General features: G+C 41.5%; 9 protein-coding genes and 1 non-coding gene across 12 annotated transcripts in view; 5 read left to right on the top strand and 5 right to left on the bottom strand.

Moving 5' to 3' along the window:
* Positions 1–5,928: 5,928 nt before the first annotated feature.
* On the bottom strand, positions 5,929–14,121 carry slc35b2 (solute carrier family 35 member B2). The gene is made up of 5 exons (XM_062550954.1): positions 13,980–14,121; positions 13,772–13,876; positions 11,792–11,973; positions 11,531–11,691; positions 5,929–7,050 (listed from the first exon to the last, which is right to left on the bottom strand). The coding sequence occupies exons 2-5, from the start codon at positions 13,789–13,791 to the stop codon at positions 6,097–6,099; spliced, it is 1,317 nt and encodes a 438-aa protein (XP_062406938.1). The 5' UTR covers positions 13,792–13,876; positions 13,980–14,121; the 3' UTR covers positions 5,929–6,096.
* Positions 14,122–15,187: 1,066 nt separating this feature from the next.
* nfkbie (nuclear factor of kappa light polypeptide gene enhancer in B-cells inhibitor, epsilon) lies at positions 15,188–24,578 on the bottom strand. Its single transcript, XM_062550955.1, has 6 exons — positions 23,840–24,578; positions 21,257–21,359; positions 19,294–19,504; positions 17,709–17,797; positions 16,358–16,606; positions 15,188–16,093 (listed from the first exon to the last, which is right to left on the bottom strand). Exons 1-6 carry the CDS (start codon positions 24,190–24,192, stop codon positions 16,025–16,027), a joined length of 1,074 nt encoding a protein of 357 aa, XP_062406939.1. The 5' UTR covers positions 24,193–24,578; the 3' UTR covers positions 15,188–16,024.
* Positions 24,579–27,721: 3,143 nt separating this feature from the next.
* On the top strand, positions 27,722–40,416 carry tmem151ba (transmembrane protein 151Ba). 2 transcript variants are annotated; one of them, XR_009940950.1, is made up of 3 exons: positions 27,722–28,216; positions 34,049–35,783; positions 39,994–40,416. XR_009940950.1 is itself a non-coding variant. In XM_062550753.1 (2 exons), the coding sequence occupies exons 1-2, from the start codon at positions 28,133–28,135 to the stop codon at positions 35,648–35,650; spliced, it is 1,686 nt and encodes a 561-aa protein (XP_062406737.1). In that variant the 5' UTR covers positions 27,722–28,132; the 3' UTR covers positions 35,651–36,087. The 2 variants fall into 2 exon arrangements, 1 of the variants encoding a protein (XP_062406737.1); XM_062550753.1 differs by lacking the exon at positions 39,994–40,416 and having other exon boundaries at positions 34,049–36,087.
* Positions 40,417–41,363: 947 nt separating this feature from the next.
* tcte1 (t-complex-associated-testis-expressed 1) lies at positions 41,364–46,050 on the bottom strand. The gene is made up of 4 exons (XM_062550754.1): positions 45,550–46,050; positions 44,461–45,029; positions 43,228–43,677; positions 41,364–41,601 (listed from the first exon to the last, which is right to left on the bottom strand). The coding sequence occupies exons 1-4, from the start codon at positions 45,719–45,721 to the stop codon at positions 41,431–41,433; spliced, it is 1,362 nt and encodes a 453-aa protein (XP_062406738.1). The 5' UTR covers positions 45,722–46,050; the 3' UTR covers positions 41,364–41,430.
* Positions 46,051–51,230: 5,180 nt separating this feature from the next.
* rnf8 (ring finger protein 8, E3 ubiquitin protein ligase) lies at positions 51,231–60,015 on the bottom strand. 2 transcript variants are annotated; one of them, XM_062550751.1, is made up of 8 exons: positions 59,772–60,015; positions 59,111–59,239; positions 58,267–58,995; positions 57,330–57,392; positions 56,724–56,804; positions 56,481–56,588; positions 54,310–54,514; positions 51,231–51,889 (listed from the first exon to the last, which is right to left on the bottom strand). In XM_062550751.1, the coding sequence occupies exons 1-8, from the start codon at positions 59,898–59,900 to the stop codon at positions 51,603–51,605; spliced, it is 1,731 nt and encodes a 576-aa protein (XP_062406735.1). In that variant the 5' UTR covers positions 59,901–60,015; the 3' UTR covers positions 51,231–51,602. The 2 variants fall into 2 exon arrangements, with proteins under 2 accessions (XP_062406735.1, XP_062406736.1); XM_062550752.1 differs by having other exon boundaries at positions 51,644–51,889; positions 54,303–54,514.
* Positions 60,016–61,744: 1,729 nt separating this feature from the next.
* Positions 61,745–61,817, top strand: trnar-ccg (transfer RNA arginine (anticodon CCG)). The gene has a single exon. It is a non-coding gene; the product is annotated as a tRNA-Arg (tRNA).
* Positions 61,818–62,326: 509 nt separating this feature from the next.
* Positions 62,327–65,881, bottom strand: si:ch73-91k6.2 (alpha-1,6-mannosyl-glycoprotein 2-beta-N-acetylglucosaminyltransferase). Its single transcript, XM_062550625.1, has 2 exons — positions 65,683–65,881; positions 62,327–65,564 (listed from the first exon to the last, which is right to left on the bottom strand). Exon 2 carries the CDS (start codon positions 65,335–65,337, stop codon positions 64,069–64,071), a length of 1,269 nt encoding a protein of 422 aa, XP_062406609.1. The 5' UTR covers positions 65,338–65,564; positions 65,683–65,881; the 3' UTR covers positions 62,327–64,068.
* A 29,947-nt stretch (positions 65,882–95,828) lies between these two features.
* thbd (thrombomodulin) lies at positions 95,829–97,884 on the top strand. Its single transcript, XM_062551252.1, has one exon. It carries the CDS (start codon positions 95,872–95,874, stop codon positions 97,516–97,518), a length of 1,647 nt encoding a protein of 548 aa, XP_062407236.1. The 5' UTR covers positions 95,829–95,871; the 3' UTR covers positions 97,519–97,884.
* A 20,697-nt stretch (positions 97,885–118,581) lies between these two features.
* Positions 118,582–121,576, top strand: LOC134097362 (toll-like receptor 5). The gene is made up of 2 exons (XM_062550242.1): positions 118,582–118,692; positions 118,990–121,576. Coding segments are annotated over exons 1-2 (1,968 nt in total). The 5' UTR covers positions 118,582–118,690; the 3' UTR covers positions 120,956–121,576.
* Positions 121,577–121,965: 389 nt separating this feature from the next.
* LOC134097361 (toll-like receptor 5) overlaps positions 121,966–126,021 on the top strand; it is a 4,513-nt gene continuing 457 nt past the window's right edge. Inside the window, exons 1-2 of the mRNA XM_062550241.1 lie at positions 121,966–122,081; positions 122,784–126,021. The exon at positions 122,784–126,021 is cut by the window's right edge and continues 457 nt beyond it. Coding sequence (XP_062406225.1) covers positions 122,017–122,081; positions 122,784–125,439 — 2,721 coding nt within the window. The 5' untranslated portion in view covers positions 121,966–122,016 and the 3' untranslated portion in view covers positions 125,440–126,021. The remainder of the gene's footprint in view (positions 122,082–122,783) is intronic.

Raw genomic sequence — 126,021 nt, 5'->3', positions numbered from 1 at the left:
ATCATGCGTTATCTCGGTCACATTCATGTCTGTGTGTTTAGACCTTGTTGTTCACTTAGTCAACACCACCTCACCACATATAGTGCACTTTTTGAGTTGGACTATGTCATCATGGGAAGACGTCCTCGTCAAAGTCACAGTTAAGTAGAAGACTTTTAAGGTCACCACTGGCTTGGTTTTAACCATGCAAACTCGTTGTTGTGGAAAACTGTCAGACAAACACCATGCTGTAGAAAACATCCTCTGCAGTCTGCAGAGAAAGGTTATCTGTTGTTCCAAATCACCTACGAGATACCTGTCGAGCGGTGTCAGCCACCAAAGCGTAATCTTTGAATGCAGAAACAGGAAAATGGTGTGTTCAGCACCACACGGCAGGATTCTACAAGTGCTTGCACAATCACAGACACACACAGACACAAACACACACACACACACACACATACACACACACACACACAACACACACACACACACACACACACACACACACACACACACACACACTCACTCACTCACTCACTCACTCACTCACTCACTCACTCACTCACTCACTCACTCACTCACTCACTCACTCACTCACTCACTCACTCTCGCACGCACGCACGCACGCACGCACGCACGCACACACACACACACACACACACACACACACACACACACACACACCTCAAACCACAGACAACTTTCACAATCTTATATTTCCGACTACTCACAGTTTCCTCTGAGGCAGGATGCTGGAGATCTGAAACCTCGGAGGCTGAACTCCTCATTTGAATTACTGAAAAGAGGAACAGAGATGACGCCGCACTCTCAGGAGAAGGGAGGGGGATGGAGAGGGGAAGGGTGGGGTGATGAGTGGGAGGGACATTTTCATACAGACAAAGGGCTATTGATGGTCACTCTTTTATTTTCTCCTTCACTTTCAACTGACTAAACACACGCGCACACACACACACACACACACACACACACACACACACACACACACACACACACACACACACACACACACACACACACACACACACACACACACACACACACACACACACACACACACACACACATGTTTATGGAGCAGTCTCCGTACATTTAAGACTGCTTCAAATAAACAGCAGTGTGTTAAAAAAAAGTGAATAAAGTTTGATAGTTTTTATTCTCATATTTCAAATGCATTTGAAACATTCCACATTCAAATCACATTATTAACCAATTATTTATCAAATCTGCATTATTTTAGACTTGTGTGTCTGGGGTCGTTGTCTTGTTGAAAACTACATTTCACATTTCCTCTTCGGCATATGACAACATGATCCCTTGAAGTATTTTGATATATATATTCAAACTGACCCATGACCCATACGATAAACAGCAGATTTTTGCAACATCTTGCTTCACAGTGTTCTGCTGCTGAATTCAGTACCTGGGGGTTGTCTGACATACAGTTGTGTTCAAGCAACTACTGAGGTACTGAATTCAAGCCACAGTACACTGTGAAGAAAATGAAGATGATGATGGCACAAACTTCATGGTATGAGGATTTTCATTTTAGGTTTTTCATTCTATGGTGTTGGATCTGTTTATCATATGGGGTTCTCTTGTAACAAATGATGCAGACTTGATAAATAATTGGTAATAAATTGATTTGGAAGTGAATATGGAATCTTTGCAGCCTGGGTGCAGCCAAACTTTATTGTGAGTATGACAATGTCAGGCTAGAATTTTTTCATTACATATATGGATATAAAAACAATTAAAAAACTGCTATTTACACTGCTCAAAAGTGAAAGGAACACTTCCATCAGTGCAGAAAAAAAAACATCAAGCTGGATGGGGGAAAAAACATCATGCTGGATATCTATACCTATATGAACTGGGTAATGTGTTAGGAACGAATGGATGCCACATCCATTTTTGCAAATGAAAATGATACAGAGGACTGAATTAAAAAAAAACCTGAAAATGAAAGTCCCCACATGCTTGACAACGTTGGAACATGCTCCTAATGAGATGTCGTATGGTATCCTGGGATCTGTTTCCGTGGACATGGCAATCACTGAGCTCCCTGACAGCCTGTGGTTCAACATGGGTCTGATGGACCAAAACATGTCCCAGAGGTGTTCTGTTGGATTCAAGTCAGGGGAGAGTGGGGAACAGTCAGTGGTAACAACTCCTTCATCCAGCCATTGTTGTGCACCAGGAGGAACCCAGGGCCCACTGCACCAGTACAGGGTCAGACAATGTGTCTAACGATTTCAACCCAAGACCTACAAACAGTGAGAGTGCAAGTCTCTTCATATTATAAACAATACCAAATAGATTTTATTTGATCTTAATATAAGATTAGTAACACCTGGTTAGATTTTAATTTGTGTAGTGTGCGATGCTGGGCGGTGAGCACAGGTCCCTCTAGAGGCCATCAGGCCCGCAGGCCACCCTCATGAAGTCTGTTTCTGACTATGTGGTCAGAGGCATTCACAACAGCGTCTGCTGGAGGTCATTTTGTAGGGCTTTGGCAGATACTGGTCCTGCTGCTGGGTGAAAGACCTTCTACTGTACCACCCTGCTCAGCTCTCGCTGCCTGTCTCCTGAAATTGCTGGGAGATAGCAACTATACTGGTGAAGGAACGTATTGGTGTGCCATTCTGGAAGAGTTGGACTACCTGTGCAACCTTTGTAGGCTCCATACGGCCTTATGCTTCCAGTAATGATACTTACCCTTACCTAGCCAAATGCAAAATTAGTGAGCAATCAGTCAAGAAGGATAAAGATGGAAACATTATCAACTGCCACCACCTGTACAACCATTCCTGTTATAAGCATCATCAAATTATTGACCCTAGTGCACCTGTTGTTAAATTAATTGATATCAACGCATAACCACACACAACACACATATCCAAAAAATTCAATTGACTGAATGCTATACTCGAATAACTAGATAACTCGAAAGGTTCTGGCTATGTGTACAGTTTCTGTCTTGAGATTTCGTCATCTGATTTAGTCACATCATTTCTTTTCTTAGGAAAAAGGTGGTCACAAAAAAAACAAGCTTTGATGAAGTAACTAATTTGCACACCTTCAGAGCTTCTCTTCACAGCACATCAATGTGCACAGGTGATCGTGGATGTGATGAAAAGCCTTTCCGTTTCTGTAGAAACTACAGTCAACTAGGGATTCATTGACATGACGGCCAACATCGGTATCGGCCAATATCGGCCTTGTTGACTGATATCGGTCATCTGCACATTAAATGACATTTACCGATGCCAGTGTCTGTTATTTGGCATCAATGCCACACACAAGGTTAACTATTGTGCTACAACCTGTGCATCCCTACTGTCAATTAATGGTGTTAATGGCCATTTGTCATAAATTTGGTCCTCTAGAGATCTACCTCCGACATAAAAGATTGTACTATTAAGTGGTCAGGGCATTTTGTCATTTATCGGTCAGTGGCTGATATTCATATTTTTAAAAGTTAATTTTGACCCCTGTTGCTATGCATGTAATGTATATACAGACAGACAGACAGAGACAGACAGACAGACACCACCTTGCGCAATACAAAGACACCGAACCATAGGGATTTGTAACAGTTGTTTCATGTATTTAAATTAATATCAATGCTTCTTTGTTGTATAATTAAAAACAAGTCTAAAACAAGGGATACTAAGAGTAGAAATGAGAATAACATTAGTTCAATCGCATTTCATTTAAACATATTCCAAAAGCCCCCACAGTCCCTCCACCGCTCTTTCCTTCACATTCTTTAGAAAAGGGTGAGGAAGAAGCCCCAGAAAAGCATAAAGTAAAACTCTGGGCGCCATTCACATAAGGAGCAAAAAGAACACACATACCACACCCCTCCACACACACACACACACACAAACACACACGCGTGCACACACACAAGCGCTACGCTGCTCTCCCAGAGAGTGATGCATCATTTTACAAACAACAAAAGGACATCATCCAAAATAAAAGAGAAAGGTCTGGTGGATGGTACAGCACCGGTACAGTACAGTATGGTAGATCAAAGTGTTAACATCGGCAAGAGTTTCCAAATGTAAGGATATTATTAAATAATGTGAGCACCCTCACAGAAAACAAAAACATTTGTAAACAAATACTTAAAATGACATATCAAAAACTACACACCATATGCCACCCTACTTGCATAGTAATTCCAAAAAAAAAAAGAAAAGAAAAAAAAGGGTCAGAACTCTGATTTAGTCATTTCACTTTTAGAGAGGGGTTGCACGTCATTTTGTGACTTCAGTTGCAATAATCCAGTTTAAGCATTCAGGAATACCAAACCATTTTAGTAAATGCCACATTAAGTAAACAAAAACATGAAAACATTATTTTCTAATGCTTCTATTGCTTCCACAACAACCTTTGTTCAAAATATAATGGGCTCAGTGAATTTCCCAAAAGAATTTTGGAATTTCATCATGTGATGCCATCTATTTAAGGGTGAGAATTCCAAGCAAAGATCTATATTAGTGTTATTAGTAGGTTTCATTTGGTTTGATTGTAAAGCTAGTCAAGAAGGATCAAATTATCTAATAGTCATTCACCTACTTCAACATATATGTAGTCTGATTGCTACTAGAACCTGTATCTCACACTAATAGTATGTTTATGAGTTATGAGTATACATTTCAAGAAAAGTTATTAAAACCCATAGGCCTAATAAGTCACACACACACACACACACACACGCACACACACGCACACACACGCACACACACAAATAAAGAATTAAGGTCTGATGTCATCAAGACATGACACACCACTCTGTGCATTCACAGTTCTATTCCATTCAACAGGTCTACCTACTAGCCTTGCTATGCAGCTATGCAGTTGAATACTGCTAGGTGTGTACCTGGTATAATATAAAGGTATAACACAAATAAAATTCTAACTCTGCGGTAAGCAACAAAATTAAGACCCCTTTGTTCAAGCAAGGCTCACCTGTTTATACAGAGCTATACTATGGAGTGAATGCAGTGAAACATGAATTAAAAGAAAAAAAAGTTGAAGGATGGGGAAAGTCTTTCTGATTTTTAACCGATATTTTTAACCGTCTTTTGACCCTTTGACCTACCATAAAACGCCTTCCCGCTTCCATGCTTTTTAACGGCATGTTGTAAGGAAGTACGATTCCCAGTACACAAGTCGCAACTGCAAAGGCTGGCTTTCATGGCAAGGCATGCCATTCATACATTCGTGGGAGGAGATAAGCGAGAACCAGTAACTAATGGGGGAGTAAATATATGAAGCAAGGGGTGACTCATTTGGGACGATTGTGCTCAATGGATTGGGGAGCTGACACTAGCGCCTCGGAGGAAAAGCATCAGCCTTCATCTTTCTCACGGTGACAGAGACAAACATACACGTCTGAGGGAATGTGGATATTTTGCGTGACTAAACCGGAAAAGGCCTACAACTGGACACTCAAGCCACCGACTGGCTCACTGGAAAGTCACTGAATGTGTTCGTGGTCACTCACGCCACCTGATCAGTTCTGGAGACACAAACAAACTTGGTGGAGATAAAAACAAACAAACAAACAAACAAACTTGGGTGAAGCAGCAACAGGGGCGGGTGTGAAACGATGACTCAGGCAAGTGTACGTCACAATCTGAGCGTCTGGGCTGGTACTGTACTACTACTACTACTACGACTAGGACAGGCCACGACTCTTATCCCTTATCACCACCAGAACACCAAGATAGGCATCATCCCTTTTTTTAATCATTCTCGCTTTGAGTACCCATGTAACAGTACAAATTCAGCAACCAAAAGAAACAGACACACTGACAGACAGAGACAGACACACACACACACACACACACACACACACACACACAAAAGAAGAAATAAAAGTTGAGAAAGGAGGGGGGGGGGGGGGGGAATCTAAAAACAAAAAGGAAGAAAATAAAACAAGAATGGGACTGACAAACTCGTCGTTATAAAAATGAGGCATCTGTACAGAAGTCTCTCCCTTTGCCTCTCTCTCTCCATCGCTCTCTCTCTCTCCGTCTCGCTCTCCCCCCCCCCCCCCGCTGTCCTCCCTCCTCTTGTGTCTCACACCTTCTGCACCGGCGGCGGCGCGGCCTTTTTGCCGGCCTTCTTGAGGCGCGTGCGGGCGTAGATGCGGAGGAAGAGCGCGAAGAAGACCACGGCCACGCCGAGGCCGCCCAGCGCCGAGACGGCGTGGCCGTACAGGAAGCAGGAGAGCAGGATGGCGATGGCCTGCCGCAGGGTCATGATGATGGTGAAGACGGCGGCGCCGAACTGGCCGATGGTGTAGAAGATGAAGAGCTGGCCGCACGCCGAGCACACCGACAGCAGCACGGCGTGGAAGGCGAACTCCGAGTGGCGCAGCATGAAGCCCACCGAGTCGAAGAAGGCGCCCTGCTCCAGCAGCGAGCCCACGGTGAACAGGCACGAGAAGAGGTTGACGCCGAACATCATCTGCACCGAGGACATCTTGTACTTGAACAGGTTGTCCTGCCAGTTGGACGTGAAGCTGTCGAACATGATGTAGCCGGCCAGGATGAGCACGCCCGAGAAGGTGGTGACGGTGGACGGGTGCTTGGAGCTCGTGCTGGACAGCAGGAACATGCTGACCCCCACGGAGATGAGCGCGGCCGTCAGGTACTCCCAGTACTCGTAGGTCTTGTGCGACACCAGCTTGCCCATGAGCATGACGGGGATGACCTTGGAGGCCTTGGCCAGCACCTGCGTGGGGAAGCTGATGTACTTGAGCGCCTCGTACTGGCACCAGCTGCTAAGGACGTTGGAGAGCGAGGCGAACGAGTACTTGTACATGGGCGCGCCGTGCCGCGGCTGCTTGAACAGCGTGCACCACACGCCGGACACCGTCAGCGCCAGGATGCGGTTCATGAACACCAGGAACTGCGAGTCCTTGAAGCGCTCGCCGCCCTCCGGGCCGGCCTCCCCGCCGCCGCCGTCGTTGGCGCCGTACGAGCGCGTCATCACGCGCTCCTGCAGCACGCCCCATGTCAGGTAGGAGACCTGTGGACGGACACGGACACACACACACACATTTATGGAATATCCCAACACTCGAACAATGTGTACTGTATGTCAATGTGCAGCGATCAAACATAATACATTCTAGCTGTCATCAAGTTTGCTTATGTCCATCTAGCACAGTAGTGAAGAGGTTGACTTAATGTCATGCAAACATTTACTCTCCAGCTTAGTTCAGCGAGCTGACATAACTCACAGAAGTAACAATGACTGTCCCAAAGCACATATCTTCTGAATGGGTAAATAGGATTACCGCTCTTAACCTACACAAATTTATGCAGTTACAAAGCATCCTGTTTCTTGCCTGAGATGACTTAAGCATACTTGGACCATTCATGAATTTGCACAAAGGAAACATCGGGTATTCAGGTGAAGTAGCTCATGCCATGATAACATCTAATAGCATTACAGCTGTCCCTGTCTGACAAGTTTCACAGCAAGCTCCAGCTCTAAGAAAGGCCTTTAGATTCACCTAAGCATCCAAGCTAATTAATGGGAATGCTATTACTATTAGAACAGTTGGTTCCAGGTATAACTACCCAAAAAATTACTATAAATGAATATAAATGATGAGCCAATACATTTGCATGCTGTGGATGCTGACGAAAACACTAAAGACCGGAAAATACAGGGTACTCCCAGGATACTCAAACTTAGACTCAAGACTTTTAAAAACCTTTTTAATACCACTTTGAATGAAATTAAATACCAACTTAGCACCAATTATTATCTTTTTTTCCCCCTACAGGTCAAAGTGAATGGGCTCCAACCTGTGTGAGTAAAGAATATTAAACCAATTACATATAAAGGCTACTCTTCACATTAAATATCTTTTGGGTGTGTGCAATCTACATACTTTTTTTATGGACATGGTTCAGGCTTTAAAACAAAGACTATTTTTGATTCCGAGTGATTACCAGATGAAACTATTTTGAAAGTTTCTTAAAGACTACATCATGCCAATCATTTTTGCTTTTGTCTTAGAATGACACGTGCCAGTAAGAAGCAATTCATTCACATTAGCCTTTCGCATACTGATAAAGTTCTCTGATAACATTGTCTGAATGTGCTCCACCTTTTGCCCATCTAAATTGTTCAGACTTCTTGTGTATTGATGCGTTCTTCATTACAGAAACTCATTGTAGCCTATACAATTGAACACAGTAGCCCATGTCTATTTCACATGTAAAAACGACAACATAAGGTTAGCGGTCCAACACTGATAACGTTCATAACATTAGAAGAAAACACGCTGCTGTATTGCTACGCTAATTTACGCATCAGGGACATCCACAGACATCTCTCCTGGTTGGCTTATATCACTATTCCAGCTGACATTTTAGATGGACATACGCGTGCACACACTTTCACTTTAGAAAGGCGTGAATGACTGAGGTATGAGGAGAGAGGGACCGGTTTCAAAATAGAAGCGACGGTTTGTTTATTTTCTGAAGATATGCATATTTTCCCCCTGGGATCTATAATATCACTGATGTTACTACATACATTAATTCTAGCAAAGGAAAAAAAATAAGACATTGTGAATGAAATTCAACGTTAATTCAACGTTAATTTAAACAGACCTTATTTTGACTATATTGAATGTAACACTTTTGCAATACTTGTAGACCCTGTGGGTACTCCCTGTGGGTGTAACTTGTCCACACCTGTGAGTGAGTTCCTTCGAAGTCATGCCATTCTTCTACTTCTGTTATTTATCAAGATAATTACACGTCGTCAAATCTGAACTCAACCTCAGTCATGTTCCCCAGGATGCCATAAAGCACTGGTAATTCCTCAACCCATTTATGCCTAATTGTGCACTGCACTGTGGCACTATTTCAATCAAACAATTAAAAAAAGAAATATTCACAGTATATAGTTACTTTCCCTATATGATTGCAGTAGACATACAATTTAAAAGAAAAGAAACAAAACAAATGAAATATAGCTCTACTATATACACTACTCAATGTCAGCTTTTGAGTAAGATTTATTGTTTTCATTCTGTCCATTGATAAGGATGGCCTTATGCAGTTACATTTTTGACTACATTATTTACTATAGACCTACTTGACCATAATATATAGTCTGACCCCTAATAGTCACCTGGGCCAATGTACAAAATAGGCAATCATGTGATAGCCATCTGATATTGAGGCTGACTGAAGAGAAGGTCTTGAAGGTTGTTGATATTTTAGTTGAAAATGGAATCAGATTACATAGGTTAGGAACACTGTAGATCCTAACCTATGGCCTACGCCTCTCCTCCAGTGTTAACGATGACGTCGAGCATATGTGCGTTGTAGTCTCTAGCGGTCACGACCAAACATTAGCGATTGGGTAAAATCAGGCCCAATCGTTTCAAACTTCAACAGAGTTCACGCCTCCTGCCTGAAATCGATTCTCAATGGAGTAGGTCCAGACCCTCTGTACGATATTAGTACAAGGGTTTGGTATTACCAGGCTACCTCCAAACTGCTTTCATCCTATTTCTTCATTTGATCTTATTTCTTTCGTTTACTACGGTATCATCTCCACCCATTATGTGCGGTCACTCCTTATACAGTACTCGCGCAGAACTTTTCACAAAATGTTTTCTTTCGCTATGTCCTGTGTCTGTGTATCCATGTTCTCTGGTGTGCAATGTCCTCTGTGTAACATCCTTCAACTGTTTAACTGTACTGTACAGTGTCCTTAGGTGTCTTGAAAAGTGCTTATAAATACAATTTATGACCATCATTATTACAGACCTGCCAACCATGAAGACATTTTTTGAGTAGCACCTCGAGCCGAGACAAAAAACCGGCTCACATCGGCTTTTATGCCTGCAGCCAAAAACAGACACATCCATGCACAAGATACATTTTGGATAGTGACCCGTCTTTAATCTCAGATATGTCTTAATTTGAGCCAATGTGTCTTTTACAGTAGCTTTATAATGCTGAGGATTTGTTTTCGAGCCTAATAATCCTAACCTATGAAAAACACTGAAAAACACTTGGTTTTGACCTGGATATGTTGTCCATTTTCTTTTATGTGGACTCTTTTCAATCAGGTCTGATCTATTATTATTACCTCTTTTCAATCCATTATTATTAGCTATTTCTTTTGAAAAGAAATTCAGCTATCCTTCATGTCATGCAAACATATTTCATTCACCTGAATATAGGCTACAGTAGATAGAGACTTATGGACATCTGCTGTTGTCAGTGCGCAGTCGATCTCTAAACTCACAGTAGCCTACATGATTTGCTCCCCCCCCCCCAAATACATTCAATGTTCAATTATTATCTGCTGACTAATGCAAATTACTGGTTGTGTTTAAATAATTTCAATTGCACTCAGTTTCTTTCAGATGGCAGTGTTTTCTGTGCTCAATCTCCCTCTGGAGGCCTATTATTTGTTCTCGTGCTAATAAACGCTAATAAACAAGAACATAAGCTCTATGATGTACGCTACGAAGAAGAAACAAATTGAACACTAGCAACTAGACACTCAAAATATTTAGCCCAAGTCCACTTTCAGACTCGTTGTTAATGATTGCATTTGGCCTTGGAAAGGTCTGTGCGTCCTCAGCACCCTTTAGTTTTGAAAACTTGAACCATAAGTGACACATAGAAAATATAATGCTAACTGAAATAACTAGTGAATAACTTTCCAAGACAACATCAAACTATTAGGCCCAGGTGAATTCACAATCACTGTGCATTGGATATTTGTGGATATTTTTTAGTTTTGCAAAAACGGCATCTGGGGGAACGCAAATTTACGAGTGAACACTTGTCAAACTCACCTCATCAAGTCTTTAATTTAACCCAGCACTGTCTCGCTGAAGAAAAAATAGTGAGGTCACTATGCTTTGCATGTCATTCTCACTTGTCACTTTCTTTCTGTATCTAACCCTTGCATGAAATTAGCAGGACATTCTAATTCACATGCTACAGGGTACTTTCTGGAGAAGTTGGATGCCTGCTCGTTTTTGCGTAGTTCTAAGTAAACAAAAAACGGCATATCGGCATACTTTGATGTAAAAATGCATGACTGCTGCAGAAAATGTGTACAGATTGGCAGGTTTGTTATTATGAGTCTATTCATATCATGAACGACATGACCACTTCAATCTGCTTCCGAGATACAGCATAGCCTCAACATTGCTTGCCAGAGGGCGATACTTCTGACAGCTGGTTCTTCCAGATAAATCGTAAATAACCCTGACAAGCCGGAGCCAAAATATCATTCCCACTCCTCCCAACCACCTGTACTGTATTAATGATTAATGCTTCTTTCTCATGTGATAACTCAGGTCCCAATTGACTTGCCACAACCTAATAAAAATCACATTGACCCTGCTCTGACCCTGGTTCAAAGAATGGAAAGTGTTATAAAATATTGTCTTGGTGTTCTTGTTATCAGGTTTGAACAATTCAACCATTGTTTAAATACACTGGCGTAATCTCACCTGAAGTCCTGCAGCACAGAATATCAACTTAAATGCCTGGCTTGTTGAGGAAGACAACTCTGTGTCACTCCTGGACGGTGTCGGCGCATCATCCAACAGGCCAGCTTTTGCCTCGTTCCCAAATACACAGGCCTTTATTACTGGAAAACAAAGGCCTCGACCTGGGTGGGCGGGGGGGGGGGGGGGGGGCATATTTAATATGAAGCATTTATCAAGATTATCAGAAAGATGCAAAAATTGCAAAAATCATTAACCCCTCACCTGTCTCTAAGTAGTTGATCCTCTTGAAGTAGCTGATGAGAAAATAGCCGGGGATTATGATGGTGGAATAGCCAAGGACATTGAGGAGGAACTTGAAGACCCACATATCTTGCCAGCCATCCAGTAAGGACCCATCTGACTCAGCAAGAGCCAGGGGCAAAGTGCCAAGCATGAGAAACAGCCTAGGGAACACAGGTGAAAGGAGGAGTGTCAGTCAGGGCCTAAATGATCTTCACTAGTCGAGAACACTGTAAGGCAAAGTAGTGAGTAGTAGCCAGGGACTTCAGGCTAAAGGCTATAAGACTAAAACAAAATAGGGGAGGGGGGGATTCTAGAAAGGTAGTTTCAGAAGCTTTGACATGATTCCTTTCATATACAGCGCTCTGTGTATGTGTGTGAGTGTGAGAGGGATTCTTCGAATAGGCCTCCTCCCTGAGCCCAGAGCTCTAACAGAGCCTCTTTGTGTCAAAACCCTACGGCATCCAGGCCAATGGCAAGACCAGCAATGGCCCACTGTGGAACAACCTGGTCTTTTGAGCAAGCAGTTCATGAAAGAAGGAATTGAATGCCCTCCTCTGCTAAGACATTTGGAAACATAAGCTCACCTGATGACTGAACGGGTGACGGGCTTTCCCACCTGTTTCTTAAATGCTAAATGAAAGGAATGTCAACAGATATTCTATGTCGCCTAAGCAAGTTTTCAGTATTGTCTGGCGTCATGTGCGTATGAATAGGCAGGGTGGGCCCGTCTGTATTCAGAGGGATTGCGATTACATAGGCCTACTCCAGGATATAGTTGCTGCTGTTGAGCAGAGAATGCTTGACAGCTAAGTTCCTGTTCAGATATTCTGCCAGCGTGGCCTAATGCATCTATGATAGGTCAGTGACTGACCACAGAGACGCATGCTCTAACCACTGACCACAGAAACGTAGAATCCGAGCTTGTTCGTGTTGAGTAGTGAATAACCAACGTGAGCCTGTGCACATACGGTTGTTGAATCCGACGTCACGGGCAGTAGTGAATTTACAGCATTTTTTTATCCACGTTAATAGCGCGGCCAGACGGGTTTGGCAACTTGGAAAACTCGTTTCTTGTAAGGGTAAAACAAAATCGCTCAACTTTACCAGAGTTACTGGAGCTGCGCAGTCAGATAACACAGTAAAGGGTATCACGGCTTGGGCGAAAATAGCATTTTTATAAGGTTGAGCCAGAAAGGATAGCCTACTTGGGCACAATAAAACAATGTTCTTGTTTATTACTGAGTAAATAATAGATTAGCTAACAAACTAACCTTTATGATAACATCCCGAGGTAGCCTACATATGCTGATGGTTGTTTTACGATATCTATTAGTTAATTTGGGGGCATGCATAGTAGCGTTATGTGAGGATGATGAAGGCATCATCACCTTTTTCAAAAGTAACGTTTACGTTAGTTAATCATAGTAGCAAGCCATGATAGCAAGTCTACTGCTACTTTGCAACATCGGCGTACTTGTCAATACTAAACAAAGACGTTTTACACGATGTAACGTTTTACATGAACTAAGTTAATGCTGCCTAGCAGATGACTTTGTGGGTAGTTGGACAATATTTTATCCTGGCTAACTAACGTTAGACCAAAGGAGGTGATAACAGCGAGTGCATGCTAAGTTGTTTTCCTGCACAACGTAAACTAAACGCACCATGAAACCCCATAAGCTAAGAAGAAAATGGGCAAACAGGTAAAGAATGTCAATGTTTTGGGAGCTTCTATTAGACCCACGTCTCTGAAAATGTAACGCTAAGATAGCTAGCATAATGCTCAATGACTGTTAGCTGGCTAACGTTACCAAGACACCAAGCAGTTGAAACTGTTGATGACTGTCCTAGCCACCACGGAGATGACCAAACATGTTAAAGCAGGCAAGACAGTTACTTCTCCAGAGATATATTCGACACTCAAAGGACCGATACATATGCCAAGTGTTCTCCACTTACCTCCATGAAAAAGAAGGCATTTTCTCTCAACTCTTCTCGAGCTCTGAACACTGGCGTTTCAGAGACGCCGCACACTGCACCGCCTTCGTTGGGACCAAGCATGAACTGCAGAGTGCAGACAATCGATTTGAAATAAGATAAGCAATAATAGAGTGACGTTGGTAGACAAAAATATTATTTTGATCTTGTCTCCACACACTGCTCTCACCTGGACAGTTAGCGAAACGTAAATGGTTTCCTTCAGTATTCAAGTCAGAACAGATCTCCTCCCTTGTCACTGCCAACGGAGTCCTGAAACCTGAAACCACCATGACAGACTACGGAGATGCCCTATTCGGGACCAACACTGACACCACTTGGAAGGGAGGACTACCAACTACCCATTCTACACTATCTTTTTACAGTCTAAAGACCGATGAAGTGGACTCTCATCACCTGGCAGGCAACCTGAGCTGCCCATTGTGTGAGCCACTTAACATTTGTTAGTGGCAACTATGGCCTACTCTGTAGCTAATATCTGCGATAACAATAATAGGCTAATTCAAATGGTTTGGCCTGTCTGGTCTGGCTGGCACCTTCAAAATGATAAATGGCTTACCTTGCACAGAAAATGCACAGTAGGTATTTGGAGAGACTCTATAAACATCAGTTAAATTCTCTGTCTAGATTTGCTTAATTTTTGGTCCTTGCCCAACCCTCCACCAAGTTTCAAAACATTCTGCCTGGTAGTTTGCATCTAGCCTATTCTTGCTGAGCTGACAAAGAAAAACAATTAATAGGAGAATGAATAGGCATAGCCAAGGCCTACTTGTAGAACCATTGTGTTCATAGACAAGAGCAAGACTGCAAGAAGGAAGATAGATAGTATCTTTTACAGATACAGTACACAACTTACAGGAAATAGGGCTGCTGCTCAGCAAGGAAGTTATGTGTTGAAAGTGAATTAGCAATTGTCATTGGCTGAAATTACACCTAGAACAGGGTGCAACGTTAAGGCAAGTAGAAAATATAAGATGAGAAGGCGACTTAATCAACAAATAATCTCCATTTAAAAAAAAAAAAAAATCAATGTGCGCTCCATTTTTTACAGAGATAACATTTAGTTAGGCGTACACACTGGTGCATCTCAAAAATTAGAATAGCATGGAAATGTTTTTCTCCTGTAATTTAGCCTATGTAAAAAAAAAGTGAATTTACTTTAATAAAATATAGATTCATTACACCATAAGTGTAAAAATGAAAGTTTTAATCTTGATTATTCTAATCTTGATGGTTACAGTTTTCAGCTCATGGAAATAAAAAATTAATTATAATGTACATTATAGATTTAGAGGATGCAATTCCAAAACAACACCCACTAATATCATCTCACCCATATGGGAAAGAAAATGATTTACAAAGAAAACACATACTAGATCATTTTAATTTTTTTTATTAAAAAACATAGACTAATGTTGTACATTTGCAGAAAATAACTGAGCCAAACTGGTTTAAGATTTAACCACCAACAATATTCAAGACAAAAAAAAATTAACAACTTATTTGTACAAGTATCATGGACTTAACAGGCCACCCACTTGTCCATACCTAGCGCCAGATCATTTAAATAAGAAGATTGTAGAGAGCATTTCATACATCAGTGTCTTACACATGTTTTACTGACAGAGGTCATAGGTCTATGTGAAAAATAGGCTATAGCCTATGGATTCAACTGACCAGGGCATATTCCAATATTTATTTTTCCCAGGGACTAATCTGAGAGGATGGAGATGAAGAAAGAGCAATTCAAACTGTTTGGAAATAGGCAATAATGCCATCAGAATTAGGTAAACGTGATTTAGCATGATCTTGCTAGATACAAGTGGTTGAAAGCATGGCTCATTTCTTATAAAATTACTATAAAATCATACACAGCAAGACTTTATCATATCCATACTAAGATGCAGAAAGGCCTATGATGCATCATCTATTTCAAGAAAAGAGAGAAATAGCCTTATTAGATCAGCTAATAACTATTCCTCACCTTGAGTTTGACTATTATAAACTTAACAGACATGTCTTTAAATATTGGTACCTTTAATGATGTAAAACTTCTTCAAGCTACGATGATGAAAATTTGAAGCAATAGTTACTTTTGAGAGAGATATTGTTGTTTTCTATACATACATAAATAGTTACAGACACTATGAGGTTCCCAGTGAATGAAAGGCATTATGGCTTGTTCTGTGAGCATGCCTTGTCTTGCTCTTTGATTTAGAAATTCACCCCCACCACAGACCTTCCAGAAATCTGAATGTCATCAAACGGGAAAAGGGCAAGTATCTGTGGGACAAGAAAGAAGAAGTTACATTTCACACACATAATAGTTAAGAACAGTCTACAATTCAGATGACCCTGACTAAAAAAGTTAGATAAAGACATAGGAGTATATAGAGCTATTTCACACTGTCTTGCCCTCAGCCTTGAGCTTGTGCCTACTGTGTGATTACATTGCTTTAAAGGAAAACATACAGTGTAATCTTACAAAAATATTTTATAGTGATCGATATAAACTGCCAGTAGTACGTCAAAGAGATTGTGACTTACGTCATCGTTGCCATCGGCAAGGTCGAGTGCCGTCTCGTCCTCCATGTTCCTGATCATCTGGTCGGCTCCCGACTGGCAAAGGAGGTTGGCGATGGTGGCGTCCTGCCTGCCCACTGCCAAATGTAGCGGCGTGCAGCCGTTGAACATGGCGGCGTCGACGTTCGCCCCCTTGTTCAGCAGCATCGTCACAGCTAACACGTCATGGAGCTCCACGGCCATGTGCAGCGGAGTCTTGCCACTTGTCCCTTCCTGGTGTACAGGCATAAAAGAATGTTTGTCATAAAACAGACACTTGCTGATGAACACAGATTATAATAGTGAACTATTAGCAGGCTCAGAGGAAGTGGAAGATGACGGTCACTACAATTCCCAACAAAGTACTATGACTTTAACACTTGCAAAACATTACTCTCTAAAATATAAATAATGCCACTGCTTTCAGACCCAACTGACAAAACAAACAAAAGAAAAGATGAACAGAAGCTGTGTCTACTAAGAGAGAGATCATGAGGCCCACAGGACTTGTGATAAAAATAGGAAATCAAGTGTGAGAAAGGGGTGTGAAATGACACACAATATGAAGAAATCCAAGCTTTCTGGCCACCACACAGTAACAAGTTAACACTTCGCCCCCATAAGAGTCAGAAAATCACAGCTGTAGCACCAGATCTTTCCTTAAGACTCATTCATTAATACACTTAAGTTTCAGACAATGTGAACTTTAGTAAGTGGTTTCAAAATAAGGGGAAAAAAGCTTGGCAATAAGCTCAGCATTGTCCCTGTGCCCTGTGACCCCTTCATAACGTTGTGGATCTGAAATGGCCGTTGTTGCTGAGCTCTTCCTGTGGTCATATGAGAGGCCTGGCAGAAGCAGGGGGACTCCAGAAAAAGTCCCTGCACGTCAGCCCTCTGGGCCTGGACCTTTTAATGTCCCAACTCCAGTTACAGCCTCATGAATCTCTTACAAGATCCAGTCAACTAGCTCAAAAACACCCCAGCTCAGTCCCCTGCAGACAGAGGTGGTGGTGCTCTCTGTTCTAACCCCCACAGCCCCTCTGCTGTTCTCTTAATGCAACATTCTTTTCTGGAGAGAATTCTGGAATTTTGACTTGGTAAAGTCATAGCTTGAGGAGTAACCTCGGGAGCTCTAATGCAATCAATTTCATGTTTCAAGATGAGTAAACTGAAATATCAAAAAGAACCACCACATAGTGTAATGTTCTTGCATTTTGCCAAACCTTCTTAGTAACAAGGAAGACACTATAACTTTCAGTCCAACAGAGCTGAGCTCCAGTTAGAAGTATGAATCTCTGCCCTAACCACATCACACAGCACACAATTCCAAGCTCACCTGCACATTCAGGTTGGCACCCTTCTTTATCAGGAGCTTCATGAGCCGATGGCGCTTGTGCAACGTAGCCAGGTGGAGGCAGGTGACACCTGAAAGCAGGTATGCATAGGTAACTAAGAAAATCAATATTCAAAACCATCTGAATAGAGACTCATCAATAGTGAATGGATTTCCATTTGGAGAGTGAAACTTTGCCACTTGCCAGTAGACACAAAATACTGGCATGGATTTTTCCATCAAATTGGTCTGACAGTCTTAATAGTGACAGTAATGAAAACCTTGCTTGATAGAGCTGTAACAAGTTTAATGGCATAACATGTTGTATGCAGCCAAAGGCATCTCTATAATGGCATATTTGTTTCAATGATTGCACTTTTCCACAGATGTATAACATTTCACAGATTGTTGTTGATAAAAATCACAAAAATGCAGGTACATCATCTACACTACACTACGCCTATATAGCCATATACTGTGTAGCATCATCAAAATGCTCTATCACTGTATCACCAAAATAGTCTGTTGAGGATACATACAGTACATGTATACAGTAAATAAGCACTTCATAGGTCAACAAGTCTTCATATCTCCAGTGCCATTCCCATAATATACACAAAGTATGTGTGTTGCATGTTAAGCAGGCCTTATAGTAGTAGGTCTTGCTTCATATTCAAATACTTTGAGGACTGGAGGACTAAAATGAGAACTGCTGTAACTATTCAAAGTTGATTTTTAAATATGTAAACACAACTCCTTTTGTGCAGACAATGAATTTTCTTTCTCTAAGAGTGGATCAACATTACTAGCACTATGTCATTCCAAGATACTGTACACTCTTCAAACTAGAACATGCGCAAACTTTGTACCAAATGGGATACATCTCCATTAGCATAGCTCATGACAGACAGCTGGAGATAGCTAATAAAATAGACTTATTATCCATATAAGCTTATATATCCATATCAGTTAAGATATGCTTCTAGTAGGTCTTCATAAACCTTTCCCTTTGTGGTCCTATTTTAGCAAAGAGGCCAATTAATACATTCCATCATTCACTGGTTTAAAAGCAGCAATCAGGATTTCACCCTACATTCTAGCCCTCTAAGTAAACAATAACAATGAATTGTGCTCTACTAATGTATGACTGCACAAGATTCTATTGTTTTATATACATTGTTTAATTTTAAATTGTATCCATCAAACATGTCAACAACTCCTGTCTAAAAACTATTTTGGTATTTTGTTTCCGTTTCATCAGTAAATGTGCACAACTGCTGGTGATGAGCAGTCTTCAGCTGTAGGCCTATTTCAAATTTCACATGAGTGAGTTGTGATTCATGATGGTGTGTGTTAACTCAGGGGAAACTATGTTGTTTGGACAAACAAAATTAATAGAGAAAGAGAATTGTTTTTTGATTTTGATGGATTGGGCTGCCATTTTGAATGAACGTTTGTTCAGCTGGTAAAGGAACCGTAGGTGAGAGCCCACTTTATTCTAGCCACCACTACTGGGCAAGAACCCTTTCCCATATATTTCCCATAATGCATCTCCACACAGTGACCACACAGCCCAGATGACACCCACCTCTCCAGTTCTGTGCCTCTAGTACCGGTGTAAGCTGGCTGGGTGGAATGTCCCGGGTCATCTCACTGCCGCATTCCCCCCGACCCTGCTCACAGGCTACGTGGAGTGGAGTGTTCCCATCGTGGTCCTGCAGCACCAGACCGGCTCCCTTGTCCAACAGCCGCCGCACCACCGCCGGGAGGTCCAGGTAGGTAGCCAGGTGTAATGCCGTCTGTCAAACGGAATCAAACGGAAAGCAAAGAAGTTGGAAAGTAGGAAAGCACACTGTGTAGCACTTTGAGATTTGTGATATTGTTAAGTGTTTCAAGAAGATAGAATTCATCCAATCAAAATGAATGTTGACGGGTAGACTAACACAACTTAAGTAAAAATAAATGTAATACATTTATTTATTTTATAACATGCTTCTCATGTAGTGAAATATACAAAAATGGCAATAAAGACACTGCAACACATCTACAAAAGCAAGGAATATTAAGAAGCAACAGCAGACAAAAGATGACAGACTGTGAGGGAGGAATCCTTCAGACAGTGGGAGTCTCGCCAATTAGCAATATCTCAACACAGCCCACTGGCCCAAAGACAGGGTGGCTGCAATACTGTAATACTGGTTGGAAGGGAAGGGAAGGGAAGGGATCACAAATTGCATTTATGGTGTTGATTTGGAGACTGATCTCCAGCAAAAGACAGTGGTGGTGAGTGGCATGAAGAGAGGGAAGTTTGACAGGAGATTTGTAGTAGGATAGACTAACAATAGGCGCATTCGACTTCATGTAGCCGTCTTAAGATGACTGCAGACGAGACTATTTCTGACATTTTGATACGTTTTCAACCATGTAGTCTTAAGACGACTACATGAAGTCGAATGCGCCTAATATCACATGGCATCAGAGACAGGGAGTGCCCATGTCTGAGTGCAAACTGGCAAAAAGGGCACACAGACAGAAGTGGGAGACTTGTGATGAGATTCGCAAGAGGAAGCTGCACCACCCGTGCGTGGGGACAAACCAGCGTGTGGGAGGCACATGAATCAGTGATTGCACAGAAGGTGTTTATGATGAGCTGGTCTTCATTGAGAAACAAGAGAATTTTAACCCCCAGGCTGTGGCTGTGGGGTGATGTTTTGGCGCTTACTCAATACCGGAACACATTGACCACCAAGAGGAAAGCGGTGAGCAACATGGCTAATGTGATGGGCTTATTGTGTTGCGTGGCTTATGGTAACTTCTTTGACTCAAGAGAAAAACTGCGTTCCATGAGTCATAGTCTAAAACGCTGACTGTCACTTCTACCAGCTTCTGCCTGTGGACCAAACATGGATTTTTTTTTTTTTCGAGTGGTGGATGGTCTTTGTATAAGAGCTATATATCCATGTTGCTTAATGAGAAAAGTAAAGAGTAGCAAAGGCTAGGTAACAATTTCAGGGAAGTACCGACCAAGGTGTTATCTTTCCCTTTGTTTTTAATTACTATCTTTCATTTTCGTTTCATGTCATATCACTGTGGGATCTTTATAGATACCAAAAGTATCAAAGTACAAGATAAGATAATGAATTTAAGTCTAATGCTGCTACCAGTTCTAAGAAGGATTATAAAACAAGACATAGCTTTCCAGTAACATTACAGTAGTAATATGTGAAAGTATATGAAGAATGTGCTTCTAAAATTTCCCTCTGCATGATTTAAGTATCCATCTAACATGTACGTGTTCTCACACCTTGCCCAACAAGAACATAACCTAACCTACTTTCTCAATGGTGACATATTTTTAGTCAATGAAAGGGGAGTTCCACCACACGCACTTCCTTATGAAAGCACCTGAGACTATACACAGATAGAAAGCCATGAGCTGGATTTAGATAATGAGGCTAGGGGACACAAATTCACATAGGGAAAACAAAACAAACAAACAACGACAAATCCACAGTACACACAACAGTCATGAAGCATGTTGCCGTGGTTACCTGATACAAGTTGTTCTGAAGGTCCAGAACCTCTTTGGGAAACAGCTCAATCAACCGATCTGCAAACTCTACAGCCTCATGGATTATGGCTAGGTGCAGGATGCTGGAGAAAGGCAAAGAGAGGTTTCCAGTAAATGTTAAGATCCATGCACCAATTGAGCATGAATGAATGTAGGTGTACCATTGTTCATCCAACTCAAAAAGAGAACAGTGTCAAAGGAAAATAAAAAGAGAGCAAGGGGAAAATGTGGCAAGAAATACTGAGAAACGTCTTAGCAAAAGATCAGCATCAACAGGCACTCAGGTAGTGGAAGGCTGTCAAAACATAGCGGTTGAAGTTGCGCAACACTGGAACTTTAGTACTTTGGCCACAACCTTCAAATCAACATGCAAAGTCTTTCCAAGGCTTTGAAGTTATAGAAGTTCTCAGTAATGCAGTGATGATGATCATCACATTTCACTTAACATGTAAGTGAGAATATGCACAAATACTTGTATTCTTAATTCAAATAAGCTTCCCCTGAAAAAATGGACAAGTTACATGGAACACGAGTAAAAAAAAAACAGGAAATGTTCCACCAAATGGTGCCGTATGTTTTTACATTTCCAGCAAAAGGTAACCAGCAACCACACATAAAGGTTCCTAAGGATATTATGCGAACTGGCTGACACTGGAACCAAAACACCTGTTCAAATGATAATATCTGAGAAACAATGTTAACACGTGCATGGCAGCACGTTCATTCTGTAACATCGAGAAAAGTATTTATTTTTGGAAACCTAAAAACATGATTCTCCTGCTGAAATGGATAACCAAAACCGTTCCAAGACTGGTGGGCTAATAGTTCTAGTCAGAACAAATTTTGTCCCTAAAAGATTGTAAAAATTCCACTTTAAATTCTGTTCAGTCTTAAAGAACCACTGTTGCCAGTAAAGGGTTCAAGCTTTCACCTTCAAATGGGTTGTGCCATTTCCTGCTAAAAGAGCACTTTAGGCCAACAACCCTTTACTTATTAAAGTGCAACTCGTGCTCAAACAACATCACAATTCCCTCTCTTACGTATTAGGAATTAGGACAGACAGGGTAAGTGATACTTTTTACTCTGTTGCAGTAAGTTGAAGAACCTCTGCATGTAAGCACCTGTGTCCACTTCAGTTTTGGCCCTCAGTCAGTTGAGCTAAGTGTATGCAGTTAATTAGGTTTAACTATTAGAAAGGTCTAGTTAAACAGTAATTTGTTGTTGGTCTGTAATTATGTAGGGTTCTGTACTCAAATGATTTTATACTCCCCAAACACAAATTATAATGATTGATGGTATAGAAATCCCCAACTTGGTCACTTTGCTTGGCTGGAGGCCCAGACAAGACACGTTTCCTTGTTATTTGCAAACTGTAATATATTATTTAAGTCATATTTTCTTGTAAGCAAGGCAATGTTTCCTTGAGACTAAAGACATCGAACTGTCAGAGACAAATTGGTTGTGAAAGAGAAACAAGCCATTGTCAAAAAATGAATTAACTAGTCTATAACAGAAAGTGAAAAAAAAAACCCTGTCTGGTGGGAAATGTGTAAAAGAGATGACCTATGGCTATGGCTATTAGACAAAGTGTTTGAGAGGCACAAACATCTCAAATCATAAAGCCTCATCAGTGAAGCATGCATGCACATGTAAGGCAAAAGCAAGTCATCTCACACATGGGGTGTGCACTCAGCTTTTTAACATGCTCTCCTATGTCTGCAGGTGTGTGCATGTGCATGTCTCTGTGTGTGTGTGTGTGTGTGTGTGTGTGTGTGTGTGTGAGTGTGAGATTTATCTGGAGGCCAGAGAAGGGTATCAGAACGTGTCCAGCCCAGCAAGGGAAATTCCATCATTCTACACTTCTGCTTTCTGTGACAGCAGTAGACAGAGGCAGACAGCTTTAAGTTCCTACTCGAAAGAGCAAAGAATCATATAGCCTATTAAATCATTTATCTAATAGGCCATATGATATATAAAATGTATATTTGGTGCCGTCCTAATAACTGTCTCCTTAATCTAGAAACACAAAATCTAGACAATTGGATTTGTTTTTTTACTGTTATGAGAGCCCTATAAGAGCTATCAAATTGCACTAAGCTTATAGAATGAAGAAATGTATATAAAATTTCGAAACCAACTAGTTGAGGTGGGAGGTGGTTAAGAGATGGGCTTATCCATGCGAGTAGCTGTATGGAGTGTACATAGGGGATACATTAACTTTTGCTAGTTGAATTTAAATTATGTCCCTCTCTTCACCAACTTGCTTTTGTTCTGTAGTTTTGCTAACTGAAATTAAAACTAACATACTAAACCGTATTTAGATGTACCCCCTGGTCTAAATATAGAATATCAAATAAGCCTACACCACAATACATCCATATTTTCAGGACAAGGCCTACAGTATACTAATTCTGCTTGCATATGATGCAACACTGTAATGGAAGGAATAGGCTACAAGATAGTTGTCAAAAACTATAACATTATTTAGGCATCCTCCTGAAAATGTTATTTTGCAAAATGCAAAATCATCCGTGAGTTTTGCAATTAACAAAAAAATACATACGTGTCTCCATCATCTGTAATGGTAGTTAGAAGATTCAGATTGACTTCCTGTTCATTGTGATCAGAGGTCTCCGCGCTCTCGGTGTCCTGAGAGCCTGGTATTGAGCAAGTCTTTAAAATGTCAGTAATGTTGTCGACTGTGATCGAGGATGAAATGTAAGCAGAGTCATGGCGTTCCTCGGTCACGCTGTCGAGTTTGTCTTTAACCTCTCCATCCTCAGGAGGACTCAGTTCTTGTACAGACTTGGAATAATGTTCGTCTTTAGAGAGCGACTTGAAAGAGTCGATACCCGAGTCAATTCGGTTATCCTCCAAGAGATCCACTTTCGCCTTCTCCTCGTCGCCGCTCGCCATAATGCAGTCAGAGGTTGACCTGCTCCCGACAGTGTGCCCGGCGCCTTGGAGTGGGTCCGCTCCAAAGAGATGAAGTCAATCTCACCTGAAAAATAGCCGTTCCGTCGTGAAACCAAAGGGTCGAGAAATTGTTGAGTTTCATGCCACCACCGATAGCTTCGCTTTGACCTCGGGCCAAAAAAATAGAAACTCTTCTCTCATATTCAAACTCGCCGAAAACTTCTGTTGTTGTAGGCGACGCATACGGCTACTAAAAGTTGCCGCATTAGGTGAATCTTTGCATCAATCAATTATTGAGCCCTGAACTTACTTACTTTCTGTCCGCCTAGCTTAGAGCATGTGAGCTACTCACAGGAGAGGGAAACGCCATGTGAACGATTTGGTTGAAACGCAAGTCTATAGGCCTGAGCTGTTTTTGTTGGGGGGGATTCCCCAAAGGGAGTGGCATGTTATTATAAGCCTATTCCAGTTCCTTTGCACTTTGGAGTGTCCCTGGCCTCACCAGATCACTTGACCTCGGGTAGTTCACAGCAACTTTTAGCTTGAATTCTAACAGGATATTCCAAAATTAGGCAATACAATTAAAAACTCATTTGAAATGTGGAGACAATAGAGAGGGTTTAGGCCTACTATCTTGAACAACATAACACGATTTGATTGCATAGGCCTACAAATAGCCTATGTAGGCTGGCTAACTAAGATACCCGTAGTTCGGACTAAAAATATGTTTTAATTAACATAAAAATAGTTTCGATTTAAAATGCTGTCTTACTGCCCGTTCACCACAAGAGGGCAATATACACGTAAAAGAGCCGTATAGAAAAAGATCAGAGCCATAGATAGACCGACTGCAGCTCTGAAAAAAGATGACTCAGACTATGATTGTACAATGCGCTTGGCATTATATGTCTGTGACTGTGCCACATAATATGTGATTAGGCTATGTCTGATAATTGTATGTTATGAATGACTACAACACCCATGGCAATTGCAAAGTAGCCTAGTGGACAAAATACAATGTGATGGCACAAAACGCATAGGCCTATAATTTCAAATGAAACGTAATTTCCATCCTCAAATTGACATTTAATTTTAGAAAACACATCAACATCATTTTAGAAAACACATTCAACACATTATATTAACACTAATCTGCATGCTAACTTATGATAGGACTCTTCTCAGAGTCTTAGAGCAGAAAAGTAGACCTTGCCCTGATCGTGAAACTAGCAAAATATAGCCTACTGCCCACTGAATAACCTCACATCATGCTCATATCACATATATCACACCCTCCTTTAGACATAAGCAAAAAAAAAAAACAAAACAGCTTCACTCAGAGGGATAGGCCTCATCATGCTGCTTTCACCAGTGCAAAGTGAAGTGAAACATACAGTATGATGATGCAATTTAACCTACTTAACCAGTCTTGCTTTAATCATGTTAACAGAAATAATAAACACTATATTGCAATGTAAACAAATATTTGTCTCAGATGTCCACTCCAACACACCTACAGACTGGTAGTATCTAAAAATGTTATAATTTGCATATAAGTTTGGTTAAATGAAGGAGGATTTGTTGAGTGATATTGCAAATCTGAGGGAGGACATGAGGTCAGGTGGCCACTACGGTCACAACTGTGGACCAAAGATGGGGTGGATTCCAAGTACATTATTTAGTCATAAACCTGTCTGGGGCGGAGTGGGACACTGATAATACTATTGAGAAGCTCCAGTGGCAGTGGTGTTGATGGGAGAAGCCTATGACCCAACTTGGCCTGATTTCTATTTTAAGGGGGGAAATCCAGGGCCACGTAAAACATCTAAAAACTTCAGCAGTCTGTACCCATCTCATACATACGCATCTCATAACCGGGATGTCAGGTCATCACAGTTGTTGCCACGTTATTTCCAGGGCTGTAAGGGAGGGGAGTGAGAGTGAGGGACTGCAATTACACTTAGGCTGTTGGAGGGTGCAGCAAAGTATAAACAACGATACCATGCCCTTTTTAAGACGTCAAAACATTTACGACTCTCCTGATTACTTCTCAGCTAGTGATCCCGGTTAATGAAAGAAGCTGCATGCTCCTAAAAAAACAAAGCATTTGGGCTCTTGGAGGTTTTGGAGGTTTTGGAGGTTTTGGAGGTTTACCACTTATCCAGGCTCGTCACTAAACTCTGTACTTGGAATCAGCCCCTGGTACCATGGTACAGATTCTAATCCCATACACATTGTCATACTCAGCCCAAAACGGGAACGGGAGGTGGAGAACTATAAGGTTTCAGGTATAAGGTTACTATCAATCTGCTGAACACAACAAAAAATCTACAGGATTTGGATCCTGGACGGTTTCTTTTAAGATTGGCTTAATGAAAATACACACAGTGTTCTGTGGTTCCTCCTCAATCAGAGGCAGAACAAGTGCACACCAGGCCTTGGGGCAAAAATGGACCATGGTCTCTCCCTTTTCCAAATTTCACACATTTATGAATGGACCCATACGTACAGTATGACAAACTCAGCCTGTGACTAAGGGAACTGATCTGGCTGGCCTCCCCTGGTATTCTACCACTGTACAGTTAGGGGCTTTCCTGTCTGCTCACCTCACTGTCAGTTAGTGTGAGAGAATGATCTGGTGAATTAGTGGTTGCAGCTGCATCCTCTAGGTGTATGCTTAACATTAGTAGTAGTGGTGGCCTGTGTAGTCCATGACTTTTCCCTCATATCGGGGCTTAAACGTGGTCAGTGATGATGTGTTATAATGCTCAGTGCACATTTAATGTGATGCATCTGGTGCAGAAGCAGAGCTTAATGTTGTTTCACATAGGTCATCATGGAGTTATGCATTGCATGGTGTATAGATGTCTTCTCTGAACTGGTCATTACTTTTGGCTTCGTTTACTCTGTCTCTTGTCTCTGTACTCTGTCACCTCAAATGAATCAAATGGAATGAATCGGGATCAAAACAGATCAGGAAAACAGGCAGAGCACGTGGGTGTGGCAGGCAGCATTGTCACATCATGATGACTCAGTGATTAAGTGCACTGTAGAAGAATAGGCATCAATACTTTGGCTTTTATCGACAAAGTTCTGAATGACTGGTACATGACATGACTGGTAAGAAAAACACTTTTCAAACTTTAAATTGTGTGAAGGTTGGCTAATATTGTCGCAACGTGCGCGTTTCACCCGTTTGAAATCATTATGTGTTGCACGCTTATACTGCTGCTAGTAACATCTTGTTTGAAAATGTATAGACTCACATATACAGTAAATGTGCTTATATGTATTTCACGCAACTGGGGCCTGACCTATGCAAGTCAGCATCACATCTCCTCCAGCTACAAAGAGGTGCGTAACCCAGGGCGCATGGACAAGGTCACGTTCATCTCCCGCAGGAGATAAACGTAAACGGGCAGCTCAACTCCTTCTCCCAACTCCTTCTCGCTGTTACCTGAGGAGGATGTGGCTTCAATGCGTGCCCACGACGCCGTCGTTCACCTAATGCTAATTCGTTTATTCTCCGCTCGCCATCTCGTTATTTACATGCCTGTCCATTGTTCTTCGTAGGACTACACGGTTCTGTCAGGGAATATTTTTTTTTTATCTGTCGCCCATTTTTTTTCGGTCTGAAGAAAAGCCGTTGTTGATGCACCTGCTTGGATTTTTCTTCATTCACGAGCTTGGAGGCGATGATGTATATGAAGAGGCTCATGATGCTGGCTACGTGAATGGACTACGGTCAGGTTTGTGCTTTTCTGTCTGTCGGAGATGTTTTTCGCGTGGAGAAATTTTAGAGGCTGTGCGCTGAGCGATTCGAGGGTTTTGGAGTCAACAGTCACCCATCCTGGATGATGCATGGCGAGTTTATCTTACGTTGCGATCTGGAGCTTGGTCTGAAAGTGATCCATGAGCCTTTACTATTACCGATATCAACATGTCCCCGGCATCGGCTGCGACAGCGAGTGAAAGCAGCACTACCACCGTTCCCGAGGAGGACGCGGAGAGTCCCCGCGAGGAGGTGAACATACACACTATCAAACTACACATATGCAAAACGTCTTCCATTCATGCATTTCAATTCTGTATGTGTATTTGTAAGCAGAACGTCTTATTAGGAGGATGAAGGCACAAATCACCAGGAAGTATGTTAATCCTGTCACATTATGAGAATAGCTCGGTTAGGATGGATGGGTATGGTAGCCAATTTCCAAATCAGTTTCTGTTGGTTTTGGTTTCGCCAATGCTCGTTTTGGTGTGTGTGTGTGTGTAAGTGCATGTGTTTGTTTGTTTGTTCTTCGTTTGTGTGTGTGTGCGCGCGCGCGTGTGTGTGTGTATGGGGGGGGGGGGGGGGTATGCGCGCGCGCGCGCGCGTGTGTGTGTGTGTGTGTGTGTGTGTGTGTGTGTGTGTGTGTGTGTGTGTGTGTGTGTGTGTGTGTGTGTGTGCGTGTGCGTGCGTGCGTGTGTGTGAATATATGTGTGCATATGTGCGCGCGCAGCAAGTGTGTAGTGTGTGTATGTGTGCCGTCTGTTTGTCTCCCCTCAAGCCTCTGAAATGCAGCCCCCATCACCACCCCCTTTAAATGCCTGCTCCCTGGTGGGTATCAAATTGATTGGCATCTCTCTGTCTCCGACTAGCACCTCTTCAAGGAGCCATGAAATATTACAATGACAGGCATGTTTTCTTATGTTCCCAGGCAGTGCGTTCATCCCAGTCGATTCATTTACCCGTGTCTGTGTGCTCATTTATTTCAAATGATTCAAGTTTGGCCAATTGCCTTTTCAGCAAGCAAAATTAAAATTCAGATGGGCTGGCTTGTTATATGATTACATTTTCTCTTCATCTTCCATGCATCATCAGATGATAGATATGACATAAATTCTATAAATTGTTGTGAGAGAAGTAGAGCTACTTTGAATAAATATCATATCAATATAATAAGTTGTTTGAAATGAATCACATCCTTGATGAGAATTTGGAATAGACGTTGTTTACCAGTTAATTTCTACATTGTTAAGCACAGACAATATTAGAGTTTGGATGAATGTAGTGTAGTGCGTGAGCGTGGGTCCTTCAGTGAATTGTGAATGAATTCTGAAGGGTTACAGTAGGAGACTGATGCTGACAGGGCTTGCTAGGATTGCATAAGTTATAGTGGCTGACCGATTTTTACATGAAGATGAATGGAAAAGATATTGGGGCCATGGCTCACAGGGAGAGTACTGTCACAACATGTTACAGCGACAGAAGATATTACAGAGGGCTTTACTGTCAAACTCTTTTGTGCGTGTATTTGTGTGAATATCAGTATTTCAGGAATACACAAACTGATGAATCTGCACAGCAAAGTAGAGGGATCGTAAAAAAGTGATTAAGTGGAAAAATTATTAAGAACACAAGCCTTTGCTCGTTCCTGCTGGGTGTATAGCTATTCGTCACTCCCAGCAAGTATATACAAAATGTATCCTTCATATTTTATGCCACAAAAGCTTAATATGTATTTGTCATCAGAGCTCTTTTCTTTATTTTTCAATGTATTTCAGATTTCAAATGTAGAGATGGATTAGGTATTTTACCATATTCAGGTTTTTTCCCCCAATGTTTTTCCCCTCCAAAGGCTACAAAGTCCTGAGTCACTGCTTTTCTAGGCCTGATAGAGGGCACATCATATGGTCCACTGAAACTATAAATAGATTATTGAACATGCACATCCAGCTATGAAGTTAATGAACACTGTGAGCTTCAGTGTGAATGTTAATTATGTGGTGTTGCCTATCTGCCTACCATGGCGTAAAGTAGAGGTGGTATGCGCAGATTTGCTCACACATCCCTCATACACAAAGAGCTTCTCTTAATCTTTTGAAATAAGACATCTTTAAACACGCAAGTTCTTAGCTCCATGAAACATAGCACATTTGCTGATCTCCCCTAAAGCTCATAACATGATACTGCTACATTTTATAGCTCAGTGTTCTGTTACCCAGGGGATGTTTCACTGCACTAATGTGCCATCTTAAGGGAGGCTCAGGCCAGGAAGTGGGGAAGAGAGGAACAAGAGCATTATCTCATTGCGGTCAGCAAAAGCTGAAATAAAAACCACTGAATGAGGACCACATATTTAATGTGGAACTTGATGGGGGTTTTTTTTTTTAATGGGAAGTCATTATAGCCAACCTTTCAGTTTACTTCAACTAAAACCACTCATTTTTGGATGTGGCATTTAATATGTTAGAATTATTTGTTCTGAAAATGGTCATGGGTGTCATATCACACAAACAGAACAAACAGTGCAACATTGTGCATTATACTTATGGGAGGAAGTATAACATTCAAGATGATGGAGGATTACAAGTTTATTATTTAATACTCATACTTGTTTACAAAAACCCTTCAATGTGTGAAGGACATTGCAGTTTTGTCAACTGGACAAATAAAAAAATACATCTAAAGTGAACATAGTCAACAGAGAGTGATCTAAAGTCTATTGATTTAGTGGAAATGGTCTCTCTCTATCTCTTTCTTTCCCCCTCTCTCTTTCACTCACTCACTCTCTCTCTCTGTCTCTCCTCGTCTTTTTTCCTCCTTTATCCTTTGGGAGTTATGGCAGGGTGGGCTTCAGGGAGAACCATGCATGTGACAAGGTGGGGAGGATAATTATGGAAAAGCCACATCTATTATTTACTGACTGCTGCCATGTTAAAAGCACCCCCCCCCCCCCCCTTCATATGCCCTCATGCTCATCCAGCATCACGCCATCACGGCACACAAAAAAAAATGCAAAGGAACTCTCAGTAACTCTCCTCAACATCAGTTAGCCAACTAACAATGGCCGAGCATACTCTACTGAACAGCGGCTTCAAATTAACAACAGATTTTTCTTTTAATTGGAATTACAGGGTCCATTAGTATAGGATCCTGAGGGACTTGGCAGTAATGCTCTTCACATCCTTAGAACTGGTAAAACTGACAGTTCACGGACATATGTTAATGGAGTGAATACTGATCCAGTCGTCCTCTCCTGAGATTGGCCCTATAGGCCTGTGTATGGTTCCCCCGTCGTGTGGCAGGCCATTGATGTGGTCTGCTGGTAGTTAACGATGCCCGGAGGTTGTGCGTGCGAGTTCAAAGATGCTTTGGTTGAATGCGTACATGACTTGCAGGAGAATTGGCCCCTGCGAAATTGTGTCGCGCACAAACCAGTTTTCCTTACTAAAATTCAGGAAACATCCCCTTTCCGTGCCTGACGCGTGTTGACTCTTTGGAGATGAATCTCTGGAAAAACACACCCCAGAATGTGTTAGTTATAGGCCTGGGCGTGTGTTGGATGTTTGATTTTGACAAGCAGAGATACGAGCGTTCTGCACTGTAGTCATGCATAAGGCATGCCGCAGCACTTAAGAATCAACTTCTCCCGTTTAATATTTCAATCGCTGTAAGGGCTACCAGAGTTCAGCCTCAAAGAATGTTGAACCAGGATGGTGGTGGATGGTAAAAAAAAAGAGGATGATGTGTGTTACTGCAGATCGGATGACAATATGGGAAGAGTACACAAGCAGCAGCAGAGATGCTATCTGCGTTGAGCTTGGTGAGGTTGGCCTCTGTGTTAAATGGAAGGCGTGCCTCTCTAAGTGAACATTACGGTGCCTCAGTGGTGCATTAGACAAACTCAATAAGAAATCCTACCAGTGCTGCTGCACATTCTATCAATGGACAAGCAGACGGGAGGTATGAAACAGCAGACGCGATGCGTATTAGAAAATGTATGCGCATACAGCAGTAGAATGCACGGATTCAGATCCTGCACATCCTTCTAATTCTTTTTCACTCTGTAACTGAGAATGAAAGATCACTGGCTCTACCTGGGCAAACAAAGGCCACCTTTGATGAAAAGGCCAAGGTTGGTTGTCTTGCTGACAATCAAAGCACTCGTTCCACCCCATGACTGCCTTTCTTCTCTCCCTCTCAGCACAACACCCCCCACCCCTCCACACACACAGACACACACACACACACACACACACACACACACACAATTTGTTCACTTATTCCATACTGCATCTATCTGTTGTCCATAATTAAGCTATTCTGGCAATCAACTGTCCATTGCTGATTAGGTTGTAACAGTAAAGAGCATTCATCCAGGGGTGAGGTTTGTTTACTTTCAAACAACATCAACAACACATTAAATTAAAATAGTGCTGTATTTAGGCACACAAAGTGCTTTACAGTGAAGAGGGGGGACCTAACGTCGAGCAGCACTAACTGCAGTGATGCTGATGCTGCCTTGCTGCCACAGGCCCAGAGAAAGCAGCGGCTGCCAGGCTGTGTTTCCCTCACCCTCTCTGAGTTCAGCAATGTCAGTGCTTCGCTGATTCAGTCGTCTGCCAATAATAACATTGTAAGCTCAGGAGAAAGCCAGGGCTGGGGTCAAAAGCAGTTTGCATGTGTTTTCAGACTCCGATGGAGGATATGCTGCTGCTTCCTGTTGTTGTTTTTGACCATATGGTTGGGTGACCAGCTGGCAGCGGTCACTGAGCATGCTGTAGAAGGACACACTTCCCTGTTCACTTTTCAGGCAGCAGTACTACTTAGTCTCAAGTATACTGTCTCACTTAATGGGGAACCTCCGACATCTTGACTCTTTTTACATCTGAAACCAAACCTGAAATTAATTTATTAGAATCGGTGTATTGAACTAGCACACTAATACCACCATCAAAGAAAACAGTTTTTTTTCCATTGACAAGGAAAACATGTGGCTCAATATGTCATCAGCCAATGTGGATAGGTTCTCTCTGGAGATATCCCTCTGTTTCATATTTGTCCCTCTTGGATTGGATCTAAAAATTCCAAAATCACAGTAATCGTCTTTTAATAATCGTGATCTCAATATTGAACAAAACAATCGCGATAATGATTTTTTGTCATAATCAAACAGCCCTTTTAGAGTGATCTTCGAGTATAGAGTTCCACGGTTACATACTGTTGTTATCTCCTATCTGTGTCTTACATGCTATACTATGCAAAGCATAAGCCAGTCAATGTCATTAGCCAGTTAGGCTGGGGAAGTCCCATGCAATGCCCAACTCCTCTGTCAACACACATGATGATGCATGCATAGTTTAGTTTCTTTCCTTCTATTTTGCATCAACTGACGCACAATGCACCATCATACGATACATACGTGACAATCAGGTCATGTTGACATTTCCGTCATGCCATCCCCCATAAAAATAATTCTCATGTCTTAAGCAATCTGTACTGGGCCAATGGCATGCAATGCCTTCCAGTACTTAATATAGTACTTCATTTAGTCATGTTTTGTTTTTATCATCCTATTTACATTGTAGTGTATGTTGTGTGTTGTGTCTAACGCTGCTGGACCTTGAATTTCCCCTTGGGGATCAATAAAGTATCTATCTATCTATCTATCTATCTCTATCTATCTATATGAACACAGTGTCTGTTCAACAAGTGGGGATCAATAAAGTATCTATCTATCTATCTATCTATCTCTATCTATCTATATGAACACAGTGTCTGTTCAACAAGTGGGGATCAATAAAGTATCTACTGTATCTATCTATCTATCTATCTATCTATCTATCTATCTATCTATCTGTCTATCTGTCTATCTGTCTATCTATCTATATGAGCACAGTGTCTGTTCAACAAGTGGGGATCAATAAAGTATCTATCTCTACAGTATCTATCTATCTATCTATCTATCTACAGTATCTATCTATCTATCTATCTATCTATCTCTATCTATATGAGCACAGTGTCTGTTCAACACGTACTGTAAGTGGACGCGCTGCTGACATTTCTGGTTTGTCTGTGTGTGTCCCGCAGCAGCGGCCCGTGAAGCAGTCCCTGAGCAAGTCGCTGTGCCGCGAGTCGCACTGGAAATGCCTGGTGCTGTCGCTGCTCATGTACTGCTGCGTGGGCGCCATGGCCTGGTGCCAGGTGACCACGGTGACGCGGCTCTCCTTCGACAGCGCCTACAAGGGCAAGTCCATGATGTACCACGACAGCCCGTGCGCCAACGGCTACGTCTACATCCCGCTGGCCTTCCTGGCCATGCTCTACGTGGTCTACCTGGTGGAGTGCTGGCACTGCCACAGCCGCAACGCGCTGCAGTTCAAGGTGGACGCGGACAGCGTGTCGGAGCGCGTGGGGCGCATGCAGCAGGCCACGCCGTGCATCTGGTGGAAGGCCATCAGCTACCACTACGTGCGGCGCACGCGGCAGGTGACGCGCTACCGCAACGGCGACGCCTACACCACCACGCAGGTGTACCACGAGCGCGTCAACACGCACGTGGCCGAGGCGGAGTTTGACTACGGCAACTGCGGCGTCAAGGACATCTCCAAGCGGCTGGCGGGCCTGGAGGGCTTCGCCGTGACGCGGCTGCGCTTCACCAAGTGCTTCAGCTTCGCCAACGTGGAGTCGGAGAACTCGTACCTGACGCAGCGCGCGCGCTTCTTCACCGAGAACGAGGGCCTGGACGACTACATGGAGGCGCGCGAGGGCATGCACCTGAAGAACGTGGACTTCAAGGAGTACGTGGTGGCCTTCGCCGACCCCGCGCGGCTGCCCTGGTACGCGTCGCACGGCGTCTTCTGGGCGGCGGCGGCGCTCACGCTCTCGTGGCCGCTGCGCGTGCTCGCCGAGTGCCGCACGGCGTGCGCCCACTACCACGTGGAGAAGCTGTTCGGCTTCGACTACGTGCCGGTCACGCCGGCGTGCGAGGAGCAGCCGCGGCCGGCCTTCTGCCACCACAACATCCCGCGCGTCAACACCATCGACAGCACCGAGCTGGAGTGGCACATCCGCTCCAACCAGCAGCTGGTGCCCAGCTACTCCGAGGCCGTGCTCATGGACCTGGCGCTGGGCAACGGCGGCGGAGGCGGCGGCGGAGGCAACAACACGTACGCCTCGTGCGGCGCGGTCGGCGGCATGAGGATCGGGAGCTTCGGCGGCTACCGGCAGAACTGCGAGCGCTGCCACCGGGCCATCAGCAGCTCGTCCATCTTCTCGCGGAGCGCGCTCAGCATCTGTGCCGGCGGTGGCGGTGGCGGTGGCGGTGGAGGTGGTGGAGGTGGTGGAGGTGGTGTCAGCCCGCGTCTGCCCTTCAGCGCCAGCCGCTTCTCGCTCGGCCGCCTGTACGGCTCGCGCCGCAGCTGCCTCTGGCGGAGCCACAGCGGCGGCAGCCTCGGCGACCACGGCTGCCCGACCGAGAGCACGCGCTGCCTGGCCGGACCGTCGCTCTCCTCCGGCGCCGCCACCGACGGCGGCGCTACCGGCGATGACGGCGCGCAGACGCCGGCTCCGCCGCCCTACCAGGACGCCCTCTACTTCCCCGTGCTCATCGTGCACCGCAACGAGGGCTGCCTCAACCACGACCACCGCTCGCTGCACCGCAACGGCTCCTGCGTGGAGACTTCGTTATGACGCCACAAGCAGACTGTGCTGAGGGAGGGTGAATAACTAACGAGACGCTTGGAAGAATGTAGAAGAGGAAAGGAGGAAGGAGGAAGAGCAACCCATTGGGTTTAGGAGAGGAATGTTTACTTTCCCAAGACAGGTGTGCTGCTCTGGGAATTCCCTGTGGCTGAAGTTTCCTATAGACTATTTGTTTCTCTCTTTCTCTCTCTCTCTCTCTCTCTCTCTCTCTCTCTCTCTCTCTCTCTCTTCATGCAGAGGTCCTGTCTAGTTACATGTCAAAGAATGATGTGAAAATGAAGGTATTGTCATATATTCAGCCTATATGTTTGTGAAGGGAGTAGTGGCTTGTTCAGCTTTTAGCCAGCTGTCATTTATCGTAATGCAGGAGTGAACTTTCACAACCGGCTCAAAGCACACTCTTTCAAAACCCGACCTGTTTTGGTTTTTACTCACACCATCTGAATTGTATGGTCAGATTTGTTACAAGAGGGAATTAAATTATTCCAACCATACTTTGGGATTTCAAGAAATAAAGTGTGAAAGAGAAGGCAGTGTTTACTGGAACTGAAATGGAACTATGATAGGTGTTACTTAGAAAACATGAAAGGACTTATCTTACTGACTGACAGTTCACAACACAACAGCAGTCATATGCTGCAGAAGCACTGTTAAATGTGGGTCATGTAGATTTTTTTTAGATATGGCGATGAGTAGACCTATTTCTTAACATTGCCATTTCACACTGATGAATATTACATGAACGGCATTTCAATCCGTTCAATCCCAAGGCTAACCAAAGCTGTGCTTGTGGTATTTGGTTAGGTTTTTCTCTAAAATGGAGGAGCACAATAGGTTGTTGTGCTTTTTGTTAAGTTTAGATGTAAATGGCCACATTGAAATTTGTATTATTATTCTTATTCTTACTATTATTTAAAATATGAAGGAACATTAAAAACAGAACGTTAGGACATTTATTATGAGTCTGCATCATTACACCTTTTAACAACAATCAATCATTTTTGAATAGTCAAAGAGTGTATTGCAGCAACTTCCAGAAAGTGATGCAAAGTAATAACAACAGAGATGATAACATGCACATGTTCTGATGCTACAGCTAATGCTGTAAAATTGCAGACAGGGCACAATACACTTCCCACATCTCTTGCTCTGATTGCAGAAAGGCCCTGACATACTCAACTCAACATGTCATTTTGGTTTCTTAGAACTACCTCTTGTTTTGTAATCTTTTAAGTGCCTGATGTTGATGACTCATGTAGCCTCAAAATGCTCGTATCCTTATAGTGCTGTGTGACTTGAGATCAGCTACAGAAGGAAATTAGGATTTTTTGTTGTTGTTGTTGTTTTTTTTAGTAATAGAGGCAGGATATGTTTCAAGCACTGATTTAAGAACCAAGTAATAATGGTGAGGAATGAATGATGAATGGAGAGGGTGTTGGGAGACGTTGCTTGCTGTCTGCCTCGCACACATTCTGTACATAAACACACAGACACACACCGTGTGTGGGGGGATTCTTCAGTTCTAATGATAATGATGTAGTTTTCCCCAGAAACCTGGAAAAACAACAGAATGGAAGGCTAAGTAGCTGCCAGACCAGTTTTGGAAGTCAGTAAAGGGTGGAGAGAGCACTCGTGTCATGGAACAGTAATCTTCAGTTCTAGTTGTAATAATCTGACATTTTTGTGCCCCAACGAATCATGGCGCACTGCAAGAGGAGTATAAAATTCCCGGAAAATTGGACATTGGACATTGAGTTTAATTTGGGCTTTTTCATTTCAGCTTTTTTTCCTTTTTTCTTTTAAGCTGCCCTTGTCGTGCCACAAGAACTTAAAAGTCCCTTTTGCAGAATCCCTCTCTCCGACTGGAGCAGCATTCCTTATTTGAGCTTCATAAGGCCTCGTCCAGGCAGACAGACAGGAGACAAAAGGGCCGGATAACAAACCTGACACCCTGCCGCCGTGCTGCTGACACCTGACAGAGAAAGGCAGGGGGATGAGCAAGAAAGAAAGAGAGATCCTCCTGATGAAAGTGGGAAACGAGAGAGAAAGAGTGAGAGAGCCCTTGGTCAAAAATAGCACGTACTGTATCTGTGTCGCAGCGGGCTTCACATTAATTTAGGAAGTCTAGATGTTCAATTTAGATACAGAGAGAGGGATCAGAGTGAAAGGGAATTCTGTGTCAAGGCTGCCGCAGATCAGTTTAATGTATTTTTTTAAATACAGATTTAAAACTATAGCAGTGATGATAACAGAGAACTAATATCAATATTAGAACACTGACAGAATAATGATAGAGCCATATAGTCTTTCATCATGCGGGTTTGACAATAAAATGAAGCCCTACAGCATTGCTAATGCAGGTAATCGTCTTCATAATGCAGGGTTATTCTCCTCTGGATTTCCCCCAACCACCTTCACTTCATTAATCACATGACCCAGTCAGCCACAAGACCTGATCATCAGGAACCTGTATAGCATAGTGGTTAATGAGTAAGTGCGTGCATACATAGAGGAAACAGGCCATGACTAGGGGACTTCCTATAAATGCTACAGTGAATGTAAGCTGACAGGACATCACCTTTGGCCCAAAGGCTGTATACACACCGCAATAGGACCACCGTGCGACACACGGCTCATATTAATCCAGCAACTGACCTGAGATCAGCTGACCGACCGGCACACTCATAGCCTCCTCTGTGATAACTCTGTACTCTATTAGCTCCTTTTAAACGCATGACTGGAGGGGGGAGGTTAGTGGTGAGCAGACTCTTGCTATGTATCTGTTTATATCTGTGCTTTCTGTTTGACTGTGACCTTCAGCTCTGAGAGGCTCACTGCTTTTGCGCTCCATCAGCACTATACACCATGTTTATGACCTCCCTCCTTTTCATAGAGTCCATATCACAGAGATACAGGTTAAGCCGAGGGTGTAAAGATTTTTGAATAATACATTGACCTTGCCCTGTGGAATATGAAGGTCATATGAATGTTGTATAGCCTACATAACCAGTCTGTTACTGAAATGGTGTGGTGCATGGGATTGCTCTCTTACAATACCTCTTCCCGTTCCAAACCTTTTATTTCTGTGATGTTCTGTGTATTCCCACAAAAAAAAAATGCATTTTCACGGTACCAAAAAACTAACACACACTCAGAGACTATAGGGGTCATGAAGTCTGCCTGTGCTTCGGGCAAAAGTCTTCTGTGCTGCGTTCTTACGTACCTCCCCCATGGATTCACAGCTATGCAACACTCAATGAAAGCACTCGCTGCCAGGTTGAACCACTCATTCTTTCTTTCCTTCTGTCTTTCTTCCCTACTTTCTTCCATAATCCTTTCTTTTCTGAGTATTTTATGGCACTCTTATGCTGTGTCTAATGGTTGACGAGGGATATACAGATTTTGTTTTCATGCTATGGAGAGTATGTTGAGCCCTCCACACACGTTGAGCGCAATTTTCTTGTGATGTGGAAATTGCACCAATTAAGGCTTTGGTGTTTTACAAAAGGGGGATCTGTTAGTCGTAATGAGTCCTTCATCGAGAAGGATTTTTTTCCATGTCTGTCTTAATTCCTAATTACCACTCTCTGAGGTATTCAAGAGGCTTATTATTAATAGAGCACACACACAGTTTCTACAGCAGGCAGGCCCATGATCGGCTTCATGGGCCTACCCAGCCAAGCCCTTGTTTATTTAATTCGATTTTAAAACAGAACAGTTGATGGGTCATGTTTACTCTTATATTCGTTTGTGATTTCATGTGAGGTAGCTGCTCAGGCATTAGGTGAATGTTTTTGTCTTTGAGTCACAAGAACAATTCCAGGAAAGCAGAGGCGATTTATCTCATTTTGACTGTTAACATCAAACATCAAAATGACAAGATGTCATTTTCTTCCGTCTCACACCTTTTTTTTTTATGAGGTTGTATACAATTTTGAGGCATTCAAAAAGAGGTGAATTTTGATAATGTAAATAGAATAGAGGTGTGAAATTTGTTTGTGTGGTATTTTTTTGTTTTGTTGAATGTGCCACACTTGAACAGCACATCATTTATTTGGGTTTGTTTGAAAGCTAAATGTAGAGGACCTGTGATTGGATAGACTATATATGTGTGTGTGTGTGTGTGTGTGTGTGTGTGTATATATATATATATATATATGATTAAACCATTCAATACAGCCTAATACTCTCCTTGAAAAGGGGGTCCAATCTGGATAACTGACAGTAGATGTGTGTTTGTATACTGTATATGAAAACAGGCCATGAAGCATCTTATGGTTTAAGGGCAAAATATTCAGCTGAACAAAAATGCACTTTTTTTTTTATTTCAGCTTGACGTCTGTTTCCTTGGACATGACAGAACTGGTGCAGTGTGAATGATGCCAAGCTCTTTTATAATACACACAAACTGTAATGATGACAAAGTTAAGTGTAATGGCATGTTAATCATTCAGGATTTCTTTGTGTCAAGATCAGTTAGATAAAAATGGAGGTCATTCTTTCCTTTTCTGTTCAGCCATGTTTTTTCTACTTCCATAATCTGAAGTTGTATGCGCAAAGCCTGGCTCAAATGCTGCCATTTCTGGCAGCAACAGACATTTTTTACTAAATTTACTCTTTCACTGGTAGGTGTTTATGGATTGCTCAATAATAAATGTGTTGGAATAAAAATTACAAGTCTGTATGTATGTCAACACTTTCAACACAATGTTGCCTTTGCCGTCTGTTACATACAGTATACCAGTAAAACAACTGAAAACCAAATCTGTGTATTCAAGTCACTTATCAAATATATTAAAGAGGTCTGTGTCTTTATTGTCGAATGAAGTTTACAGAACATTTTGCTGTCTATTTCTGCTTGTTTATTGGAAGAGCACTATGAAACCCAATAAGCAAAATACAGGTTTCAGTCACGTGAGGAACTCCATGACACCAGCAACCATACTGTGCCTAAATGTGTAGAGTCTGACATTTTTTTGTCGAAAGATAAAAAAAAAAAAAAACCTCTAGACCAACAATAATGATGCAATCATTCAGAACGATAAAAAGCTTAGCTGGTCATGATCCTTTCTGTCTGATGTGATTAATTTTTTTATTAAAATCATTCAGCCCTGAGTATTGTATAAACACGCTTTCAGTGTTTACGCCATTATAGTCCTATTAGATTTGACCATAAAAAAGGGGCATAATATGCTTAGAAAGCCTGGTCTGATTCCCAGTAACGTGAGACTCACCCCAACCCAGTTGTGTCTGAGGTAAAGTGCTGGACCGATAATTACTACCTCGGCCTGGAGATGTCTTTTAACAGTTCAAAGCCCAGTCCTCCATCATGCTACGAGAACCTAATCTCATTAGCACAATACACACACACACACACACACACACACACACACACACACGCCTCCCTCCCTTCCTTGCTCCCTCTGGCATGTACGCAGACCTCTGGTCAGCTCTCCCCTACTCTCTGCAGTCACTGACCTTTTTCAAGGAAAGGCTAATTTATCAGACGTTAATGAATCTCTCCCTCAGGAGCTATTCAATACTGGACCTGACAGCTCACTTAAGCCCGCAAACCCTGCGCCACCACCCCCTCACCCATCTCACACACTCGCGCGCACACACACACACACACACACACACACACCTACATACACAAGACCTACAGTACATACAGACCTAAGACTGCTGGAGAAGACTGGGGTGAAATATGATGTGTGCTTTTTAATGCATATCTGTGGATAATAGGTATTAGATAGGTGCTCTGGGGGTCATTTGATGTTGGGTTCTTGTGTTTGTTTCTTGCGAGTCTTGCTCTGGTTTGTGCGCAGGATCTGGCTGATGCAGACCTCACTCTCTTGCTGGATGCCCGTGAGTCGGACATCACAGTCCACCACGGCGCCGTTATGAGACATGCCCTCCTCCAGAACTTTGCCCCCATCCTACATACACAAACAATAATATATATATATATATATTAAAAAATCAGTATCTTTAGTCACTGTATCACCTTTTTTCTGCCTTTCCTAACATCTTCACAAAAACAGGAACCAATTTGTTTAAAACACAGTATTGACACTGAAAAATGTGAAATTTTGAAAAGATGACATTTTTGTGAGCTCACACATTGTGCTGTTGTCACCCTAGTTGTAATGACCCCCTGTCCACCCACAGTTATGTGGTGTGCCAGCCTCCTTTGGAATGATGAGACTGCTGTATATAGCCACCAAGGACAGGCAACCTAGCATATCGTATTGTGCCGCGCAGGCAAATCAGGGTGTCATCCACTTTTCAGCTTGTCTTTCTTGAGGACTGAGCGATTCGCATCTGCGATCTAACGCCAGTCTAGTGTGGGCGTATAGGATGATGTTCAAAGCTACAAACTACACGGCGAGGGGCCCTCCCTCCCACTGAAAAACCCTACTTGTCCATTAAGCTGCACCTCCATCATCCCCTCTGCTTGATGAATAATTCAATGTGCATCAAACAGGCGTGGGAAAGGAAACAGTCCGACCCTTGTGTTCTTCTCAAGGAAGCTGAGCACTTACCACAGAGCGCAAACTTTCTGATGGAAGCAAAAGCGCAGCAGCGAAAACAAATACTTGCTGTATTGCTGTAAATAAATATTAGTGCTCTCAACATAACCCAAGTCAAGTCATCTTATTGCTACAACTGAGTTAGGTCAATGTGTATTGTCAAGTTAAGATAATTGCCTTTTTATAGTGTGTGTGCCAACTGCCAAGATATCATTTAGCAGCTGACTGTACCACTTGCCCGGATGAGTCAAGATGACACAACCACCTTGTACACACGGCACAGTGGCACATGACCTAATCCTCACGCGATCGCTTTTCAAAAGTCAGTCATGTGTGAATCTGATGAATGTGTAATGTGCTGTGGAGATGGTTTGACACAAGAGGATTTGGATTGAAATGACACCTTCTGTGTCATGACTCATGGAATCATGTGAACCTTCAAATGTTTGCCAACTTTGCCAACACACCACGGCTTTCATCACAGCTCCTCAGGCTACTTCTCTTAACACCAACATCTGTGTCCATACTCAGACATTTGTACTTTCTGAGAGGTGCTATTCATGTATATTCATATTCATATTACATATTCATAGATATTTGTGTTTTCGGAAGTACCCAGATGTTCCATCGTCGTGAAGCTGGAACCCCATGTCATCCAAAAAAAATTAAGAGCATTGCTGTTGGTTTGCGCAACGTTTGTGCCACGAAAGTAATGTTAAGAATTGCAAGTTATTGAACTGGCCAGTGATGTCACTTAGCCCTCATACTTGTCCAAATCTGCCCAAAACAGTCTCAGTCATTTGTACTATATTTTTGCTGATTTGTATCATTATTTGGGCCAGTGTCACTTAAAACCCTTAACCCTAATTTTTATGGCACGAATATAGCACAAACGAATAGCAATGCTCTAGATCATTTTTAGATGACATGGGGGGGACAGCTTCAGAGAGATAGCTCTGACTAGTGTTATAATCAATCAATGAAACAATCAATCAGTTGGTGCTATCAGTGAATTCCCTTGGCTTAACTCACCACTCCGAGCCTATTGCAGGAAAGGTTGATGCTTCTCAGTGTGCTGTTCTGCACCAGAGCCTGGGAGAGAGCTATGGCCGTGGGTTCGGTCAGCTGGTTGGCACCGAGATGGAGGCTGACCAGGGTCTGGTTCTTGGTCAGGGCCTGAGCGATGGCCTGGCCGCCCTCGTCCCCCAGACGGTTGAGCCGCAGGTTGAGGGTCAGCAGGCTGGTGTTCTTGGCCAGGGCGTAGGCCAGCGCTTGGGCACCGGCGCCGCGGATCTGGTTGTCGTAGACGTTCAGCGAGCGCATCCGGCTCCGGTTGAGAAGCTTGCCGACGGCCCGGGCGCCCCTGTCGCCGATGAGGTTGTGGGAAAGGTCAAGGTCTTGCAGGGACGGGTGATCGAGGAGGTAGCTCACCAGCAGGCGACACTTTTCGTTGTCCACTTTACTCTGATGGATCCTGAGCACCTGTAAAAACAGCGGAAAATGTCCCCCTCAGGGAAGACCAGATAACTGCCTGATGCCAGGAACCAAGGCAATTTTACACCATTAGCAGCACACAATGAAAGAACTACCCTTTGCCGTTTCTAAATATAGAAATGAGCAAGACATAATTGACAGTGAGACAAAATGTGGCTCTGTGACGTCATTTCAAAGAACAAGGCACCACAAAAGCACACTGTGTGTGAGCATCCGATCTGAATTCAAATCATACCTACTACTGTCTGCTGCTCATTTAAAGGCATCCAATTTTTAAAAAAAATGTTTGTCTTGGTACTGGGCTCTCCCTACAATTGTGGAGTATTTGTATTATACACAATGTGTAAATACCACTTATGGCTTGCATCTTTTCCCCTGGACATGATTCATGTGGATTTGTTTACAAACCGGCAAAGATCATCTCCGAGGAGCCATGTCGACTGACACGGTAATATTACACAATTTCATAAGCAGAAAGCTATTGTACAATTGCCATGAAGTAATTCATGATTCTCTGGGTCGGGGGGGAAGTGAAGTTGCATGGCTGGTTCTCTGTAGAATAGGATACGGCTGCAGGTGTGCCATTCCCCCAATTAAATTTTTTATATAAAATTACTTATATTAAGGTAAAAAACTTGCATAGGATGCCTTTAATGCTTATGATTTCAACTAGGTTAAATATAGACTGTTAAGGCTTCTTTAAAGATGAGGAATGGATGCTACTGCCAGTGTTAATATAATTTCTGTCAAAGGAAAAGTACAGTATCTTACCCTTAGGGTCTTACAAGACTTGAGAGCTTTTGCCAGCGATTCACAGTCTCGGAATGTGAACTCAAAAAGGTTCCACTCAAAGTTCATGCCACACCCTTTGACCCCATACACCAAATGCAGCTCCTCTAGGTAAATAAGTTTGTCCAGTAAGATACCAAAGTCAAAGTGGTCCATAGAGGGTCCATCGAAGCCCGAGTCACTGCCTGTGTCTGAGGAGTCATCGTCATCTGCCTTCTGAGGGTCCTTGATGGGAGGCAGGAGCTGTGAGATGCTCAATTTCTTTACATAGTTCTTGCAGAGTGGAACCATGTCCAGAACCGTCTTGGGATCCGTGTTATCGGGGATAAAGAGGTCAATGATGATCTCCAGGTGCCGTTCGAAGAACATACGTTTCCAGCTGTTCCCATAGGCTGTGACATCGCCTAGGCCCCAACGCTCCATACAGCATTTCTTCCAGTAGCCTTCATCACTGATCAAATTAGCGGTCACCTCCAGTGGCAAGGATGGGGGCAGTTTCTCCAGCACGTATGCCTTATGACTGGGCAGGAGATCATCAAGCATCGGTTTTGCTGTAATAAAAAGTGTATGGTTTTATTTGTTAAAAGTACTGTCACAGTAAAAACAAATTACTGGCACATTTTCCATAGTAGTGGCGATTAATGTTTCTTGGTTATTGTGTCAAGTGATCAGATGCACACATTTTGTTTAAATGTATTTGGCCCTGGCACATCATTCTAGCCTATAGTAATTAGGCTACCATCATCAAGACAGGGGAAAGTGTGAATGAGAATTGGGCCTAAGTCAGATGAAATCACTCTACCAGACTGAGCAGACTGCTTGCTATACATGGAGGGAAGTAATACTTAAAAATAAATTATGTATTATTTATTTTTGCTTTAGCAATGGTTATCCAGTGGCCTTAACATGTGAAAATGAATCTAAAATGGGTTTGCTGAAGCAGCAAATGTATTAGGCCTAGGCTAAAGTACGACGTGTGTGTCACTGACAAAACTTTTGCCTGTCTGTAGGCTAATAGGCTGAGAGTATCAAAATGCCACAAATAAAAGAAAATGCATGTAATAACTTTACCTTCGAAGTTACTAACTATGTGTTCCAAGCACAGGTTAGTCAAAAGAGGCACAACAGCGAGAGACCACTCAGGATCCTCCGCAATTATCCGCCTCATTTTCCTGGCATCAGCTGCGAGGTTGCGTCTCATTACTGGTGGGTCCATGAGAATCGCTCCAATAGTCTCAGCCATTGACGTGTCGAAAATATTTCCAGGTAGGCTAAACTCTCATCTGAACTATAATCCTTCAAAAATTAAAAAGAAAGAGAGCTAGCCAAAATAATAGAAAGAGAGCTAGCCAGCAAATAGGCTGGCAAATTATTGCATCAAATAGTCAGACGACAGAGCCGCGTTACGACATTGATGCAGACAGCTAATCTCGTAAATTCCCTATACTGTTATCATATCCGAATACTCCCACGCTATTGGCAAATCTCAGTTTTATTAGCCTATAAGAGCGAATAAAGAAACTAACAAAAATGGTCTAGGAGCGATTTCTTCAGTTTCCCTCTTTAGCTTTCCTTCCAGAAGTTGACAATCTCCCTGGTTACGGGCGACCCTCCTACGTCACGTCTTGCGGCAAGTGAAAGCTGGTAAACTGCGGTTTCAGTCGTTTCAGTAGCCGGTCTTGTGGTAAAGATATGTAGCCTAGACTTATCACTTATTTTGCTCATGGTAATATATCACGAGGCTTATGCCATGGCCAAATGCAACAGGGAGTTGTGGATAAGTGTGAATTGATGTGTAGGTAGGCAACTCATGTTGATAGGCCTACACTTCCAAGAAGAGCCTAGAAGACCATTAGAGCAGATCAATTTTAGACTGATAGGCCTAGTCTTTTTTCTTCTTCTTCTTGAACAGAGACCAACATTATTTTTGCCTAAATGGTGTATGCATAGCAAATAAGGAGAAAACAGTTATCACTGAACCCTTTACAGTTTTATGCTTATGAAATATGGGCCCAAATGGGAGCTCTATTATTTTATGTCACTTTTAGCCTATCATGTATTGTTATGAATGAATGAATGCATCAGTCAGTCTATGTGAGACGTGTACAGGCAAAGCTGGTGTGAAAAGATTGATGTGACTGAGTGATGTGACGAGATGCGATGAGATGAGAGGAATAAGTGACCATAGCAGGCAACATCCCTGGCTTATAAAACCATTTAATTACACTTCAAACAAATGCAAATGAGAGCAAAAAGGGAACGTGCCATGGTATAATGTCTCAACTTCAATTGCTCAGCATGGGGGTAGAAAAACTAGGCCAGCACATGTATAAATCTGCCAATGAATGCAGCAAGGGACAAAAAGGACTGCAGCTGGACTTCACTTGAGACAACAATGTCGAGGAGGACGGCAGATGATGTCAAGAGTTGCACATGCACTAGAGATAACCGTGGCTTCATTCTGCTGGGAGGACTTTGTGTGTGAAATGTAGCCCCCTGGCAGATGGTTTTCTGGTTTAGGAAATATGCCATTGGAAAAGATCCTTAGCAGAACCAGCATGCCAAAAACAGGATTGGTGATGGTTGGGACACCAACGATAATACAGCTTCAACTCGAAATGTAGGCTAAGTATACCCTAGTCACTGTAAATAGACACTGTCCAAAAAACAAGCTATGAAAAAAGGTAAATAAGAACATAGAGAAAGCCTCATAATTTCTCCACATATAGGCTACTGTAAATGTCTCTTAAAAGCACATCCGCATAACCTGTCGAATAAATAGCCATTCTGTGTCCAAATTTAGCCCATTTAACAGTGAACCAAGTTATATTTAAAGCAGCAAACATTAGTCCGAACAAAAGCTGTATCAATCAGCTTTAACCACACTACACAATGCCACAGTACACCCCCCCCCCCCCCCCCCCCACGCCCGCTGTTAAAGCAGGAGCTGCAGCTTCGGGGGCCTTATCGTCCTGTTCCAGCGAGGGGAGAGAGACACAGAAAGCATGTGCCCCAGGGGTCCACAGCTCAGGCGCAGCGCAGCGCAGCTCAGCTCAGCTCATCACCCGGGCCAGGGGCCAGCACGAGCGCGAGCAGCATCAGCGTGCAAGCATGGCGTGGTTCCCTTCCAGGCTGCTTCTGCGAGTCTGCATGTGCAATGTCTCAGTGGCCAAGTTTATTTGCTCAATGGTGTGTGTGTGTGCGTGTGTGTGTGCGTGTGTGTGTGTTCACAGTGCTGTTGGATTGTCACAGCTGCCATAGTCCCAGGGTCTTGGCCTCTGGCTGTAGACAAGCCTTAAACGCTCGATTTGTTTTTGATGTCCACAAAAAGGCCCATTCAGTGCAAATGTGTTGAAAGCACAAGCAGAGCTAAAAGTTCACAAGCACAAACGTGCACCATGAAGTCTTACTGATTGTGACATGTCAAATTCCCTAGACAAACCTTGGCTTATTAATGGCATTATGTAATAAGCAGGGCCTGGATAAAAGTGATTCAGACATATCTCTTATCACGTGGACCTGGAGGAAGGAGAAAGGAGAGAGATAGACAAAGAGAAAAAAAGAGAGAGAGAGAGAGAGAGAGGTAGAGACAGAGGAAACCATCGCTGACATTGTTCTTTTTATGACGCATCATCATGGATGCTCCGGGAGGAGGGAGGCTGGACCCTGGCCGTGGCCTAAGGCCATCCATCACTGTCACACCAGTGCAACTGCACCTGACAGACACGCTTCACTCTGCCTTCCATGCTGTTCTCTGCCAGCTAATGGACAGCCATGACACAGGGCCCCCGACCCCCCCTTTCCCCTCGCTTAGGGACACAGAGGGAGAGTTCCAGAAGCTGTCGGGAAAGCGCACCTTTCACACAGGCCCGGCGGGGTGAATCATTTGCAGAGATATGCGCAGCTGCTCCCCACACACATAGCTGAAATCGGCCTAAAATCTCACCGTTCCACACACATGCGACGTGGCATGTTTATGTGTGCGGCTGCAAAGTATTCGAACGTGAACTCTCTTCTCAGGTCGCAAAAAACAACAAAACAAGACCCCCTGGCAAGCCATTGTCTACCGTGAAACGTCGTAGGAGACATCTCAGAGAGATGGGAAAGGCTTTTCTAAATTCAAAGGCTGAAGCAAAGAGAATATCTTTTAGTAGTGAAAATTCAGGTCTTCTGCTTTTGTTCTATGGGACATGAGATCTTGGTTTAAACTAATGAATCTTAACATCATTGCTTCTTTCAATTGGTTCCACTTTGACTGCAAATACAGTAAATGAAGAGAACATTAGAGTAAATTAAACCGGTGACCCCATGACCGAGCTGGTCGATGATGGAGGAAGAGGGGGCAGTGTGGGTGGGTGGTAATCAATAACCCAATTAACCCTTCACATCCCACATTTCATATCAGACATCAAGCTGGTTCTTAGCACAGATGAGACTTGGACATTCATAAAACAGACCAAGGTCGTGTAGCTCTGGTGTATGCAAATCAAACTCGAGATATCAGTGTGTAATTGACTTTTAAGTTAACGAACACTTTCCAATAATAATCATAAGATGGGCAAGACCTTTAGACCATCAGTTTCATATGAAAATGCAACTCTGTTGCATGAATTAACACCTGCATACTATTTCTAAACTCCAAAGCCACCATTTTGGGTGAGACCATCAAGGAAGGCATTTCCTTGGTTTGAATACAAGATGATAAACTAGGCATGAATGCCATCTAGCACAAGGGTAGCAAACGCATAGCGTATGTTTTGAGAGCAGGGTCCATTCCAGGAAGGTCTGTGTACTGTATGTATTGTGTGATTCCAATCATCCAGCAGCAGGAAACGAGATGAGTTTCATTCCGGTACTCAGCACAAGGATTTTTTTTTTTTTTAACTTCCTGGGTGGTTTAGGGTGGAGTCTGTACCGAAAGTTACAGAATCACATGTACATAACCTATGGAACCAGATGCACAAGTCATAATACAGCAATACTATCTGTTGCTGAGCAACACTTTAGAAAAACAACTACACCCAATATCCAACCCCATAACATCCATCTTCCACTAAGTGAGATTCGCTTTCATGTTCCAGAAATATGTAACACCAGATATCTGTTCAAATATTTATGGTATTAAGAAATCAATCAAAGTATAATTTTGGATGTAAAATGTACTTGGCCACAATCTTCAACAAAACACACACAAAAAGGCCAGAGGAATAGTGACCTTTAAGTTGAGCCTGCAGGCAGTAGGCCGAACCCTAATGTCCCCCATTTCCATATTATTTGTTTGTTCTGTCTATGTAAAGCACATTGAATGACTATTGTGTATGATAATGTGCTGTACAAATAAATTTGACTTTGACTTTACAAAAAAAACACACACACACACACACACAGGCCTAGAGAGCATTTAGCTGTCTCAAAGGGGATTTGTTTTGTTTTAGCGCCCCCCACTGTCCATATGTAGTGCATGCTATTTTCCCTGAATTATCCATCATGTCATGCTGAGTAATCTAACAACTAACATGTTGAGACAATTGGCTGAATGTATGAATTTGAATTTAATATATTTCATATATTTAGGCTAAGAGTGCAATATGTGTCTCTTAAAAACTGAATGGGTCAACATTCAGGTAACTGTTGTTTGAGCAACCTCTTGAACACCAACCAGGGGGGAATTCCAAGTACGTGATTTAGTGACACACTTGGATATGTTAACTCGAGTAAGTGGTAAACCTGATAGACGACCTGTATGGCTTCATGCTCCTGAAAAAAATACCATAGGGCTGTTATAGGAGGTTGTAGGAGGTGTACCACTTACTTTGAGTTAACTGCAGGTTTGTCACTAAACCACCTACTTGGGATACCCCCTAAAATCACAAATACCGATACACACACCCTCATTCAAATAACCCATCCATGCCATGTGACTTCAGTGTCTTCTAAGAGCAGAATGCTTAGACAAATATAAAAGCCTGTTTGCACATATGAGATACTCATTGTACTTATGTCAAGAGGGGGCCACATCCAACATTGCCTCACTGTGAATTTCTAAGAAACAAACCTATGTAACACGATCCAGCCAGTCCTGTTCTGCGTTGCTGTAATTGGAAACAGCTTTGTGTTCCGCCAATATTACAACATATGAAACCCTGCTGGGATTATAAAGATAAATTACCTACAATCTGTGGACAAGCAACTCTCAAGAATACTCTGGAATACTGTGGTCTGTGACAAAGATGACACACTTTTGTTTTAGTTATTGATGATGCAAGAGGTACTATACAGCAACAACTTCACATCTCTGCTAAGTAAATGTCAAAGGGAGGTATTAACTTATAATAACCCAAACAGAGACCTCTTATCCCATACTCTTTTCCTCAGTGGGGGAATGAGTTGCCCAGTGCACTCCATTTCTGTGATATTTTTGGGTCTTTCAAGAGAGACATATCTGTTCAGTATACACTTGAAATTGATTAAGTGGTTGTTATGAGTTATGGTTTGCATGTTATGGTATTTGTTTATTTGTTTATTTGGCTATTGATTTTGATATTGATATTGCATTGACCTTGTTGTTTATTATTGCTATTTTCCTTAACATACGCTTACTACTAGTATTTTTAAAACTGTTCACTGTTCACTTTTAACCATGTATTTTTTAAATTGTTGTTTCTATTTGTAAATCGCTTTAAACAAAATCATCTCCTTAATCATATAACCATAACCACTTAGAACAGTACATTGCATGGTGGGCAACCGGATAGCTGCATAAATAAGTAGCTTTATTCGGCTAACACAATATTTAACGTGATATGAACACCCAGATAAAATCTTTATGACAATCTAACACTGCAATAAGAAAATAAATCAACATAAAAAAAATAATAATAATGAAAAACAACAACAACAAATAGGTCTCAAAGGTCTCTTGAATGCATGTATTCTTCCTCATTGAGGCTTACCTTCTGCTTCAGCTAACATTCATCCTCTCAGACAAAAACTCTGGAGACAAAAAACAAAAAAACAAAACAAAACAATACAATACAAAAAAAAAAAAACATACCAAACAGACGAACAAAAAATCATGAGGTAAAGTCGTGCCAGAAGAACCCCACCATGGTGGAAATGAAGGGCTAAAACAAATCCCGATCCTCGTCCTCGTCCTCGTCTGAGGAGAAGATGGGAGAAGAGGTGCTGTCTCTGCTGCTCCTGCCAGAGGAGGACGAGGAGGACGAGGAGGACAGGCTGCTGTCCCAGCTGTCCTCCGTGCCGAAGAACGGGAAGCCGATGCTGCTGTTGGCGCTGCTGATGCTGCTATCGTCGCCGCTGTCGGGATCGTCGCTGCTGAGGCGGTGGCTGCCGTGGTGGGGGCTGCCGTGGCGGTTCTTCGACCGCCGGGGAGGGGTTGCTGGAGTGCGGGCTGCGGACACACACACAAAATAAAGGCATTTTTAAATGGTACGGTATAAAGTATAAATTCTGCTAAATGTATGTAGTAGAAATATTTCATCATTACTTTAATCACGACCCCATCTTTGATCACACCAAAACCTGGTCAACCAAACTGCCCATGTGACCGGGACTTCTGATCATTTGCTGATGATACAACTGCTCTCGTGACCCTCTGATCACTTGTTGATGAGGCCTGGGAGGCGCGGACTTAAATGGATAGCGAACACACACCTCAGGAGGTCAGTCGGGCTGCCACCTTAAGTGACTGACTGACTGGCATAACTGACTGGCATGACTGACTGGCATGTTCATGCTGACCTCCGGCCGTATAGACTTGATCTGTCGTTAGCTAATAAATGTCTTGCCATGTTTAACAACCCTTAAAGCAGGGGTCTCAAACTCGCGGCCCGCGGGCCAATTGCGGCCCGCGAGATGATATTTTGCGGCCCCCGGCCTGAAGTCGAAGCTTAATGTTAGTGCGGCCCGCGCATGCATCTGGGCATTTTATAGTTTGTAACAATCGTGGGCTGAGCTCTATGGCTGCGCTACCATAGCTCAGGCTCGTGACAGCAACACGAATTAGCAATTGTTTACTTGCAACATGTTCCAGCCCGCAACTTTCTGTCAAAATAATAATGCCTAAGTCGCCCCTTGAGGGTATTTTCTATGCGATAAACGACACGGGTTAAAACAGACGGGAGGTACGGTGACAAGTCTCATTTGTAGCCTAGACTCCACCTGCTAGACATCAAGTGTTTCGATTCAAGCAACGTTTTCACGAACTAGCCCCCTCATTAAACTACACGCAGGAGACGTGCGGTTTGCAATGACGCGAAAGCGATGCATGCAGGACATAGTTTTGCACAAACTGAAGCAGAAATAAATCAAATGTTGAAACAAAAAATCACGTTTCATGAGGTCTTGGGTCTGTTATTCACATATCTGATTCTGGAGTATGTCTGCCTTTTGGAGATTATGATCGATCGTAATTGACAGTGATCTGGGTGCGTCTGTGAAGGTGCGTCTTTTGAGTGAACGACAGTGTTTTCTAGCGGCTACCATGCTTCGACCCTCTGCCCAACATAATGGAGGTGCCAGTGGTAATTGAGATGATAGTATCCTGGACCCCGTACAGACAGCTGAAAAATTACAAAGTCACTTGACAGGCACTGATTTGACCAGGCTACTTCATTGTATAGCCTACAAAAGCGTTGTGTTAGTAGCCTAGTAGGCGTAGCCATAGTTTACTGTTGTTACATTTTACTGTTTTGCTGTTAATTTCTTATGTAGGGGAAAGGACAAAAAAAGTAAAGTAAAACTGCTCAAATATGTTCAACATTCAGTATTTACTGAGAGGTGCATAATTCGAGGTATTGTCATCCAGGCATCATATGATGATTAGATAGGCTATACAGTATTTACACCTTCGTAAACCACAGACTTGGGGGGGGGGGACCTATGCGGCCCCCCAACCAGTTGATGTTGGTTACAGTGGCCCCCAGCTCATTTGAGTTTGAGACCCCTGCCTTAAAGGGATAGTTCGGATTTTAAGACACAAAGTTATATGGGTTCCCTGTCAGCAATGTTGTGCATCAGCACTGACTTACCCCCGACAGCGTCCTGTGAGCCGAGATCCAGCCGGTTTTTGATCGTTTTTGATGCCGGACTATTTTCTTCAGCAAGTTTCTGGGGTCACGAAAGTAAAGTGTTTTTCTTCTCAAAACCATATGCGTTCAACAGAGTGATATATTTGCACCACAAAAACATTGTCCAGCTGTCAGTAGTGCGCAGTGATAGGAATCGCGAAAAATAAGTAAGTGATAACGAGGTTTGAATTTTTCCTGGACAACGTTTTTGTGGTGCAAATATATCACTCTTTTGAACGCATATGGTTTTGAGAAGAAAAACACTTTACTTTCGTGACCCCAGAAACTTGCCGGACTACTTTCTTCAGCATCAAAAACCGGCTGGATCTCGGCTCACAGGACGCTGTTGCGGGGTAAGTCAGTGCTGATGCACAACGTTGCTGACGGGGAACCCATATAACTTCGTGTCTTAAAACCCGAACTATCCCTTTAAACCTGCCTTTCTGATTGAATTGAATGTTCTTACTTCATGTATTCACAATATGAAAGCGCAGACATTATACTGTGAAACTATGGCAAAATATAATTCCCCATATATTATCTCATAACATCTATTTATTGTGTGTGCATGATAAAGTCACATTGTTTTAGTCCAGCTGTCCTGCCACAAAATGTATAGTTCATTATATTATGTGTGTGTGTGTGTGTGTGTGTGTGTGTGTGTGTGTGTGTGTGTGTGTGCGCGAGTGTGCGCGCATGTCAAGTTGTATTGTTTTAGTCCAGCTCAGCACGCACCTCTCACCTTTCCTCTGGGCGATGAGTTCAAGGCGGCGCTGCTTCATGTCGGCACTCAGCTGCTCCACCATGCGGTCAATGCAGTTGTCCAGCACCAGGGAGCGTGCCTCGGAGCTGATGGCCTGCCGGCAGATGGGACACTCGTCCTTGCGCTGCCGCCACGAACGGATGCAGTGCAGACAGAAACTGTGGGCGCAGTTCAGGGTCACGGCCTGACGGAGGACAAGGAAGGTGAGAGAAATTGGTGACTGGTGACAACAGGAAGTGGACTGGACGCTACTGGAGCCAGGAGCAGTTCATCACTTTTTAATATACTGCAATTCCAAATTACAAGGATACAAGGATACAAAAATGTTTATTTGTTACATGCATATGATTACTAATGTAAAGAATGCAGTGAAATTGTCAGTTCCTTAGCCATTATACCTAGATTTAAGTGATCAGAAAAAAAAATTATGTCTTCTGAAATAGTATTGCTCCGGTAGACAGCGCATAAATCAGTATGAATTCCTGCAAAACAATGGACACATTCCAAATTCCCCATGAGAACATAACAAGACAAACACAAAGTAGGTTTCATGCTTGCCAAGAATGGAACCACTCCCAGAAAAATGGGAACATTATGCTTGGCTGTCTTTTCCTTCATGACAACAGATCCCACCAAATGTTAAATAACCTCTTCCTGAGACAATCACTGGTTTCTGCTTATGATTAGTGTTTGCTTTTCCTTCTCCTTTTCCGTCCCATCTGTACGTCCAGCAACCCCGCCATCTATCATCTACCTGCACAACATCTCCAACATGCTTGTCCAATCTGCTGTGCACTTTCAGCAGGCTCACAATGTCCGATTAGCACTGTGAGCACAGCTATGGCATCCGATTGAAACATGTAGTGTGAGTTACCAAAACCGGAGAGGGGGTTAGATCTTTCAGCGACCCATGTGACGCACGCCACAGGAAGTGTGTCACATCAAAAGGTGCATACCCAGTCTACCCAACGATAAGCCAATCATCTGTTAGCTAAGGGACACCACAGAAATGAGTGACAGCTGAAAGCAGGCTTCGGAACTTCATCAGACCTTAAGATCTTCATCAGCCAACCTTTGATTTGCACAAGTGTTTCAAAAGTTTAGGCATTCTTTATGTTCAATATTGTAGTGTAATTCTCCATATCCAAGTAATGGGGTTTACAGAGCTTTGTCAATTAATATAGGCTATACAAATACATGTTACATGTTTGAAGCATTGTATTAAAAGTAATATATATTTCTGTCCAAAATGTTGCACTTCCTGCACATTAACTGCACATAATCCCTAGCCTATGCAGATTTCAGTAGTTCATTTTTTTGTAAGGGCTATACACAAAGTAGACTAAAATTAAATTATCCAGTAGTTGGGAATTTTCTAATGGGCTTGCAAGACTTATGATTAATCATAATCATGATTGACACGATGAATTAATCATATCAGAGATACAGAGGATGTTATCTTCATTCATATGTGTGAAATTTGAAGCCTTATAAATGAGATATTGGGAGCAAGTCGATATGGTTGGTCTGTGCATGGTTTGTGTAGTAGCCTGCTTACAGCTGCTATTATGTCACTTCCAGTATGCCCCGTTGTCGATTCAACTGATTGGCGGCTCGTCTGACAAGTTTGTCTACAAAAAGGATCCAAAGCTGCCATCTTTGTCCATATAAGGAGATCGGGGTGATAATTGAAGCTAACTACCTATGGCAAGTTGCATTGTACAGTATGTTAGCTCAGGGGGAAGCAAAGATCAAAGTGTGCCGTCTTCACCAACCAAGGATCATAGTATCCACCCGAAGGCAGAGGACAAAACTGTGTATCGCAAAACGTCTGCATTTCCAATTTCTTCATACCGGATCTCATTTGGGTAAAGATGGTAGCTCTTTTGTAGGTGAACTTCAGACTCAGAGGTCTCTTTCTGTGGTGTACATCACATGTCACTGAAAGATCTAACCCCTACTGCAAAATCGGACGTACATGCAAGTTAATGCAACTGGACCAAAAAAAAAAAAAAAGTGTCTACCTGGCCTCGCCTTAATGTTGACTATAGTAAGCGCTTCAAGTGTAACTATATATACTACAAATAATGCTGAATTGAGTTCAGGGTCATGTTGTAAAAATGGAAATTTTTTCAAGTTGAAGGTCCCACCTTGATGAAGAGCTCAGAGCAGATGATGCACTGCAGTTCGCTCTCCAGTACCTCAGTCATCTGGGTCACCACCTCCTCCTTCTGAGCCTTGGCTTTCTCCTTCTCCTCCTGCCAGAAACCATCAACATCTCCAGTCATCTCATTGCATTTCCAGAGCGACTACGATGATATGGTATATCTGATTAACTGTCATAAAACTGTTATATCAAACAATGTATTTCTCCCAGGCAGATCATAAGGTACCTCTAGCTCTTTGTCTTTGGCCTGTAGAATCTCCTCGAAACCTTGGCAAGAGTTTTTCAGTTCTTCAATAACTTTTCGGTGCTGCAATGAAACATTAGAGAATGGATTAAACCAGCACTGACATCTAACAAACAATAGCAACAAGAGGCAATGGCAGGCAGTCTAAGGCCCCGTTTACATATAGGAAAAACATATATTTTTTCATGCGGTTTGGCCTTTTATTTACACGAAAATGGATGTCTCTCTGAAAACAATTATTTCTGAAAACTCGGTCAAAGTGGATATTTGAGAAAACTCCGGGTTTCACGATAACATGTTAACAGGGAGGAAACGGCGTGTTTGTATTGTGACATCGTTTGTTTCAAATCTGTGATTGGCCACCTCTTTGCTAGAGGGGTTTGTGACACCCTTCCCCAGCTGTTTTTAGCATAGATGTGAACAGAATCATTTTTAAAAACAATAGAGGAGATGACGTCCATTTTTTTTTTATACCCTGCTACTTATAAACGTCTGAGAATAGTGAACATGCCTTTGGGTTCAATATAAAAGTTTGGCACAATTTATGTTTTTACCAAACAGACAGAACAATTTTTAAAGGTCTCTTACTTCTTGTAAAGCTTGCTCCAGTTGCTTCCTCAATCCGTCCTCCTGTTGCTGCGCTTTTTCCAACTGCCACACAAAAAAAAAGAAAGACAGAAAAAAAAAAAAAAAATCAGAGCCAGAAGGAAATAATAACCCACTGGTTGGGAACCACTGAACCTATTCCAATTATCACACCATTTTTCTTTGACAGAAATACTGTGATGATGTCAAACTACACGAGTGCCACTGACAATGTGTCATCTCTTTCTGGCTTACATCCCTATGTGCAATGAGGACACCTGAATACTCCTTTGTAGGCCACACTGTATGGACAAAAGTACTGGGACACTTGAAGGAAGGGTAAGCGTGGTACTGTCATAGGGTGCACAAAGCAAGGCCTATACTGTACATACATATTTGGGTGACTTTATTACGGAATAAATTTACTGGCCCAGGCCCACACAGAGCCCTGATCTCAACCCCATCGAACACCTTTAGGATGAGCTAGCAGATATCGCAAGCCAGGCCTTTTAGTCCAACATCAGTGTCTGACCTCTCGAAAGCTCTTCTGGATCAGACACTCCAAAATCTTGTGGAAAGCCTTCCCAGAAAAGTGGAAGCTGCTTTATGGTAGCTGTCCTATGACTACATATTTAGAATGGTATGTAATGAGAGTTTCAGTAGGTATTGTAGCCTGATATCCGAATACTTTTGTCCATATATAGTGTATTTCACATAACACAATTTCATTGACCTCTTTGTACAGTAACAACAAACAGGTACAGAAGGAAATGAGCAACAGGCCCAAATGCTGGTAATATATATATGAAAGTGGCTAGTAAATTTCAGGCACAACATAATGATTAATTATTGACCAGCTGGTGAATTTGGCCATTTATTTATCTGTCTAGCTAGCCTAAGCAAGCAAGCAAGCGAGCAAGTTGCGGCAGCACAGGCTCACCTCCAGTCTCCGCTCCTCGTCACAATAGGTCTTCTCCAGGCTCTTCATGCGGCTGAGGGCCTGCTTCTGCTGGCTGCGCAGCTGGCCCCTGAGCACCTCCAGCTGGCCACGCAGCCCGCTCACCTCCTGCTCCCTCTGGGAGTCCTGCTGCAGCCGGCCCTCCAGGGCGTACACCTGCTTCTGCGTGTCTTCCACCTGCTCCTTCAGCGCCTGCATGTGGCTGTAGTGTCGCACGCTGCTCTCCAGCTCCTGGCTGCCCACCTCCAGGACCAAGGGGCTGCTTGGTCCACTCCCTGCAAGAGTCTTGCCCGGGGCAAGCGAGGCCACCTTGCTGGGCCCAGCCTCCTGCGAAGCCCCGGCGGGGCAGGGAGTCCTCTCAGGGTGCAGAAGGGGCTGTAAAGGGGAGCGCTGGACAGGGGATTGGTTGGAAGCGCAGCTGCGTTGCAGCTTCGATTTGGAGCTGGGTGAGGCGCACACGTCGGATTCGTCCACGGGACGTTTCCGTTTGGCAATCTTGTGCTTGATGACCTTGTAAGAGCACACGCCGGGGCAGAGTGGCTTGGCCAGGCAGCCTTCCACCTCCTGCAGGCTTCGGCGAACCAGTGTGTATTCATATTCTACTGGGGAGTCACTCAAGGGCACCCCAATCCAAATGGTGTTACCCTCCTCCACAACATGAGGCACTCCAGCAGGTATTCGGTCCTTGTTCACCCACACACCATTCACACTCTGGAAAGGAGACACAGAGAACGGAATGAGGGAGCCTATTGCATAACATACACGAAAAATGAAACTTCAGATGAAACCAGCTTGATCATATATGACACAGGAAAGAGATAGATACCATATTGTCAGTTACTGTCCATTGACCACTGGCAGTTTGTTTGAAAATACAGTGCTTCCTCGATATCATGAGAGGACATGTCACGGATAATAACCGATGAGTAACATCCAAACCACGTCCAATGGTAACCTGTAAGAACACAACAGTGTCAACATGATGAGGTCAAAACAAATAAGGTAACTTTAACAGTTGCTATATGACGTTAACATTAAACATGATACGCTAACGTTCATTATTTCTCATTCTTAACCCATTTCGAAAGCTACGGCTATTTCATCTTAAAACATGAAGGTACAATTAGTTTGCGTCTGTTAGGTCAGCTCAGGAGGACAATTTAATCTAACGTTGCCGGAGTCCACAGAGAGGACTTCTGTACAGACTAACGTTAACCTAGCATCTTCTTAGCAAACATGAAGCTAAATGCTATGTTGTGAAGTTGTGCCAGAAGGGTAGCAGCTATTTGATCTTGATTGAGGGTTAAACAATGCGTCGGTATTCCTCGTATTGCTATTAAGTATGCAGAACCACATATTTAATGTCCTAACTGTTGCTGGCCAATTGTTGCTGTCCAATTAACCTCACCTAACGAACGAAAGCTTCTGACTAGCCAAGCTAATTGACATAGGCGCACAAGCTAGCTATCATAGTCAGCTAACGTTACCTCCACATTTTCGAATAAACGGAGCCAATCTGTTTCTCTCCCAATTCGTTGTAAACACCATATTTCATCATCAACGACATCGTCCTCGTCCTCTGTGGAAGCGGATATACAATTTGCAGTAGTTTCCATTACTGATCTGCCATTTAGGGCTGGCTTCTTCTATATGTTGCAATAAAAGGAGTTTCTCTTTAGCATGAAGTTTCCAGCTACAGCACTAACAAACCGACAGACAAGGCAATGGTCCAATCAAAGTCTACAGAACGCCATCATTGATCCAATGATGTTCGACCTAGCACATTTCCCATAATTCTTCACTGCAAAACTTTTTCCTCCCTATGATTAGGCCATTTGCTTATTATGAATATTCATTACATATTTGCTCAATTTAATAATATTAAGCATATTTGCTGATTTTCGTTAACGTCGAATAGCGCACTATTAGTCCAGGCAAAGTAAGGTCTGACCCAAAACTAATAGCAACAGAATTTATTTTCACAGTTTTATAGCCTATTTCAGTTGATGATTTAAACGCCATAGTGAAAGTCCATGGAAATATTGGAAATATCTTCAAATAAGAGTTGTTTCTATGCATTATCCATCATGACTAAACTGTAATGTTGTAGGAGTTCTGAAGGATAGGGAGGAGACTGAGAGGTCAACAGCTTTGTGGCATGGTGTGAAAACAACCACCTACTCTTGAATGTGTCCAAAGACAAAGGATAGTGGACTTTAGGAGGGCGAAGTCGAAGATAGTTGAACACTGCCTCCATAATAGGGAAAGAGGTAGTGAAAAACTACAACTAGCCCATGGGTGTAGGCTGTACATCTGCACAAACTGGATTGGAAGTGCAACAGTGAGACTGTATAGGAAGGGACAGAGCAGACTATACTTCTTGAGGAAGCTTATAGGTCTAATCAAAGCCATCGAGATATCGATGGCTTTGGGTCTAATGTGTGCAGCAGGATGTTGAACATGTTTTACCAGCCTGTTGTTTCTAATGCCATATTCTTTGCAGTCATCTGTTGGGGCACCATCAGACCAAATGACGCCAAACAAAGAGTTGATTTAAAGAACTGGCTCTGTGCTACACAGAGCCCCTATAGAGTTGTGAAAAATCATTAACATTATGAACAGCACCCCATTGAACAAATTGGTTAGAGAACAGAGTGTTTTCAGCTGGAGGTTGCTTGAATTTCACTGTAACAAGGGCCGTTATAGAAAATAATTTCTCCCCACTGCCATAACTATTTACAATTCTGAGAGACAATGCACAGTTTACAACCACTTGCACAGAGACATCCAACTGTATATATCTATGATGCTATATGTGTGATATATATTGTTTATATTATTAATTGCTGTATCACCATAATTTCCCTTTGGGGACGAATAAAGTCATCCATCTATCTATATTATAAGCATTAATGAGAATAGGCCTATAGGCATAACCGACCCCATCTAAGCTGACATGGAATTTCAGAGTTAGTTGAGGAACATCTTAGTTAGTTAGTACATTTCTCAGGCTTATTTCAGACTGGTTTGTTGAACAATTGCTGTCGAGTTCACTGGACGCTACACATATAGTATACTCTTTGTGACTGTGGCCACATAATTCACAGAGAGCCTTTCAGAAAGTGTAGCGTTCAGAGTAAATCGGAGTGAGTCTATCATACGCATTTTGACATTATCACCAATAGCAGAGTGGTACCCTACAGTGAATAAGTCAGCAATACAGCACAAGCAGAGTTGGTGATTGTGAACTGACAGAGAGAATTATCATCAGATTGAGCCTGTAACATCTGCATATTGTAATGAAGCAAATGGCAGATTGTCATTCACATCCACTTAGTGTGTCAACAGCACAGCACAAGCAGAGTTTGGTAAGTCTGCAATGATGTAGGAATAGCATGGCAATAGAGCAAACAACAGCTACAGTTCTATTATCTCAAACTCAAGGTACACTGACATATGGGGCCCAGTGGCCTAATGGATAAGGCATCAGCCTCCGGAGCTGGGGATTGTGGGTTCAAGTCCCACCTGGGTCGTAATATTGGGGGCAGCCACAACCTACTGAGCTCAAGCTTGTAACCAAAGGGTTTGATCCCTGACCAGTAGGAAAAATGTGGGTGGGGGGGAGTGGTTGGGCATTGCCTTCCCATGCCCACATCCACAGCTGAAGTGCCCTTGAGTAAGGCACCTGAGAACTGCTGTTAAGCTCACTGCTCTGGTGTAGTGTGTGCTTCACATCACTGTATATTCACTAATTTACCGATTGGGATAAATGCAGAGACAGAAACTATACTTATATACTTGTATAATACAGAAAATGAAATCTGACATAAATGAAGTCTCTGTTAATGCAAGCCCAGATTGATATATGCAGTATACTGTGTAAAACTGTTTATCAGTCATGAAAGTACTATGTACATCTACCAAATCTCAACAGACATTTTTATATCGATTTTGCCACATAATTAACGTTGTTATAAATAGGCTAATGTGTGGATGCTCTTCCTGTCATAACCCTTCAAATAAATGTCAGATCAACTGAAAATGTAGGGCACTGGTAATTTCTCATGTTTATTTACAGTCAGTGGCAGTCTGAGAAATCACTGTCAACATATTCCACAGCTGTCATTTAGATATTTTTAAAAGATTATTTACATTTAGGCCATGCCATCCCTCCACCACCGACTCATCTTTGGATTTTACAGTCAAAACAAATCAAAACATCCTAATGAACACAAAAATAGGACATGCATAGAAACACAGACAGTTCAGATTATGGCTTTCATCAGTGAATTGGTCTGGAAGTTAAAGGAAAGGAAGAAGGGTCCAGATATGGAACATTTCCTTGGCACATTTCTCCTGGTTGAAAACAATAAATCTCTTTAAGGCAACAGAAGTGGTGTGTGTGTGGGGGGGGGGGGGGCACTCTTTGTGAGAAAGATAATGCATTGATGACGTACATCACAGTGTGATAGCTCGCTAGAGGACTTGCAACAGTGTAATCACAGTGGTAGGTGCTGGGGGCGATAGTGCAACTATGGGCGCTGACCAAGAGGAAACACACCTTCCTGTTGTAGGACAAAGGTCAGTATGGAGGAAAGCGCAGATGTCCAGCTCAGCAAAACCAACATTTCACAAAGAAAGACAAACACAACAGAGACCTTTGAAACAACTGCAAAGCAGATAAAGCATCAACTAAAGCCTCCTTCCACTGTTAGAATACATGTCCCGTTGTGTTGTCAATAGTATATTACCAGAAATGCCCATAAAAGCAAAACATCTTAAGAGTTTGTGTCCAAAACGCTACATCCTCCATTTTCATTCATTCAGATCATTTTTTGTTTTTGTTTTCCAAGCAATTTCAGTAGAACTGTAATTGGGTATTGTTATTTAATGTATTCTTTACTAAATAAAAACAACACAACTGCAATTGTATTGTTATTACCGGAAAAACACAATTGAAGAACATTACTTATTAATGTTAAAATGGAGATATGTGTTTTGGAACCAAACTCTTGTACCATGTGAAGCAACAGTTATTTTCCGTGTGATTTCCTCAGTGTAAACATCCATGCAAAGGATGGCAAACAGATATCAGATAACCACAATCAAGCTAACATTACATTGGCCAACCCTTACTCAAAATAAAATAAAACAAAGCATAAAAGCACACATGGAAAGACACTGAATAAAGGTGGACATTCAATCTTCTTACACTAGCTTGATTAAAATGTGTGTATTTCAATTAGAAATAAGGCTTTACATATTCAAGAAGGCTACATTTATGGAATGTATTTTCTCTCAGTCACAAAATAGCTCAGTGCAGAATGGAAGTTCAAAGAGTGCTCACAGAAGGTGAAATGTGAAAGACTGGGACGGATTATAGCAATTAATATGGCACTTGGATGGTCTTTTACAGCCATGATTTCGCTTCAATACACTTTTGTTTTGTAGCGTTGGCCGACAGAAGAGAGAGAGAAAAAAACCCACATAATGAAAAAAAAGTCCTATGGTCAGAAAGCAAACCTACTCACAGATCACAGGCTATCAAAATCTTACCATTTAATTACACTTATCACATCATCTTTTTTTTTTTTTAAAGAAAAATTAAGATTTACATTCCTGAAATAGTGATGCGTGGTATCTCTTTTTGCCCACCTGCATCTTTGGAAGACACTGTGAGTTACAGTAAATGAAACATTTTTCCAGCAACTTCTTGCTCTAATGATCTTAATGGCACTTAACACCCCAAACATTTTTGAGGAAACAATAAAGGAAGCCCTTGGCTTAGAGACGTTTGGCATAGTTTTTGCATAGTGCATGGTCCCGGATGTCCCCCCACCCTCCATTTTTCATGTGCGGCTGGTGCTGTGCAGGGCCGTGGTCTGTCACGGTGAGAGTATTTGGAAAAAAGGCTGGCTTTCCTTGCTGGAGCGACTCCTGCACCTTCACCTGGGCCTGTTCAGGGCGGCAGGCCTCCTTCTTGTGCATGCCACAGTCGCCCGTATGCAGAACCCTGGAGCCACGTGCCACAAGCACCTTCAGGGGCTTGGAGATGCACGTCCCAGAAAGGTTCTGCAGGGTCCAGTCCCAGTTGTAGTCATCGTAGGTGCAGTACTCGTTGTTGCAGCCCATCAACTTGTAGTAGACCTCCCTGGAGATGCCCATGCCAATGTTGTGCTTCGTTGACAGCCAGCTCGCGGTCTCCAGCTTGCCTGACAATTCCTGAAAGCGTCCCAGGCCATCGTGGTTGCCCAGGGCCAGCATATCGCAGTCCGGGCAGTCAGACTTCCTGTGCTCTAACATGCCCTTGAAGAACTGATAAAAGTCAGGGAGGATGTAGTTGTCCTCCTCAATGAAGATGGTGAAACCGCTGAATCCCTGAAGAGCATGTACCCGTTCCCACACAAAATGAAGTTTCCACCACCAGTGATGTTTAGTCTGTGTGATAGAAGCCTCCCGGTAATGACCGTAGGAGTCTGGGTGCTCAGCATTGAGACATCCTGATTTGATGGCATCAGCCTTGGCTATATCCCGTGAACAGTCCTTTGGGTCCTGTCCAGGAAACTCATTTGGATAGAGCTGTCGGCTGTAAGGGAAATAAATTTGCAAAACCTTGCAGAAGGTGATCGCCTGAACTACATCGGCCATTTCCTGGGAAAAATAGTCATGACTGAAGATGATCAGAAACTTGTGAATATCTGCAGCATTTTCCAATGACTGAATTAACATTTTGAGGTAAGCTGGTCTGTTGTGAACTTGCACAACAATGACCACTTCGGGGTCACCTGGGAACTTGCCATCATTCTGAATAACTTGTTTGAAGTTACTGTCATATACTGATGTGCGCATGTCCATGACTGATCCATACTGAAACTTACTGATGACAGTGGCTTGGGTGTTGGGGTCCTGAGGTGGAGTCTCCGGAGGTTTATCTGAGACTATAGCTAGTTTGGTATATATTAAAATTAGCACAAGTAAGGAGACGAGCACAAAGGCAATTATGTTTCGTCGGAGAAGTCTAAATCTCATTTTGTCACATTGAGCTACAAACATTCATGAATTCGCTTGCAGGCTACAGATGGGAGCACAAACAAACATTCGTGTTCATTGTTTAGACGTGCGTTATAAAACGTGTCCGTTTTAGATTAATCGCTGCGTTGGTTTCTGCAGAAAGTCTTCAAATGCGCATTCAACACATTGTTTCGTAGAGATCCTCAGCGTGTGTGTCGAAGTAGACTATGACATTTGCCTCACGTTCATTTAGGTAAGCATAGCAGCCCCTGAGATAAAACAATACAAATAAACCACCGTTAGGCCGTTCACTTAGAAACGTTAAAAGTACAACATTCGTGTTACTTCTATGTTGTAGTAGGCTATACAATCTTAAAGTTTACTCACCTTACAGAAATTGTCATGTGTCATAAAAAAGCTAGAAACCAGGAAGAGGAAAAAGACAGTTCGTGTTCAAGGGGATGACTAGAAGTTGTCTGCTGACGTGTACTACAAACTACAGCCAACGAGAGCAGACAAAACTCAAAGTTGACGAATCAGTATCCTACCTATGCTCTTGTAATTTGAGAAGGGATATCACGAATTGCTCAGAGAGTCTGTGCGCTACAGAAAACGAGGAAGCGAAGTTTCAGCCCAACCCATCGACCAGGCGACCGAAAAGTTTTTTTCCGTGTCAAAACTTGTCGGGACATTGAAGTGTAGCTATGTCTTTGCGCTGCGCTTACTGCGCTCTTATTTTTGGCGGAAACAGTGATCGGTTGTAGCCTATCTATATAAGCCCTCAACTCGTTACAAAGTTAGACTTCGATATCCTTTCAAAGGGTTAAGGGAAGGAATTCTGTTCTGCCTGCATGGATATTATTCCAGGCCCCATTTAATTAAATCTTGCTTCCCACGGGAGTTAATGGGCCCTCCAACCATGGGGCCATGTTGTCACCACCCTATTCTCCCCTGTTCCCCTAAACAATGACAGAAGATTATACAGAGTAGATTGTAATGCGAAACATTTAATAAAGAATGAATTTCATTAAGCAGCTGCATTGTTACTTCTACTTTCTGCCCAACAATAATAAAATCAATCAAGGTATTTTTATTTTATTGTATTTTTTAAAAAATAGATGCGTTTTTTATCCTTTGAGAGAAAGCCATATGGCCAAAAAGGTAATTATCATTCCATTTGGTCTAATCTGGCCCACATGTAAATGAGAGTAACAGCACTTCATCTTTTACCCTCTAGGTGGCAAGAGTAAGTCACAAGTATCCAGGACTCTGATATCAGACAATACAAATAAAATGTGGTAGTAGTATGCACTTGGGTACAATTATACCCAAACACATAAATCATATAATTTACACCAACTATTTCTATTTGTGATAAATGCCATAAAGACAATGTAGCATTTTGAGCGGTGATTTTTTCCTCTGGCAACTTAAATGTTACTCAACAACGAGGTAAAAACAGCCTAATAGTTCCCCCGTGCTTGTGGCCTTAACAATGAGGGGGGAAATCGCACTTATGCAGAGCCTCTCATGACATAAGCTACATAATAATATGCCACAATGAACTGTTCCTGTTTCCATAGCTGAATGGAGTCGCTGGTTGTTCCAGGCCATCTTGAACTGTTTCCTCTGGAGGAGGTGCCTGCCTTGTTGCTCAGCACACACATAAAATATCTCGGATCTGCTTCCCCTATGCTTGATTTGCGATCTGGATCAATGTGATTCATTAATGAAAAACACATGTGCTCCAACACCATTTTTTTGCAGTTTGTTACAAACATGATAAAAAAAAAAGCTTTCTTTGTATTAGTATAACAAAAAATGCTGTCGATAAAAATTAATAATTGCATTTAGTCTTTCAGGGATCTGTTCAGGTATGGAGTAGAATTAACTGGCTGTGAAATATGATAGGCTAATTTTTGTAAAAGAAGTTTACAAATTTAAAGATTAGACTGAGAAATTAGAATCATTTGAGTGTGTAAGATCACTGTAGAAGAGCAGGCAAAATGTTTATCTCTAACTAGGCCTAAAGGAAGCCTACTTGTAGTAACACAAAATTTAGCCTCAACACAACATATTTATCTGTGAATTGAAGTAAAATAGCATGATTCAACTGGAAGTGTTTTGAAGCTTGACATCAAAGCAAAAATCCCCTCCATATGTGAGCTCAGTGACATTTGCCATCAAAACATGTACTCCACTTACTAATGTGTTGGTAAGGGTGGGGTGGGTGAGATGGGGAGGGGGGGGGGGGGGGGGGGGGTATTTTCATCATAACAAAATGAATATTCTTCCATGGTAGACATCTATCACTCCAGCATGTTTGATATTTATTTGTTCCAAAACAAGACCTTTATCCAATTTACCTAAAACATCTGATCATAGTATGAGTTGTTTGACTGCAATTTGTTTACTAATGCAAACAGAAGAAAATAGCAACATCTATTCAAATTCTCATCATCGTTCCTCTATGTGTCGCCTACAGTGCATACATATGTGTGCATACTTGCATATTTGTGTTTTTCTTTGTCTGGGACAGGTTAACACACAGAACTATTGACTGGTTGCACATTTGATATATTGGCTTTTTTATTATTCCTCTGTGAATGGAGTATAATTGAGTCTAAATGTAGCCAAATATTATAAATAATGACCATGTCTGTAAAACAAGAACAATGCAAAATATGATTGTGCTCTTGGCCAAAACAGATATTGCTCCATGGAAAGTACACTCTTTAAAAAGAAAACATGGTTTTAGTTTGTTTAGTTCAGTTATATTTAAGCCTAGATTATGAATATTTAAGCCTAGATTATGCAGTGATGACAATCATGCAAAGATCGTACATAGACAATACATGTATTGTTGTATAGCAGAATTCAGTCAGAATATTGATATTTTGAATCATGTTGCAATTCGACAACATGAAAGTCATGTCAACTTAAGCTCAAAGTCAAACTCAGTCAATAAATGATGATATCATATTTTATGATTGTGTTTGCACTCTGTGAGACATGTCTGAAACATATCTTGACTTCCTGAACAAGTGAATATGATCCATTCATTCATTCATTCATTTTCATAGGGATCTATTAAATAACACCTTTTACTGCCCAAGCATGTATTAAATACATTTGATATCAGTTTCTGAAGTCAAAAATCCAAAAAAGTAATGGCAAAAATCTGTAAGTCTGTAAATCCAACCACAGCAAACCACAGTTCCAATAAAAAAACAATTTTTATTGGAACATTTTGACCCGTGTGTTTCATGCGAGCCAGGGAATAATATGTTGCAATAAAAATCTAATCAGTGCTTCTCTTTCTCCAGTCCACAAGAATAACGTCTAATGTCTATGTTTAAGGATGTGTCTGCGCCTCTCGTATGCTACCTCCCAAACCAGATAGTCACTTGTAGCATGTGATGCCACAAATCATATTAAAAAACTGGCTGGAGAAGAAACTGGAGAAGACAGTCTGTTGACAGATTCACAGAGAAAAGAATCACTCTTTTTAAAATGTAGCCCTGCTCTCTACTCTGGCAGCTGTATTTAGGGAACGCTGCTCATCTCAGCAAAAAGTAGAGTCACCGTGTGTTCAGTTCTAGTGTATAACCCTGATATCAAGCCAGGTTTAGAGAGTACAGAGTATATGGCTGTGTATGGCAATGTGCCGTTCAAATAACTGAATGAAAGACAAAAATTACTCAGAGTGCGAGTAGAAGGCTATTGTCAGTAATCACTCCAAACAGTTGCTGTTTTGTAGAGGTAAGCCTGTTCAGAGAAATATTTGAAAAAAAAACTTTAATTAGACATGCCAACTAATTAAAAGCACAAAGGTCTGAAATGAAATGTACCTTTCATATTATTTATTCTATCTTAGCAAGACACTGCAACCACTATACCTATACTCTAAGAAGAGATGTGTCATTTTGACACATTTCTGTGTGTGCTTAGGGACGACACATTTTGTGTCAATTTCAACACAGCAATTGTGTGGCTAGCTTGGTGAAAAACAGAGTTCAGCCATCTCAAAACAACAAACAGAATGTGTATTTACAAAAATATGTACCTTTTTGTTTGTTGTTTGCTTGTTTATATTGTTTTTGTTACTACACGAAATTAACACAAAATCGTGTCATCCCTGAGCACACACATTTTGTGTCAAAATGACACATCTCTTATACACTGCAAATGATTGATCGAGATTATTAGTTTTTACTTTCGTTTACATTCTGTATTATTATTTCTTCTCTTCTAGTGTAACTCATAGGCCTACATGCACAGTACCCAAGTGATTATGTTAGTGAATTCATATGTCTATGTTTGAAAACAATGGATTTGTTGCCTAGGGGAAGAAAGCAGACTTTTTTTTCCCCTTATAGGTCATAAGCATCCAGAAAAGCACTTTTCATAACAGTATACATTAACTATTTTTTAAAAGGTCCATTTAGCTCTCTCAGCTGTTCATAAATATTTGTCTTACCTCTTGACAATGTTTGGAGTAACGCAATGTGATTGCATTGAGCAGTATGTTGTTCCACCCAGTGAGAGAGGGAAGAATGGGTGTGTGTCCAGAGCTAGGTTACTTGGCTATGATTAGAGACCAGAGACCAATCTATCAAATGTAATCTCCCTTAAGATTGACTTAATTATGTTTTAAAACACCCTTTATAATAATAGCAATGCTTGACTTTAACAATAAAGCCAATCATTTTTTTTTTGCAAGAGTCAGATCTCTGCTTACACAACTTGAAATAACTCGTGGCTGAGTCATTGTTTTGAATATTCCAAATAAACTACAGATAACATTATGCATACTCCATCTGTGTCTTCTCTCCCTGTCCCTCTCTCCATTCTCTTCTTCTCCTTACTCTCTCTCTCTCTCTCTTGATCTCTCTCCTCTCCCAGTCACACATACCAATACAATAGATATTCTAATACATTTTGTACGTTGAATTTTCCCTTCCCAGCATAGTTTTGGGTCAGTTGATTGGCTTATAAATCAGTTCAGACCACTATTTTTCATCAAACAAGATCTCTGCTGAGCTTCCACAGCCCAGCTCACTAACTCGGTTTTATTTGGACACTCAATATCAGGATCTTAAGCAAATGAGTCATATGTTTAGTGTAGCTTCAAGAGTCTTTATAGATCTATGAAAGAATGAGGAACACTAGAAAAAAAGAAAAACCCCAAAACACTTCAACCAGTTCTACCAATTCTTGTGAAAGTTTTCCTGTAAAAGTTCAAAAGCCACCCTTCAATCCAACAAAGTGCAAACTTAGCAAATGGAAAACCTGAGGAGCTTGCCTCGCCTCAGTGCAATATGCTCAAAATTAACCCTCATGATTTCATTGCGTTGTTTTGTTTATCTGTAATGCTAAAGGGATCCTTTTGAAAGGCCGACACATCGCACAGAGTCTCTAAGGACTGCATAGTGAGTTACAGTGCCATGAAATAATTCTTGGCCTGTAGACGACAATTTAGTCGGCACAAACTAAAGGCCTATGTTGGGTAGGGCTGTTTTTTGTAAACAGTAACATTGTTGTTTTTCTAGAGCACAATATTTATAAAAACCCATTTGTATCCATGCACATGTCACTACATTGTTTCATGACGTTTTTAATGCAGTTAAGTGTGAACGTTGGTTGGGGCGTTAAGCATGCTGTTTCTGACATGTGACCCTCAGCTATTCGGATCATCTTACATTCAACAATGTCTCCACCAGGCTCCTTGCAATTACATATTACCTCATGCTAAGTAACGGTACAGCACCGACATCCCTGACAGCTGTTTCCAATCAGCACACCCAGGCTATGCCTTGACAGTCATACATCCTCTTTCAAAGAAAAAGGGCAAAAAAAAGGGGCAAAAAAAGAAGCATGGGCCACAGGCGAAAAAAGTCACTGAAAGTACGTCAGGATGATGACTCCTCAGTTCCAATTGCATGCAGATGAGTGTGTTGCACGTAGCTATGTGATCATGCTCCAGCGACACAGGAACAAGACATGTGTGAGTGTGAGTGTGAGTGAGAGTCAGTATGAGCGTGCAAGGGAGGAGTAGCCTTGTCTCCGTGCAGAGTAAGTGCCTGGGTGTGGATACGTCTGGGACCAAAATATGCGTGAGGGAAAATATTAACCCCAAAGTTGCCCACAACCCACACAAACATTCTGTGAAATACCGTTCCAAAACAAACATTCTGTGAAATATTGTTAACATTCAAGCAACAATTAAACACATTTGACATATAATATAAAGACACACTAAGAGAGAGAGAGGGAAAAATACCAGAAATACAGGTGGTAATGTGTGCCAATGGTTTGGGGCCAGGTTAAATTTGGAACAGCTTATCAGCTTACAGAATCGAGTACACCATGACAAAAATGAACCAGAGCTTGGTCTGTGGACGCTCTAAGGCGCTATTTTGCAATACACCATGCCAGTGACACTGGCACTGAAGAAGAAGAAGACTCTTTGTCAAAGCTCATAGTAGGTCTGGAAACAGTTGCAGAGTTGGACTTCATTGACTGAAGGCGGTTTGTCGAAAACCCCTACAGAAGAAATCAGTAGAGCAGGAGGATGTGCTTTTAGGACAGTCCCAAGTCAATTCGACAGCTATTATTGTAAAATCAGATTTTGTTCCAGCCCAATACTTAATTCTTGTCACTTTTGAAACTTCAGCTCAGTATACACTGCTGCGTCGCTGACGAGCGCGTGATTAATTTGACTCCAGGGATCCGAGCACAAGCTGGAACATACTGAGGCACACAGTGTTATGGGCTGCATGTGGTTTTCTGTTGTTGCAACTGGACCCAGCTCAATTTGGACGTCTTTGCTCACTCACTGCCCCAGCTTACATTCAGAGGAAAGCTGGTCGATAGTCTGATGAGTCAGATCAGAAATCTGTACATGGATTAGTATCATATATGTGTTGTTATACTGAGGAAAGAGACAAGAAAAAATGTGTTCACAGATTGTTCCTACAGTATTTCTTTTTTCTTTTTTTAAAAACCAGTATGAGGCAGCATTCATCATCATTTCAACAGTGCGAACTTCCGCTTTTGTCTCCATCCCAATGTTTATCCCTCGCATTCCTCTTACATTTGAGGGAGAGCATGTACAAAACAGCACATGCTGAGGGTGTTTGGCCAATTAGAAAAAGAGCTTGCTTTCTGCTGTTTCGATTACCGAAGCGAGACGCAGACAGCAGGGCCCTTGGAGTACCCTCAAACTGTCACCGTGCAGATGGACGACCACAGGTTCTCTGGCTGCGCTAACTCCCTTACACAGAGTCTCTGAGCCAAAACGCCAGTCCTAATGAACAAGGGATATGTTTACAAAGGTATAAACAAACAAAAACAAATGAACAAGACCAAGTAATAACACCATTTGTTTTTAAACAAAGTAGGTGCTGTTATCACTTCTCAAAGCAATGTGAAAACCAAGTAGCATATGCATTTACCAGACAGTGGAATGCATGAGCATGTTACCGGGGGAGATCTTAAAATATAACTGTGGGAGTAGCATTCCATAAGCTGATATGTTCAGACAGGGAGTTTGTGAGCATATACAGTAGATGGTCCGTGCAGGAGCACACCCCCTTCATTTCACTCAAGACAAGAGGCAGAATACATAGGGGTTCACCAAAGTCAAGGCCTACTACCAGCCATTTTGTCTGATTGCTACCAGATCTGTTGACTTTCCAGTGCTCATAAAAGTGCTGTTCTTTGCAGGCTTCCTGGTTGCAGTGTTCTAATATAGCATTGTAAAAATGTGCAAGATATGCTAGCCTCAGAAACCTTGTTTTATGACTTGGAAATTCATCTACAGAAGCATGTAATTAAACATATCCCCCACGTGAAAAGTAAAAGTTTTAGGATCACACTATAGACTGCTCTTTGTGGCGTTGACTCATGCACATAATGCTTTTTCACACTGCGCGATAAGATAAGTTATTGTGTTTGCCTTATTGTGAGTGCCTCTGTGCACTTCTCTCACACACAACAGGATAGGACCCTAGACTGCTGCAGAGGCCAGATGTCTCTCATAGTATCAACAGAAGCAGATGATGGAACATGCCTGGCCAGGAAGCAGCTGGCTTTGTAAAGGACATGCTAGCTCTTTCCAGCACACAAACGAGAATGCACAAGAGCAAGTCTCTGAGTAAAGAGGAGACACATACTCTGTCAAGTGTGTACGCCTGTGTAGGATTACAGCATGTACTGTAGGGGTCTGTTGTCCTTGGCCTCTAAACTCATGTTAGTTGTTCACCCTTATCCCTCCTATGAGTGTGGCAAGCTCTTGGGTCAAAAGTTCATGTTGTTCAGAAAGGCTTCAATTTAAAACCTCTGAAAGCCTCATTTTCCATAACATCGTAAATTGTGGGATGCCACATTCATTTACAGATATGTCCTCCACTTCCACCGAAGACTGTGGCTCAGCCAATTAAGTCATCTAATACTTGAGACAAAGATGATTGTTACTTATTTTAAAAAACATTTGGGGCAGAGGTTTATTCGGCCACTGGGGCAGAGGTTTGATGAGGGCTGTGCTGCCTACCACACTGAGATCTGCCTCACACACTTCACAGAGTATAACCCTAAACCCTAAATCTGGTTGCAATTCTGGGGAAAAGTTCTTGATTTGAACCAATTACAAATCAATTACAAATGAGCAAAGCCAGAATGAGACTATTTTTCTACATGCACAGAACAGATTGATTACAATCATGGACTGCACTTATAAATATGCCTTTAAAAAAAACAAAACAAAAAAAACCCCAGACTGATTGATTCTTTGAACACAGCTTGATTTTAGCTCTAGCAGCAACTTGTGGTGTGCTCAACTTGAAAAAGCTGTCTGTAACTGTCGGAAGTTCACCTCTGAGGCCCGACATTTGACTAAGACAGATATGGCATATACTGTAAGATTTTTGACAATATTATTCACAACAGATGTTTCTGCCATATGCAATACCATGATGATGTTTAACATTCACCATGAGGTCTTGCTGTGCGAAATGAAATACATACATTATTCAGTTTATATGTATATATATATGGATCATCATGCCAAAGATTAAATTAAAAGAATCCCTCAGGGTGAATAAAGTATCTATCTATCTATCTATCTATCTATCTATCTATCTACTGTATCTACTGTATCTAGAATATGCAGAGTCATATAGCAGGCTTTCTGCTGTGGTGCATTTCAGAATCCAAGAAGCAAGCAGACCACTGGAATGATCTGGCCTGCAACTCAACCTAAATGGCTCTGATAGATTGTGGTTAACCCTGACTTTGGCAAAATTAACATGGAATTTCCTCCATAGAATGAACTGAGGGGAATTATATTTCTGCGAAATGTTTACGAGTTTGTTGCACCTTTCCCCCAAATTCACACAAAGGACGTATTTATAAAGCTTGGGTACATGGCTTTGAAGGGTGAAATGGTCCTTGTGAAAAGGGCAGTGATCCCTGGCAGGAACCCCCTATTTTCCTCTTCAGGCAGGCCTCACTCGTGTCATCATGTCCTCGCTGCAGGTCTCCAACAACAACAACACCCATCTGCAAATGTGTATCTTCAGTGGTTTCCACACAATCGGCAACCACTGGAGGCGATCCGTTAATTCTCCTGAAAGTCATAGGAAATGGGAGCCCATTTCAACACTGATGAACTTTTCTTTTTACGAGGTGTTCTGATCTTCTACATGCGGCTATATGAAGTGACTCCAGTAAACATGCTATAATCTCCTTTCAAGCCTTTGTTCAAAATGCAAACATTGTTATTAGTCACCCACACTGTTAAAAAAAACCCTGTAAAATTACAGTAAAGTACTGGCAGCAATTATTCCAATAACTGACTGTATTTGTACAGTATTGATACTGTAAAAAGTAATTACAAGAAGTCACTGTATGCAATATTACAGTATTTTACTGTACAAATACAGTCACTTACTGGCATAATTGCTGCCAGTACTTTACTGTAATTTTACAGGAACCTAAATTACAGTAAAATGCTGTTTCTGGATATAAGAACCATTCATTTGGTGAAATTAATGACTGCAATGCAAATTGCAAAACAATGCAAATTTATTAGCACAATTATAAAACATTACATGTTTGCACATAAGCATACAGAAGAAAGTTCTTTGCGGAACACCTATGCAATGCTCATTGTTTGTGTATCAGGAAGGGGCCATCCCCAAACTGTTCCCACAAAGTTTGGAGCATGGAATCCAAAGTCTCTTGGTTAATGCTGAAACATTCAGAGCTCCTTTCACTGGAATTAAGGGGCCAAACCCAGCTCAGGGATGGCCCCTTCCTGTTCCAACATGACAGTGTATCAGGGCGCAAAGCAAGGTCCATAAAGACCTTTGGGATGAATTAGAGCAGAGACTGAGAGCCAGTCTCCTCTCCCAACATCAGTGTGTAACCGCACAAATGCGCTTCTGGAAGAATGGTCAAAAAATTCCCATAAACACACTATACAAATTCACACACCCTAAGGATTAAGAATGGGATGTCACTTAAATTCATATGTGAGTCAAGGCAGGTGATCCAATACTTTTGGCAAAACAGTGTATGTGTTCACTGACATGAAATGGTGTGTGTGTGTGTGTGTGCGCGCCTCTGAGTTGATCTCGATGAAGCATCTACAAAAATACCAATAAACAAGTCAATCAACAATATTCATTCACCTTTGAATAAACACAAGGGTTGATGCAAGTTCATCCTGGTATTCCAGGTTGAACACATAATTAGAAACATAACACATCCAACAGAACAGCCAGCCCAGGGAAGAATGAGGACCCTTCACATATGATTTGTCCTTCAGTGGAAACCATCCACTTGCTCTTTGGAAGAGTTGGGTCTTCAAGAGCTTCATGTATACAGTACAATATGAATCCCATTCAGTGTCCTGTCATGCATTATGTCATCTCATAGGTTGTTGTAGCTGTCCGGCTGGCTGGCCAGTGTGCTGCTTTGGACCGTAGTAGTGGATGGTGCTCTACCGTGTGATGCATCCTCTGTCTTAACTATCTGTTCAAGTGAAGTGGCCACAATACGTTTTCCTGTTGCTTTTGGAGAAGTAACGATACTGCATCTAGAGGGGGGTCATAGAATGGTGTAAACTTACATCAGACAAATTAAACTAACAATGTAGGCTACTGTAGGCTATAGTAGACTGCAAATAATACATGTACATTGTAAAGTTTTGGTTGCCACTGTACAGATGAAAATGTGAGGGAGGCATAGCCAAGTAAAAACAACAGTATTTAAACTATGCCCTGTGTTAAACCCAGTATTTTTTCAGTTTTCAACGACAAATATTATAATAACTATGTAATTAGGCCAGGCCATGAACATGTGAAGTCAATACAAACAGGCCTTTGCCACCATTTAATCAACATTCAGCAATTATTTCAAGTAGGCATCACATTAACTCTATACAGAATTAGACTATGAAAATGTGGAGCAGGCAATAGTAGGCAATGTCACTAGTTAATCAACATTCAAAAAGAAACTATTTGGAAAATGTAGGCTATGTTTTTGCAATAATTTAAAGACCAGAAATAACTTACGTCATACACACGAATGTGATAGGTCAACTCGCCCGTTGCGTTGAGCCAGCTACTTCAAGCAATCAACCTGTGGGTAGTAACACAACACAAATAAACTTTTGGTTGCAATGATGGGGTTATCCGATTATAAACTGTCTAGCAGTTATCTGTCAGTAAAGATTTTAAATCAGCACTTCGTATCGTCACCAAGCAGCAGTAGGAGTTAGACATCACCGTTGCGGTGGTGAGCCATGCAGGCACAGGAGACACACAACTTCGGAAGAATTACACATTCATGTTGAAGCATTAACTATATTAGCACATGTTAACGTCATATGCATCCACGCACAAGTAAAGCATGGACGTAAAAATAGCAGTCGCTTTCAAAATAAACCAACGATGTTGATTTGCGTGCAGTATATTATGCTAAAATAGGCTGTTGACTAGCCTGTACTTTTCACGGACCTTACCCGGGCTGGTAGCTAGCAACATATAGCTGCTAGCTGGAAGCTATGTCTGGGCTAGAAGCTATGTTTAATAACCGACATTTTAGTAACGTTAGATTATGTGCTTCCAGAAAAACATGTTATGGGGAACACTGGAATATGCTTTAAAAAAAATAAGGCTTTGTGCCATAGCAAAATGGCTAACATTAGAGCTACATAGCCTATTAGTTAGCATACATTTAGCCAAATAAGAACGTAACAAAATAGAACAGAACACAAAGCAACAACGTCGACTTTATTTTTCCAAATAAATTAGCTAACTCGATTACAATCAATATGCACTTTATGATATAAGGAAAATATGAGATTCAACTTACCACGTACTTCTCAGAAGAAATCCGTGTGTCTGAGATAACGTAACGGTATCCAGAATCAAAAACCCAACGGTCTTCTCAATTTAAAAAGTACAGGAGCAGCCTGTAACCCCAGCCATTTTCCATGTTCTTTTCCAATAGTGCTTTGCAAATTACAGTTCATTTCTGTATAATCAGACACATAGTTTGCATGTCCCAAAATGCACTTCTCTTTACAGTTATCTGTTGTATTTTAGTAAACACAGATGATTCCTGTAAAATATTGCTGTAAATTGGCAGAAATTTTTAACAGTGCAGCGCCTATTACTTTTAATAGAATAATTAACCAAAGCTTCGGTGATTGCAGCCCCTAATCCATCTGTTTTCATTTTAACTGTCTGGCAATTGGGGGTTGGCCACTGCCAACAGTGCAGTCTGAAATAATTTATGAGATTCATTCATTTCTCCCACACTTTCAGCTTTACCTTTAACAGAATAAAATCAGACACTAAACGGAGCTAACAATTACTCCCAAAAGCAATGTCTTTCCTGTTGATATCAATGTGATCCACATCTGTTGCTTTAATGCGATTTTTCTCACAGATCTCTGTTTCTCGAGGTCACCTAGTGCTGTTGTCGGTACGGAAAAATGAGAACAATTGGTTCTAACTAGCTCGAGTTGCTACAGAACATGAACTTAGAGTGTAGCACTGTATCTGCCTGGCAGCTCTAGCTGTTGGCTGCAGCAACTCAAGCTAGACAGAACCGATTGTTTTTTTGTTTTCTTTGGTTTTTTTTTTTGGGGGGGGGGGGGGGGGTAGGGTTAGGGTTAGGGTGTTTAGGGGGTTATTGTACCAACAGGCAGCCTGTTGTGGTCAATTGTTGGCACTTATTTTATTCTGCTGCGCCAGCTTTGTATCCCAGTGCCTGAGAGACAGACAAGTAGCATTGTTGCAGGGTTTCCATAACACCCCACAACCAACACAACACAAACATCAAGACAGAGGATTTCGCTACAAATACATTGAGCAAGAGTAACCCTCTTACCACACAGCTCCGCATAGCCTACAGCTCAGAATAGCCGCTGTAGGGGTTGCAAGCCTGCTACCTACCCAACACTGTCAGGCCCTTGATGGGATTGAAGGGGACAAGTGCTCCATAGCTCAGCAAGCAGTGGAAGAAAACTCTTACCATGACCCTTATGGACATATAAGGTTCAAGTAGGCATAAAAAAAGCCTATAGAGCCAGTCTGTATTTTTGTATGTCTGGGAAGACAGGAAAAGGAATCAGAATTAAAAACACAAACAGTGAAACAACGAAGAGAATGACTCCGACAGCAAGCATGGAGGGGGACTATAGCCTACGCTCAAACAAAAACAGCAGTAACAGGCCTGTCTTCTGTCATCCCTTTGAAGAAACATTGAATGAGTATACAAAAACAAACCCCTCAAATAAACACATTAAAATAAGATAAAGACGCCTAACAATATCCAGGGTTCAGCAGAGGGCAGCAGCTGAGGGTTACTGATGGGAAACTTACAGCGCCCAAAAGATTCAGTAAACCATTGGAAATAGATGCTGATTTCATCTCTTTTTGCAGTAACTTCCCCACTCAAGTGTTCTTTGTAACTGTGAATAAGACATGATGACTGATGAAAGGTATCAAGCTCATTTCTGCTCGTTTCTTTTATCTGCCCTGATTTGGGAATATTCTATTTCTTAACTTCCCCCACTCAAGTGTTCTTTGTAACTGTGAATAAGACATGATGACTGATGAAGGTATCAAGCTAATTTCTGCTCGTTTCTTTTTTTTAAAGTATATTATTTGGGCTTTTATGCCTTTAATGATAGGATAGTGAAGAGAGACAGGAAGTGAATGGGAGAGAGCGTTGGGGTGGGATCTGGAAAGGACCACGGGGCGGGACAGTTGCGCCACTGCCGGGGCCTTTCTGTTTGTTTCTTTTATCTGCCCTGATTTGGGAATATTCTATTTCTCTGCAACATTTTTACTGCAAGAGGGATTTAAGAGTTGATGAATGGCATCAACAATCATTAAGCAACCATTCAGAATCATTTTTGAATGTCTCTCTTGAGCATGTGGAAAGACAGAAATGGACAGAAAACATTAATGTGAAGAGTACTATGACTCTATCATTAAGACATCATTAATTTCAGGCATATAGCCTAATGCTGGGCGGTAATTTTGATTTCTTATTTCAGTGCGGGAAAACCATGTCAATGAATCTGTCACAAACAGAGAGCTGAATGGCATGAATGGCTTTATGGCTTTATTAGCCTAGAAATCTAGACGCCCCTAGCGGCAGCAAATATAATTTGGCTGCCGGGGAAGTCTAGCAACGCTCCGTAGAGCTTGGGAGCAAATGGAAGAATCACCGGAACAATCACATCGTGTATAATAGACTCGTGGGCGGGCTTAACATAATGTTCCCAGACCTTACATCTTGATGTGGGTCTGGCTGGTTAGGCAATGGCTTTATAACATGCAGGAGGAATTTTAGCCCATTCTTCCTTAAGTTCAGGCATATTTAAAAGTCTGGAGTGAATGTTTCTCTTGAAGTTATTACACAATAATTGGTTAAAGTCTAGGATGTTCTAACTCTGCCACTCAGAGTCAAAGGCTATTGTCCTTCAATCAAGTTCACTTGATATTACTGTTTGCAATTCTGCAACACACTTATTATTGTGAAACACTATACATGATTTCTTACATTATACACTTCAAAAGTGAAATCTCCAGTTATCATTGAGAAAACACTTCTATTAAAAATACAGAACCCACACACATACCTGATAACACTGTCAGAGAAAACTGAACACCAATCAATCTGAGGCTTAGCACTACAAAGAGACTTCAGTTAAGATACTGTGTACCTGTTCAAGTGTGTACTTTGACTTGTGTACCCGTGTATGGTTCTGTATTTGTCCCTTTACTCCCCATTTCTAAAACCTATCGAATAATTATTTTCAGTGGGCCAATGAAAAGTGACCACCAACCACATACTTGCAAGCTTATTCTGTGAGCAATAGAAGGGGCATGCAGAGGCATTGAGGTGGAGTCAGTTCAAGGGTGCATAGCACACAAGGTGATATTTTCATTGATAAGTGTTTTCTTTATTCCTATATTAATACCTTTTTTGTAAAAACCTTTGCTGAGAAAATGACAATACAGTTTTTCTCAATTGTTTGCACACATTTTTTGAAAGAATGTCTCATACTCTCAGATAGATAGAAAGATAGATAGATAGATAGATATAGAGATAGCTATACTTTATTAATCCCTAAGGGGAAATTACAGTGTTTCAGCTGATACAAACACAGCGTCCAACATACAGTATACATACAAACATACATAAATTATTAAAATGCTATTCCTTTCACTCTGCACAGGAATGACAAAAGGTCTTCCTGTATCATGTCTTTCTTACAGCTTAGTTGGTGTAGCCTCTAACTAAAAACTCTTTTTTTGCTTGACCAAATTGTGTGGATGTGAGGTATTGTCCAATATATTTAAAAGTTTGTGCAGCATCCTTCTCTCCATCTCCATCCAACTCCAGGGGCTCTGGAGTATCATATTATGAACAGACATTTATAAGAACCAGACATTTGATTTTTCCCGTTGTCAAGGCACTCTAAGTCTAACCATTAACAGTAACATAAAATATTCCAACCTTATGGCATATTTGGGGGCAGGGGCGTAGCCAGAGGGGTGGCTCCGGGTGGCACAGGCCACCCTTGAGATTCAATTGGCCACCCCAGGTGCCACCCCAAAATCCTAGTCTACTATTCACCATGAACAGTCAAAGGCGAGACATTTCTTGATGCACTTGCAGCACACTAGTTTGAAATATCAGGGTTCAGAAATATAAGCAATCTAGCAAACATGCTTGCAGTTATAGGCTACATGGCTTATTGTTTTTAGCATTGAGTTTACAATAGGCCTACAGGCTACTGCTTGCGCTAACACTAAAACATATAGTTACCTATCGCATCTGCCAGTGCCCTTTTATCTTATTACACACACAAAACCCAGTATTGTAATTGTAGAATCACGTAATAGGCACATTTTTATATCTGCCTATTCTACCTACTCAGCCGACACTGTTGCATTGTTATGTTGTATTGTAAATAGTCTACTACCCTAATGTAATATTGACATTGTGGGAAGTTTATAGCTTAGGCCAGTGTTTCTTAACTCGTGGGTTGGAACCCAAAAGTGGGTTGTGGTACTGATCTGAGTGATGGGTCGCGGAGCTTGTGGCTAAAAAGAAATAAAAAATCGCCAATTTAAAATGCTACCTGATCAGATCTATCATTGGCCAGTTATTTTGATAAAAATTATTCGTAGCGTATGTCAGCCATTGCCATGGCATGGACATAGACAATGTTTATGTGACAGGTCATGTTAGATGTTAGGGAGCTAATTTTATAAAAGTATGCATAATTGTAAGATATCATGTGAAACGCAAGTTGGCTGCAACCCTTGGGCAAAATAAGACAGTGTCGGGTGCACATGAGAGCATAAAACCATCCAAACTAAAGTGTCACTTGGAAACAACGCACCCCTGTCAAAGACAAACCTGTCGAGTAGTACTTTGAGGTAATATCAGCAGTTAAAGACCTCACAAATGTAATGCCAAACATCTGCATTTTCCACACAAATAGGCCAGGCACTTTGCTTGTCTTATGTAGGCTACCTCACCATATTCGTTGGCCTGAATGCTAATGATATATAGTTGGTCACAACTTTATGAACTTGTGAAATTATGGGTTCCAAAATCAGACCAGTTAAGAACCACTGGCAAAACATTTCACACTTCCACTTTTGCTCAAATGGCCTAATTTCTTAACGGATTTTGTTCAGAGCTGAAAATGAGCTGAAAACTGTATTTGACATTTTATCCAATTGCAAAGACATTTGATGTGAGAGTATGGCCTTTGACCTTCTTTGTCCTTCAATTTATGAGTATGGTGCTTGGGTGCATGGATTTACTCATGCATATGTGCTTATTTAACAACTTGAGCCTGATTCTGTTTATCTAGATGCCACCCTTGAATTTACCAGTGCCCCACTAGGACCACCCTTGTTACAAATCTCTAGAATCGCCACTGTTTGGGGGTACACAGGTCTGAGTGTGAAAGTATACCCATAACTTCTGATTCACATTAGCTTTTGTTGGAGACATTAGCCTTGGGGTTCACATACTTTTTCAAACTGACAATGTGAATGTTTGATTTCTATATTCAAAATGGACACGATTGATGCAGAAAGGTTATCAATATGTGTGTGTTCATTACTGTAATTCTGATCACACCATAGGACAAATTCATTCTTAAAGCAGGTACGGTTCACTTACCTTTTCTTGCTACTAGATTATAGATGACTATACTGTAGGCTGTTTGTTACTTTGCAATGTAAAACATTATCAGTGTACCCCTAAAAGTTGATGTTGTACGTACTGTATATGCACAAGCATGAATATGCATTTGCACTCTGTGACTTCTGTACATATTGAAGCATGGGCTTCTGGCTAACAAGGATAGGAAACCGTGAAAACAAAGATCATTGTTCTGCTGAAGGGCCAGCATGCAGCCAAGAGTTCACACATGGACCTTGTTGTATTTGCCAGCCAAAAGGCGAATATTAATTCATGAATGTGGTTGTTTTCCTCTGTTTTTCCTGTCATTTAAATGTATCCATGCCAACGCCAACAATACCTTGGCCTGGCAATGTGTTCGGATGTAAATCTGAGGACAGTGGACAATGTACTATCAATTAGTAGTCCAATGAAACCCAGGCCCACTGGGTTACCCCAGCACAATGACATATCCTGTTTTGAGAAAATGCTTCATTAGGATGACAGGTCTCCCTACCTGTCTGATGAGAGCAAGAAATCTCTCTTCACTTTTTCAAGCATTGTGTGTTGTACAACTAGTCCCACGGACTCTGGCATCCGCTGGGCAGTGAGAGTTCAGTCTAAATATACCGGAGGGTCATGCCCTCTGTTTTCAATGTTGGGTTTGGATGGGCAACATGGCATAATGATGGAGTGGGAAGATAGCTATCAACGGGAATGAAGCTGCTGGCGAGAGAAGTTAACGGACAGCCAATGAAATGAAGCAGAAGATGCCGTGCTGATAAAGACATCCTGGAGTCATGGATTTTAATAGCCATTTGCCAAAAACAAGATCCACCAAAAAAAAGTTAAATTCCAGATTGGAAAGGCTACAGCCTCCGTACCATATACGGGTCCAAGTGCCTACAGGGACTATCCTCCCCGTCATTTTCTGTCAGCCTTTCAAAAATGAAAAAAAGGGCAAAAAGGATCCCAAAATACGTATACAGAAAACATTGAGACCTGATGAAAGTTGTTGTGCACATGAGGAGAATTATATTTTGAAGGAGCTACATGCTAAATAAAATCACAAAGTTCATGGTAGAAGGATAAAGAAAAAAACAATATAAAGGGAAATGAAAGGAGGATAAGACACAGACACTATCGTGTGAAACATTTTTGATCTGATCCTCAAAATAAATCAGCAAAATAAAACAGGGAGGACAGAGTTCTACTTTGGCTAAAGAATCCTCAAGATTCTTATCGCTATAACTCTCTCTCCACAAAGTAAATTCTAAGGTTCCTTCCAATAGTGCTCTACAGGGACATATTTGAGAATGCTACCTACCTGCTATTGCTTATTGATGTAGGCCAAAAGGTTCCTTTGAGAACAATAAAGTCCAAACTTTATTGAATGTCATCCATTATCTTAAGTCCTATTCATTACAGCTTTTCCCCATTGCTTGAACACTTTTTGCAGAATGTCGGCTCATTGGGTCAAAACTTCACACGCAAGCACACAAGACACAAGACACAAGACTGGGAAATAAACTAAAATCTGCTATCCTTTGTCAAAATGTCACTCTGATGGCAAGATACTATACACACTTTCATCATACAAATACACTTTTCAGATTAGCAGCAACACTAGTGCACTTTATATAAAACACTGGCATCTTTAATTTTCAAAGTTTTTATTTTTCAGAGTTTTGTTCTGTGAAGCTCAATGCAACACTTACAGTTTTTGTTGTGTTTTTTTTTTTTTCAACAACCAAACATGAAAGTAGGCTACTGAGAGGTTACAAATGACATCAACTCAATTCTGTATATCACAGTACTAGACTTTACAGTAGAGTACAGTAAATCCAGTAACACAAAAATAAGACAGAAATAAATCCAAAAATAGGGATCCTGTTTCATTGTGATTTTGTGCTTTATACCAAGACATGTCTGGCAATCTTAGTAATGCCTATTCGATTGATGAATTGAGTTGATGAATACTTGCCAATATCTTCAAGTATTTGTTGCCATAGCTGTGGAGATGGATTAGAGGAGTTGAAAACATAGGCCTACCTGTTTTCCAGTCTGAATGTCCTTATAATGGAGGCAACTGCAACAGTGCGAACTGCTTAGATATGGGTAGACTCTGCCTAGCTTCCCTCATTGTCAGGCCATGATTTATCACATGATCCACCAAAGTTACTCTAATATTATCTGAAATATTATTTAGCGCATAGCCTCTTCGACCACGCCCTACTCCTCTCTCTCTCTCTCTCTCTCTCTTTGCCTTTCTCTTCCTCTACTTCAACTGTACTTCTTGCTCTCCCTGCCTCAATGCTTGTAAAGTTTTCAAAATGGCTCAACGGGGGCCTATTTATGGGTAGCTGATTTGTGTTCAGTTTTGTAAGTAAATATTGTAAGGTGTGTATCTGTGTAAGTGTTTTCAATCACCCAATGTGTTTTGTATTTTTAACCGATGTGTTTTTGGTACCCTTGAGATTTCACTTATGAACAAAGTGTCAAAGTGATGAAAGGTATCAAGTTAATTTCTGCTCAAATCTTGCATCAGCTTTGCTTCGGGAATATACCATTTCTCTGTAGCACTTTTACTGCAATAGCAAGAGGGAATTAAGAGCTGATAAATGCCGTCAACTATGCTGACAAGATCACCCTGAGGAGAGATTGAAATGGACAGAAAACATTTCATGTGAAGGGGTAACATTATCTTTAAGATTTGATTTAATTTAATCAGATTTTATTTTATTTTTTTAAATACTGACAATGTGTATAGCGTATTGTGCACAGAGTGAGACTGAAAAATCTTTTACTTAAAAGAGAAATTTGGCGAGTTTTTAAATAGATCTCTGTTTCTCAAGGTCACCCGAGTGCCAGTTAACCAGCAGCTAATACGTAAGGGATAATCAACGACGCGCCGTGCGTTTATAGGAAAATAATGCACGTTCGAAGTGGTAATAAGGACCCGACGCCGCAGGCGGAGGGGACTTTACACTTCGATAAGTGCATTATTTTCCTATAAACGCACAGGGCGCGGAGTTGATTATCCCGCTTATACCACTGCTACTATCATTTTCGTTTATATTGCCGCTGTCTTAGATACAACGTTGCTGTTTTTACCGTTACATTCACATTGGCGAATTAATATCCAAGTAATAAGACCAAAAGAAGGGAACTACTTCATAGCCGTGCGGTATATAGAAAAATAATGCACGTTCCAAATAGCGCATCACAATAGGAAATTTGACCAAGCAGTGGTATAAAGTCAGCTAGTGTACAGCACTAAACTCTAGGGGGCATGTACATGGGAGCTCACGGACATGCCCCCATAGTGCCGCTGTGGCCACCTGGCAGCACATTAGCTACTAGCTGTTGCAACTCGAGCAAGATAAACCCGTTTTTTTTTTTTAAACTATGATCTATGTGTAAACTCGCCAGATTTATTCTTTAAAGGTGAACTATGCAAGTTTTTTTTAGTTTAATTTGCCTTAACTGATCAGCTTCGGAGTCATTGGAATGGTTATTTGACTTATTCCGGGTTAATGATGGCTGTCTTGCTTCCCCCTCGCACCTGTGAGCGGAAGACTGACCGATTGAGGAGTGTAAAATATACACGCTAAAGCTGCAGGGGAAGCTCTGCAGAGAAACCTGCAAGCGTAAAACGAGAAAACAGCAAATAAATCGCCAAACTTCCATAGTTCCTCTTCAATATCAAAGGTTTCATCTGATGATAATTGGACATGACAGTGAATCTGTCCCAATGAGAGGTGCATTTGGCTTACAGGTGCATTTCCAAAATCAGTGGTGCTCAAGTGGGGAACTGGGAGACAGCCTACTTTCCGGGGGTCTCCAGATTATGTGGAAAAAATAACACATTGTGATTGTTTTTAAAGTAGCGCCAGGAATGTTATTGGCTTATCATTAACCTTTGTCCCCGGATGTGTTCGGGTGTTCTGTCTCTCTACCTCCCTGTGCAGTAAACCAGCACGTTAACTACATCCCTGGCGTTTGTGATTCTTTGACATCCTTTACTTAGGCCTCACCCCCACCTATGGAGATGGATTCTCAGAAAAACCGATGTTGAAAAAATGAAAAGAAAAACAATGTTATTTCATCTCAAGACAATCTAAATCTAATCTAAAAGCACAACAGTAAAGCTAAAATGGAATTTAATATCCTGTTTGTGAGTGAAAAGGTGCAGAGAACATGCAGGTGGAGAAGTGGGGGAGGGGGAGGGTGGAGCGGGGGGAGGAGGGGAGGGTTCCCAAACAAAATTATTCTGAGGGGTTGTCATTCAAAAACTACTGTCACACACAACACACCTAACGTGAGAGTGACCTCATTGCATTTATCATTCCATTTTTGTGATTAGCCACAAAACATGTCCAAAATGATTCACTCTGGGTATGAGTTCATTGCTGAAGTTCAAAGATTGCTGTTGGGATTGTCTGTCTGTCTATCTATCAGTACATGTCCCTATTGAGAGCAGCACGCAAGTAAATCTGTCGCTGTCAAGTTTCAACTGTTACCATGGTTACTATAAATGTCAACATTGTGCAATAATGAAATGATGATGATGATGATGATGCATGATGATGATGTTGATGCAATATTGAAATAAAATGTATTGCGTTGGGACTTGTTCTTGTTTCCCTGTATGTGTCACTATGGACAAACACAGCCGTAACCCTGTCACATGTGTCCAAGCCAATGCCATAGTAACACCAATGAATATCCGCATCAATCCGACATCAATTGAAATGTTCTCACTGTTTAAACAAAATCACTAAATTAACATCACATTGTTGCGTTTTTTGGTTGTTGTAATGCTAACCTTACAAGTTTATTTTCAGTGGTGAATGTCAAACTGGAAAAGGTCAAAGCAGGTGAATCGAAGACCAAATCAATTGTTGGTGACATTCTTTGGAACACTGTCTTGCAATGTGCCATGTGTAATGCATTTGCTGAAATTTCCTGTGCTAAGCTCATTTCCCTGATGTGCAGACATTCTTAAAAAAAAAATGTAAAAAAAATGCATCAATCAGAAAAAAACATTGTCCTCATGTTGTCAGCTGAATCCCTTCGTGACTTAATGATTTCACTCTTGTTTTATATCTCACCCTTTCTCTTACAAGTCACTTTCATTGTAAGAGAAATGGTTGGGGTGATGCCTCACTTACGTCACCATCTGTCTTGGGGTTGTTTGTGATGTCACTGCTTGCAGACTCATATCCTTCTAGTTTTTCTAAAGAAAGAAAAAAAGGTATGAGCAGATGCTGTGATGCTATGTCTGAACAGCACAGATGACGACAATAAACTTACACATCGCCAAAAAAGTTCCATTTGACGTTAGGGTTGCCATGGAATCCCCATTATGACTACTGTGCCGCCTAGACAAAAGAACCGCTAATCAGGCCAGATGGATGACCACAACACAAACCAGAGAGGAGGGAAGGAGATCCAGTAGTCTTTTGAATTGTTAACAAGGCAGGGAGACACAGAGATAAGCTTCAAAGCCATGCCTCATGTGCATCCATCCCTAGGCAAAATCTACCACGGGAACATCAGCAGGAAATATTGATTCACTGCATAACAGCACCACTGAAATAGTCTGGAAAATTTACTGGAAAGTCCTCGGTGAGCTGGACACGCAGGACGAATAAACCACAACATTGTTGTGAATATTATACAAACATGAAAAGTGAAGGGGCATTTCCTTAGTGACACACAGCTTTTTCAGTAGACGCATAGGCTCTGCTGCTCACTTCACTGGGTCTCTACGCACGGTCATCATCGTAAAAACTGCCGTGAGTCATCATAATGGTCTGGTCTCAGACTGTAATGAATAGCAGGCAAGGTCGCAAGATGGGTGTTATGCATTGAGAGTTGTGATCCCTTTTACATGGGTGCAAATCCAACAAAATGTGATGCAAGATGAATCTGCTTTAAGCCATGTGAGTCAGCTACTTCACAAGCATTGGCAACACCGTGATTCAGAATCTGACTCCCGTGCTTCTCTGTCCATGGGTTACCATGGAATCATAGCTCCGTGCAAAAAAAAGAGGAAGTAATAAAATAATATAGGGAACAGGGAACAATGGAATTGTAGCTCAATGCAAAAAAAAAAAAAAAAAAGTAATAAAATAATAATAACAACAAAACTCATAAAACTATAATTATGCGGTCTGGATGTCGCTTTGGACATCTGCAAAAACTATGGATGAGAAATAGCATTGTTTCTGATTCTCAGGCAGAGAGGTGCATCTTCAGCCAACACACACATGAGAACACACACTGTGCAAGCCTGATGTGTCTTACAGTGCTCCTCTGCTGGAATTGGCATTGAGCGCACCATGACAAAGAGAAATATAGAGAAAGGAACCAGTTTGTTTACTAAGGAGACAAGGGCAGAGGGGGGTGCAGTTGAGAGGGAAAGCACCTAGACTACAAAGCTGCATGGCTTGAGCTTAGTCTGCAGTGTTGTATGGCCATGTGATCCCCCAGTGATTTACTTTTTGTTGTTAAACTAAGGATGTGAGTATAGTCGAGGAGAAGAGAAGGAGAAGAAGTGTCTGCACATACAAACACACACACACACGCACACGCACACACACACACACGCACACACTCTCTCTCTCTCTCTCTCTCACACACACACACACACACACACACACACACACACACACACACCGACACGGGCACACTCAGATACGCAAAGGCTCAGGAAGTTATCAATTACTGTATCTTACTGTTCCACTCTAACTAGTGTGTATAATAACTAATCTGAGATTCTTGTCAGTGAAGTGAAGTGATATGCCTATTTGATGCACACTACAGAGGAATTCCACATGTTTCATTTTGGGGGAGTGCAGCCTCCCCCATGACATCTGACACTGAGATGCAGACATCAGTGGAATCATCCAAAAAACTACTAATATACTGCCCTATAATATAACATAATATAATGTAATGATACAATCCAATATACAACCACAGTGCCTGTACACAAAAGAGAGGGATGTGAGCAAGTGTGCACGCAGACACAAACACAAACACACAAGCACGAACACAAACATAAACACAGAGACACAAGCTAGCTATGGCAAGCTATTTTCTGAGCTTGGCATCACCATGGAATGTAGTAAAAGGGCTGAAATATTTTAAAGGTAAAACAAAGTCCTACCTACAGTATTATAGTGGTTACAAAATATTCAGTTATTGCGAATCCATTTGTTCCTCTTTTACTCCACCTTGTAACAGCAGAGAGTACCCTGCTGCTCAAGTATTCAAGTGCAGGCCAAAATGACAGACTCTGAGGGCTAATGTATTCTCGCTAATAGGGAGTTCATTTTAAGGTCATGATATTCCTGTCAGCAGGCCAAACTGGCTTGCTCTTGATGGTGAATCTGAGTGTGGGTGCATGTGAATGTGTTTGCAAATGTGTGTGTCTGTTTGTGCTGTATTTCTCACTTAAAGAATAATAAGATCAAACCCAAATTTGCATGGCCCACTGCAGCACCTCAGAGCCTTTGGATAAAGCAGGTCACTGAGTCTTGCAGCGTTTTGACTGCACTGACATGCCTGGTGCTCTCAAGTGTTAGAATGAATTTGATTGACTCTGACAAGATAGGGCTCTGGGGTAAGATAGTCCGGTAACTTCCTCCTCAATCGTTTTTTTTTTTTTCCCCTCTCTGACAGAACGTCTTTGTTGACATGTAAAGTATGGGTGAAGGCACTCATTGTCTTATCTGTTGCCATCTTGTTTGGTTGGCCAGCATCCCCCTAAATTGAATGCATGAGCTAGTAATTACAATACTCTAACCACATTACAGTGCTGCTCTGGGGATCTCTCGATATACTACCTTGGCTTTCCACTGATTTTTTTCTGACACAGCAGAGTGCTGAAGGGGAAGAATCCCTTCTGGTCTCCAGCAAGCCCAGCTGCCCTCCCCAGGCGCGTCTTGTTCATAAACAATCCTCCCCTGCCTCCGCTGCCGCCCCTGTTCTTAGCACGAGTCTCGTTTTCGTTTATTGTTGCTCTGACTCTTTGGTGTGGTGGTTTAACAATGGCCCGAAACCTACCGGTATCAAAATATTTACACAAATCGGGACTTTCTCCTGCGGCAAAATCTCCAGCAGACTGTTAAAAAAAACAGCTGGCAAGAACATGTCTGCCTTTTCAGATTATCTCGGAGAAGGCCAGTCCCCCTCCATGTGAGGCCTCGACGGACACAGCATTCCTGTGAAGCCCCCACTTGTCTTTGTCCAGATCCCTCTGCCAAGAGACACAGAGCTGCAGTAATCTGCCTGCATTCAGAATGTTTGCAGAATTCAATCAGCCACATACCAGAAAATTAGAAGTGACTCAGAGAGCAAGCTTTCTACACAAACTGGGCCACCTCCTTTGTAATTCTCCCTCATATCAGCGATGCAGCACTGTGACCTAATGAACTTGCTATTCTTAACCTAATGAACTTACAGTAACGTTTTTAACTTGACGAACCTAAGATTCTTCAGAACTTAGGAACATCTGGTGGTCTGGTGGACCAACCACATTACCAGCTTTTCAAATCGATACAGCCATATCAATTTATGTAAAAATATGTGTGTTTACTTTATCTCAAGTACCAATAATATAGACATCATTCATGGCTAATATTTGCAATTCACCCCTTTGAGATCAAATTTATGATCATATGAATGATTTTCTCTTTTTTGTGAGAAAAGTAGTACAAAAGGAAATGCTCAATTCTATTTGTTTTCTCATCTATCTACATGTAGAAATCTTCAGTAAATCAGTTTACTATTTGAACTATAAGTTATTTGATGTTTCACTGGGTCATGATAAAGAAATTTGCCAGAAACGTTACCATGGGAAGTTCTTGCAACTTCTGTGACATTCATGGGCCCAGTGGTGACGTGATAGTAAAAGCAACTTCATTTATAGAACTCCTGAATAACAGTTAGAAAAAAAGAAAACCCTACTCTCAGACGATTAGTTTTGACACAACAAGTAGGAAAAACTACACAGTTACTCTGATTATGGGGATCTGCCCAGCAAAGTCATTTCCAGAGAGGAAAGGTACACTGCTCATAAACTGTCCACCCTCTCATGCCTGTTCCTCAACGTCCTCTGGAAGGCATGGTACAGGGAGGTTACCCCAGTGAACTTCCGGTCTTGTCCTCCTCCACTTCCTGCACCACTAGCAAAAACACCTATTTGATTTGCTTTGATGTGTTTATCATCAGATAAGCTAGCCGTGCCTGTTGTTGGTGACACCAGTTCCATGGAGGATTTTCTGACGAATTACAAAAACAGCCAACCAAGCCAACGTAGGAGAGCGCAGTTTTATTCTTCCAGCTCCCCTTTCCCAGTTGATTTTCCAGTAACCTTTATATATTTCCCCTACATGCCTTATAGAGTGGGTGATTCAGGGAAAAGGATACATGTCATGAAGTGCATCTCAAAATGATCTCTTTCCACAGTATGTGCTGTGTGCTGGTCATGCGTCTCTTTGGGTGGAAACTTGGAAAAAGGGACAGGCATTGTTGCACTGGGCTACTGGTGTGAAGGAGACGAAAATGTAATCACATCACATTTCCTCCAGTGGAGTAAGTTACCTCGAACATGACAGACCAACCTGAAACATGTATCAATCATTCATGAATATGCCCTGCCCTTAACTGAATGCAATAATTGCCCAGATTTCTCTTGTTGAAATGAATCAATATCATTGTATGACATTCATCCATAGTTATTTTTGCTGTCTTGGGGAAATCATAAATAGCTGTTCAAACACAGCAATCTTTTCCAATATGAACATTCAGAATCTACGGTGATAATACGGTAACAATAATTGGTCTGCCTTGGACATCAAAGTAATTAGGCTAAATGTTTCCTATAACCAAAACTCTTTCAATCACACTTCCTTCTTGCAATACATTCTCATTTGGCAGATGATACCAATTTTCATGATGGTACTTCAGGCTAGAATATGACATCTAAAAGACAAAATAATCATGAGGGCAATGGCATTGTAAGACACAGAGGTCCAAAAATGTGCTGCATTGATACATGACTCCCTGGTTCTCACTGTGCCTGATAGTGGATTTTGTAGAAGAATAATACATTCTATGTAACTAATGGGGACTATCAATAAGCATGACAATGTTAATCGCAGTTGAAATCCGACGTAACCATTATGTTTCCGTTCATTTCAAAGGAAATTGTGTTCGTAATTATAGGCTATATATTATATGGTTGGGACACGTTATCCCAAAGTCGTTGAAAAGGTATATTCTCTAGACTAATGTTGGGCGGCACCCGATTAAATTAGTCAAGTAAGTCGCCAAATATAGAAGACCGTTGAAAAAACAAGAAAGGTGGGTGGGGATTGGGGTTAAACGATAAGTCACTCTTTACGTGTCCATATTCCTGACCGTTCCCTGACGCTGACTCGCAGGGAGGAGAAAGTTATTGGAAGACGATTAAGCAACTGCACCAGTCCAAACTTCGAGAGGAACTTCCTTCCTCTCCGCGTTTAGCAGCATGGAATGGTTTATAAAAGGCTGCAGCGAAGTTCACAAGACAACATAGGCTTATATACTTTGATACTCACGTTGCGACACGGCAGTGGCGGTTCTAGGATTTTTCTGTAACAGGGGCCATTAAGGGGCCAGATGTTACATTCAGGGGCCGAGTACAGGGTACATCCAAGCACAGAAAATAATTTATTCAGTTCAAGTTTTCTCATTTATTTATACTGTGCGTAAAGGACACATAGAACTCATTGAATGCAACACACCACACGCACATACTCTTACCCTTATACTCTTATTTATACTATGCATAAAGGGTACACTGCATACAACAATGCATAGACCACACACACACACACACACACACACACACACACACACACACACACACACACACACACACACACACACACACACACACACACACACACACACACACACACACACACACACACACACAAACATTACTACAGCAATACTGCCAAGCCTGAAAAGCTCATGGAACATCTCTTTGAAAGACTCCAGAAAAGCAACAAACTCAAGGAGCGTGGTCACTTTTTTCTATCCTATCCAGCACTCTCTTGATCTGATACACATACTCTTACCCTTATACTCTTATCTATAGGCTACTATGCATAAAGGGTACACTGCATACAACAATAGACACCCCCCCACACACACACACACATTACAGCAAGCCTGAAAAGCTCATGGAACATCTCTTTGAAAGACTCCAGAAAAGCAACAAACTCAAGGAGTGTGGTCACTTTTTTCTATCCTATCCAGCACTCTCTTGATCTGATACACATAGGCTACTCTTACCCTTATAGGCTACTTATTTATTTGCTGCAACTGAGCAGAGCAGCCACTCGTTTAATATGAGCCCTAAGCTGTTTTAAGGGCATTTTCACTACCTCTAGTTAGAAGCATTTATTCTGGTCATTGTAAGTGCCATTCACACATGCTACATATTGCTTTTTTCAGCACAGTCCAGATCTGCCACAATATCATGTATAAATACTTGCATTGATTTGATTTAGATTTTTAAATAATACAAATTTGAAAAGCGTACTATACAAATTCTTACATTTTGACGTGTAGGCTATCTCACCACAGCAAGCTGACAGCTCAACATGACTTGCATGGTTGTGTAGGCCTGACTGTCCTGAAAATGGCAATATAAGAACCATGATGGAGGTATACTTTGGGGCTGAGCAATTTACAGAAATATGTGGTGTGTGCCTTCCAGAAATAAATGGCAATTTTTATTTAGTGATGAAAAAAATGACTTTCTCTCCATATTTGTGACACTAGCTGATCTGACATGACTTGTTTGCGATAGCACACATGACGTGCACAGATGATGATTCTCTATAATATTTGTTTTACTGCATTGCAATGAACACAGTAAAGGCAAAAAGTGTTTATTTGACAAACAAATTTGGATGCAATATGAGTCTTGAATTGGATACCATACAGGAGTTTGCTAGGATCTCAAAACCGTGTTATGAACGTGACTTGTCAAAGAGAAACACATGATAACATTGGATTATGAACATAGGCTATTATGCCACACAAAAACACGAGGTAAGTGGAGCTAAATGAAGTTATTATTTTGCTGTCACTTCATCTGTTTTATGGCCTAGAAGGTTGTATTTGGTATCTGTGGATAGCTCTAGCTCTCCTCTTTCATCTGACATGCGTGCCATATCTTTTTGATAGCGGTTTCACGAGGAAATCAAACGAGAGTAAAGGTAGCCATTTAGCTATATGACATTATTATTTGTTTGTAACTTCGTCTGATTTTATAATACGAAATGATCGATGTATTTGGTATCAATGCAAAGCTCTGCTTCTCCTCTTTCATTTGATATGCGTGTCATGTCTGTGCGATGCGTGGTCCGCGAGTAATTCAAGCGAGAGTTCTGGATGCGCCGGTGAACGCAGAGCAGACTGTAAATATGATATACTTTGATTTAACTTCATGATTTTATTTTATTTTCATACTTGATCGTACAGACAAGTGTCTAGTATCGTTGGAAAGCCCCGGTTCTGCTCTTTCCTGCAATATAAGTCTCATCTCGCTGTGACTAATAATAGTGGAGCAATGTAACAAAGAAAATGTGTGCGTTTTTAATGTGTGCGTTAAAAAGACTCCGGTTGCTCTTTCATCGGCGATTAATGGAACAGGGGCACTTCGGGGGCCAATCAGATTTCAGTAGGGGCCAGGGCCCCTGTGGCCCCGCCCCTAGAACCGCCCCTGCGACACGGAATAAACTGTAAGCTTCCATTCCCATCCCACCGTTTAAGATGTCTAAAAGGAGTTTGAGCTCTTCGACGATGGCGGCGTTTATGCAAGTGATCCTTACTTTGACGTTCCTCTTGGACGTGGAATCACTCAATGCTATTTGTGAGGGCAATCAATGCTACCATGTACACGAGGACATTGCAGACTTCACTGCCGCAAAAAAGGTTTGTCAAGATTCAAAGGGACATTTATTGACAGTGCGATCAAATGCATCAAACAACGCAATCTCAACTTTATTGACCGACTTAAAGGGAGACTTTTGGATCGGGCTACAATTTAATGGCAACTGTCCCCAATCCCCCTCTGATTTGAAAGGATACAAATGGATAACGGGACAAGAGGAAGCCGACTTTCACAACTGGGACAGGGACGACGCGGTTTGCCCTACCTCCGAACAGTGCGTAACGGTATCCACAGACGACCTCAAGTGGAGGGAGAGATCGTGTGCTGATAAAGTCGATGGATTTATATGCGAGTTTGTATTTGACTTAAGTTGTCAACCACTGCCGCATTCACAGATCAAAACGTACCGGACGCCATATGACTTTGAGGGGCCTGACCTTAAAGTTTTACCGATGGGAAGTGTGGCGGAGCTCGATGATGGGACTCAGTACATTTGCACTGATAACTGGCAGAAATCACCGTGGACCTGTGAGATCTTCGAAGGCGGCTGCGAGCAGAAGTGCGCCGTGGTTGACAGTAAGCCCGTATGCACCTGCTCTCCTGGCTACTTGGTTGACGACCGCAACGGTCGATCCTGCCGTTCAGTTGCGAATGATCCCTGTAAGGGATCTGGCTGTGAACAAACCTGCATTCCACATAATGGAAGTTTCACCTGCCTTTGTGATCAAGGGTTCTCTCTGGATGCAGACGGCAAGAGCTGCAAAGACATAGATGACTGCGCAGATGAACGAATTTGTGCGGGGTCTCACACGATGTGCGTAAATACGGTCGGAGGTTTCGAATGCAAGTGCAAGAAGGGGTTTGAAATGCAGAAAGGCATTTGTGTGGATATAGACGAATGCGCTAAATGGCCATGTGAACACGAATGCATCAACACACCTGGCAGCTACAACTGCTCTTGCTATGAGAGACACAGGGTATCAGACGAAGACCGTCACAAATGCATATTGGATTGCCCACACCAGGAATGCCCAGCTGTTTGTGACCCCAACGAAATTTTTCAGTGTGAATGTCCAGATGGTTTCGTCCTCGACGTTAGAGCAAATGGCCGCTTTTGTGTTGATTTCAACGAGTGTGATATGTATTACTGCGATCAGCACTGTGACAACAGCTTTGGTGGATACACCTGTTCGTGCGGTGAGGGATATGAGTTGGTGGACGGTTACAAATGTATACCATATGAAGGATCAGGCACCACGCCATCATATAGCGATGTCATTCCGACCACCAAGTACACGACAGAGAGCCCATCAGCTGTGACAGCCGGTAGTCTCCTTGGAATTATTGTTTGTGTTGTGTGTGCCTTGCTCGCCCTGGTTTTGCTCGCTCACCACTGTCTGAAACGCCGAAGTGAACATTCACTCATCGGTGCGCCTAAAAGCACTGACTTGCATGACTTAGAACATATTACCACTGAAAACTTCAAGCCAAATTTTTCAGAAATACAGATGAAAGGAGATAGATAGCTGCTAACGCCGTTTTTAATGTAATGCCAAAGAGCTAACGTCTGCCCTTTTCCTGGAGTTAGACTTTTGTGAACAAACACAACAATATCTGCAGTCGGTTCCCTGAAACGTTGGCAACTGCAATTCTGTTACCTCCAAAAATAGGAGAAAATGAAGAATATATTTTTTGATTTGTGTATATATAAATGTAACTACAATGCTATATGTACAGGAGTGATATATTTTATGTTTTTTTTTTTCGAGAAGCACAACGGATTCTGAAAGGACACGAATGAATGTTTCTTGGGAGAAACTGTTTACTGTTGTTTGATGTCTATGCAATAAAAACAAATTATTGTAGGCCTATAACACGGAGGTCTTTTTAAAGTGCGCCTGGCATGTCATTTTGTTTACATTGAATACATATATTAAATATAGGCTAGGCCTATATTAATCCTGGGAACATGTTTATAAATCACAATGTTTTACATGCATTTTTAACATCCTCGGTGTCCACAGATTTATAAATATACTGAATGATGCTTAAAAAAATGCCAGTTGAAGAGAATCAAGTGAATATAAAAACGTCATGTTATGTCATGGGTTAATTGTATTATTGTTTTTAATAGTAATTTAATTTAATTGAAATATAGACATAGCTGTCTAACGTTCTGCATTTAGGTTCTAATTGCTAGTCATCATTAAAACACACTACAGTTTCAACCAGCTGATATCAGTGAGATATTAATCAGGCTGGATGAGGCTAACCCTTTACTACACAACCGAGCAGTTGAAAGAAAAAAATGAACACACAGATAAACCAAACAGGTAGCACTGATTTTCTAATTTCACAACACTGAATCATGCATCAACTATGAATGAAAATATATTTACAAACTAAAGTAGCCTACAATCATGTTTCTCCAGGTGTAGGCTATGCCCACTTGTTGCACATGATACAGTTGAAATAAGTCAATTTATCCTTAAATCTGCCCTCTGAAATCCAACACTAAGGTTTCCACCAGCCATCTTAATACTAACACATCTTAAGCTATAAGAGAGGTACTGACGTAAAATGTTTTTTATGCTTTAAGTCTTTATGCCAAAAAGCAGCTAGGCTATAATATAGCAGTTTGGGTCAAATGGATGCAACAGCCATACTTTATTCAAACCAAAATATAGATAGATAAAAGGTTTTTCTGTTGTTCACAAGGTGTGTGCTTAAAATGCAATTGAGGTCATTGTTTTCAAACCAGAGGTAGGCTATCAGATGTTAAGCAGTTAAGACCTCTCACAGCACATTGATAACCAGCCAGATAGCCAGGATCTAGATGGGACATCATGGTGAACTATTCAAATATGGGCTCCTGTCCAAATATAGTCCCAGTGATTTGAGAGCATAGAACATAATCGTTATATTTCGATGAATTTTAAATCTGAACAAGGTTTTATCAGTTTTCAGAAAAATTCTTTGTGACAAAACAGAATTTGGTCTGTTGGTTATAGCAATGATAAACAAATATCAAAATATAAAAATGTAAGATAACTGAAAGCATGAAACAGTGAATACAGTGTAACACTAAATAAAAGCACTCTACTTAGTGTACTCCAATCAATCCCACAACTTCCCCCGCACTACAGCAATGCTCCCGTTCTCTGTCCAGAACTACGGCCACTTGTTAAATTATCTTCATGCTCAAGTTTTCTTATTACAGTTACAGTCACAGATCAGAACTGAAATTCTCAAAACTACCTGTTCAATCTTCAGATCATTACTGTATGTCACTGGTGCACATAAAAAAAGTAGTTTCTCATTCCTTTGATCAAGTTGCAAATGTTTTGGTACATCCATGAAAATAATCATGTACAATTCTCAGCTAAATAGTCTCACTCCCCACAACATCTAGGCATTGGTTCAGTCACATGCAAAATGGTTGAACATGTTGTCATCTGAGAATTTGTGGCCCAAAAGACAGGAACATCAGACGGTGTAGGAAGTCTGCACTGTAATTCCTACAACACTGCATTTCCAGTTTTCCCTAATGAGATTGCCCTATATGGTAAAATTTCTGCTTTATTTCATTTTTTCCATGCAGCGCTGTCTTTTCCTTTCTAGCACAACGACAGGGTCCGACAAGAAATGACAAAAAACAGTAAAACCGTGAATGTGAATATTTTCGATCAAACTTCCACATACACTAAGGTGTAGCCTACAATTTACAAAAAATGTCATACAAATTTTAGCCATTGTTTACATCAGAACATCCCTAGAGTACACTGTTATACTGACAACATGACTAAGCCATTTGACTGTCTTATCCGTACACGATGACACAAGGACTTGACATTCTGATGCACTGACATGTTCATTGACACAAATATTTCGTTTTGAGAAATGGACTAAGGATTTTGAGCAAGAAACTGTTTTTTGCAGGTAGTCCATGGTGTTTGCTATTTGTGCAAATGGTTTTCAGAAATGCACTTACTGTTTAGCAAATCTCAAGGATGATTCGAGAAATGTACCAAAGTGACTGAGAAAATCTGTAACAGAAAGGAACATACAAACCACAATTCTGGAAGGGAATTGATTAACAGTGACCAGGTGAGTCTTGAAATATTTCTTGAATATCCCAAAACTATCGCAAGAATATAGAACAGTAGGTAACTTATTCCACTAGCGAGGATTCACAAAGGGAAAGTGTCTTGGCTGATTGTGCTAATGGATGGTCTACACTGCAGACTCTCGTCAGATGACATAGATACTGTAGATTGATTGATTGATTGATTGATTGATTGATCGATAGATAGCCTTTATTCTCATTGTACAGTCACCTGTGAAACACAATTGGGGTTGCTATGTCTGATAAAGTGCATTTGGGATTACAGCTAAGAAAAACAAGAATTAACAAAAAGAAAATGTAGAGCTGAATCATGGAATCAAGTGTCCTGTAGGACAAAGGATTTGAAGTTTTGGCTGCTATAGGAAGCCAATGTGTTTCCTTTGGCTGATTAAAGACCAGAAGTGCTGCTGCATTTTGAATAATCTGTAATGGTCTCACATCATAACCAGGTAGGCCAGATAACAATGTATTGCAATAGTCCAGATTAGGCCCGATCTTCCTAATGGTGGATAAACTTACACAGTCAGCTCCATGTTTCTGTGACTTGTAAAGTTGTTTACAGTTTTTCACAGTTGCTCAAACACTAAACCCCATTCTCTGAATCAAATTCTCAAATGCCTGAACACATTTATTGAATGATTCCCTTATTTGGCAAAACCATAGACTACTTTCACCCACTTTCACCCATTTTACCAAACTCATTAACCCTTTTTGCAAAACTGTGAACACATTGTGCATTCTGATGCACTTCTTAATTATATTGATAACCAAACAACGCAGAAGTTGAACACAATTAGTGCACAGTTGTCTCCATTTGAACACTACCACTCAAAATTGATAACACTTCTGTCTAATGATGTGACAACCAATATAAGTCAGTTCAGAGTTGACAGAGACGCAGGGGACAACAAGTGTGTGTTACAGTAGAAGTGGGGTACAAGGAAGAGGAGGGTGCAGGTAGGAGGAAGAGGATGAAGAGAAAGACAGAGAGTCCCAAGAGTTGCAATACTGTAAATGATGATATTTGGGCAACAATCATTGACCATGTTCTGGTTCATGGAATGCCAATGAGAGAAGCAGGACTTCATGGTCCAACCCAACATCAGTGGTTTCTCTGTGGCGTCAATAATCCAAAGATTCAGACTACAGAAGAGAAATAGCGTAAATGTCCATTATCATACAGTACAGTAATCACTGAACATCCACTGTTACACACTTACTACCCTTTGAGCTCAACTCTGAGAGAGTGAAAGAGCTGAGTTATCAGTATGTCCAAGTAAGTCTAAATTTAGGCACAATACAATACTACAGTATTGCATACTTACAGTACTATCAGAGTCTGTGGCATCACAGTACAAATCATATTCAGTACAGTATTGGCCTGTCTTTCTGTTCACTTACAAAACTATTTATATCTTCATATAGGCTAGACGCTAGAGGATATGAGTAGAGACTTATATAAGTCCTTATTCTTTATCTTCATTGTGATATTTTATTTTTCGAATTAGAATGAATACAATTCCTCCAGGAGCCATAAACCCTGCCCTGAAAACTGTGTCTTCCATTGTTTGGTGTATTGTCTAATCACTGCTCTGCAGGAGTGTAATTTTGCCTGATGTGTTCAATGATTTGAGACCATTAGTTAGTTTTGAGCAAAGTTAAAAGTGTTTTGAGGTGATTGTTCAGTTTTGCACCAAGATTGAAGGGTTTCGAGAATGTAGGTTGAGAAATTAGTTTTGTGTTCACAGTTTTGAGAAAAAGGTAAAGAGTTCTGAAAAAGGTGTTCTAGCAATTGTGAAAAACTGTAAATGTTCTGTCATAAACTTCTATTGGGTTTATCCCTAGAACACCTGTGCATACCATAAGAGAAACTGAGAGAACATTATAAGTTGTTAAAGAGGGGCCTCTAGTGGTCTTATGATGACACTGTAAGATAAACAGACACATTTTCAATCTTGATTCAGTGATTAAAGTGTAACTTCACCCCATATCTCCACCCACTTCACATTTCTGAAAAAGGCTTTCAAAATGGGCGAGACGTTCTGAAATTTGGAAGGTAGTGCAGCACTGCTGCAGCCAATCAACCATGGTGATTCCGTGTCAATCTGTGAATGAGTGCTGCAGACATGGCTTATCACAGGCTAATCAGGGCAGCAGGTGTTGGGGCGTTTCATTCCTAATTTGTAACGACCCGGTGATGTAGTCTCGGAAGAAAAGTGCAGGACTACGTCAGCATTCCAATAACATTTTGGACCAAAATGCCATGGCATGTTTCAACCTGTAGAGGGCGCGGAGAGCTATATCTCCCATAGACTGTATATATACAGTCTATGATATCTCCAATACAAAATCATACGAAATGTTGCCTTTCTCGGGAAACACGATTTTTGTCAATATTAACCCTGGTAATAGTGTAGATCACCACTTATGAGTAATTTCAATCAATCAACCGCTCAAAAAACATATTTTAGGGTGCAGTTACACTTTACAGTTTTTCACAATTGCTAGAACACCTTTTTCAGAACTCTTTACCTTTTTCTCAAAACTGTGAACACAAAACTCATTTCTCAAACTACATTCTCGAAACCCTTCAATCTTGTTGCAAAACTGAACAATCACCTCAAAACACTTTTAACTTTGCTCAAAACTAACTAATGGTCTCAAATCATTGAACACATCAGGCAAAATTACACTCCTTCAGAACAGTGATAAGACAATACACCAAACAATGGAAGACACAGTTTTCAGGGCAGGGTTTATGGCTCCTGGAGGAATTGTATTCATTCTAATTTGAAAAATGAAATATCACAATGAAAATAAAGAGTAAGGACTTATATCACTCCCTATATGCTCTAGCCTAAATGAAGATATAAATCAATAGTTTTGTAAGTGAACAGAAAGACAGGCCAATTCTTTACTGAATATGATTTGTACTGTGATGCCACAGACTCTGATAGTACTGTAAGTATGCAATACTGTAATATTGTATTGTGCCTAAATTTAGACTTACTTGGACATACTGATAACTCAGCTCTTTCACTCTCTCAGAGTTGAGCTCAAAGGGTAGTAAGTGTGTAACAGTGGATGTTCAGTGATTACTGTACTGTATGATAATGGACATTTACGCTATTTCTCTTCTGTTGTCTGAATCTTTGGATTATTGACGCCACAGAGAAACCACTGATGTTGGGTTGGACCATGAATTCCTGCTTCTCTCATTGCCATTCCATGAACCAGAACATGGTCAATGATTGTTGCCCAAATATCATCATTTACAGTATTGCAACTCTTGGGACTCTCTGTCTTTCTCTTCATCCTCTTCCTCCTACCTGCACCCTCCTCTTCCTTGTACCCCACTTCTACTGTAACACACACTTGTTGTCCCCTGCGTCAACTCTGAACTGACTTATATTGGTTGTCACATCATTAGACAGAAGTGTTATCAATTTTGAGTGGTAGTGTTCAAATGGAGACAACTGTGCACTAATTGTGCTCAACTTCTGCGTTGTTTGGTTATCAATATAATTAAGAAGTGCATCAGAATGCACAATGTGTTCACAGTTTTGCAAAAAGGGTTAATGAGTTTGGTAAAATGGGTGAAAGTGGGTAAAAGTAGTCTATGGTTTTGCCAAAAAAGGGAATAATTCAATAAATGTGTTCAGGCATTTGAGAATTTGATTCAGAGAATGGGGTTTAGTGTTTGAGCAACTGTGAAAAACTGTAAATGTACAGCAACACAAAGTAGTTATTTTACCTTAGTCGCTCCTTTAGGTGATATTGTACTTATACAAGAATTGCATCTCTGTCAATACCTTTGCACCACTGGGGGGTATTCCATGTACCTGGTTTAGTGACAAACTCGGCAAAGTCAGTTCCAAGCAAATTGGGTACATTAGTGCTACGTACTCAGTGCATGTAAAACTGCCGAGAAAGGCAATCCTCATATTATGCTACTTTAAGGAAAATATTCAATCTATGTCCCCATCCACATAAGTTAGTACTTAATTTCTATTTTATTAGAGATATAACATGGTGCATTCTAGCCATACATTTGAACATTGTGTAATTTGCACAATTTGTATAATATCTGGAATGATTCAGTAATTTACTGAGGTGAATGTTATAACATCTGAAATTATTTAATTACTTTGCTACTTTACGTAAATGCAGGTGTAACGTTAAGTTTTGAATTGAAACATTAAGTTATTGATCTGATTAAAATGACTGACAAATGAAATGTGTTTTTGAGCACTGATGGAATGATGGTTAGAGCCCATTGGTTGTTCATCATCATAGAAGACAAATACGTAATAGAACATTGTGCATTATGCTCTCTATGTTGTAACTTTCACTGTGTAGTTGTAGCATTGCATAATTGTATAGTACTGCCAATAGTTAGGCTGCAATGTTTAAATGAAAATAATTTTACGGATAGTAATCTAGCCCAAAAAGAAGCAGACAAATTTGTTTCTTTAGCCAGATTTAATGTTGCATTCAGGAACCCCCTGAAGCTAAGCCTAAATAGAAGGAGGAACATGGGACATTCGAAAGGAGGATTGATCTTTTTGTAGCATAACCCTTCTGGTTGATATGTCAATGTTGATACACTTAACTGATGCATAACGCTTCAAACCTGAACATTTCCCAAAGGCACTGACCTTTGCAAGTATGTCCGTCAGAGAATTAGACTCATTTTCTTTTTGTTTATTTTCTTTTTAAAATTAACGTAACACTCGACGGAATATTTGACGGTCACAATGGCATCATATCAGTAGTTACACTGGAGCAATGCCCATGCAAATAAGCCATTCAGTGCGGGGGGATTTGTATAATATCTTTGTTGCTTGCTACTCATTCCTGGAAAAGTCCCACTGAGTTACAGTAACTCTTCTCCCAGGGAGTCATGGCCAAGACTGGCGGGAAAAGGCTTCAGAATATACATAAAAGACAGGACAAAGGTTAGACCTAGATACTACATCACAAATATCTGTACATACATACTAGAACACAATCAAGACATAACGCTTAACATAAGCTAAAACAGAGTTGACTTTAAAATGTTTTTAAAAGTATTGAAAGGTGGAAGTGATTGTAGAATTAGGTCTATTTTGAAGTTAATTCCAGACATTTGTAGCATCTGCCAAGGGTCTCACTTTAAATGAAAAAGAGAAGAGCTAAACTGTAGCCCTCACTGTTGCTGTTGTAGTGTGGGCATCTTTTCATGTGGCTCTTTTTTTTTTTAAGGTTATTTTTTAGGGCTTTTTATGCCTTTAATCGGACAGGACAGTAGAGAGAATGACAGGAAGCGAGTGGGAGAGAGAGCTAGGGTGGGATCCGGGAAGGACCACGGGGCGGGAATCAAACCCGGGTCTCCGGCGCGCGGTGCAGGTGCCCCAGCCAGTTGCGCCACGGCTGGGGCCTATGCGGTTCTTTTGAGGTGTGGGATTACTGGGGCTCTTCTTGCTGGACTGGTTAGCCACCCCCTGGCTTAAAGCAACACGATGATCAACAGCTTTACAAAGCAATTATTATCATTGTTGTTTATTGTTATTATTATATTTCTTATTTTTTTTTATTGTTAGGATTTTATTATCAATATATTGTGAATTCTCTATTTTCCCCTTCCTCCTCCATAATGTTAATGTTATCTTATCATTTAATCATGTATTTATGACAGAGTCAATTAATGAATGAATTCGTGAGTTAATGAAAATGAACAGTGAAGTCCAATATCAAGCAATCTGGGCAGGCATTTGAGTGCATCTACAGTATTTAGGCTATGAGATGCAACAGGCAGGCAGCATTACAGTAATTAATCATTTGGCCAGACATGTTGTGATAAGGCAAGATGAGCAACGTGTATTGTAGCTTGCTCACATACACACACACACGCACATGCACACACACACACACACACACACACACACACACACACACACACACACACACACACACACACACACACACACACACACACACACACACACACACACACACACACACACACACTAATCATCCAATCGAAAGACAGAACTGGTTATGTGTTTACAATCTAATGAATCATTTGGCCAGACATGATAATAAGATGATCCAGTACAAGATGAGTAACATAGCTTGCTCACACACACACTACACCTCAAATTTCTTGAGAACTTTAATCAGAACCGGTTATGTGCTCACAATTTAAACTAGAAATGTGCATGTCCGAGGACATGCAAGAGTGGGCTTGCAAAAATGCTAACTTTGCTAACAATACTAACTATGCTAACAATGCTAACCAGGTTGATTAGCTAACTTAGCTAATGACTTATGTTATGTCAACAATGCTTAAAAAAAGGCTGCAAAAAATAATAATAATAACAATAATTTCCCCATTCATTTCAATGTGCCCGAAAAGCGGCGAAAAACAGGAATACCGATAGCTCAAACGCTCTAGGAGAAGAGGCGTCTTAAAAAAATGGGAACGGGAATAATTAAGTATAAAACTTAAGAAGAACAATAGTGGGCCTTGCTTTGCAGCAAGCCCACTAATAATCCTTTGACATGTTGTGATCGGGCAGATGATCCATTGCAAGATATGAGCAACTTGTAGATTGCTCTCACACACATAGTAGGACTCATTAAGTTTCTTGAGCACTTTAAAGAGTCACTGCACCCTAAAATATGTTTTTTGAGCTGTTGATTGATTGAAAATACTCATAAATGGTAAACTCTACTATTACCAGGGTTAATATTGACAAAAATCGTGTTTCTCGACAAAAGTAACATTTCGTCTGATTTTGTATTGGAGATATTGCTCTCCGCGCATTCTACAGGCTGAAACATGCCATGGCATGTTGGTCCAAAATGCTATTGGGATGCTGACGAAGTCCTGTACTTCTCATCCAACACTATGTCACCGGGTCGTTACAAATTAGGAATGAAACGCCCCAACACCTGCTGCCCTGATTAGCCTACCTGTGATAAACCATGTCTGCAGCACTCATTCCCAGTCAGATTGACACGAAATCACCATGGTTGATTGGTTGCAGCAGTGCTGCACTCCCTCTCCAAATTTCAGAACGTCTCGCCCATTTTGAAAGCCTTTTTCAGAAATGTGAAGTGGGTGGAGTTATGTTATGAAGTGACTCTTTATTGATCAGTTTCTTGAGAATTTTAATCATCGAACCAGAAGACATGGAACTGGTTATGTGGTTGCCCGCCAACATTACTCAATCTGGACATGCTTTGAATGAATGGATGATACATGAGGCAACTTTTTGAGCAATGTTGCAGAGAACTACTTAAGAGTTTCCATGTATTGTGCTGATTCAAGAAATATGTAAATAATATATGACATATATAATTAATGCTCATCCATGGTAGTAGACAACACTTGCTCTGAGATAACATGTTTGGTTCAGGAGATACAAAATATATAGGCTTAATTCAGTTATAGTGCATGGAACATTTAATGGTTGCCACTGCGACCATTCGGGTTTTTTGATAATGGTTTTACACCTGAAAATGTCCAGGGCTCCAAACTTTACAACGTTATTAACACATCCCCAGAATGATAGATGAAAGATAACTATGAAATTTAGTAAAACTGTCAAAGGTGCAGTTTTTGGCCATACACCAATTTTGACAACGTTTCACCACTTGTATTTTCATGGACTTTTGGCATGTGATATGGGAGGGTTTGGGAGGGTTTCATGACCTGAATACATCGTTTCTGTTACAATTAGTTTTGGGTTGGGTGAATTTTTCAGATTGCCTAGACTAGTAGGCTTCAATGCATTTTCATGCACTGTAAAGAGTGTACAGTATGAGGTATGCTTCCAGAACAGCACAATTTCCTCCCTCCTTGGCATGGTACAGGGAGGTCATTCCAGTGAACTTCCGGTCTTGTCCTCCTCCACTTCCTGCACCACTATAGCAAAAACACCTATTTGATTTGATTTGATGTGTTTATCATCAGATAAGTTAGTCATGCCTGTTGTTGGTGGCACCAGTTCCATCGAGGATTTTCTGACGAATTACAAAAACAGCCAAGCCAACGTAGGAGAGCACAATTTCTTCTTCCAGCTCCCCTTTTCCAGGTAATTTTCAGGCACTTCCTATGCCTTACAGAGTGGGTGATTCAGGGGAATGTCATGAAGTGCATCTCAAAAGAATCTCTTTCCACAGTTTGTGCTGTGTGCTGGTCATGAGTCTCTTTGGGCGGAAACCTGGAAAAAGGGACAGGCATTGTTGCACTGGGCAAGAGACGGAAATGTCTCTCTCACACACACCCACACACAGACACACACACACACACACAGACACACACACACACACACACACACACACACACACACACACACACACACAGGCAGAAAAAGGGCAGGGTGCGCAGGGCACCTTTCTTCCTCTCCCTCCCATCCTGTTACTGAGACCTCGAGCATGACTAATGAAAGACCAAAGTGAAAAGGGGTTAATCATTCATGAAAGTGAATAGTCTTTCCTTTGTCCTTAAAGGAAAGTTCAGGAAGAACAACCTGGGGATTATTTGTGGATAAATAAACCATGTAAACATGCATCATGCATCTGTGCCAGATTTGCACAATGGTAAAGAAGTCGGATATGACCACTGATTTGACATGTTTTATAAATAACTTCCCAATCCTTTAATTCATACAGGAGTTACAAGTGGTTAGTCACTAGGACTTTCTATGCCTTACAACACATTTTACAAATGAGTTGTCAAGGTTTAATTTACATTTATTCATTTACAGTAGCAGACACTTTCATCCAGTTACTTACACATGCCAATTAAATTAAAGGCCACGGGCACAACTGTGAAAGCCGGAAATTAAACCCACAATTTGACTACTGCATGCTAGCCAAGCTTCCTTATCCACTACACTCCCTCCGTAAACAAAGTAACTTACATATAAAAATAACACCATATTGAATATTGTGAGTAGCAGAATAGGCTACATTGAACTTGGAGCAGCTGGATGAGAGTGTAGAGGATGTAGCATTGTGATTTAGGGATGGAGCAGGTCTGTGTCACACACCATGATGACGGTGATGAGCACGATGACTAATGTATTTCGATAAGATAATATGGTAATAATAACATGACGTGAGATTGAAACAGACTGTTGTGATCACAATAATTACGCAGTATCATTTGCTAATGATTTGCTGAGCGTGGGCGGTCATTCTCTCAAAGTTCTCAAGGTCAAAGTACCTTTGGCAAAGATGGGCTGGAAGACATGTCGACTAGGCAATGTCAATGCATGTGCAAAAGGCAAAGCTTTAAGACATTGAAAGCCAACAAAGTGAAATGAGTTTGTGTAGTATATTGGCTACTAAAATATACTAGCAATGTAGGTAGTGTAGGCTACAGGAAACATTTAATTTAACAACAGGCATCAAAGTTTTTTGTTGTCAGTGCCGGTTCAGCCCTCCATGGGGCCCTTAGAAGCAAAGACCTGCTAAGGGGCCCTCCTACCTGTACTTGGGCCAAAATTTTATCTTTTTTTTTTTCGCACCTGATACCTCAGTGTTCCCAATTCAATCATCCCACCCCAATTTGTCTACAAAAGTTACCAAATATAGTGTTATAGTGTATCATGTATAAATACTTGCATTGATTTGATTTAGATTTTTAAATAATACAAATTCAGAAAGCATACTATACAAATTCTTACATTTTGACGTATAACTCACCACAAGCTCACAGGTCGACATGACTTGGCAATGGCAAAAGACTTGGAAAATGGCAATATCAGAACCATGGTGGAGGGATACTTTGGGGCTGAGCAATTTACAGAAATATGTGGTGTGTGCCTTACAGAAATAAATGGCCATTTTTATTTAGTGATGACAATTTTGACACTTATTGTGCTCCATATTTGTGACAGGAGCTGATCTGACCTGACTTTGCGTAGTAGGCTAGCACACAGGACGTGCACACATGATGATTCTCAATAATATTTTTTTACTGCATTGCAATGAACAAAGTAAAGGCAAAAAAGTGTTTATTTGTCAAACAAATTTGGATGCAATATGAGTCTTGAATAGAGAAACATATGAACATAGGCTATTATCCCACACAAAAACATGGGGTAAGTGGAGCTAAATGAAGTTATTATTTTGCTGTCACTTCGTCTTTTTATGGCCTAGAAGGTTGTGTTTGGTATCCCTGGATAGCGCTATCTCTCCTCTTTCATCTGACATGAGTGTTATATCTTTATAATCGCGGATTCACGAGTAAATCAAACAAGAATAATGGTAGCCTAAGCTATATGACATTATTATTTGTTTGTCACTTCGTCTGTTTTTATAACACAAAAGGATTGAAGTATTTGGTCAATAGAAAGCTCTGTTTCTCTAGCCTGGAAAACCAGCGCCAACTGCTGGACGGCAATTAGACACCCAATCCATTTAGGCTGGTTTATCAGGCTACTGTTTCTCCTCTTTCATTTGATAATTCAAGCGAGAGTAGCCTAATGCGCGGGCGAACAGATATACACTGTAAATAGGATAGGCTATACTTTGATTTAACTTCATGATTTTTCTAAATGTTCATAGCCTACTTGATCGTACAGACAAGTGTCTAGTCTCGTTGGTAAGCCCCGCTTCTGCTCTTTCGTGCAATAAAGGTCTCATCTTGATGCGACAAATAATCACATAGCAATGTAACAGAGAAGAATGGGTGTGTTTTTTTACGCACTTTGCATCAGTTGGGCTCATAGTTAAAGATATGGTTAGTATTAGGCTATTAGGCTACCTCCGCCTTCATCAGTGTTTGTTAAAGTTGTGGAAGGAATTTTAACTCAGGAAAGGTGTGAAATGACTCAAGGAGGGATTACATTTTGGGAGTGGTACGCACTTGGGCGGAGGTCTGCGCTCTCGGAGTGCTTATCTAATTGATTTATTTATTTCAAAATGTAGTCAGTCGCCGGCATTCAAAAAATGCAATTTGTGGTTATATTTCACAACTTTTTTTTAAAAGTAGACTGTACTCTGCCTGGGAAAGGCTGGCAAGCAAGCCACATACAGATCAGGGGGTTCTCTGCCCTAGGCCAGCAACACACGCATGAGAGATGCAAACAAATGGATCAATTTAGGTTAGGCTATTCAGATTATTTGTTGACATTAAAACCGAGGAACGAACACAAGTTTACCCGACTGTTGTTCCCGCTGTTCCCGCGTGGCGTTTCCTCTTCTGTTTGTCATGCTCTGACAGCTCTGACTGAAGGGTAATTCGGTGTCATGATGACAGTCGCTATAACTGTAGATTACAGTAGCCTACCTGTCGCTTGGGGGCCTTCATTAACTTGCGGGGCCCTATACAACTTGTGTAGTGTGCGTAGGGAGAACCGGCCCTGTTTGTTGTTGTTGTTGTTGTTGTTGTTGTTGTTGTTGTTGTTGTTGTTGTTGTTGTAGTATTATGTTTAAGGTTAAGTTAAGAGGTGAGTAATAACTCTTGTCAGTTAGCCTCAACTTTTTTAAAAATCTGAAAAGTCTATGAAATGGACTAATGTTAGACAGCACTCGATTAGGCCTAGGCTACTCGTGTCAAGATAGTCGCCAAATATGGGTGGGGCTACTGGCGTGTCTCATATCCCCCCTGCTGACGCTAACTCGCTGAAAGGTGAAAGTTACTGGAAGACAGATAAGCAACTGCCTCAGTCCAAACTTCCTTCCCCTCTTTATTCAGCGGCATGGGATGAAGCTTCGGCGAAATTCATGACAGCATTCACTCTACTTTCATACTCACGGGAGTCACGGCGCAACACCTCATGAAGCTGTCAGCTCCATTAGCATTCCACCGTTTAAGATGTCTAAAAGGAGTTTGAGCTGTTCGACGATGGCAGCGGCTATGCAAGTGATCCTGACTTTGACGTTCCTCTTGGCCGTGGAATCACTCACTGGTTTCTGTGAGGACAATCAGTGCTACAGTGTACACCAGGACATGGCAGATTTTACTGCCGCTAAGAAGGTTTGTCAAGATTTACACGGACATTTGTTGACAGTGCGATCAAATGCATCAAACAGTGCAATCTCATCTTTATTGACCGACTTAAAGGGTGACCTCTGGATCGGACTACAATTTTTTGGCAACTGTCCCCAGTCCCCCTCTGATCTGAAAGGATACAAATGGATAACGGGACAAGAGGAAGCCGACTTTCACAACTGGGACAGGGACGACGCGGTTTGCCCTACCTCCGAACTGTGCGTAACTGTATCCACAGACGACCTCAAGTGGAGGGAGAGATCGTGTACTGATAAAGTCGATGGATTTATATGCGAGTTTGTATTTGACTTAAGTTGTCAACCACTGCCGCATTCACAGATCCAAACGTACCGGACACCATATGACTTTGAGGGGCCTGACCTTAAAGTTCTACCGATGGGAAGTGTGGCGGAGCTCGATGATGGGACTCAGTACATTTGCACTGATAACTGGCAGAAATCACCGTGGACCTGTGAGATCTTCCAAGGCGGCTGCGAGCAGAAGTGTGCCGTGACTAACAGTAAGCCCGTATGCACCTGCTCTCCCGGCTACTTGGTTGATAACCGCAACGGTCGATCCTGCATTTCAGATCCCTGTAAGGGTTCTGGGTGTGAGCAGGACTGCATTCCACATAATGGAAGTTTCACCTGCCTTTGTGATCAAGGTTTCTCTCTGGATGCAGACGGCAAGAGTTGCAAAGACACAGATGACTGCGCAGATGAAAGAATTTGCGCGGGGTCTCACTCGGTGTGCGTAAATACGCACGGAGGTTTCAATTGCGCTTGCAAGAAGGGGTTTGAAATGCTGGAAGACATTTGTGTGGATATCAACGAATGCGCTGAAAGGCCATGTGAACACAAATGCATTAACACACCTGGCAGCTACAACTGCTCTTGCTATGAGAGACACAAGGTATCAGACGAAGACCGTCACAATTGCATATTGCATTGCCCACACCAGGAATGTCCAGCTTTTTGTGAGAAGTCGACGGAAGCCGACGGAAAACAACAACGTGAAAACTGTAGATGTCCAGATGGTTTCATCCTAGACGACAACTTTTGTGTTGATATAGACGAGTGTGAAATGTATTATTGCGACCAGCACTGTGACAATACATTTGGTGGATACACCTGTTCATGTGGTGAGGGATATGAGTTGGTGGACGGCTATAAATGTGTAGGCTTACCAAATGAAAGTCCACGCACCACGCCATCATATAGCGTTGTCACGCCGACCGTCAAGGATACGGCAGAGAGCCCATCAGCTGTGACACCCAGTAGTTTCCTTGGAGTTGGTGTTGTGTGTGCCTTGCTCGCCCTGGTTTTGCTCGTTTTTCACTGTCTGAAGCGTCGACGTGAATATTCACTCATCAGTGCGCGTAAAAGCACCGACTTGGAACAAATGACTGAAAACTACAAGCCACATTTTTCAGAAATACAAATGTATTGAGATAGATAGCTGCTACAGCCAAACAGCCAATGCCTGGCCTTTTCTTAGACTGAAACTTATGTGAACCAGCATAACAGGATCTGCAGTTGGGTCCCTGGAACGTTGGCAAGTGATTGAAAGACAAGGAATATGTTCAATTTTGTGTATGTGAATGTAACTAAATCGCTATGTGTACTTGAATGGTAATTTTTTTTAAAATTTAGTTTCATTATTTTTATTATATTGTATAATACAATTGTATTGTATTATTTGTATATTTAAGTTAAGTACAACGGTCTCTGGAAGGACATGGGTGAATGTTTCGTGGGGGGAATTGTTTAGTTTTGTTTCATGATGTCTATTATATAGAAATAAGTTATTGTAGGCCTATGTGTCATAAATACACTGCCGTCTTTTTAAAGTAGGTCGGGCATTCCTTTTCTTCGCATTGCATCTGAAAATATTTCAATCCCGTGACATGTTTATGCATTTACATGGTTTTTTTTTAATCGCTCACTGTCCACAGTAAATATACTGTACGATGCTGCTGCTGTTGTTGTTGTCAGAAAAAAGCCTGTTGAAGAGAATCCAGTGAATTTCAAAACGACAAGTTATGTATTGGATTAGGTTACAAATGAATCCCTGCGTGGATTAAATGGACCAGATCGGGACAACAGAGTTTGTGTTGTTTTGTTTTTAAAAGAGTGCTCTTGGGGATGTGATGATAGCCTCTGCTCTGGCTGGTGCTGATTTTGTAATTTACCCAGACATGTGAGATCACAATATAGATTGCACATGTTAAAGGTTGTTAGATACTGTAGATAGATAGATAGATAGATAGATAGATAGATAGATAGATAGATACTTTATTGATCCCCAAGGGGAAATTCAAGAAATTATTATTGTTATGTATGGATTCCCAAAAGTCCAAGCTTTCAAATACACTGTATTGGCAAAAGTGTTGGGTCACTTGCCTTGACTCGCATATGAATCAAAATTATATCCCATTCTTAATTCATAGGGTTTTATATTATGTTGGTCCACCCTTTGCAGCTACAGTATAACAGATTCAACTCTTCTGGGAAGGCTTTCCACAAGTAAAGGTTTAGGAGTGTTTATAGGAATTTATAACCATTCTTCCAGAAGCGTATTTTTTAGGTCACACACTGATGGACGAGGTGACTGGCTCTCAGTCTCCACTCTCATTCATCTCAAAGGTGTTCTATTGGGTTGAGGACACTCTGTGTAGGCCAGTCAAGTTAATCCACACCAAAGTCTGTCATCTTGCTTTGTGCACTGGTGCACAGTCATGTTGGTACAGGCAGTGACCATCCTCAAACTGATCCCACAATTGTTTAAAATCTCTTGTTTAATGCTAAAGCATTAGAGTTCCTTTCACTGGAACTAAGGGGCCAAGTCCAGTTCCTGGAGACATGGCCCCTTCCTGTTCCAACCTGACAATGCACCAGTGCACAAACTAAGCAAGAAAAAGCCCTCCCAGAAGAGTTGAAGTGGTTATAGCTGCAAAGAGTGGACCAATGTCATATTAAACCTTATTAAGAATGGGATGTCACTTAAGTTCATATGCGAGTCAAGGCAGGTGACCCAATACTTTTGGCAATGTAGTGTATGTTGCAAGATGATGGGGGTGTGGTTAGGTGTACCGTGAGCGGTAAACTGTCTCATAGCAGTTTCTTCGTGAGAACTTCTAATCGTCGGAACACATGGAACCGGTTATAGCTCTTCGGCAACATTGCTCAAAAGATTGCCCCATGCTTCATCTAAAACAACACGATGGAAAATCCCGTTATGCCCCTTGGCGTCAATGTACCGGTATCCACCTCTGAAAATTCAGAAATAGAGTATATCCACCTCTTATAAGAGCTCATCCACCTCTCAAATGAGCTTATTCACCAATTGCAACTTTTGACATTCAAGCATCACACTGTATTATCCACATTCACAATATGTGCACTCACCAACACTCTACGAACCATTTAATATAGGGTCATTCCGTGTCAAATCACCCAATTTCAGCTACATTTGGAAAGTGACCCTCACCAAAAAGATCTGAAATAAATCACAGGTGTTTGTAGACTAAACCTATGCATAAATCTTAAATAGTATATCTGGATCACGAATGGTTTAAAAACTACAGTCCTTTGAAGCTTCAAGTAATTTTAAGCATTGTGGTGAACAATCCTTTTTGGTCAACTTGCAACGTTATTGGTTCTTTTGGTATTTCACACACATCAGTGAAACTATGTGAATGGAAGCACATTTTCCTGTTGAATTAAAAAATCTAATCAGATCAGAGTTATCTTGTGTACCCTCTGCAAAGCTCTAAAAATGGCTATAAATTCATTATGTGAAAAGACATAATCACTTTTGAAGGTTTCTCATTCGTAAAGTATGTGCCACAAATTTCATCAGGTTTTTTTCCCACTCATATGGACTATAAGGTCAAGTCCATGCATCAACTTTGGTTTAATCGTTGTCGTTTTCTCAGAGCATTTTGTTTTAATTGGGCTTGATTTTCAAAAAGCCCATTTTCGTCCTATCATTTCACCATGTGGACAGTTAACAGGATTTTTTATTTTATTTTACCATATATCATGTTGTATGTGAGGACTATCTGTCCAAAATTTGGGCTTGTTGCTGAGTTTCTTTGTTTGAGATATGATTTTTGGAAAATATTCTCTATAAATCCACTGAACTTGCATTGGATCTGCAGTACCTCTTTGCACCACATGGGGTGCTCTTTTAATACAATGGAAGTCAATGAAAGAGTAAGAGAGTCACTTGTTTGCTGCACATATCCAATCTAAACACACATTTTATGGTTCATAGTTGAATTTCTCCAAGTAATTATTGCAACATGAACAACATACTACTCATAAATAAATCTTATTTAGAGAAAAAAAGCGGATCAAGCAAATTATACACACATAAGACTGTAATATATATTGTCATTTGTATTTTATTTTGTTAGCTTCATATTTTGTATCAAAATACTTAATTAAGTGTGTATTTTAAAAATGTAGTTTAAAAATACTAGCAATTAGTTTGGGCAAAACCAATTACCTACTTTTGGTGATGTGATCATAAGTGATCATAAAATTGCAAAATAATTAATGAGGCCTCTGATTGGTGCTGATCCAGATGCAAGATGAGTAACGTGTACAGTAGCTTGCTCTCACACACACACCACACCTCAAGTGTCTTGAGAACTTTAATCATCCAATCGGAAGACACCGGTTGGTTGCAGTTTGATTAAACATTTGCCCAGACATGTTGTGATCAGGAAGATGAACCAATAGAAGATTAGTCACTTGATGGTTGCTCACACAAACAAAACAACTCCTTCATACCAACATCAAGTTTCTTGAGAAATTTAATGACCAGATTCTTGAGAACTTTAATTATCCAATAGGAAGACATGGAACTGGCTATGTGGTTGCCCTCCAACATTGCTCAATCTGGACATGCTTTGAAGATGTCAGAGACTTTCCATTTTGTACCACTTGAAAAGTTCAGTTGTGCATATCTGATACAAGATTTATACTTTGAGATGCAACAGGCAGGTCAGCATATTGATCTGTTGATTGCTTACAGGTTATGGCATGTCTCGTAGCCAGAGAAAAGCTGTTGCTCTCAGACACTATCCATTTAATCAACAAAGTCAGTGTAGTGATGAAGGAATAGATTAAATAGATAGATAGATAAGGTTTGCAATGTAATATCATGCTCCTTTTAAAAAGTGTATTTTTAGTTTAGTATTTTATTTTGATACATGGTATAGCTATGTCATTTTTGTAATTTATTTTTGATTAACTTAAAATAAGTCTATATGATATTTTATTTTAAAATCAATTTTGATGTATTTTTGCCCATCTCTGCCAACGGCTAGCGCAGCCAGGAAGCTACAGTGCTACACTTTGGGAGCATATTTAAAAGCATGCCCTCCATAGTATATCACTGTAGCTGCCTTGCTGTTATAGTTGTTGGCAGTACAGTAGTAACTTCTAGATCTAGAATCTTCTAGAATCTAGATAGCGCTGATTGTTTTCAGGGTTTTTTTTTTGTCATACTGACATGGGGGGGGGGGGGGGGGGGTTATCTAACACACACATACGTAAGCCTATTGCACAGCTATGGACCAGCTAGCTTCTATCACACTCAACACCAAACTCATCTACATCCGAGCCAAGTTCGAGACTGCACAGTGTGCAGATGGACGCTGTGTTCCGCTTTGACACTCTCACTGAACTGACGTGGCTATTTATGTTGACAAGGAGCAGCCAACAGATATCTCAATGTACTTGTTGTGACACAATAGAGGAATTTCCCAGCCACAATAACCCCTGTGATGGGTTTGGGATGGGGGGTAATCTAAACATTTACTGTACTGCCTCAAAAGGAAATGAGGAATAGTGGCAAAGAGTGCCTACAAAGAGAGAGAGAGAGAGAACCCCTTTTATAGTGAATCTCCAAATACAGAACACCAAACACACACACACACACACACACACACACACACACACACACACACACACACACACACACACACACACACACACACACACACACACACACACACACACACACACACACACACACACAACACAAACACACAAACACATAAAAATACAGATTCACCTCATAATGTCATTAGCCTAACCAGACCCAGCACTGCCTGTGCACTGACCTGAGGGGGGTGCAGGGGGTCAAAACAGACCTAAGAATTAAATCTGATTTTGAGCACTGATGGAATGATGGTTAGAGCCCATTGGTTGTTTGTCATCGTCAGAGGACAAATAATTGAACATTGTGCATTACATTGTGCATTACGCTCTCTATGTTGTAACTTTTACCTTTTACCTTGTAGTTGTAGCATTGCATAATACAAGCCTCTGGCGGCAGTAAATATTTAGATAACCCCCCCCCCCACACACACACACACACACACACACACAAAAAGAAAAAGAAAAAGAAAAAGAAAGAAAACCCACCACAGATTTTTTTTGGCTGGGAAATTCCTCTGTTGTGTCACAAGTACACTGAGATATCTGTTGGCTGCTCCTTGCAAGCATAAAAAGCCACGTAACTTCAGCGAGAGTGTTAAAGCGCAACACTGGATCCACCCGAGAGAATGTGAGTGTCTCATGGGAAACTAACACAGAGAGATACATGCACACTAGATACACACTGGAAAAATTGTTATTACATAGAACAGCAGATATACAGTAGACTATTTTAAATGTATTCAATTGTAGAGTTATAGCCTTATTTCAATTTAACAATTTAAACAAATGTTCAAACAGTTGTTAGGGGTGCTATCTATTGTTTTGTATTGTATTGTATTTGTATTGTTTTGCCTACATATAGAACTGTTTACATACAACTCTTATGGCACAACATAACACCATTCTAACATCTTTTTTATTTCAGGATGAACACCGGAAGGCCAATAACCATCTTATTACTTGGGATTTCGATCAGCCTTCTAATGGCAAATTGCACACAGCAATGCAGAATAGAAAATAACTGGGCGTACTGCAGTGGAAGATCTCTAGTAAAGGTGCCACCACTGCCCCTTAATATTACCCATCTGGACCTCAGTTTAAACTACATTCATCATCTCAGTGAAGAGTCTTTCATAGGCCTGGAGTACCTTGTCCATCTCGACCTTGGATCACAGCGTGTCAGACGTCTCGTCATCCAGAACAATGCTTTCAGAGGGTTGTACAACCTAACGTTTCTTCACTTGGGGGACAACAGGGGAATGCACATTGAGATGGATGCATTTCAGGGCCTGTCAAACCTCCGGACTCTGGTTCTGTTGCACAGTGGCCTTGATGAGCGCATTCTTTCAGGCAACTATCTGCGGCCTCTGCTGTCGCTTCAGGAGCTGAATCTCTTTGGTAACAAGATAAAGCAATTCACGCCAGCTATGTTCTTCACAAATATGACAAATCTTAGTGTTTTAGATCTCTCCATTAACCGAATGAAATCTATGTGTGAGACCGATTTAGTTGCCTTTCAAGGTAAACACTTCAGGCGGCTCAGTCTGTCCTCTGTTCACCTGACTGACATGAATACGTGGACTTTTAACTGGACAAAATGTGGAAACCCTTTTAAGAACATGTCATTTGACACTCTCGATTTATCACTTATGGGACTGAGCACCAATAAAGCAAAATTGTTTTTCTCTGCTATTCTGGGCACCAGGATCAACCATCTAATTCTCCGTTCAAATATCATGGGTTCAGGGTTTGGGACCAGTAACATCAAGGATCCAGACAGACTCACATTTGAACCTCTACAATTCAGTGGAATTAAATCCATTGACCTGTCCAAAAACTTCATCAATGTTATAAAGGAATCTGTTTTCACACCGTTGGCTGATCTGACAAGCATAACAATGACAAGCAATAAGATAAACTTGATAGAGAAAAATGCATTTTTTAGCCTGACAAATTTGCAAACGCTAAACCTCTCTTATAACCTCTTAGGAGAAATTTATTCCAATACATTCATGAACCTGCCCAATTTAAGAATTCTAGATTTGTCACAAAACAATATTGGTGTGCTTCAATATCATTCCTTCTCTGGGCTTTCAGATCTACTCTTTTTAAATCTCACAGGAAATGCCTTGTCGTCGGTGTACAATCTCTCCCCTCTGCCCAGTCTGCAAGAGCTGCACCTGGATGATAACAGAATTACATCAGTGCATGGACTGCAGATTACAGTGAACAGTGCGGCCACAGTCTCTCTCAATAAAAACAGACTGGACAATATGGAGGATTTATTCACCATATTGGCTAACTTCCCCAATGTTACACAAATCAGTATTGGGGACAACTTAATATCCTTCTGTTCCAATAGTTCAAAGAGTTCAATACCATCTAGTAACAAGATGAGAGAACTTCATCTGCAAAACAATGCTTTGCAGTTGATATGGGGAAGAAGATATTGCCTGCATTTATTTGATCACCTCAGTGAACTGTCATTTCTGTCTTTAAGTTTTAATTTACTAGAGTCCCTACCAGATGGACTATTCAAAGGCCTGTCATCTCTCTACAGTTTGGATTTATCCCACAACTCTCTAACCTATCTTCCAGAGAACATATTTCCAGGGAGCCTGAAACTGCTGGACCTCTCTGACAACTTCCTCAGTAGTCCGGATCCGGGACTCTTTCGTTCTCTCAGTGTTGTTGACCTGAAAAAGAACCGCTTCTTCTGTGACTGTGACCTGCGGGCTTTTCATGCTTGGGCGAAACAGACCAAAGTAACTTTGTTGACTCCGATTTCGCAACTGTACTGCGAGTTCCCCAAAGCGCAGCGAGGTGTTGCAATCTCAGCCTTCACCACCGACTCATGTGACCAGTGTCAGCGACAGTGCAACTGTGCCTGAAGCAGGATATGGCTTTAGAGGACACTGACTCAGTCTGAGCTGTTAGTCCTGCTTTAAGGTACAGAATTACCTCAAAGACTATACTGCAGGAAGTCAAAATAATAAGCAAGAAGTGCAAAATAAATATGAAGTATTTTTTGTATGTCCTGGCAAATGGAGAGTCAGGTCAGGCAAGTTAATACTGGTGATATTAAAGACAAAGACAATCATAACCAGAGGAAAAGCACAATGTCTAACAACTATTTATTGATTATTAATGTTTTGTATATATTATGTACATGTAGGGCCTAATCTACCCTTCCAAAACACATATTTTGTTGAGAATAAATACATTATAACATGCAGAAAGATATATTATTATTATTATTATTATTATGGAATTTTAAAACTTTGGAAAGGTGTAGTAATTGTATGTTATGTGAAAGGATGTTTACCTATATGATATATATGACATAACTACTGTATATACTGTATATGTTTATGAAAGGATGTATTGTAACAGCATAACATGCCTACTGATGTATTTTAAGCATTTCATTTGAGTGCTTGTGCCTACCACTAGATGGTAGTATCTGTAAATTAAAGACTAGTGCCATTAATAAATAAAACCATGAAATTGCAGCATCTTTTGGCAAGCTATTGCACAATAGTTATTAAAGGAGCGAATGTCTTTTCAAGGCTCCATGGGGATTTGTATTATTATATTTTTATTATTAGAAGTAGTACACACACACACACACACACACACACACACACACACACACACACACACACACACACACACAGACACACACACACCTTGTTAAATATGTATAAGACTCATGGGGGACCACTGTACTGTTCAACTTCGGAACTAAAGTTTTCGCAGGTCTCCACACCTTTTGGAAGACCTGCATGTTGTAAACAGTACTTGAAACTTAAGACAGAAAATGCGGGGGGGCCCATGGGCTATTGCTCAAAAAGTCGGTGGTGTTTACACATGGGCAATTACTACACCCCAGAGGAGGAGAGTTGCTGGGTTCAGATGGCCGAAGAAGCTTAATCGTCCTTAGTGGCGTTACATGGCGGAGAGAGTCAAGGCACCCTGGAATTCTCTAAAACCCAATCCGGGAAAAACATCTTTCAGGTAGGCTATGTGTCGATATAGTGTGTTGAATTTAATCTGTGAAGTTTAGTGGCGTGAAATAACAGTAGTGGCGTTGTCAAACGTTGTCCGTATGAAATGAGGATGAATGCGAAGAACAAATTTGACTCTCTTATCGAAGATGTTTTCTGTTCTGACAGGGGTTTCTGACAGGACGCTTTTAACATCAATGTGCAGAGAATGCTCCCAAAAGTGGATTATATCTTTCGTATTTGCTACCTCAGTCATAGGCTACGACGTTCTTGATATTTGCCCGCTCCTCATTCAGCAACAGAAGAGATATTATTGACATATTACATCTTGCGATGAAGACAAGGTCTAGCCTAATAGATTATTCGCTCAGTCTGATTAGCCTACTCTGTGTTTGTTGGAAGTTTAGGTTACGCTCTCCCGGAAGCACGCATGTAACATTTAACTGTTGTTGAACAGCAAACAGCAATAGCGATGTTATAGCCATTACTACAAATGGAGGATGCTTAGATGTAAAAATAGCCTTTAGCATTCTTCTTGTCTCTTTCAAATTATATATAATTTTCTACCCTGGGATGGTCTAAGAACTCAATGCAATATATTCTCAGCATTATTGGCCCTGCATGGGCAGTGGGCACTGTGTTGTGCAATGTTTGAGAAAGTGGCAACACTACCTGACAATTTCACATCATTCTGACTTATATTTTATTCTAGGATGACTACCGGAACACCAGGAATAACCATCTTATCACTTGGGCTTCTTATCTGTCTTCTAATGGCAAACTGCTCACAGCAGTGCATAATAGTACATAACTTGGCGTACTGTAGTGGAAAGCGTCTGGCGCAGGTGCCCCCACTGCCCCCCAGTATTACCCACTTGGACCTCAGTTTAAACTACATTCATCATCTCAGTGAAGAGTCTTTCATAGGCCTGGAGTACCTTGTCTATCTCGACCTTGGATCACAGCGTGTCGGACGTCTCGTCATCCAGAACAATGCTTTCAGAGGGTTGTACAACCTAACGTTTCTTCACTTGGGGGACAACAGGGGAATGCACATTGAGACGGATGCATTTCAGGGCCTGTCAAATCTCCGGACTCTTGTTCTGTTGCACTGTGGCCTTGATGAGCGCATTCTTTCAGGCAACTATCTGCGGCCTCTGCTGTCTCTTCAGGAGCTGAATCTCTTTGGTAACAAGATAAAGCAATTCACGCCAGCTATGTTCTTCAGAAATATGACAAGTCTTAGTGATTTAGATCTCTCCATTAATCGAATGAAACCTATATGTGAGACTGATTTAGTTGCCTTTCAGGATAAACATTTTCAAAATCTAAAATTATCCACCACTGTCGATCTTGCTTACATGAATCCGTCAGATTTCAACTGGACAAACTGTGGAAACCCCTTTAAGAACATATCGTTTGACACCCTTGATTTATCTAATAATGGACTCGGAACTGAAAGAGCAACACAGTTCTTTTCTGCAATTAAAGGCACAAAGATCAACCATCTTATTTTCAGTTCAAATAATATGGGTCCAGGATATGGATTCAACAACTTCAAGGATCCAGACAGATTCACCTTTGAGCCTCTAAAATCCAGTGGCATTAAAATCATCGATTTGTCCAACAACTATATCAACATTTTAAAGTGGGCTGTGTTCAGATCATTATCTGATGTGGTGAGCATGTCTTTGGCAGACAATAAAATTAATCAGTTTGAGAAGGGTGCATTTGTTGGACTTACACATTTGCAGAGGCTTAACCTCTCCAATAATCTCATAGGAGAAATTTACAGACACACTTTCCAGAATATGCCCAACCTAATATTGCTAGATTTGACAAATAATCACATTGGTGTAGTTCAGCATGAGTCATTTTCAGAGTTGTCCAGTCTGCTTGCATTGGATCTCACAGGAAACTCCCTCACGTCAGTCTATACCTTTGCACGCTTGCCGAATCTGCAAGAGCTGCACCTGGATGACAACAAAATCGATTTGTTATACAAACTAGGGGATGTTGCAAGCAGTGTAACCACACTCAAGGTAAATAAAAACCGCCTCAGGAATATGGAAGACTTGTACATCATACTAGCTACCTTTCCCAATGTTGTAGCACTCAATTTCAGTGATAACTTCTTTTCATATTGTGCCCATAATTCAAACGATTCAATACCATCTAGTAACAGATTGACTGTTCTGGATTTGCGCAACAGTGCTTTGCAGTTTATATGGGGGAGTAGGCTGTGCCTAGATTTATTTGACCATCTCAATAAAGTACAGAATTTGTACCTTAGTTTTAATCTACTGGAGTCCCTACCAGAGGGCATTTTTAAAGGCCTAACATCTCTTAATTATTTGGACCTGTCACATAACTCTCTGACACATCTTAAACGGGACGTATTCCCGTTGAGCCTCAAGTTTCTGGATTTTTCCTACAACCTCCTCAGTAGTCCAGACCCAGAGGTGTTTCGCTCCCTCGTCGCTGTCGACCTGAAAGTGAACCGTTTCTACTGTGACTGTTACCTGAGGGACTTTCAGGCTTGGGCCAGCAACACCACTGTCGAGTTTGAGACCAAGCTCTCAGACCTGCAGTGCGAGTTTCCCAGGGAGCTGCGAGGCGTGGCCCTCTCCAACTTCACATCTGACCAGTGCGAGGAGGATGACGAGCAGCTGGTGCAGGCGCTGCAGTTCATCCTGTTCGTAAGCTGTTCCACGTTCCTCGTGACCCTCACCCTTGGCACGATCGGCTTTGCCCGATTCCGGGGGCACGCCTTCACCCTTTACAAGAAGCTGAAGATGAGAATCATCCAGGGACAGCCCCAGGTTCCACCGGAACTCGACAACCTCCAGTACGACGTCTATCTATGCTTTGCAGAGAAAGACTTTGTCTGGGTGGAGTCAGCTCTGCTGCAGAGATTGGACTCGCAGTTCGCCGAGCACAATCAGCTGCGCTGTTGCTTCGAGGCGCGGGACTTTATCCCGGGCGAGGATCACCTAACCAACATCAGGAGTGCCATATGGGGCAGCCGGAAGACACTGTGTGTGGTGTCTAAGGAGTTCCTGAAGGACGGCTGGTGCCTAGAGGCCTTCATGCTGGCCCAGGGGAGGATGCTGGAGGAACTCAAAGACGTTTTGGTCATGGTCATCGTTGGTAGTATACCCCCTTTCCGACTGATGAAGTACGAGCCAGTCAGAACATTCGTAAAGAATCGAGAATACCTTCAGTGGCCGGACGACTACCAGGACAGAGAGTGGTTCTTTGACAGGCTCATAGTGAAGATATTTAAGGACTCAAAGGTCAAATGCCCCAAGAGACAAAATGATGGACCAGAGATTGAGTTAAATGTAGTCAGACAAGTCGGGATTTGATACCTTTTTTTGCGTAGTTTTTTTTAATGGCGGTACATCCCACAAACTCAAACCTTCCAGCATGGCACAGATTATCGAACTCTAGAGGCCCTGAAATGCCATGGATCTTTTCTGGCATAGCTGGTGTTTGTCAAAAGTTTTTCTTGTTTGAATGACAGCCAGCAACAGGCTGCTGGTTAAGGTTGTATTGCAAAGTACCAAGGTACTGTATATCAATCAAGGGCCTGATTTAGATACTTGTGCCAAAGCAATGGGAGCGTGGTTACCCAGATCTACTACCAGTCCTCTGCTTTGAGAATCTGTAAGGAAATGGCTGAATAAGAAAAGGCCCATCCATTCACAGACCTTGCCAATTATACTGCACAAATATTCTCACTCTCAGTTTGCTTCAGTGTGTTCAGAATGTGGTTCTTTTTTTGTACTTTTGTTGCCTTGAGATGTTATTTTTTATATATTGATTTTGATGCATAACGTGTGGAAGCAAGCCTTTCTCCTTTTTTAAAATGACCTTTGTCTTTTCAGAATAATGAATCTCATATGCCCAGGAGATCATATTCTTTCCCACGGATTGAAAGAATACTC

Source organism: Sardina pilchardus, chromosome 12 (assembly GCF_963854185.1).
Source record: "Sardina pilchardus chromosome 12, fSarPil1.1, whole genome shotgun sequence".
In the NCBI taxonomy this organism is placed as follows: domain Eukaryota; kingdom Metazoa; phylum Chordata; class Actinopteri; order Clupeiformes; family Clupeidae; genus Sardina; species Sardina pilchardus.
The sequence above is the reverse complement of the archived record's forward strand: the minus strand, read 5'-3'. Positions and strand labels throughout refer to the sequence as shown.

Excerpts from the sequence above, each read along its gene's own strand:
- slc35b2 (XM_062550954.1), bottom strand. The coding sequence starts at position 13,791 with ATGCCTTCTTTTTCATGGAG. Across the intron at positions 11,974-13,771 it reads ATGCCTTCTTTTTCATGGAG|GCTGTTTCTCATGCTTGGCA; the intron begins GTAAGTGGAGAA and ends TGTGTTCCCTAG. Across the intron at positions 7,051-11,530 it reads TCTGTGCTGCAGGACTTCAG|GTCTCCTACCTGACATGGGG; the intron begins GTGAGATTACGC and ends GTCCGTCCACAG.
- thbd (XM_062551252.1), top strand. The coding sequence starts at position 95,872 with ATGTCTAAAAGGAGTTTGAGCTCTTCGACGATGGCGGCGTTTATGCAA.
- tcte1 (XM_062550754.1), bottom strand. The coding sequence starts at position 45,721 with ATGGCTGAGACTATTGGAGCGATTCTCATGGACCCACCAGTAATGAGA. Across the intron at positions 43,678-44,460 it reads AGTCTTGTAAGACCCTAAGG|GTGCTCAGGATCCATCAGAG; the intron begins GTAAGATACTGT and ends CTGTTTTTACAG. Across the intron at positions 41,602-43,227 it reads CCTGCAATAGGCTCGGAGTG|GATGGGGGCAAAGTTCTGGA; the intron begins GTGAGTTAAGCC and ends TTGTGTATGTAG.
- tmem151ba (XM_062550753.1), top strand. The coding sequence starts at position 28,133 with ATGTCCCCGGCATCGGCTGCGACAGCGAGTGAAAGCAGCACTACCACC. Across the intron at positions 28,217-34,048 it reads CGGAGAGTCCCCGCGAGGAG|CAGCGGCCCGTGAAGCAGTC; the intron begins GTGAACATACAC and ends TGTGTCCCGCAG.
- rnf8 (XM_062550751.1), bottom strand. The coding sequence starts at position 59,900 with ATGGAAACTACTGCAAATTGTATATCCGCTTCCACAGAGGACGAGGAC. Across the intron at positions 56,805-57,329 it reads TGGAGCAAGCTTTACAAGAA|CACCGAAAAGTTATTGAAGA; the intron begins GTAAGAGACCTT and ends GTTTCATTGCAG. Across the intron at positions 54,515-56,480 it reads GCTCTGAGCTCTTCATCAAG|GCCGTGACCCTGAACTGCGC; the intron begins GTGGGACCTTCA and ends GTCCTCCGTCAG.
- si:ch73-91k6.2 (XM_062550625.1), bottom strand. The coding sequence starts at position 65,337 with ATGTTTGTAGCTCAATGTGACAAAATGAGATTTAGACTTCTCCGACGA.
- nfkbie (XM_062550955.1), bottom strand. The coding sequence starts at position 24,192 with ATGGCGAGCGGCGACGAGGAGAAGGCGAAAGTGGATCTCTTGGAGGAT. Across the intron at positions 19,505-21,256 it reads TTCAGAACAACTTGTATCAG|ACGGCATTACACCTGGCTAC; the intron begins GTAACCACGGCA and ends TCCGTTTGACAG. Across the intron at positions 17,798-19,293 it reads AGAGGCACAGAACTGGAGAG|GTGTCACCTGCCTCCACCTG; the intron begins GTGGGTGTCATC and ends ACCTGCTTTCAG.